This window comes from Lacerta agilis, chromosome 3 (genome assembly GCF_009819535.1).
Source record: "Lacerta agilis isolate rLacAgi1 chromosome 3, rLacAgi1.pri, whole genome shotgun sequence".
Classification (NCBI taxonomy): domain Eukaryota; kingdom Metazoa; phylum Chordata; class Lepidosauria; order Squamata; family Lacertidae; genus Lacerta; species Lacerta agilis.
The window spans coordinates 29,871,504-30,015,682 of record NC_046314.1 but is presented as its reverse complement, the minus strand read 5'-3'; the positions used below and the strand labels follow the sequence as shown (position 1 = coordinate 30,015,682).

General features: G+C 44.2%; 2 protein-coding genes across 3 annotated transcripts; both read left to right on the top strand.

Moving 5' to 3' along the window:
- Nucleotides 1–12,260: 12,260 nt before the first annotated feature.
- GCLC (glutamate-cysteine ligase catalytic subunit) lies at nt 12,261–38,507 on the top strand. Its single transcript, XM_033143155.1, has 16 exons — nt 12,261–12,410; nt 20,661–20,773; nt 22,051–22,233; nt 22,937–23,050; nt 25,459–25,517; nt 25,604–25,740; nt 26,096–26,170; nt 28,176–28,292; nt 28,957–29,095; nt 29,838–29,950; nt 30,606–30,698; nt 31,514–31,618; nt 35,463–35,544; nt 35,707–35,810; nt 36,868–36,988; nt 37,854–38,507. Exons 1-16 carry the CDS (start codon nt 12,261–12,263, stop codon nt 38,051–38,053), a joined length of 1,905 nt encoding a protein of 634 aa, XP_032999046.1. The 3' UTR covers nt 38,054–38,507.
- A 35,210-nt stretch (nt 38,508–73,717) lies between these two features.
- Nucleotides 73,718–129,855, top strand: ELOVL5 (ELOVL fatty acid elongase 5). 2 transcript variants are annotated; one of them, XM_033143153.1, is made up of 8 exons: nt 73,718–73,867; nt 107,840–107,905; nt 110,803–110,990; nt 116,057–116,134; nt 122,632–122,803; nt 125,676–125,800; nt 127,286–127,420; nt 129,198–129,855. In XM_033143153.1, exons 1-8 carry the CDS (start codon nt 73,810–73,812, stop codon nt 129,327–129,329), a joined length of 954 nt encoding a protein of 317 aa, XP_032999044.1. In that variant the 5' UTR covers nt 73,718–73,809; the 3' UTR covers nt 129,330–129,855. The 2 variants fall into 2 exon arrangements, with proteins under 2 accessions (XP_032999044.1, XP_032999045.1); XM_033143154.1 differs by lacking the exon at nt 73,718–73,867 and adding an exon at nt 99,442–99,464.
- The last annotated feature ends 14,324 nt before the right edge of the window (nt 129,856–144,179 follow it).

The window sequence follows — 144,179 nt, the reverse complement described above, 5'->3', positions numbered from 1 at the left end:
GTGTTTTAGTTTGGATAAAGAAGATATTTGACAATAATATTTGTATCTCTCTTTTTAAAATCCTATATATACAGACACACACACACACACACACACCTATCACTATCTCTCATCCTAAAACCCACTCCCCTCTGCATGGTACCTTGCATGAAACCATTGACTTTCTCCTTTGCTTGAGTCATCAGCTAATCTTTGGTGACAGGCACCAAATGGTTCAGAACAAACCTACTGCAATATCCAATATTTGTCCAATATATTTGACATTTTAAAAAAAGCCATTGAAACATTCAATACAGAAATATCTAAAACAGGATCATATCTCATGCTGTGCTGAACATTGCTCCCATGATTTCCTTTACCTTGAACTTTCTCCCTTAATTGTTGGAGGAAAGAATTGCATTCTAAAAATACCAATGGTGAGTGAAAAGGTTGGTGAAACCCCATGAATGGGTTGCAGGGACTTTGATGTGTTTACCTTGCTTTTGAAGTGGCCAAGGGCGTGCTCCAGATTGTTCTTCCTGTCCATTCAACAGATCATCTTGCAGGTGGTCTGTACTGTATTCTGCAGGCATCCTGAGTAGGCATGGGGGGAATACGTCATGAGACTAGTCCCCCACCTGTCTGGTGGGACTTCCTTTAGATCAGGATGTGGGAATGTTGTAGATACTAGGAGAGGATATATTGATTTAATAGTATGCTTCCTAACTCACACAGAGTGCATTCCCCAATATATAGCAGGAAGCTAGTTGGTAGATTCATTTGAATCTCTTTACTTAAGCAATCCAGTCTGGCTTTGTTCAGATTGGGTTCTATTCCTGGTAAGTCCCCTTTTATCCCTCCTAAAAAGAATAAAGACTCAAAAATCTTCTTTATAAGTACAGTCATACCTCGTGTTGTGTCCACTTCATGTCACGACTTTTCGCGTTACGTCCCATGGCAACCTGGAAGTACAGGAACGGGTTACTTCCGGGTTTCGCCACTCGCGCATGCGCAGAAGCACCAAATCGCACCGTGTGCCTGCACAGACGCAGCGCTTTGAGTTGTGGGCATTTCACGTTACGGACAGGCCTCCAGAACAGATCCAATCCATAACAGGAGGTACCACTGTAATAAGAAGTTTACTCACATTCAGTTCACGGTTGTATCCCTGAAGGCAGGCTTTATCTTAGAGTTACAGAAAAGGGTTTGAGTTCATCCCATATGGGAACTCATCCCATGTGCTGCTGGCTAAGAGCCAGCAGTGCAGTCCAAGAGAAGTAAATGGAAGATGAAGAGAAGGGGGCTGCGTGGCTAGACCTTCTGTGGGGCCTCAAGGGTCACGCCCACCTACCTGGTCACATGCAGGGGGAGGATGCTCCAAACCAGGTGCAACAGGAAATTCAACTGGCTGGATAAACACCCCCCTGTCTGTGTCCACTCTAGGCAAACAGGAAGTGTTGTACTTGACTGCTTATGTTACATCCCACACAGGAAGCATGGGCAGTTAGGAAGGCTGCAGAATGCTAGGGAAAGGTTTACTGGAAAGAAAACACCAGCACCACCCATAGACACCAAGCAATGATAACATAAACTCAGAATTCACACCAACCAAAAAGAAGTTCTAAAGTGCCCCGAGAAAGAGGCACGAGACTCTTTTGCAGAGGAAAACTTAAGAGAAAATGGAGGACAGATGTTGGCACAGCACTGTAATTTAACTCAATGATACTGTCATCCTCTCCCATTATCCTAAATCGTGCTGGCAGGCAGTCATATGGGAATCAACCCATTCCTTTTTAACAGACAAAACGGCAGCTAGAAAAGTAGCTAGATCAGACATGACCCCAAGGGTCTTATTTGTCAGTAAAAGAAGACCCACTCTATGTCCTCTGCTACCTAACTAATATTACAGAGGCATGTGAAAACCAGTCATGGAAGATTTATGCTGCTAGGGTTTGCTGTTTCCCGTTCAAATTAATTTAATGGTTGCCAGAGGTACAGAGTGCAGGCTAGTTTGTTGCTAGGGGTGGGGAATAGGGAAATTCCATTTGAGCGATTCCCTGAAGTTAAGGCACTGGGGCCGCAATTAGTGAGCAGGAAGCAAGGACAGTGGGCGGGACAGGAAGCATCAGCTCCACAAAGAAACAAAACAAAACATGCACAAGGGTTGGAACTAACTGCTCTGCTAGCATGGCAGGCTAGATCCTATGGTGGAATTTAAGCCTTAGGGGGGAAATGGAGTTGGCCAGGCCTTTGCAAATTTGGCAGGTTAAATAGGCCTGGTTTCAGGGGGAAAAACCCTCCTACAATTGATGCAGAAGTCGAGGGAGGCAACTAAGAGAGACCCTATGATCTTCCTGGCTTATCCCTCCTCTACAATCTACATGGATAGCAAGCCAATATTCTGATCTCCTCGTCCTGCAACCAGATAGGATTGAGGCCCTGAGGAAATGCTGGGTGTGACTGGGGAAGTAATTCCTTTGCAAATTCCACTGGACTGATCTCATTTGAAAATTTAGGCTGGCCCAAGTACAGTTAGTTACTGTACCCTTCAACATTTCTCCGATGAAGATGGTGATGATGATTCCATTATTTATGCTCCAGCCACTCTGAGTGGCTTCCAACATATATAAAAACATAACAAAACATTAAACATTTTTTTAAAAAAACTTCCCTGTACAGGACTGCCTTCAGATGTCTTCTAAAGGTTGTACTGTATAGTTACGGATCTCCTTAGCTCAGGAGTCGCATAACTCCAGTATTTATCTGATTAAAATGGGGGTGTCCTACCATACGCTCCAGCATTTGCCCCGATGAAAATAGGGACATCCAAAGGAAAAGAGAGGACATTCTGGGATCAAATCAGAAACTAGGACAGCTTCTGTAAATCCAGGACTGTTCCTGGAAGATAGAGACACTTGGAGGGTCCGTAGTTTGCAGTAACAACCAGCAGAAGGAGTATTGGCAGTGGGGTGGGTGTGTGGGGACTGGGGAGTCCTTTTTCACTGGGTCTTGGTTCTCAAAAGTTTAACTGTTTTTCACCCCAGATGAGAAGCGAGGGAGGTGTGTCACTCATTCAAGTCATTCTCCTCCTCGTACATTCAATCTGTCATTAGCTTTGGTCTGACCTAAAAAAACCTCATTTGCGGGATTAGCCGCGTGAGCTCTGTTCGTGCAAGCAATCCAGCACACCTTTTGGCTGCAAGGGTTAATCAGCCAGGTGAAGCATGCTTCTGTGAGTTCAAACTGATTTCAAATTCAGGGAGAGGCCGTGCTAAATTTCACAAATGCAACTATCATTGTAGCTACAGGTGGGTAGCCGTGTTGGTCTGCCATAGTCAAAACAAAATAAAAAATTCTTTCCAGTAGCACCTTAGAGACCAACTAAGTTTGTTCTTGGTATGAGCTTTCGTGTGTATCTGAAGAAGTGTGCATGCACACGAAAGCTCATACCAAGAACAAACTTAGTTGGTCACTAAGGTGCTACTGGAAAGAATTTTTTATTTTGTTTTATCATTGTAGCAACTGACTGACTTAGGAGGAGAAGGTCTGTTATTTGTCCAGTTAGCCCAGTATCAAATACTCTGATTGGCGGCAGTTTTCCGAGTTCTTTTTCCCATTTAAGTGGCGATTCCAGAGACTGTACTCGGGACCTGCTGCACACAAGGGTATATACTCTGCCGCTGAGTGGTGATCCTTCCCAAACCTTTGAAATGAGTGCTGTAATATCAAAGGGAGGAATGCTGTAAGAAAAGCAAACACAGAGTGCACATCAATCACTTTCTCTCATCTGACACCAGATCTCATGCGTGGAACACATGCATGCGCTCCTGGGGGTGCAAGAGAGCGATGCAGAGGCTGTTCCTAAGATGACAGCTACCCCAAAATGGAGCCTCATTTAGGACTGTGTGCCATTATTCTCGCCACCATGTGAGCAGTCATGTTACCGAACCACCAGCTGAAATACAAGGGAGCTTATCAGCATTAACAGTCCCCAGTGGGTCCTATTCTACAAATCCAAACCACAGAGCGATTGCTAAATGGGGAGAGAAGGCTGGGCCCACGTCAAACAAAAGCCTCTTATATAATGAATTCAACAGGAAAACAAAGGGAAAACCACTGCAAATCCCAGCCTTCAATCTGTCTCTGAGATATCAGATGACAGAGGAAATATGTTGGACCCATTGCCTTTTGTTCTGCAAATAGATTATTTGTAGGCCATGTGCCCTGGGTGCTACAGCAACCCCAGTGAGGCGAGAGGAAAGTCCCCCCTCCCCAGGCCACACTCAGGGAAGTTGCACCCAGAGAAGTAAACAGCGCTGGGTTCTGTTAAAGTGGTTTATGGTTTTTACGGGTGTTTCCAAATGGGAGCTTAACAGGGAAAATGGGTCGCTGATAAACTGATTTACTTTTTGCATTTACTGGCAGTTTCCCGGAGAAGGGAAATATGGATTAAATAAGGCAGTGATTATGGATGCCAACAATGTCATGTGCCCTCTGCAAAAAAAAAAAGCTGCATTTATGAGGAGCACAAGGCAGAGGGCCTTCTCGGTAGTGGCGCCTGCCCTGTGGAATGCCCTCCCATCAGATGTCAAGGAAAGAAACAACTATCTGACTTTTAGAAGACACCTGAAAGCAGCCCTGTTTAGGGAAGTTTTTAATGTCTGATGTTTTATTGTATTTTTAATATTTTGTTGGAAGCTGCCCAGAGTGGCTGGAGAAACCCAACCAGATGGGCGGGGTATAAATAATCTGTTGTTGTTGTTGCTGCTGCTGCTGCTGCAATAAACACCCATCTGGAAGGCTGCTATTAAAGAAATGCCTTTCAGATTTGGAATGGAGGAGAATGTTATGGAGCTCAGTGGTGTAGCAATGGTGTAGTGGAGGCGGACAACAGCTCTGGGACTTTTTCAGAGCATGAGTGAAGATGTCACCTCTGCCAGACTGGCCAGGTAATTAGCTGACCCTCTTTGATCTGGCAAGTAAGCTGCCCGCCTCGAGCAACATTGATGGTGTCACTGTTCACAGCAAGGATCTAGTGAAAGTACACAGTACATAGTGAAAAGCTTACACAGTATAGTGAAAGGGTACACAGTACTGGCACCTCTTTTTAGTTGTTAAAAAGTGTAGCACTTACTGTAACAACGTCATGGTGGGTACCGGCACCTATTTTTCTAGGGGGGGGGGAGCATTGCTGCATTGTATCAATTTCCAACAAAAACATGGGTGGGACTGGGTGGGGGAACCAAGAAGAAAATAAAGAGTTTGGTCCCCGCCCCTAGAATGGGTGCCAGCAAACGATAGCACTCATTCTCGACACACCTGGCAATACAGTACAATGCATGCTGATGCTGCTACCTGACAGATCTTTCATGCCTTTCTTTGAATCATACACTTGTTTAATCCATAACAAGCAGAAGCAAACACATAATACATAATAACAATAAAATATAAACCAAGACCAGTATGGATATCAATCAAATTTACAGACAACTGTGTATCAAGAAACATTTCCCAACAATCCATAACATGCAAAAACAAATAGTTGCTACTGTATCATTAAAATACAGTAACTAGACCCTTAAGACCAAACCTCTTAAAAGGAGATCTGAGCACTGTACAGCAAGAAGGGAGTTCAGAAAGGCTTTGTCGTGTTCACTTTTTGGTGTTGACTTCTGTGTTGTAGCTATCTCCATTATCTCTCTTTGTTAAAACCTCCCCCCTTCCAAAAAAAATAAATAAATAATGACCCATCCAGGTTTCTCCCTTCCCAGTCTATTCAGATCTCTCCCATTGTTCCAAACAACTGTCTTTTCCCTCTCAGTGTCTCTCTCTTTTCACATGGCCAGTTTTTGTGCAAAGCTAACTTTTCTTTTGCTCCTCAACCACACCCTGACTTCATGCAAACCCAGGGGTGTGACGAAGCACTCCAATAACTTCCCTAGTTTTCCTTTGTCCATAGGGTCAAAAGCTGCTGTTGAATTGGCAAAGGCAGTACAGTATATGGTTTTACTATATATAGTTTTACTAATATTTACACACTTGCAAATGGGTCGGTGCCAAGCAATATTCTGCAGTAGAATGACAAGCTCAAAAGCTAGCTATCTTTTCAGGTGAATTAAGTTGTTCTCAAATGGTGACTATTCCAACAAAGAGCACAATTTGCTTGTTTGTTTTGCTGATATCCTGTCACTATGTACGTGGTTCGCTCCCCCTATTTTATCCTTGCAAAAAATTCTGCATTTGGTTAGGCTGTGAGACAAGTCACCAGACCAAGGCCACCCAGTGAGCTTCACTGGGTGTCGATTTAGCATAAGCTTGAGCCAAACTATTTCTCAGGCTTAGATAACTAGCAAGCACCTTTCAATCGCCCTTCTTTTAAAACAAAAATCCTTGTAGTTTCATCTTAAGGAAACCTTGCCCATGTAGCATGTTAAGACACCGTCGTGCACATAGCCTAAGGGTTCCAAGTTAGAGGGATATTTCTCTGTAAAATAAACATATGGTTTTAATATTGTGAAATAAAACATTAAATTAAAAATGTTGGAAGAGGGTATAGCTCCTCATGCTATACCCAGTCAGAAATGTTTGTGTTTGTACTGCAAGGAGACCCAAAATTGCTTTGGCATTCCGCCCCCCCCCCCATGTGCCCCATTCATGTTTTGTTCTGCTGCCATTGATGTGCAACTCCACCTCTGCTGAGGCTACATTCCTTCACTGTTCCCTGCTTAAAATCCAGTCTCTGAATGCCCAGCCATTGAGGAATAAGTTATGCTCTTGTGGTGTGTAATTGTACTCTCTGGTATATGCAGTCTCCTGTTTATGTGACGGATCCCCTCCCTTTCGCCCTCTAATAAATTCTTTTTCAATCTTGTGTTCGGCAATGTGGTTTTCCTAATAAGCCCCTTTTTCCATCATGTGCTCAAGAATATATTTTTTTAAATATCCTATTCAGCAAGCGTAGTGAAAGGATACCCCACACAGCCACACTACTTAACTGTACTCAATAGCATTCCAGCACTTGTGCACATGTGGGATGCGGGTGGCGCTGTGGGTTAAACCACTGAGCCTAGGGCTTGCCAATCAGAAGGTCAGCGGTTCGAATCCCTGCGATGGGGTGAGCTCCTGTTGCTCGGTCCCAGCTCCTGCCCACCTAGCAGTTCGAAAGCATGTCAAAGTGCAAGTAGATAAATAGGTACTGCTCTGGCGGGAAGGTAAACAGTGTTTCTGTGCGCTGCTCTGGTTCGCCAGAAGCGGCTTAGTCATGCTGGCCACATGACCCCGAAGCTGTACGCCGGCTCCCTCGGCCAGTAAAGCAAGATGAGCGCCGCAACCCCAGAGTCGTCCGCAACTGGACCTAATGGTCAGGGGTCCCTTTATCTTTACCTTTACTTGAGCGCACCTCACATGACAAAAAGGAACATAACAAGAAAAATCGAGTCCATTTCCCAGCGGCAGATTCGGGCAGTCTGCACAGAATCAGGGCCCGTGCGGCTAAGACGCTGCCACATTATTAGTACATATTGTTAACTGAGTTGATACCTTTAAAATGTGACATCGCTGAATTCTACTATTTAGGTTTGTCGTGTTGTTTCCACACTTTGTTTCTCCTACTCCTGTAGTGGCTGGTCCATTCAGGAAACTAGTGAAATGTCAAGCAATTAAAAAAAAAAAAAAAGTTTCCCCAAATCTCAAAGCCATGCTCTTTCCTGTACCACACATCCTTAGAAAAGCACAGGGAACATTTCTCCTTCCCTCCCTCCCATTCTCTGGCCAATCCGTTTTATGCACCAGTCAGCCAATCTCAATCCAAAAGTATTGCTATGGTGAGGAGGTCCCAGCCCCAGCCCCTCTCCAGGCAGAAAAACAATGTGGAAGTAAATTGGTATGTTAATGGAGCTACTGACTCTTAGCCCTGGTTCTCCCACTCCCTCCATGTTGTCATGATGGCTATCCAGCCACATTAACTTTTCTAGTAGAGCCAGGAATCAATGCATCTGTTCTGAGCATGCCCAGAGATGTTTCCTTGAAGGCCACACTTACACAGTAGCAAAGCTCTTGGGCACAGCTTCCCCGTCCAGTCTTGCTGTCTGATTCTTTATTACTTCTTTCACTATTGATGTGAGTGAGTTTCCGTGGACACACTGTGAGTCTCTGAAGAAGTGTGCATGCACACGAAAGCTCATACCAAGAACAAACTTAGTTGGTCTCTAAGATGCTACTGGAAGGAATTTTTAATTTTGTTGCGAGTCTCTTGTTTGTAAAATAAATGGGTTGTGGTTTTATACTTATTTATTTACACACATTTATTTTAATAGATGGGGTGACAAGCTGTTTGTTAAAAAAAATGTTTTTCTGACGCGTTTCCTGGAGCAGTTTAAAAGCTGATGGAATTAGGAAGACAGCATGACTATGCTAAGAGGAGAGGAAAGGGGAGAGAAAAATAGGAAAGGCTTTCTTTTCTTTCTTTCTTTCTTCAAAGACATGCTGGGACATGTATTTTCATTTTGACACTGCAACTTCGTTTGTGTGTGTTAAAACATCAGCTGAAATGCTCTAGGCTCTGGTGAAATGGAACACATAAAATACTGGCTTGATTTCCTTAACATGACACTGATTACTATGTGGTGGTGCTAAAGCCATTAGATTGGGGGGGGGGCAGTTCTTGGCATTGTGGTAACAGTCATTCTGTGTTCCATGTGGCTGGATGACAATGAAGGTTTCTACCCTAGAAAATGAATGAGCCTAAGTTAGTCACATTCATTAATGTCATTGGGTCTGCTCTGAGCAGGATTAGCACTGGATTCAACCCAATGAGCTTATATTTTGGACTGAAATTACTATTGTGGAATCACCTTAGTAAACACAGTTACAGGTAGGTAGCCGTGTTGGTCTGCCATAGTCAAAACAAAATAAAATAAAAAATTCCTTCCAGTAGCACCTTAGAGACCAACTAAGTTTGTTCTTGGTATGAGCTTTCGTGTGCATGCATACCAAGAACAAACTTAGTTGGTCTCTAAGGTGCTACTGGAAGGAATTTTTTATTTTATTTTGTTAGTAAACACAAGCAGTGATTTGTCATTGGAGAAGCAGATGCACTCTGTTTATGCTCTTGCCATTTATTTCTGAGACTCATAATTCCAAATCGTGTCTCTCCCAGCTCAGTTTAAACCCCCTAGGCTGTGTCAGGCTTTGATTGGGTGGAATATTACCTGCGTGTCTTCTGTTTTGGCCACATATGAAAAGGTTCGCCGTTAGTATTTAGGCTTCATATTTAAAAAAAGATGGCTTTAAGATAGTGATGCAGGATGTTAGCTAGCCCGGATATTAAATTGCAGTCAGATCAGAACTGAGTCACCTGTGATGAATCAGCTGTGAGGGAGAGCCTCTGCATCCAGAACAAATTCATTTCCAATCGGGTCTGTACACCCTCAATTCTTCTCATACTGCTTTGTATGAGTAATGGGTGCTTCCAGCCTGGGGTATAGCATTGCAAATGGGTCAGATAACCCAAATGGATGATTGACAACTTTTTTTTAATGGATTTTCCATTGAAAGGAAAGCAGTAAATCTAAATTAAATCTGGGGGAAGGGAAATACGAGCTGCTGTTTTCATGCCAATTATGTTGTTTTGATGCCGCAAAAAGCCTTGCACATACCAGCACCAATTTCACAATAAAACACCCATCTGAGTGCAACAGACATGGGCATTTCATGTCCTCAGAATACCCTTTCCTTAGCACAGCTATGTATGTAATATTATCTTCTGAAACGCTAAGTGAAAGTTGTATGCAACTTGTAATGTGAAAAAGAATTAATTTCATGAGAAATGAGATCCATACCAGAAGTGGCATCTGCCATGTTGCTGGGGTTTGGTTTTTTGTTTTTTGTTTAACACCTAGGGCAGGGGAGGAGTCATGGCATTTACATGACTTCTTCCATTGCCCAAACATTTCAGTGGTGCAATTATTGCAAGCAATATGCTCTTAGGGAGGTATATTTGTTTGGCAACGAGACTGGCGGAAAAACGCTTCTCTCTTTGGGAGAAACAATGCAGTGACTGAAAACTGAATGGAATCCTCCAATAAGTCATGATGACATCCTTCCAGAAGAGATCTCAATCACAGTCCAGACTGTGGGCTCCCCGCCTTATAGAAAGTTGCTTTGAGGGCGGTTGTACTGGAGTGGTTGAAGTGAATATTGTTTATATACAGCAGTCAGATTAAGAATTGGAAGTTGTTTAATTTCTGAACTTTATTTTTCTCTCTCTTTTTAACCTCTTGTTTATTTCTTCTCTCTCTCTCCATATATATATTTCCTGCTTTTCCTTTTTTCTCTTTTTTAATTTTATTCAGATCAATGTTTTAGTTTTGGACAAAAAAATGGTATTAAGCTTTGTATTTCTCTACATAAAGTCTAATAAAATGTATTCAAAAGGTAGGAAAGAAAGACAGCCCTTTTCCTCTGTCCATTTGCTGCCATTTAACAGTATCCCAAAATCTACTACCCGAGGCAGCCTGTCTTGCTTTACCTACTGGTAGTGCTGGCCCTTAATTATGTTCTAATATCTTCTACAATTAAGCCCTTAGCTCAGGAATCCTGATACAAGAAAAGTGGTTCTGAGTTCTGTCACAAGAGCTGGAAAAGTGCCAAATCATCAGATAGTTGTTTCACCCTATAACTGAGCAATCATGACATTTCTTCAGTCAGAATGACACAGCCCTTTTTTGTGTCCCAAGAGTTGTGTAACTGCCACATAATCACCTTTGTGTACAGAGGGTCAAGTGTAGGCTTGCTTCGTCACAGTACTCTCTTCCTGAGAAAAAGGTGTGGAAGTCAGAGATATTTTGACTGCAATCCTTAACTTGCTTTCCTGAGAGTCACCTCATTTTCCCAGAGGGGTAGGCACACATTTTTAGTTCACTGTATCTTAATGGACCTGCCTTCACACCCCAGCTCTGCAACATTATCTTCAACGTGCACATGTAAAAACAAAATAGAAGAATTATCTGAAAGACGGGTGAGGTGGTGGTGGGGGGGGGTACACAGCTGAAACCGGGATCTTCTGGAGGTGGGAAGTAGCTGCTGCGGAGCTTTAATGGTGTTGATTTTGTGGAAGACGTCAGCAGAGGGTGAAGCGGCTTCCAAGCAGGTTTACTGGGAAGTCAACCCCGCGGGTTTTCCTCCCAATAAAGGCACAGGATAAAAGCACAGAAAAGCCAGGGGAGCCGCTTTGCAGCGAGTGGGGGAGACGGAGGAGGAGCTTTGCCGGTGCTGTTGCTCACGAGCTGCTGGCTTGCAAGAGAGTCAGCCTGGAGGGAGGGGGACGGGGGAGCCACTTTGCTGGGAGGGAAGGAGCGCCGCCGGGGCTGCCAATTGGCGCAGCTGCGCCATCCGCCCGGCTGCCGGGGGTGCGGATTGGCGCGCCCACCCACCCAGCTCTTTCAGATGCTTTGCCGCTCCCCCCTTCCTCCGCAACTGCCGCCAGACATATATTATGGTGGGGCATGAAGCGTGTTTGCGTTTCCATGTCCTGCCAGGGACTCAAGGCTGCTTGGGGGGGGGCAGCTGGCTTCTAGGGGGGGCGGCATCTGCCCTCCTTTCCCCCCCCCCCCCCTCGGTACGCCCATGGTCATGCAATTTCGATTTTTCTTTTTCTTTTAGGGGGGAGCGCAAACTGAGCAGAGGCGGCGGAGAAAGTGCTGAGTCACCGCCCCCGGCGCGCCGACGGTCTCCTGCTGCGCTCGCTTTCTTTCTCCTTGCTACACACGCGGGCGCGCGCCTCGCCTCCCTCCCAGCGCCCGCCCGCCCGCACCGGGGAGGGCGCGCGTGCTCACTGCGCTCACTGCGCGCACGCAAACACACACGCACAGGCGCCCGCGCGCACAGAGCAACCTCCTTCCCCTTCCCCTGATCACGTGCCCCACTGCTGCCGGGACGGTCACCAGCACCACCCCCTCCCTGCATCTACACACACACACACACACACACACAGCCGCGCAGCTGGCCTCTCTTGCTCTCTTGCCCCGTCCGCAGCCGGCACAGGCGCTTCCCCTCCGGGAGCCTCGCAGAGAAAGAGGCGCCGCGGCAGGGAGGAAGAGAGAAGTAGCAGCCGGCGCCTCCTCCTGTTTCCATTCGCCACCGGCGGAGGATCCTTCTCCTTCCTGCTCCTCTTTCCTGCCGCCACCGCCACCGCCTGGAGGTAGCTTTTCTCCTTGGCGTTGCCGGCCGGCTCTCCTCCCTTTCTCCGCGCGCCCTTGCGTCGCTCCCTGGGGGGGGGGGGCATGGGGCTCCTGTCGCAGGGCTCCCCGCTGAGCTGGGAGAAGACGCAGCGCCACGCGGAGCACGTGCGCAAACACGGCATCCTCCAGTTCCTGCACATCTACCGGGCGGTGGGCGAGAGGCACAAGGACGTGCTCAAGTGGGGCGACGAGGTGAGTGAGGGCCGGGGAGATGGAGCTGAAGACCGGATGGATCCAAGAAGTTGCCTGCCTGCCTTCCTTCTTTTCCTCTCCTCTCCTTCCTTCTTTCTTTTTTCTCTCTCTTCTTTCTTTCGTCCACCCACCATGGCGTGCTTTTGCTGCTGCTGCTGCTGCTTCAACTTCAACACAACAACCGTGGGAGGTAGGCCGCTGGCGGCCCTGCCCTCGCCCAACACCACTGCACGGTGCACATGTTCATAGCTGTCAACTTTTCCCTTTTCTTGTGAGGAATCCTATTCGGAATAAGGGAATTTCCCTTTAAAAAATGGAAAAGTTGACAGCTATGCATGTTGCATGCGGAGCGAGTTTACTGGGCATCGACGGGGTTTGCCCTGAGGAAAAAGTTTGGGGTTGTTATGGTTGTTGTTATTGTTATTTGTTAAATTTGTTTGCTGCCCTTGGATCTCAGGATAGTTCAGGGCATGAAAAAGCACAACATACATAATAAAAAGGCAAACCAATAAGACACACACACACACACACACACACACGTGGGTTCCCTTGCACCCCCAATTCTGCTGGTTCACACTCAGCCGAGACCATTTTTTGCAGTGTGAAACCTGTGTCACCTTGGAAAGCCACAAGCGCATCCGATTTAAAGCTTGTGTCTCACAATCGGTTTCAGAAGTGGTTTAAAAGGCTTGTATAGCAACACTTATGAAAATGCCCTTCAGCTTCCCTCCTGCATGTAACAGATTGCTTTGTGCCTGGGTCTTCTCACATGGTGACTATACAGTAGGCATGGTGCTTGTTTACTACAGTAATTAATGGGTTTGTGTATGCTAGTCCTATCAGAAGGGCCATGATATCATAGGTGGTTGTAAGTGTGAATCCATTCATTTACACCAGTGCCACCGTGCTCTCCTTTCACCCCAAGTTAAAATGATTGAAGTAGTGTTTGCCTATATTTGCTACAGCAGTTAATACCACCAGTGTTATGAATGAGGTGAGCTGGGGAGAGCGATAATGACAGGTTTCCCCACACTTTCAACTATCTTGGGTCATTTCATGTTTCTATTATCAAAATGCAAACAAAAACGGTTTTGGGCAGTAGTAGAAAGAGTTTTCAATTTTGTTCATTAACCTTTTCTAGAAATTGAGGTGAGTGTAACCGATACACCTCTTCTAAAGTGCATGATGTCAAAGCTGAAGCTTTCTGTGCTCTTGTGTATTGGCACCCTTCGAGTAATGCTGGAAGTAGGCAGCAGAGACGAAAGTATATGTTGCAAGGAGTTTCAAGTCCTATCTCTGCATGCCATTCACAACATTCCTAGTTTGCTATTTGGATCTGCCTTAGGATAATTGTACATTGAAGCCCCACTGTATACATACGTAACGTTCAGAATGTAGATGAATGTCATATGTAAACCAAACCTTTATGCACACTGGGCTGGACTGGGCATGAATTTCACTTCCAGGTATTGTCTTTGGGGTGCTGCAAGGTGGTCGCCCCAAGTACAGCTTCTGAGTTGCTGGCCCAGAGGATGCTGGACTATATCAGCAGCAGCAGTTCTTGAAAATGGCCCTTGAAACACTGTTGAAGGGTGGCACGTAAATCGTGTAAGAGAAATAAATACAATGATGGCGTGACCTAATAATGAGTGGCAGGTTTTGTATATTATAAATCCTTAAATAACCTTGAAGTTACAGGTAGGTAGCCGTGTTGGTCTGCCATAGTAAAAAAAAATAATCCTTCCAGTAGCACCTTAGAGACCAACTAAGTTTGTTCTTGGTATGAGCTTTCGTGTGCATGCATACCAAGAACAAACTTAGTTGGTCTCCAAGGTGCTACTGGAAGGAATTTTATTTATTTATTATTTTGTTTAGCCTTGAAGTGAAAGTGAAGGGTGGAAAAGCGTTATACTTGAGATACAGAAGTGTGAAATGCATAGCTTGCAAAGGTTACCATAGGCCAGGGTGATTTAGCAGACAACTGAGCCAAGGATTTGCATTTGGGGGAGAACCCCAAGGTGCACAAAAGTGTGCTTCATTGAGCCCAGCACATTTCTAATATGAATTTGTCAGGTGCTCTTAGACACAACAAACTTAAGCGTTTGATCTCCCAACTCGGTTGCAAAATAATTTGCAAGGATTTGAACACCAAACCACAAGTTGATTGTGCCTAAGAGGTTTCCCCCGCCAAATAATAATATTCAGTGTGCGACTTTTCTACTGCATCTGGTATGTTGGGCTGGTTGAGAACATATATGCAGTGTTTTCTTATGGCACTTTTCATCCTCAGAGGTTCCAACCTGTTTTTTTTTCTTCTTCATTTGCAAGCCAACTGAGTATTTGTATTTGAGGAAGGTAGAAGAAAATGTGCAATGTGAGACAAGTTTTAATCTTTGCAGCCTACTTTGTATTGGGCACTTTGGCTGATGGATGTTGTTTATGAAAGGCATCACCTTGCAGTTCTTATAAGCGTGCTAAAGAATTTAAATTAATGGGAGGAATTGCCAAGCAACTTTATAACAGACCTGCCTGTGATAATTGCTCCACACATTGTGGATTTCATAAGGCATCTCCAGACTTGCGCTGCCTAGGGCCATGGTATCTTATAAAAATTGAAGATGATTGCGCATGGAAAGCCGTTACGTTGAAAAACATTCAAGACTCTTTTGTTAATTGTTCTTTATATATTGAAAAAAGAATCAAACTAATGTAACATGTTCCTAAGTGGAGGATGAGAAATTTACAAGTAATTTAACTCACCAGAAGGGAAGATGGAGCTGATATTTAGGAGCTACTTTTGGCCTCTCCCATCTCCACTTGATGCTTGTGTAAAAGACCTTTATAAGAATATCCTAGGTTTGCTTCATTCTTAGAGGCTTAACCTTCATGAAGATTAGGAACATCTTATACTGAGTGAGACCATTGGTTCATCCAGCCCATTACATTTGACAGCAGCTCTCAAGGTTTTAAGACTGAAGGGTTTTTTTTCCAGTCCTACCTGAAGATGCCAGAGATTCAACCTATTAAATGCAAAGCATTTGCTCTACAACTGAGCTTTGGCCGTCACCCAAAATCTAATACTCAAGACCACATAATTGCATGGTTTCTTAAAGCTTATCTTGTATACTAATGAGCCGAATCCCTATTCAAAGTTGAAAAGTTACATATCATCGTTATCTACACTGCATACAGTGTATGTATATGTTATGTACACCCTTAACTTGTCTCATCAGGGGAAGGACAGCTATATTCAATACTATCAAAGTAAAAGTTTAATCTTGTCCTATAGCTGGTTTTATGGTTTAAAAATTAACCAGAAGAAACAGATCTTCGTTTGGTTAAATCTGTGAATCTCTGCTTGACAACAAACCATATTTGTTACTCTTGTTTTCTCTTGGTGGTTTGTAAAGTCTGTATTTTGTTAACATTTACAATTGTAGAACAGTAGCATTTAATTTAGCATAGGGTGTGTGTTTCTGTTGTGCACTACATATTAATGCTGTGTCCAGCACACACTAAATTGTGTGTTAAAGGTTGAATCATAGAATTGTGGAGTTGGAAAGGGTCAATCCCTTGCAGCGTTCTGCACTAGGCTCTGTTCTTTCCAGTGTTAAACATTTTTTACTCAGAAGTAAGATCCATTATTTGAAAAATAACAAGTACCTTAAGGCCAACTTTAATTTGTAGAACCGTAAGTCTGAAAAAGAAACAAACACACGTCTCTGCCATAGTTGAGCATGTCAAATCCTACTGACTTCGGTAAGAGTTTTTGCCTCTGGGCTAATTTGGTTCCGGAGCAGCACTTCAAATGAGTCACAGCCTTTTCAAATTAATTTAAAGGTTCTTACACTTTCTTCTGATTCTGAAAAAAAGGCAACTAACCTGAAGCCTTATGTTATATGCATTTATTTAAAGAAGTGTTTGCTTTTAAACATTATGCACGGTGTTTTGTAACCTGCCCGTCACCAAGTGGTCCCAAATTAGGAGTGCACACACAATTAAAAGACTACTAAAATGCAATACACATATAAAAATCTTAAAACTAATAATTAGAAAAATGTGCACCCCTGCTTCATGGAAGCAGGTGAATAAATAATTTCAAATAAAGTGACTTATAACAGCAAACTTTACCTGACAGTATTAAAAGACAAGTTTTATGAAAAGGTTAAGGACAGCAATTAATGTTCTATTGTCCAAGTAAAGATATGCAGACAACATCTTTCTGTAATGTTGTCTATGCCTTACATTTTCCTTTTCCAATTTTAGAAACATTTTCTTGAAATCTTACATCAAGTATAATTTTTAAAATGCTGATCTGATATATTTTTTTACATACTTAAATTTTCTATTGCTTTTGAAAAACAACTATTTAATTATATTCCTCTGCTCCCTTGGTCTGAATGCAAACATTTACTTCTCCTGTACCACTTTTACTTTCGTCAGAGGTGTTTGTTTACCGAAAGAAAGGACCTCAGTAGACAAATGAAGATAATGAGACATTTGTTCTTCTGCCTTGGAGAAGTTATTTCATATTCTGCCTTGGTGGAAAGAAAGGGGTTTTGGCTCCTACTGATGACACCCTTCCCTGGGAGCATCCTTCCAGTCTGCAAACTGAGGCTGTGGGGAGGCTCCCATTTTCTCTGCATCCATTGATCTCCTGCCACTACTTTGTGAAGCCATGTAGGCACGATATTAGTCACAATTCAGATTTATCCCGTAGTTTCTTGAGTAATGCTGCATTTGGATTCACTTCCCCCCAAAACCAGTTTTGATCTGATTTCAAAACATAAGCCATATGTGGACGTCCGCTCTCTTGCCCACTGGTGTGGACAGGCAGCAGGAGACGTCAAACACACACGAAACCGTTCTGGTGTGTACAGCAAGGTGCAGATGCGATATGAAACACAGTAGTAAACAACCTTTGCTGTTTTAATACAGTAATGTGCGCATGGCCTGAGGTTGTGTGGTGAACATACTGCATTGCCCACTCCTTTGGCCAAGGGAAGGGAGAAACATGACTGTATTTCTCCACAAAGAAGCTTTTGTTCTTGTCATGGTTATTTGCCAGCCTATGGAAGATCCCTAATGAGTCCCCGTTAAATAGGAGTTGTGCGGCATGGGTGTTTGGTGGGATTGAGCCCAAGAGACACAAATCTGCAGGCTTTGATGTTCATGCATATCTGTGTGTGTTTAGGTGCTTCCTCTGAACAAGGGGAAAATGCTCTCAACAGGCAGTGAGAAGCCCATGATGTACTTTCTTTTCACAGAAGAGAGCAGGAAACCTCTCTGCGTTTCTCCCTTTTGATCATACCCAAACTGTATTATGAACAGACCTCCTAAAACTTCAGTAAAGATTACCGTACTTTTCCGTGTATGAGACGCCCCCATGTATAAGACTATTTGGGGACTCCAAATAGAGAAAATGGGGGGAGATTGCCCAGAGGTGTTGAGCTTTATTGGGGGGGGGGGAGCTTGCTGAAAATTGCTCACCCGTAGGAACACAACAGCCAATCATACGCACATTGGCGAAGTCACCAATCACTCACCCAGTTGCCGCAGCAGCCAATAGCCAGTGGACCTTGCAGCACCCACCAATCACCCGCAAATACGCCACAGACAACATCCTGCTTGTGGCAGCCACCAATCGCTCGTCCCAACTCTCCACTATCCATGTATAAAACGACCCCAAATTTTTAGCACAATATTTTAAGAAAATTTACCTAGTCTTATACATGGGGAGAAACACTTGGTTTTGTTTTATTTTGTTTTGTTTTGTTTTACATTTGAAAAATAACTGCACATGCCATTTGGCTCCCAAGTTCTCGGTTTCTAACCCTGATCACAGTGTGCTATGGAAATCCTGGTGGACTATTACGTTCACATCTTTATTTACATATTTCTCAAAGCCTTCCCTGTTGCTTCTTTCAAAACTCATTGTGACAAAGCCTATATAATGCAAGAACTCCCAAAGCACTGTGCTCTTCTCAGTTGGTATCCTACTCAGCATACGCACATTTGAAGCTCAATCTTAAGGCTCTTGACTCAGAAACAAGTAGCACTGAAATCTGTGCAAAGTCTCCAGGATCACAGCCTTAGACCAAGGATTTAATAACCTGATTGTGTACAGGATTTTGCAGCCTGTTAGTTGGTTAGAGTAACAAGCTTTCGGTGCCGGGATTTATTTTATACCCGCAGTTGTGTGTCTAATATTGTTCTGGACGGAACAAATGCATATATGCAGATGACTGGAAAAAATAATGTTATTGCATGCAACCAATTTCCACATGTCTCTAATATTATTTCCCTACCCACCCATTCCCCCCAAAATACAAGTCACTAAGTTTGTTCCCTGAACACAATTTTGGCAGAATCTGAGCATTTGCCGGTAGCCTTACCAGCAGACTCAACAAACACGAAAAATATAGCCAAACAGTATTTAGGAGTTCAGTCTCTTACTACCACAGTTGCCATGCTTAGAGCTTGGAGGAAGAGATGAAGGTGCAGGAAGTTTGGAAAGCTTGGGGTGCAGTTACTTATCAAGGACTCTTGTTTTGGAAAGGTGTATTGTGCTTTTAGTTGGAGAAAGCAGTACTTTATACTGAATTTGCCACAGGGATGCCACTGATACCACTAGCAGGTGTATTCCCATCCCTGCTGTAACATACAGAAACAGACTGAACAAGCAAATGCCATCACTTTGTGAGTTGCTATGCCTGTGGTCTGTCACTGATGGACAGGGAAACTCACTGTAGGATTGCATCTACTCACTGTGGCTGGGAAGAGGCAAATGTACTCTGTACTGGCGCAGTCATTCTTTAACAGGTGCCTCTATCACAGCTTGCTTGGGTCACATAACGCCTGAGATTCCTCATCTGTCAGAATTTTTCCTAAAATGCAGATTCCTCGAATTAGACGTTTTAGGTTATTTCCCCAGTATTTTATCATTTCTGCATTGTGTATGTTTGTGTCTGCAATCTGTAGCTCATGGATAGTGACTAAATCCCATTTGGATGAGGATTTGTTTCAAATTAAAACCTCAGTTTAGGACTTCAATGTTTGTAAATTGAATCACATATTTGTAAATTGAATCACATGTTTGAAAAGTGAAGTAGGAAGAGGCCTTTCCCCTCTTTCGTGAACCCACAAAGGAAAACAAATAGAAGCATAATAAAATTCTACAAAAGCACGCATAAACAGTACAGTTAAGAATCCCTTTTGTGTATTATGGGTTTAACCATAATAAACATCACTTTTTTAAAGAAAAAAAAGTCTGTTTTTATAGTATTGCCCTGCTTTGCGGTACACTGTTCAAAGAAAAGCACACTTTGTTCTCCATAATCTATCACATTTTTTTCTTTTAGTTGTGTACAAAATACTGTAATCTCTAGGTTTAGTTCTCTATAGTAAATCTAAACCCCGCTTCCTGGTTTGTGGTATGTGTTGCACATCCTTTAGTTATGTTAGACCACATGACACAGATTAGGGCACATTGCTCTGGTACAAAAAGAGGGGAAATGGCCAACAGAAATACCTATGGCACATACAGAATCGCTTGCACTCCCATGCTATATATATATATATATATATATATATATATGTGTGTGTGTGTGTGTGTGTGTATGTATGTATGTGTGTGTGTATATATATATATATATATATATATATATATATATATGCATGTATATTTACAATCTATATATACAATATATATATGCATGTATATTTACAATCATGTGTCCCACACCAGTAAAAGCATGTCAGGAATTAAAATGAGTCTTTTCCCTGGATATGGTAGCCCCTTAGCCATGCAATTATGTAACAGGCTAGTGCATCTATGAGAAAGCAACTCTTAGGTTTTCTCTGGTGTGTTTTTGAAAGAAACAATAATCTGAAAGGAATAGCATTAGTGCCAAATTGAATTTTTACAAATAAGGGACTGGAAGACAGCAGATTAGTTCCCCTGGGAGGGAAATTCTCATGGGTGGAATTCTCCCCCCCCCCTCCCCAATGATTGAAACCATCTTGAGGATGCTGAAAAACTACAGTGACAGCTGCTGAGTATTGTCTCTTGTGACTTTAGGGATTTGCAGGTTTGTAATCTTATTTGTGATAATGAAAGTTCAATAAAACACCTGAGATTCCTACCTACAGAGCATTGCCATGAAACCGTCAATGTGTTTACAAATGATGGCTAGCCTGCCGTATTCATCTAGTGCGCTAAATGTTGTGTGTTCTTGTTTTGCACCTCAGGTGGAATACATGTTGGTAGTATTTGACCATAAAAACAAGAGAGCGCAGTTGTCCCTAACTGGAGGAGACGTTCTTCATACTTTGCAAGAAAAAGGGGAAAGAGTAAACCCAAAGTAAGTAGCAACTGTCCTTAGTATTGGTTCACTTATTTCCTGAAGTTCAGGTGATTTTCTAAGTCAGTATCCAAGCAGTGAGCAGAACGTGGTTTGTATGTTATTTGCCACGAGACAACCAGCGTTTATCAAAGTGGTCAACTTTGATATAGGATGTCATTTTTCATGCCAGAACACTGTTAATGCTGATGTCTCTGAGCAGTATTTCTCAGTTCGGGTGATTGGGACACCCAATAGGCTGGTTTCGCCGCCAGGAAGACAGGGGACATGTGGCACACAGAATGTGACCCTACAATTGTTTGTCACATGCTCCTGGGCCTTGCTAGGTGGTAGCAGGAGTTAAAACCAGAATATTAGAGACATCTCATCCCATGTAGAAGGAACCTTCACAGCAGCATTCAAAATTCGCCAGGCACATTTTGCACCTGGCTATCGGGCCACTTGCGACCAAGTGGAGATGCCCAGATGGCACTTGACATCCTCACCATCTCATGGTACATGCCTGGGGATCCTTGTATCTTCACTATTTTCACACACTTAACAGCACATCCTGTAGAATTCAATCCATGATATTTTATCTGCACAGTCTGAATGGATTTCAGGAACCAAAAAGTTGTATTGAAAAATACGACTTTCGAGCTATCTGGCTCCAAATGGCAACTAGGCATTCCGTTTTGGCGACCGTAACCCTGGTTTAAGGAGCCATTTGGTGCCCAGCTTAGATATTTGCTTCATGGTAGGTGGCAAAAAATTTCTTTCTCATAAAGATGATGGTATTATCAACCTAAAGTAGACTTAGTCCACTCTGGGCAAACTGATCCAGCAGAGCAGGTTCATAAGCCTATGTCAGAAAACACATGATTCTAAGTTAAGCATTCGTTCTTATATTTGCCCTGTATATCTGACTTCATTTAGCAATGTTTTCCTTTGAAATGTTTTAAGATTTTTTTTGGTTAACTTTGCTTGTGTTAAATATGTGTTCTGTAGTTGACCTCCTTTGTGATGTTTTATTTTGAAATCTTTTAAGATAATATTTAAGTTTCCTGTTAATTTATGTTGGCTTTGACTGTATACTTTATATTTGACTTTCTTCAGTAAGCCTTTATTTTGGATTGTTTTATTTGATGATTCAGATGTGCTGTAAACGGCTTTGAGATATTTTATTAAAAACAAAAAGCCCCATAGAAATGAAATTAATAATAATAATAACAATAGACTTACAGTCACAGTTGCCATTGGTCAAAAAGATTTCAAATGCATCATCGCTTCCGTCACAGCCATCCAACTCTCTGGAGGCCAGAATATGGAAGCTATATGATTGAAGGGACGCCTGGGCAACCCTATGGAGGGACAATGTCTGAATTTAACACTGTGCAAGACAACATGAGAAAGCGACGCCTGGAGGCTGCTTCTGTGCTGAAACAAAACGAAGCTGTTTGCACTGTGACATCGTTTCCAAGGTTTGTCTCCATTCTTCTAATATGGGCTGAAACAGTGTTAAGCATGCTGCCCGCCAGGGCTAAGTGTCCCCTTGCCACCTGGTGAGAGACTTACAGCATCCTGAGACACGCTGTCACTTTGAGAAGCCCAGGCATAGCAGGCATTCCTCCTGCTTTTTCTGTCCTCCTCCGGGGTTTCTTGCAAGCCTGGAAAGCTATTGCCTCTTCCTCCCTACACTTTGCGCAGAAGGAGGATGTCTTATAGCTGGTGATTTATCTAACAGGGCTTTCGTCAAGCCCTCTATCTGTTTCCTAATCTGGGTTAAGAACTTAATTCGTTCCGGAGGTCCGTTCTTAACCTGAAACTGTTCTTAACCTGAAGCACCACTTTAGCTAATGGGACCTCCCGCTGCCACTGCGCCACCAGAGCACAATTTCTGTTCTTGTCCTGAAGCAAAGTTCTTAACCTGAAGTGTTATTTCTGGGTTAGCGGAGTATGTAACCTGAAGCGTATGTAACCTGAGGTACCACTGTATTTATACAGAGTACCTGTAACTATTTCCACTTCTGTCCATGTGAGAAAGTTGTGCCCAACCCAGAAGTATTTTATCTTTAAGTTACTTGCCTTTTAGTTTTGCTCTGACGTGTTTGTAGTGATTTCCAGCTATTATATGTTTTTGATTATTTTGAAAAAGCCTTTCATGATTTGCTTTGAAATGTGTAGATTGGGCTGTCCAGGATTTACGATACCGGAGTGTGTGCCTACCCCTGTTGAGACAGGAGCCTCCAAGTCTCTCTTCTTCCCGGACGAAGCCATTAACAAACATCCCAGGTTTAGGTGAGTATATTTCGGAATGAAGAGAGTTGCCTTTTCTTTCTGGGTGCGCAAGTCATAGAATGGTATTTCCCTTTAGGGTGGAAAGCCAAACCTACCGGAGGATGTAGTGCTTTTGAAAACAAGCTGCATACTGACCTCCTTCTGGGTGCACACCAGAACTTCTTTTTCCTGTGTGCACCCTAAAACTGTTCTGGAGTCAATTTGAGGGTGGCATGCAGGGAAAGGTGCGTGAGAGGCAGCACCAATGAGCAGCCATACGTCCTTCCCAAATGGAACTGCTTTTTTTCTGAATACCACCTGAATAAAGTGTACACTCATTGATACTTATAAACTCCTTCAGGTTTACATTTCTTCACTCAGTAGTATATGTAGAAATCTTGACTGTTGCCAGCTTCTGGTACAGTTTTTTTGACATCTGATGAACGTTCCTTACATTAGGAGCAGGTAGTTGATATAAGGGGGATATTATCAGCTCTCCGCAAAGAAACGTTGTGGCTCTCAAGGTACATATATACAGGAATTTATTATGTACAAAAGAATACAACGGAGTCCTTGGTTCACACGTCCTCTCAATCAGATTCAGATCCCGGAAGTGGTTGCCTCCGCGATCTTTTCCAGCAGAGTAATCTGGGTACAGCAAGTCTCCTCCTCTCCTCCCTGCGTTTGGCACTTCTGTGCAGCTGCAGAGAAAGGACCGCTACCTCCCCTTCCATCCCAGAACTGCTCAAGTGTTGCCTAGGCTCTCTAGGGCTGGAGACCCCCTCCACCACCGGGCTTGACTGCTCTGGTCTTGCTCCGACTCTCCATCATCTGAGAGCCCTTGGGCCACCCCACTCGGCTCAATGCTGCTCCCTGGTGGTCCCCCGACAGTTGAGACTTGCACGCCCCTTTCTCCTCGGTGGAATTTCTCTATTTATAAACTGGTTGAGGCTGTGCAGAGGGGGGCGGGTATGAAGACCCTGATGGCTTGCTGCCTCCTGGCGACAGCTGCAGCAGCAGAACATTAGATTATAGTGAAGATAAATAAATTCCGCTCCCCTGGCTTTCTCTTACATCTTTCTGTAGCAGTTGTAGCAGAATAACAATAACCGCTTACTACTTTGCCAAACCTTTATTAGGCATTACAGATATAGGCCATCATAAAACATCCATAATCTAAAATTATAAAAGATATACAAATAAACAGCCATGTGAAAATATACCATAATGAGGATTTTCATGGGAGTTTCTTCCCGCTAAATAGTCCCATTCACCAATCTGAGAGATAATGTTGATAAACACTCAGCCACCCTTTGCAGTTACTTCCAGGTTAACGTCAGACAGATAGAATCTGATATTTTCATTGTGCCGCGATGTTAAACTACCCAAAAAAGGGGGGAAGCACATGTTTGTGTAGCTGGTTGTACCATACCATGGACAGTAGAAAATAATATGTTCTACTGCGTCTGGCACATTCAAAAAAACACCCGCAATGTTAGTCGTTTCCGGGAATGTTTAAATATCTGCCCTTGACAAAAGCTGAGGGGGGAACATTCAGTCGGGCTAATTTTGAAATATAAGTGACCCTGTTATCTGTTGTATTTAAACCATAAAACTTGGGGGGGGGGAGGAGCAAATTGTATTTACAGCTAACTTGATATTTTGTTTTTCAGTGTCCCTTAATCTGATTTTAATATTACGATAATTGTATTGCTCACTTGAATTATGCAGTAGTTCCAGGTCAATACCAATAGATCTGATTTTTCTATGTAAGAGTTGGAACCATCTGGATTTATAAGAGTCCTTAAATAAGCCAGAAATCGGACTCGAAGGCTTGCAATGGAAATGGCAATGTAACCAGTATTTTATAGTGCTAGCGCACACCCAATATTCCTTCGTGTGTATACCTAGTTCTTCAAACATAAACGGCAATGCAACCAGTATTTTATGATATTCAGTCTATACCTAATTCTGCACACATTTTCTCATACTTGATTGAAATTGGGAGCCCCAGGATACGTCTCAAGAAACTTGAGCGTATCTTATCTAAATCACTATTATATGCTTGTATCTGTATTGGGATCCCAAAAAGTTGCTGGGACGCCACTGTAGCTTGAAAAAAATTGAATAGCAGCTGGTATAAATTTGTTACCTTTCCAAAAATAAAAGCGAGCTATATAGAGTAGCAGAAGATAACATATCTGTTTCGGAGGATTCTTCATCCAAGGAGTCCTCTGAAGCAGCAGTGCTGTTTTGATACAAACCTAGCTGAGCAGGAAGATGGTCCACAAAGGAAAACCCAGAAAAAAAATAAGACATTAAAAGTTTACACCTAAGTTTAAAAAATAAAATAAAATGATATTCTGCTAAAAAGGGTGTGACTGTTGTTTGTTGAGATGGCATTTCAGCAGGTTCCTTTTCCATTTTAGTACTTTAACAAGAAACATTCGACACAGAAGAGGAGAAAAAGTAGTGATAAACGTGCCAAGTAAGTGAGCGAATAATTTGCTTTTCAGAAAGGGAAGCAGGACCATTAGCAACGGGTTTAACTTTTTGTCACCTTGTCTAATGCAGTATTTAAAGACAAGAATACTCCGTCGCCGTTCATAGAAACATTCCCTAATGATGATGGTGAAGGAGCCAGGGCAGTCAAGCCTGACCATGTCTACATGGATGCCATGGGGTTTGGAATGGGCAACTGCTGCCTTCAGGTAAACTCACGGAAACAAATGCTGTAGCAAATATATATATTGTTACTAGTGCTTTCAAGCAATATTAACTTCCTTATTAAAGCCTGCAGCTCCTGCTAACATAAAGTGATTGTATAGGCTACTGGCTAGCCATCCCCAGGAGGAAAGTGAGCGAGGAACCGCTTGGGACACCATACCGGGATTTCCCATTACAATTGCGTCTTCATATCTGCATGCTTGGAGGGGTGTGAAGTTGGTTAAAATAGTGCAAGTGAGCCTGGGCTTTTGCAGCTTTGGTGTCGGGGGGAAAGTTGATTCTACAGCTTGCTAAAGTTGACCGTGCACATACGTTTTTTGGTTTAATATCACCCTACAGGTAACATTCCAGGCTTGCAGCATCTCTGAAGCAAGATACCTTTATGATCAGCTAGCGACCATCTGTCCCATTGTGGTGAGTGAGTGGTAGAATTTATTCCACCACACATTATATAATTCATAAAGAAAAGCAACATAAAGCAGGTCAAGTAAGTGTGTGTGTGTGTGTGTGTGCTTGCACTGGTTCAAAAAACTGATAAATTACAGGGACTGCGTTCTGAGGCACCATGCACATCAGTGAAATTGTGTATAATTGAAACCCATTGAAAAATCCTGCAAACGTCCCGCTCTGCCCTTTTAGTGACGTTTTAGTGATGGCTTTGTGGGGGTCACTTCGAGGTTTGGCGCAATGCGCATATACATGGTCACAGCACACATATTGAACATGAGTAGACGTGTGTGTTTGTCTGTGCCTGCATTCTATTGCGTAAAACAACCTTTGAGCTTCAGGTTACATTGGCCTTAACAGCTATATCCCTTAACTAGATTTTTGTCATAAGTAAGGAAAACTTTTGTATACAGACAACTCAAACATAAGATATTACAAAAAGTTAATGGCTTCCACCTAGCGTATAAGTGGTGTCACTGTTGCGCCAGACAAAGAAGTTCAGGTGAAATAAGAGTTTGAAAAATCCTAGTTTACTTTCACAACATTTGTGTAACGGGCATTTAAAGTTGAATTCTTAGGTGCCTCAACAAAATTCTTTCTAGTAGCACCTTAGAGACCAACTGAGTTTGTTCCTGGTATGAGCTTTCGTGTGCATGCACACTTCTTCAGATACGTGTGCATGCACACTTAGGTGCCTCCTCACTGTGGAAACAAAACAATATAAGGAAAGTGGCGCTGTTTTAGGAAGTGGTAAGGGACCCGGGTGGCGCTGTGTGTTAAACCACAGAGCCTAGGGCTTGCTGATCAGAAGATTGGCGGTTCGAATCCCCACGACGGGGTGAGCTCCCGTTGCTCGGTCCCAGCTCCTGCCCTCCTAGCAGTTTGAAAGCACGTCAAAAGTGCAAGTAGATAAATAGGTACCGCTCCGGCGGGAAGGTAAACGGCATTTCCGTGCGCTGCTCTGGTTCGCCAGAAGCGGCTTTGTCATGCTGGCCACATGACCCGGAAGCTGCCTGCGGACAAACGCCGGCTCCCTCGGCCAGTAACGCAAGATGAGAGCCCAGAGTCGGACATGACTGTACCTAATGGTCAGGGCTCCCTTTACCTTTTAAGGGAAGACTGGTGGTGAAGGGTAATAGTAAATAATGAAATTATGTATTAAATATTATTTTAGTATATTGTGCTTTATCTTGTTCTATGTTAAGTATTATAATGCATTTCGTATATTTTCTAAATTTTATTTTTAAGGAAAAAAATCAGCGAGGGAGGCAGGGTAACAGGATATTTGTTGCAAAGGCTCATGTACCCCATCATATCCAACCCTAACCTTACAGTGTCCAAATGCACAGGGTTCTGCACAGGTTTTCTGAATACTACCAACTTGGGGGCACTTTACAAGAACTGATGGAGGAGGAGAACACAGGGGTTCAGAGAAGTGGTCCAATCACACTGGAATGAGATTTGCAAGCAGTTTGTGCGCGATGTGTTACATTATGCCAATAAAATGGTCACTTTGGAACTGGGTATGCTTGCGCAACTCGCTTGCCTGTGAATAAAAAAAGGCCTGTCCTGCTAGGTGAATAGTCTTTTTTTTTGCCAACTGATGGGCAACACCAAACGAAACCCAGTTGTCATTTTTAAAAAATTAGAAGGTATTCCTCATAGAACTTCCTCTGTAGATGCTCCTTCCTGGAACATAAATATGCAGCTGTAGTACACTGAATGAGAGCATGCACGCTAGATTAGGAAGAGGGAGACTAGATTAGAGGGTGCTAACCGAAGCTCCAAATTGTATGTGCTTTGTTAGCCAAAATGTGTTGCTATTCAGTAAGATTGCTATTCTAGTAAGAGTTTTCTGTTGTTGAAGGCAAATTGGGGGTGGGGTGTGCCTTTTGTTTCGGAACGAAACATCTTTAGATTTAAATGGCGATGCATTAGCAGCTTTCTGTACTTCCCGGCGCTTTTCTTTCAGATGGCATTAAGTGCGGCAGCTCCATTCTACAGAGGCTACGTGACAGATATCGATTGCCGTTGGGGAGTGATATCTGCCTCCGTAGACGACAGAACGAGGGAGGAGAGGGGATTGGAGGTAAGTGCACACAAGGACCTGAGCGATAATAATAACAGCCTGTGTAGCAAATGCTTCTGCAGTATGTATTAAGAGTTTGGGACAAAGGCCAGGGCAAAACGTGATGGCTGAGAAGTTTTTTTGGGCTTGCTGGAGATCTCTGTAAAGGAGCATGAGTCAAAGCAGGGGCCTCTGAAGTGTTTTGTGGTGCCTTAGCTGTCCAGACATTTTTTTAAAAGGGGGCTATAGGCACTCAGGAGAATGACCATAATCCACTCTGGATTGGGGGATATATATATATAATCCCTTTTAGCAAAACAGCATTCAGGATAATGCTGTTCTTGATAAAAGTCTTCCATTGGCAAAGGTCCAGATAACAAGCAGTAACCAAGGTTTGTTCTTGGCTTACAGCTCGTGAGTTGCTTGGTAGAAAAACCATGAGACAACGGAAGAAGCCAGACTGGGGGCTGTTTCCTCTTTGTGGCACAGCAGCGAGTGGGGGAAGAGGGGATTTTTAAATAGCATGCACCAACTCAGTGCTGGTTCACATGAAATCATTGTTGGTGGTTTAGTGCGGCATGTAAACTGGGCCTGCTTTGGTATCTATTGCCAGGTAACATTTACAATTACTAGATATGGTTACTATCACTAGATTTCTGCCTCCCTTTCTTCTTAAATTACACAGCCGTTGAAGAACAACCGTTACAGAATCAATAAATCCAGATACGATTCCATAGACAGTTATCTCTCTGAATGTGGTGAAAAATACAATGACATTGATTTGACGGTAGATAAAGAAATCTACGAGCAGTTAGTAAAGGAAGGTAAGTATTTGAAACTGTGTGACATTTATGTTGATTTCTGTCTTAACAATACGTAATCTGTAAGAAGGGCTTCCTGTGATTTATTTTGCAGTAGCTGTGCTTGAAATTCCATGACACATAAAGTAGGATATTAAGAAATTTTCTGAAGAGCACAAGTCATCTAGATAACTGATTTTGTTCTTAATAGGAAATAATGGATTAGCAACAAATAGCAACACTCAAGCCCCAAACCATAATTCCCTTTATACTCCAAAAGTTCTGTTTCATAGGTTTATGATGATTATTCCACTTCTCCAATAATTCTTAGTGAAGTAAAGGTAAAGGGACCCCTGACCATTAGGTCCAGTCGCGGACGACTCTGGGGTTGCAGCACTCATCTTGCTTTATTGGCCGAGGGAGCCAGCGTACAGTTTCCGGGTCATGTGGCCAGCATGACTAAGCCGCTTCTGGCGAACCAGAGCAGCGCACGAAAATGCAGTTTACCTTCCCGCCAGAGTGGTACCTATTTATCTACTTGCACTTGACGTGCTTTCGAACTGCTAGGTGGGCAGGAGCAGGGTCCGAGCAACAGGAGCTCACCCCGTCGCAGGGATTCGAACCGCCGACTTTCCGATCAGCAAGCACTAGGCTCTCTGATTTAACCCACAGCACCAGGCAAATGTGAATTCACATAGTTATCATATTTCACAGGCCAGTTTTCTTTTTAATATTGAAAAGTGTCCCAATTTCTTGATTTTTATAGGCATTGACCATCTGTTGGCCCAACACATTGCTCATTTATTTATCCGTGATCCTTTGACTCTGTTTGAAGAGAAAATACATCTGGATGATGCAAATGAATCTGACCACTTTGAGGTTGTATCTTATACTTGTGTCCTAATAGTAAAAGCTGTATTTTTCTGCTTAGTGTACTATGGACTGCTATAGAACATGCAACATACAACTACGTTCAGATAAGCCAAGTGATCGTTTGCAGTAGTTTGTGGTCCATCGGCATTTCTTAAATTACAAGTGTTCCCAGTGTTGGAGACATAGAATAGACTTTGTTGCCCATTGTCTAAATTTAAATGATCAGATATCAGCAGAAGTGCAGGGTGAACCAAAAAATATTTAAACGTACGGGTAAGCATTCAGAGCAAAAGTCAGTGTTGTCTTGGAGAGACTCCTATAACTCATCTGGCACAATGCAAAAAGCAAGTGAAGGGACAGACAGAGTGTTTTCTCACTGGAACCAGCATCCTGTCTGAAGAGCTGCATCAACTATAGTGAAGAATCAATAGTTTAAAACAACAGAAATGTGCACACAATCTTAGCTTCGATTTAGTGCTCTTTCATTGGGGTAGAATAGAAGCCAGCATGGTGTGCTAGTTAGAATTTTAGGCTAGAACTGGGGAGGCCTGTGTTCAAATCATGACGCTCACTGTGTGGCAAAAAACAGTTTAATAATAGTTTACTACTCTTGAAGCTGTTAGAGGTCATAGCCTTAATGTATATATTTTGTCTCTTGCAGAATATCCAGTCAACAAACTGGCAGACAATGAGATTCAAACCACCACCTCCAAATTCAGACATTGGATGGAGGGTTGAGTTCAGACCAATGGAGGTAAGTAAGAAGCGTGTTTGATAGATAGTACTGCGAATGAAAACTTTTCAGTCCAGAGCATAGAGTTGAAGGGTTTGTAACTGTCTACTCACATCTGTCATGTATGTCTTCTTAAAGAAACACCAGTGTCTTCGGTTTTGATAAGGTGTGCAGTTCAGCGTCACTCAGATCGGTGGTGATTCTTGCCACTTGATGTCACTGCCTGGGGTGTTGCACCCAATCTCTGCCCAAACACAAGTAATAGGTATGGGCATCTTAAAATCACGAAGGGCAACTGCTTTTATATCATGGCTTAATTTTTTCCTCCAGAATATAATATTCCACAAATTTTAGCTTCCGGGTACATAAAATAAAACTGAGCGTGTGTGTCACTACTTTGCTAAAGCTACGGTACTGGAGACAGTTAGCAGCCCTGGGATTCTCAGAAGAAATTGTGTGGTGAGGGGAAGCTCTGATCTATACATCACTTTCCAGCTTCTAACTGGAATTTCCTTCACTCTGGGGCAGAGATTCCCCCCCACCCTGCAAGATAGAATCCACTTAATCTAGTGGGTTGAATCCTTGCAGGCTGAGGGATATTCTGTGCCCAAGAAAGTATGGGGTGTCTACAGTTGGCTCCATTGTGGAAGAGGGCACAAGCCCAAAGGCCATTCCCAGTCTCCTTACCGTTGTGTGAGTTTCAGAGCAACAGAGCAAGCCCTTTATCAGATTATTAAAAAAAAGATTTCAGACTGTGAACTTGCTGCACGACCATGTTAGTGGTTTTTTTCTGGCACACTTGTCAGCTTTACCTTTGGTGATTTCTCAATCCCTAGGTCCAGTTAACAGACTTTGAAAATTCCGCCTACGTTGTGTTTGTGGTGTTGCTGACTCGAGTCATTCTCTCCTACAAACTGGATTTTCTCATTCCCTTGTCCAAGGTAAGAGGAGCATTTTCTTCCTCGGTCTAATGTATTCAAACCGTGAAAACATTTCCTATTCTCATCTAAGGTGAGAATTGACTTGAAAGTACACATGCCCCCCCCTTTGTATGTATTACAACTTTTTGTAATTTTTAAAATAGCTTTTGTTAGTCTTTTAAAAATTCTGTTCATGGTTTGGGATCCATGGTTTGGGATCCAAGCAGTGTGAGGGGGGCCTTGCAAATGGAGGATCGCTTGAGAATAGGGAATTGCCTAAATATGTGTGGAGGCGCTCTGTTGGCACAGTGGTCCTCTCTCCAGTTTTGGGAAGTTCTCCCTAAATAGGAACGTGCTATGGCATAGATCAGCCCATGCTGCTAAGGGGCAGGAAGAGGGAAAACTTGCATGAGTGGTCTTCTGCTCGTTTAATTGTATGTAAGTGCTTGCTCTGTTCTTGACTTCACTTTATTCCAGCACTCCAAGTTTCTGAATCCAGCTAGGATTTGTATAATTGCCAGTGGAAATGGAATGAACCACTCCCCGTTGAGGTTGAGATAGTTAGCCTGCATAGTTTAGTTACTCCCTCCCCTCTCGAAACCTCAAGTTATGCTGCAATAGTGTGGAGCACTTTCAAGGCACAGTACCACTCGTGATAGGGCATCTTCCCACACCAGATTCTGTGTGACAAAAGTTTCCCAACGTATGCACATAATCATAGGAGCTTTGACACAGGGCCATGATTTGTGACAGCAACCCTTTAAGGGTAGTTCCATGTTAGAGATGAGGCTGTGCCATATTGACCCCTAAAATGCACCTGTTCTGGTGCTACCAAATGGTGGCATAGTTGTAAGGTTGCTTTTGGCTGTTGGGAATACTTAGAAGCCAGAGGTAGTGGCTTTCCAGCTATTCCTTCAGCTATTCCTTTCTTCCTGCTGCAGCAGTCCTTCCCTGAGTGCCACAGAGCTTCATTTCACTCCTAGAGTGGATGTTAGGATCCAAACCATTGTGTTGACATTCAAGACGTCTTAGTGATGGGAGATGTCACCTCGCAATAAAAATATTTGTGCTTCTAGGAAGCTTTTTGAAGCTTTTTCTTTCTTTCTGCCTTTCTGGAATATATATTTTTACACACACACAAACTTACTCATTAGCATTGTTGCCAGTTTGTCCGTTATCAGGACTCTTGTGCTATTTTTCCTTAAAGCTCCATATCCTGGATCTGTCATAGGTGAGCATTTGAGTTTCCTCTTTTCAAGATCATATTTGAACTGACTTAACATATCCTATGAGCTATGGGTATCCTATGAGCTATGTATGTCCCCAAAACGTTCAGAATCTGTTGGCCACCATAATAGCCCACAAATGGGTTAGTTCACTGAAATACTAAATTTGAGAATGAATAAAAAAAATTTAAGCATGTGTACATACTTCAGATCTAACTCTTGGAAAAAAACTCTCTTGCAGTCAACTTTGTTTCAGTTGGTTAGAAGCAGCAAGCATGTAGACACATTGCAACGGAGAAACTGCAGTAATTTGCCTACATGTATTAGTGTCTGGATAGAATATTTTTTTTGCTCTTCAAAAACATGTCTTTCCTAGTAAGCAATACCTGATTGAATAGAGATCAAAGATAGAACAACCATCTCCCCTTCTCCACCCCCAAAAAAGTCACCTGGCAAAAAATTGCTTCATGTGTACAAGCCCAAATTTTGCAAATATATTAGTAATGCTGGATGTTTCAGGTGAACCACCCAGCATTTTAAGCCTTTAAAGCATGGCCTTAGGTGCTCCAGATTCTTCTATAGCTGCATTTCTAGTTGAGTTACAGCTGGGACACATGCTTGTCATGCTTCTGGTTTTTTTCCCCCTTCCCTTGCTGTGCAATTCCTCTTCCACCTGTATACTCTTCATCTCCAACCTCCCAAAAGGTGTGTTTCTTCTTCCTTCCATAGATTTGTGCTGTATTTGTCATAAAACCTTCCTAGGGCATAGTATTTTTACATAGCTCATTCCCTTTTGGAGGTCTCATTGTGTGTCATGCAGATTTTTTGTTTTTGTTTTTGTTTTCCTTTGCCTGCTGTGCGTTAGGCCACTTTACATTGTGAGCATTGTGTGTGGTCTACTTAAAATGCCCCGAGTGTGATTTTGGTTGGCTTGTATCCAGAAAGTTGGAGCCAAGCCTTTTTTAAATTCCCCACCCACCCACCCACCCACCACATGTTGGCTATTGTATTATGATCCAAAAAATACCCTACCCATAATAAATCCCAAGTTACTTATTAGTCTGTAGATATTTTTTGTGGGTGTTAAGACATACTTCACAAACAAGAATCCCAACTTGGGAGAAAATCAGGATATAAACACATTAAATAAATAGTGCTGAGGTGTATGATAGGTTCCCCCCCCCCCGCCTGAAGTCTCAGGAAAAGGGAGGCACAAGTATCTGTCTTTACTCTGCATAGCTGAGATCATCTGCAGTCACCAATACCCTTGGTCCACGAAACATTGCCCTTGTTCTCAGCCAGCTTCATTGCATCCATGGCGACTTTGTCCCATTGCCAGATCTGGTTACATAGTGTACTGATGTCATCACATTCACTTACGATTCCAGGTTGGCTGAAGTATTGTGAATAAGAAGCCCTAAGTGGGTATGATACAGACAGCAAAGCAAAGGCTCGCGGGCATGAAAAAAGGCAAACAAGTTTTACGATACTGTTGTTCCTTGGAAGTCGAACGGACTCCGTTCTGGAAGTCTGTTAGACTTCCAAAACGTTCGGAAACCAAAAGTGTGGCTTCTGATTGGCTGCAGGAAGCTCCTGCAGCCAGTCGGAAGCCCTGTCGGACGTTCGGGTTCCAAAAGAACATTCACAAACCGGAACAATCACTTCCGGTTTTGCGGCTTTCAGGAGCCAAAACTTCAGAGTTCCAGAGCGTTCGGGATGCAAGGTACGACTGTAGTTGCAGAAGTAGGGTTCCACTCCAAAGTATAGTTTTATTAGCTTTCCTAATTTTCCGATTCTGTGGTTTTCGGAGACTTTTGCCCAAATCAACTTCTTTGCTTAAAAAAACCCCCTGTGTCTTGCAGAAAATTCTAGGCTGTGTTGTAGGGTGTGCACTTGGCCTGGAAAGATGCCTAATACATCCTGGAAGCTGCAGGGTTTGGTAGTTTCCTATAATAGTTTGGCAAACCTCTCTTGACAGGGTGAGCGCTGGGAATGTAGGAAGCCACGTTACAACCAGGTGGGGCGTTTATCTAGCCCAGTATTGTCTGCGCTCACTGGCAAGATCCCAAACAGAAGTCTTTATCCTTTTAACAGGAGATGCTGGGAACTGAAGCTGGTGCTAACAAAGCACGCCAACCCATTTTGCATTGAACTTCCCGCAAGAAATCAGACTTTCAAGCTGAGCACTCTGGTTCTGTGTGAATGTGGAATATTAAGCTATTGGGGGCGGCGGGGGGGACGACGACTGTGTGTGACATCTAGTTGCTTCCTATATATTTAAACTAGTAAGTAAGTGAACAGCTCAAAGTCGTCTCAAGTGGTTAAATTCCTCCCTAGGGTTGTGTACATGAATTTACAAATGTGTGGCCAGAATAGCTGGTGAGGTGGCAACCATTTTTCATCGTAGTTGCTGTCGGAGGAGCTGCAGTTGTGACCAAAGTAGATGGCTTGCTGGTTCACCCTGAAGTCCCCCCCCCCCCAAGTGCCACTTGGAGAAATGATCACGTTTAGGAAGCCAGATGTGTAAGCCAACCCTGTGAAATGCAGTTTCCAAGACTCTCAGACCTAGACTGAACATTTCCCTTGCTACCACCATCTAGTATATAACCTTCCCCCCCCCCCACGTCTCCTTTCGCTAGGTGGATGAGAACATGAAAGTAGCTCAGAAACGGGATGCTGTTCGGCAAGGCATGTTTTATTTCAGAAAAGACATTTGTAAAGGTAGGCTCCTGTTTGTTTGTTTGTTTGTTTGTTTTCTGGTCGGCTTTACTAGACGCTTGAAGTATATATGATGACCATGAATCTAACGGTTTTCTCTGGCTGTTCTGTGTTCTCTTCCCTCCCCCTGCCCCGCCCCCCAAAAATGTGTCTTCCTCTGAAAAGGTGGCAATGCTGTAGTGGACGGATGTGGGCCAGCTCAAAATGGTACAGAGACAGATTCTGAAGAGTATACCTTAATGAGCATAGATACAATAATCAATGGAAAGGTGAGGACGGCTTCTACATTTTAAACAAGGCGGAAGCTTCGTATAAGATCCATAAACAGACTGCAGGGAAGTGCATAAGCTTTCTCTTGTCTCTCCTGGTGTGTATTCTTGCCCCTTGGTCCAGCAACTTCCAATTAGCCCAGTACTACCCTAAGGGAGTTTTCAATCTTGGTGTATGAATAAGGATGGGATGGAGGGCAATTTTTTTTAACTTCCTTAACTCTCTCTGGATTGGGCAGGGGTAGGATTCAGTAATGTTGTGGGCCTAAAGCATTCGGGCAGGAGTCTTGGATTTGAGTCTCCCGAGGACAGAAGATGAAGGAAGGATGCTGCTTCACAGACATATGTAGAGGCCTGTTGGATTGGGCAAAGCCCCGTCTAGTTCAGCATTCCGTTTACACAGTGACCAACCAAATACCTTCAGGTTTTATAAATAGGGGGTGATGTTTTATGTTGTAAATTTACTGCTTAGTCTGTTACTTTAAAGTCCTTTCGAAGTTCTAAGTAGAAAGGCTATGTATACATATGTTGTTTGAAAAATCGTGCGTGATGGGCCAATGGCCGTAATAATAAATATCTATTATCTATCTTCAGGGTGTGGCAGTGTAGTTTCGTTAATTCGTTTTGAAATTTTTATCCCACCTTTCCGCCGAGAATCTCGAGGTGGCATACATGGGTAGCTTCCCATTTTATCATTAGAAACAACCCTGTGAGGCAGGTTAGGTTGAGACAGGGGCTGGCCCGAGGTCACCCAGATCTTAATTGGCTGAGCTGACTGTCTTTCGTTTTGACTTGGCCTATAAGGCAAGAGTGGGGAACCTCTTGCCCTCTAAGATGTCGTTGGACTACAACTCCCATTATTCTGCTGTGGCTGATGGGAGCTGGAGTTCGGCAACATCTGGAAGGCCACAACCTTTCAAGTTTATGGAGTCTCAAACTAAAAAAAAATTAGACTGTTAAGACAGGTTGAGAATCCCTTTGAAGAGGAAACATGGGTTTGAAGTATTCAACTAAAGGTAAAACTTTTTTTATTTCAATTATGATCTGCTTCTTGCAGGAAGGAGTATTTCCTGGATTAATTCCAGTTTTGAACTCTTACCTTGAAAATATGGAAGTGGATGTAGATACAAGGTGCAGCATTCTAAACTACCTGAAACTCATTAAAAAGAGAGCGTCAGGTAAGGAAACGCTCTTGGCATCACCAGTGATACAGGTTTTCTGGAAGTATTTGAATCGGAAAGTTTTTAATGTCCTAAGTAGAATAGTACATGATGCAGCCTGCTTAGGTTTTGGTTTTAATTTAATTTTACTTAATATCATTTTCTGTTTTGCCAACTCCTTTTATCACGTGCATGTCTTTTTATTTGTAGGGGCCTAAAAGTTAACTACAACTTCGAATCCAAATCACCTTTCCATTTTATCCATTTGTTTTTGCTAATTCCCCCCCCCCCATAAAAGTAAAGCCTTCAGAAACTTAAAAATGCTGTAGGAAAACAGGAATGCAAAAAAATGTTTTTGTGGATAATAGGGAACGATGATAGAGAAACTTGGTGGAACTTGTTTTACAATGTGGTTTGTGAAGTACAGTCGTACCTCGGAAGTCGAACACCTTGCAAATCAACCGTTTTGGCTCATGAAATCCGCGAACCCGGAAGTGAGTGTTCCAGTTTGCAAACATTCTTCGGAACCCGAACGTCCGACGCGGGTTCCACAGCTTCCGATTGGTTGCAGGAGCTTCCTGCAGCCGATCGTAAGCTGCACCTTGGTTTCTGAACGTTTTGGAAGTCGCATGGACTTCCGGAATGGATTCTGTTCGACTTCTGTATCTGAAAGTGGTGTTTTATTATTGGAAACCCAATGAGTGCTTTACCTGTATTCCTTGCGTTGGATATGCAGACGGTTTGAGACAGCACCTTGGAGCTTGTATTCAGTTATAAAATGGCCTTGCAAAGTAAGTTAACTCTTAAAACAGAAAGCAAAGGGGTATATTTTCTCACAGTAGATAAGAAAATGTGAATTTGTGTGATGTGTCTTCTCCCCCAGGAGAATTGATGACAGCTGCTCGATGGATGCGAGAGTTCGTCGCGAACCACCCAGCATACAAACACGACAGTGTGATTACCGAAGAGATTAATTACAGCCTGATTTGGAAATGCTACCAAATCGCCGAAGAGCAAGTTGAATGCCCTGAACTGCTTGGTAACAAAGTAAAATACAGTGGAACTAAAACCGGCACTTTTTGATGAAAGGTTTTAATCCATTGTGGCGGGGGAGACATTCTCTGCTGAAGCACTAGCTATATTTACTGGTGTGAATACCTGCAGTTTCATAGTGTGAAGACCAAAAATGGTTCTACTGCACTATTAAGATGGGCCAATCTGCCTAATATTCTCTCAAAACTTCCTACGATAGGTGTATTCTTATATTTAAGATTTATACTGTGTACATGTAAATAGTAAAATATTTTTTTGATTTAACATCAATGTATTTTAATAACATTATACTGAAAGTCATTGTGAACCAGCTTGTAACTTTTTATATGCTTATTCTGGAAGAAAAAAAAAGAAAAAGTCCATGTTCTCAAACAGCTTTGCAAAGGTACTGTATGGGTACTCGTATATTATCAGCATTCCAGACCTTGAATGTTTACTCTGACTTTTGTTACCTGGAATGCACTGAATCTACTGTACTTTAAAGAAAAGAAAAAAGAAATCAGAACCCGATTCACATAGATATATCTTCCCGTTCTGCCAAGAGAAGAGATAATAGCAGTGCCGATCCTTCTGCCACACTGACGTTGGCGGAATTGGTAGATAATAGTCCTACTATTGTATGGAATGGAATACGGCGAATCTAAAATTCTCCCTCCTTTATTCAGTTTGGGTATAAAGCGATATGTTCCTTTACTAAGAGTGCTTTTGCCCTTTTTGCAAAACTCTTGACACCTTCAGTTAAACGGGAACGTGTCACTGACATGTTGCTTCCTAATAGACAGAGAATCTTTTAAGTTCCTTCTAAATCGCTTGTCGCAGAGGAGTAATTAGTAACTGGCACAAGCCTCCTCTGTGGTTGAAGGTAACATGACTCTAGTTAGGATAACGGAAGTTGCCATAACTCCAAATTGTTCTTACTTCGCTATTTTCTGGCTCAGTTCATGCAGTGGTGGCTTTTAACCTGATGGTCAGACTCAATCAGCAGATTGGGGAAAGAAGCAATTTTTGGTGATTTCTCTCGCTCCCCCCCCCCCCAAATGCTCCAGAAGGTCCCTTCAACAGATTGTGGGGGATGGGGCGCTACAGGGCATTGGGCGGGGAGGGAAATCAACAGTTGTGTGCCTCCATTTTGCTGCTGCAGTCTTTCCACCTCATATATTTTCCCAAGGCATAAGATCTGGAGCCATGATGGAGAATCAGGCAGGTACCTCACCCCATTCTTCAGCTCCACTGTACTTGCCAGCAGCTCACTGCGTACCTGGAGAGACCCCAATCGGACATTTCTTCGATCTTTTAAAAGCTTGAAAGGAAAACAAGAGCTTCAGTTCTGTCTTAAAACCTAGACTTGGATGCGGCACAAAAATAAGAGGATATTAAATTGCAGCAAACAGATTGCAAGATATGGTTCTCTCTCTCTCTCTCTCTCTCTCTCTCTCTCTCTCTCTCTCTCTCTCTCTGTGACGCAGTTAAACGTGCCCAACATTTCTTATAACCTGTATCCTCTTTAGTATATAACTAATGATTTCAAGAAGAATCATGAAATGCACTAATATATCTGTGAGTCAGGAACCTCTGAAACATAATGGAATTGTATAGAATTTAAAACTAAAGACAACTGCTGTGATTTGTACATAATAATAACCTGAGATTTAGGGGGAAAGAAGAGGCTTTGAATTAGCTGCTTGAAGTAAGAGTACAGTAAGTCACTTTTACTATATGATAGGTTATGAAATACTTAATAACAAGCGTATATAAATATCCTAAGGTGTAGTGACTTACAAAGAGCCCGTGGGGGAAAAACTGCAGTAAAACTGCGTCGATAACCATATGCCTGCCGAGAGATTAGAACTCATTTGGTGTTCATAAGTGTGCATTAGGAAGTGCTTGTATCAGGTTGCAACTGAGGGGGCACAGGCTCACTCATCTGTGGAATGGACAGAAATTTGCAATATATGGTGGATGTCCAAGTGTAAATCTAATTCATAGACGTATTTTCCACAGACGTTGAAAGCAAATAAAGTTTTTTTTTTTAAGAACCTAAATCGTGTTGCCTGTTTGCTTCGTGTACCTTTCTGCCGTTGGCTTAGCAGCTGCACTGCCACCACTGCTGAGGAAAGGTGAGCTGCTCCTATACGAAATTACAGTTCAGCTTCTTTGAGCATCCGTGTGGAAAGGAAACTTGAAGAAGAAGAGTTTGGATTTGATATCCCGCTTTATCACTACCCGAAGGAGTCTCAAAGCGGCTAATATTCTCCTTTTCCCTTCCTCCCCCACAACAAACACTCTGTGAGGTGAGTGGGGCTGAGAGACTTCAAAGAAGTGTGACTAACCCAAGGTCACCCAGCAGCTGCATGTGGAGGAGCGGAGACGCGAACCCGGTTCACCAGATTAGAAGTCTACCGCTCTTAACCACTACACCACACTGGCTCTCTTGAAATGTAGTAATAATAATAATAATCCCCACCCATCTGGCTGGGTTTCTCTGGGCGGCTCCCAACAGAATATTAAAAACACAATAAAACATCAAACATTAAAAACTTCCCTAAACAGGGCTGCCTTCAGGTGTCTTCTAAAAGTCATAGTTATCTGACGGGAGGGCGTTCCACAGGGCAGGTGCTACTGCCCATAAGCCCCTCTGCCTGGTTCCCTGTAACCTCACTTTCTGCACTGGGAACCGCCAGAAGACCCTTGGAGCTGGACCTCAGTGTCTGGGCAGAATGATGGGGGTGGAGAGGCTCCTTCAGGTATATTGGGCTGAGGCCCAGCACCAACACTTTGAATTGTGCTCAGAAACTTACTGGGAGCCATTGTAGGTCTTTCAGGACCGGTGTTATGTGGTATTGGCGACCGCTTCCAGTCCTTCTTTAGGGATAGGAGGATCGCACTGTGGCATAACGGTTAGAGTGTTGGATTAGGACCTGGGAGAGCAGGGTTCAAATCCCCATAGAGCCATGAAGCTCACTTGAGAGACTTTGGGCCAATCATCGTCTCTGGGCACCTAACTCAGCTCACAGGGTTGTTGTGAGGATGTAGTGGGGAGGAGGAGAACCACCCACAGCACCTTGAGATCATTGGAAGATAAAGGTAGGAAATGAAATGAATATAAATATATGGCAGGAATGAGGAAGCGGTAGTAGGGTGAACGGCTGTGGGAGAAATCACTTGGGCAAAGTTGAAGCCGCATGGCAATTGTGAGCTAAAGAGCTGGGGCGGGGGGAGGATATATAATAGAGAATCCAGAGGAGAGCTGTTCAGTGTTGCATTTGATGTGAGATAAAGGGCAAGCGCTGTGAAATGTTTTGACATCTCATCCACGTTTTGTGATGATTCCAGCATGATTCACCTGATTTGTGAAGAGCTCAGGGTATAACAGCATGGCATGTTTCAGACATTCCTAAACTTGCCCTAGTACAAATGTCGAGGCACTTGACATCAGAATGGCTGTTTGTTTGATTGCCGGAAGGGGAAGGGCAAGACTGGTCGATTTAAACACACACACACAATGAAGATTTTAGCAGATAGCAACTGCCTTGAGGCACATTAAATCGGCTGACATCTAGGTGTGGTTTGCTGAGGCTCTTGACTAGCAGAGAAGGTTCAGAGAGTACATGTCTCGCTAAAAGGGAATGGTGATAGAGAAATGGTAATATATGGTTAATTCTACTGGTAGCAAATAGTTGCTACCCCCTTGGGAGTAGCATATCGTCTCTCAATGTTAAAGGTGGAATGGACTTTTCTGATTTATTTCAGGCAGTAGTCTTCAAAGTTTCTGGACCTGAGACTTAACCAAATATGTGTGTGAAGACCCACTTCTTATGGTAAAAAATAAGGTTAATAAGGTGGGTTTGCAACAATAGCCATTACCATCTTAGATCAGGCCATGACCTGGTAGTGGGTCCCAACCCACCAGTTGAAATCCATTTCTGTAAACCAGTCTTTCCCAAATGTGGGCCTCCAGCCGTTTTTGGACTACAATTCCCATCAATCCTGCCAGCTGGGAATGATGGGAGTTGTAGTCCAAAAACAGCTGGAGACCCGAGTTTGGGAAACACTGCTTTAAAGCAAGAGAGGTCCTTCAGCACATAGGCAACTGTACTGCTCCTACTCCTCCCTACATCCAGGGGTCCTTTACCTTTTACATCAGGATCGTTTCGTTTCCCCACAAGGAGTTACCTACATCTCTCTAATCCCTGCAGTGCCTCGTATCTGCGAAGGAGGAATTCGCCACCCCTCATGCTCTTCTCGCAACCCTTACCGCTATCAGCCTTTTGTGCTTCTCGCAGCGTAAAATATTGTCAGTCTTCAGCTGTTCTACGCAGTGTATAGCGGTCAGCTGAAATACTGTGCTAGGAATGAAAATAGTTTAATTTCCTGTGCAGATACGATGAGCCAGAAGAAATAATGACAAGCTACCAGGGTGAGTGACCCTTCCCTTTTGCTCAGTGGGCTACATTCAGGCCATGCTGAAATCATAGATTTCTATGCACACAAGGCCTCACACATCTTTCCATCCAGCCATGCAAGGGGCATCATCGCAGTTCAGAGACACAACCCAACCAAGCAAAAGTCCTCGGGGAGGATGCAAAGCTGGGCCGGTGAGAGATGTGGCTTGTGGCCTGGACAGAGTCCCCTGGCCTGGATGCAGAGGTCCCCAAAATGGGGTTCTCCACCCCTGCCGTATAATGGCTTGAGCCAACTGGGTAGAGCAGCTACAGTACTATTTGTTGTCGGGCATACACTGGCACAGAATTCCTTGAACACAGTGCTCTTTGCCCCTATATGCCATTGCGATGAGCCATGAGATTAGACCCAAAGGGCACTTAATGGGACAAACTCTTGAAATCAATTCATTTCAACGACTGAGTATCAAATTCTCTTTATTATTTTATTTGGGCTTGCTGCTGCTGCTGCTCAGAATCAACCCCCCACCCCCATTCACAGCTAGGCCTTATGATACCTGGAATATCCATCTGGTGGCAGCAGTGCTTTTCTTAACATAATGTAGTGGAATACCGGCAATCCTGTGAAGGTGATGGGCGGATGCAGAACCTTATTTTCAAAATGATGACCAAGGGCAACAGTTGTAATTTGTGTGTGTGTGTGTGTGTGTGTGTGTGTGTGTGAAGGTTCCTGTGGAAATTATTTGCACCTTCCATTGTCTCTTAATTTTCACAGTGAGTTCATTTCCCCCCAAACTTTCTGATGAGAAACATTTTAAAATTAAAGCCTGAAGTTTTATTACACTGCCCAAAATCACGAGGCTGAAAGCCTAAGACCTGCTGATTCCAGAGTGAAGGAACATAAAATATACCTTTAAAGAGCAATGCTTCCCCTCAAGGAATTATGGGCACTGTAGTTTATCCTTCACAGAGTTACTATTCCTAGCCATGCTTAATGAACTACAGTTCCCAGGATTCTTTGAGGAGGGGAGGGGCGGAAATGTACTTGGAAAGTTATAGTGTGTGTATGTAGCCTCAGGACATGTTTTGTGCTCTGGTGGGGACGTCTGCCAGGTCAGCCTCCATTCTTTAGAAATGTAGTATCAAATGAATGGTTGGTCCCTGGACATTGTGTAAAGGGAGCTTTTACTGAGTAGGTGCTGCCTTTTCTGAGCTTTGCAAAACTTTTAACTTGTTTAAAACATCCGGTTTTATCAGCAAATTATAATTTATTGAGGTTTGATGATTAAATGATCTATAAAACCTGATAAATAAAAAAGAAAAGCAGCAAGCTCAAAGCCCTGTGCAAGCATTGGATCCTCACACTGTTCCAAATGCATGGAGGGGAGAGCAAGGCTGCACTTGTAAAGATCCATGCCATTCAGAATCCTAAACTCGCAGGATTCCAAAATGCGAGGGGAGACTTGTCTTGCTTCCTGCTTTTACGCCTCACCCCTCCCACACAGTTTGGTAGGGTCAGCAAGCACAACCCTCCTCTTCCCTTCGCATGTGTGCGATCAAGGGGTTGAATACCCAAACCAGGTGGCGGTGACCCACCATCAAGGACTTCCATGAAGGCAGGAACTCCCAAGCTCCTCATTTTAGAAAGTAAGCTCTTGGCTGAAAGGTATTTAAGACTGCTGTGAGGGATCCTATTCCCTCCCCTTCAATACTTCCCCAGCAGTGACTCTCCCTAAGTTTCACTGTCCACTAGGATGAATCCTTCAGTGTTTATAAGGGAGTTGTCTCTGGGGTACCTCAGGGCTCTACGTTTGAATACCTCTTGCCACCTATGGGATCTCCCTACCAGGGTTCCCAACTACTGCAGTTTGCCTTCCCTTTAGGCAAATAAGTGGCACACTTGGCTTCACTGCCCAGCCCTCTGTATGACAGGAGAATAAGCAAACAGTTTCCTCTTCCACAGGAAAGCTTTGTTCTCTCCTCTTAGTCACACCTCTTAAGGTACTGATACACTGCCACAGTCAGCGAACGTTTAAGCACATTTAACTTTATTAGGTAACTTGAAAACATGGATGTCTCGGATTATTACTGGTACAAATCATGTAATTCAGCTTAGTTATAATATTTCCTGCATGCCTTTAGCAATGGTAATGACCTTTCCTCGCCTTCCCCAAAGCCTAACCTCCCTTTTCTCTCTCTAACCCTCCACCCCCAACTGCCAAACCCCCAACTGCCTTTCAATGGTTTCCCCCCCTCCTTTTAGAATGCCAACTAGCTCCGCCTCCCAGGGAACACCTACCTAACATGGGAGTGATAGGTTAACCCCTGATGAACCTGAATCATCAGCAGGCATTATTCCGCCACAACTGCCACGTGAGAGCCTTGCGTTGTATCACACAAACGTGTTTTTAGAACCAGAATGGACTAAGCCCTTGTTGTGTTTTCCTTCTCCTTTCTGATTGCCCAATACTTTAGGGAGCTGTGAAACCATGTGCAGAAATGTTTGTACATCTTCTGTGTGAAAAGAAGCCAACCCAGAGTTTGTTGTTGTTGTTGTTTTTTGTTGTTTTGGAGGGGGGTGGGAGAGGGGACAACCCCTACACCGCAGACTTTAAAACTATGAACACAAGCCTTCAGACTTCCACACCCTTGAGGTGTCAGCCAAAAGCAACGCAACTGTTCCTTATTTCAACCGTGCGTAGAAAGTGTCTTGTTTTCTAAGTGTACACAGAACTCAGCTATGAATGGAAAAGATTAATGGGGTGGGCCCTTTATTACAGTGAAACATGTTAGGGCAAGTATTGGCTTAACATTGTGCACGTAATTTAAGTTTCCCTATTTGAATTCATATCCATTGGTCATTAAGTGGGGAAATGATTGTTTTGGCACATGTTTTGGCACACAACTGCAACCACTATGGGGGCAAAATATGTGGTCTAAACCACTGAGCCTCTTGGGCTTTCCGATCAGAAGTTCGGTGGTTCGAATCCCTGTGAGGGGGTGAGCTCCTGTCGCTCTGTCCCAGCTCCTGCCAACATAGCAGTTTGAAAGCACAACAGTGCAAGTAGATAAATAGGTACTGCTGCAGTGGGAAGGTAAATGGTGTTTCCATGCACCCTGGTTTCCGTCACAGTGTTCTGTTGCACCAGAAGTGGTTTACTCATGCTGGCCACATGACCAAGAAAAGCTTTCTATGGACAAACACCAGTTCCCTCAGCCTGCAAAGCAAGATGAGCACCATAACCTCATAGTCTCCTTTGACTGGACTTAACTGTCCAGGGGTCCTTTGCCTTTTTTTACCTTAATACTTAGGAAAATTACTTATCAGCCATGTACACCATGCAGTACACAATGTATAGATGTCACCATGTTGGCTACTATTAATCTAGCTCAATATTGCCATTACTGACTGGCAGCAGCTCTCCAGGGTGTTGGACAGGAAACATTCCCAGTCTGGCTGCGTGAGGGGGAGATAGTTCTGCAAGACTGTATATGTGGTGAATGGGCATGTGTACATTAGTCAAAACTGCAGAAAAAAATGTATATATTAGGAGAAAATTGCACTGAAATGCTGAGCAATTTTGTGAGGATTTTTTAAATAAAACAATTAGCAAATTGCTGCAGAAATGTGGAGAACTGAATTTAAGATTGGAAAAATGAGAAACTGACAGAACCTACATGGGAATATCCACCTATTCCTATTCTCTATTATTTAGTGTCTTAGAAAGATAGGCGAAAGATTATTACAATGGTGGCATTAGGAAGAAGAAGAAGAAAAGTTCAGTTAGGAATGTTTCAAAACCCACCAGCCTCCAGTATTATGGGTTCAGGAAAAGTTAATCCCTAGGAGGATTCTTGTAAAGTAAGTGAGGCATGAACCGTTCAAACTATACGGCCCCTAGTGTGATACCTGATAATGTCCTGTTGTAACTTGTCAAATTAAAAAAAACAACCAAATGCTTCAAAGACAGAGACAGCAATTTTTGAGAGATTAGCTCTGATCCATGCTTTAAATTGGTGTGAAATCCAAATTGGTGTGTAATCCATATTCGCATTACTGCAAAAGGCTGGACCCAGATATGGGACTGCATGTGGTTTGCCTTGAGTAGCTCAGATCACCTGTTTGGCGCAAGGGCAAGAAGAAATGAACCCAACACTCCTAAAATGCACACTGAACAGAGGTGTGTGTGTGCGTGCGCGCGTTTCATCCTGTTGATTCAGGGATTTGCTATTCCTAACATTTAAGTGATTATTTGATCATTGATATCACATAGACGTACTGGTGTATATCAAGTTGCTAATATGTGAGTGACCTCAACAAATATCTTAATTGCTACTGGGTTAAGATTTGCTGCTGAATGTGTGTGTACCATTTGCATGTAACTGGAAGTTGATATGATAAGCTGGCACGTTTATACCAACAGCAAGTTTATGACAGTTTGTGCAAATATAAGTTCTTTGGGCTGTTCTGGTGCCTGTTTTTGCTTTTGCTTCAAGGACTCATATGTTACCCCCTATATTTGGGTGCCATTCGCTCTGCATGACGGATGTCTTTTGCAATTTTATTCTAGAGGCAGACTGTGGTGCACTTTATCTATCTAATTTTATTATACTGTTGTATACTTTGATGCAATAAACTAACATCATAGTTTCCAAGCAGTATACAGCAGAGATATAGCATATATCATGAAATCAGTTATACGTAACCCTTTTAAAAAAAAATCTCAACAGAAAGTAGAACAGTTGGATGTCATCCTAGAGTGAATGTTTTCAATCATTCCTTTTATGTAACTGAAAGATGGAAAATCGGAAGTCCTTTTTATCTTTCATTTCTTTCTTTTTCTTTTTCTTCTTCTGTTTCCTTCTATTTCCCCCCCCCTCCAGTTTTCCATGATGTGCTCTGCTCTGGGCGATTATTGGGGTCCAAGGATTACACACACTTGAAGGTGATGCATGGTGAAAGACCCTGAATGAGAGACAGGAATGGGAATATCTCTGAGGCTGAGAGGCTGGGAGAAGAAAGGAAATATCCAAAGTGGAGCTGAGAGGGTCCATCTCTTTGTGGAAGACAAGGCTTCGGAGCTACATTTGAGAGAGAATTCTGCCTTTTCTTTTCTCTTTCTCTTTCTGTTTTTATTTTGATTAGTTTCTTTTCTTTTCTTGTATTATGAAAAAGCTTTAATCAAATCTGATTGGGGGGGACTCACTTGTTATGAGGAAAATAACAGAATGGGAAAAATAGAGGAAAATAACAGAATGGGAAAAACCAGAGATTTATTCAAGAAAATTGGAGATATGAAAGGAACATTTCGTACAAAGATTAACACAATTAAGGACAAAAGTGGAAAGGACCTAACAGAAGCAGAAGACATCAAGAAGAGGTGGCAAGAATACACAGAGGAATTATACCAGAAAGATATGGAGGTCTCATACACCCCAGGAAATGTGGTTGCTGACCTTGAGCCAGACATCCTGGAGAGTGAAGTCAAATGGGCCTTAGAAAGCCTTGCTAACAACAAGGCCAGTGGAAGTGATGATATTCCAGCTGAACTATTTAAAATTTTAAAAGAGGATGCTGTTAAGGTGCTGCACTCAATATGCCAGCAAGTTTGGAAAACTCAGCAGTGGCCAGAGGATTGGAGAAGATCAGTCTACATCCCAATCCCAAAGAAGGGCAGTGCCAAAGAATGCTCCAACTACCGCACAATTGCACTCATTTCACACGCTAGCAAGGTTATGCTTAAAATTCTACAAGGCAGGCTTAAGCAGTATGTGGACCGAGAACTCCCAGAAGTGCAAGCTGGATTTCGAAGGGGCAGAGGAACCAGAGACCAAATTGCAAACATGCGCTGGATTATGGAGAAAGCCAGAGAGTTCCAGAAAAACATCTACTTCTGCTTCATTGATTATGCAAAAGCATTTGACTGTGTCGACCACAGCAAACTATGGCAAGTTCTTAAAGAAATGGGAGTGCCGGATCACCTCATTTGCCTCCTGAGAAATCTCTATGTGGGACAAGAAGCTACAGTTAGAACTGGATATGGAACAACTGATTGGTTCAAAATTGGGAAAGGAGTACGACAAGGCTGTATATTGTCTCCCTGCTTATTTAACTTATATGCAGAATACATCATGCGAAAGGCTGGACTGGATGAATCCCCAACCGGAATTAAGATTGCCGGAAAAAATATCAACAACCTCAGATATGCTGATGATACAACCTTGATGGCAGAAAGTGAGGAAGAATTAAAGAGCCTTTTAATGAGGGTGAAAGAGGAGAGCGCAAAATATGGTCTGAAGCTCAACATCAAAAAAACTAAGATCATGGCCACTGGTCCCATCACCTCCTGGCAAATAGAAGGGGAAGAAATGGAGGCAGTGAGAGATTTCACTTTCTTGGGTTCCATGATCACTGCAGATGGTGACAGCAGTCACGAAATCAGAAGACGCCTGCTTCTTGGGAGAAAAGCAATGACAAACCTAGACAGCATCTTAAAAAGCAAAGACATCACCTTGCCGACAAAGGTCCGTATAGTTAAAGCTATGGTTTTCCCAGTAGTAATGTACGGAAGTGAGAGCTGGACCATCAAGAAGGCTGATCGCCGTAGAATTGATGCTTTTGAATTATGGTGCTGGAGGAGACTCTTGAGAGTCCCGTGGACTGCAAGAAGATCAAACCTATCCATTCTCAAAGATATCAGCCCTGAGTACTCACTAGAAGGACAGATCCTGAAGTTGAGGCTCCAGTACTTTGGCCACCTCATGAGAAGAGAAGAATCCCTAGAAAAGACCCTGATGTTGGGAAAGATGGAGGGCACAAGGAGAAGGGGACGACAGAGGATGAGATGGTTGGACAGTGTTCTTGAAGCTACTAACATGAGTTTGGCCAAACTGCGAGAGGAAGTGAAGGATAGGCGTGCCTGGCGTACTCTGGTCCATGGGGTCACGAAGAGTCGGACACGACTGAACGACTGAACAACAACAACAACACTTGTTATGTACTGAACTGATTGGCCTACAGGAGCAGCCAATCAGGCTCCTGGATGAAGGGAATCAGCAACCTGATTGGCCTACTGGAGCAGCCCGTAATTAGCCAATCAGGCGGTGCCCATTGTGTATATATAGCAGACGTTTGGGGGGGGGGAGTTTCAGTCACTGTTCACTGTTTACAAGCTGCAATAAAGAGCATGAAACCACTCCGAGTATATTTCATCACTTAAAATGCCTGCTGAAATAAAAAGGTATTCATTCACTAGACACTGGAAGTTCAAGAAGAAGGGGATCTGTCTGTTCTTAACCAGGAGGGACAACTACAGAGTTGGACCCGCATTACTGAGTACATGGCTCCTGGTGGATACAGATGCAATGCATCTGATCCACAGAGGACCTCTAACACTGACTTCCCTGAACATCTCAGTGATTGGGCAGGGATATAAAGTATCTTACAAATTATTAAGGTTCTGACTCTTTTTTAACCTATTGTCAGTCAGGGCCTAGAGTAGATGTAGGCTTTGAAGTGAATTCAACAGTTTACAACTCTGTACCATAGGCTGCCATGTAAAACAGAAGGACAACCAAGAAAACTTAGGATGTGCCATTGCATGCCTTTCCAGGGAACTTAAAGGTTTCAGTCTAAGCATGTGCATCCTAAGAAATGAGGCAAAGAAGAGCTGGATCCGAGCTTTTGCTGAATTGTGCCCAAACCCCAATGAGCTCAACAAACCTTACAAGTACAGAAGACACAGTTTTCTCCTTGCCTCCTTGATAGGGAAAATGATTTTATCCAATGCATGAGAAAGTGTTGATGCTGCAGGCATTCGGTTTCCAGCACACTGTATCTTGGACAAGGTCAGAAAAAAAAATGCAGATGATAAAACAAGGAGTTTGGAATGAGATTTCCTTTTTCCTGGGTGCTACCGATAACTTAGCCTTCTGTGGGGAGAGATTACGGCCGTTTATAAGATGCAAATGACTTCAATGACGACAAGAAAACAATTCATGACACTAAGCTTGGGAGATTTGCTTTTTTTCAATAAATAAATAAATTGCAGTTTGAAACCTTTGTGTTTCTAAGAACAATGTTGCATTCCTCTGGTTTTCTTTGTCTTCTTTGAAAGCACTCACTGTACTCGAACAAAATGAGATCTACTGTGCTTTTCAACGGAGAGATAAAGACTTTATTCGGTTCAATGTTGCAAAGCTCGTCAGTCTTATCTTAATTTTTCTCTGACCTCATTTCTCAGAGCTTGGATACATGCTGAAGAATATGACGATTCAGAGGAAGGAGTTTTAGGTACGGGAAAAAGATGGTGGCTGGGATCTAAGGAGCTGGTAAAGCTCACCCAGTGGAATTTTTGGCTGCTTCTTGTAGTCAAAAGACAACTGACTGCCTTGACAATTTCCCAGGGTTTCAGAGATGCATTGTTTAGGTGACTGAAGCACTTTCCCAGTGAGTTTTGAGGCATGCCCCAAATATGTCTGGGATTGACTATTTTCCCTTGTAAATCTTGGTGGTTATCAGATTTCAGACATTCAGAGACAAATGAGACATAATCATCATTCTGTGATGGGAATTCCCAGTACCCTTTTTCTGTTCCAAAATGCCAGAAGAGGAGGCAGATTCTAACCTAATTCCTCTGTGTCGCAGCCCTGATCCAAATCCCACCCCTCCGCAAGCAGTTAGTCATTGAGAGGCATTTCCCCCTCTACTTCTAATAACGATAGCTTTAGCAGAGATTTGGACTGGAGCCTTCTGTAGCTATTGGGGGGTGGGTTTTGGATTGGGAGGTCTATAGCATGGGGCAAGGAGTTAGACCCACAGCAGGGCTGTGATCAAAATTGTGAAGGGGGACAGTGCTGCTTCCAGTTGCAGAGGCCTCACAGCACACCTGCTTTGACCCTCACTGTACCATATCTAGTTAGCTTTCTGTTATTCTGTTTCTGTGGACTGGTGTTGGAGCAGATGAGCAAAGAAAAGATGCTTCTTTTGGAAGGGAAGAACACTTTAAAGAAATTGGAGGACAGGTTTTTCATCTAGCGCTCTCTCTCTCTCTCTCTCTCTCTCTCTCTCTCTCTCTCGCAGATGACCGTAGCCTCACTAGGCCTAAAAGACTGTTAACAGACTGATGAGACATCATTTCCTCTCTCTCTCTCTCTCTCTCTCTCTCTCTCTCTCTCTCTCTTTTCTTCTTCTTCTTCTTCTTCTTCTTATAAAACCAAGGTGGGTATGGGGAGATCTGATCTAATGTGATCTGCAAAGACCTGCTAAGAAGCTTCTGGACTTCCCAGTAACAGCCCTAAAAGGACCAATTAACCTATTATTTTAAGGATATTATATGTGCCTGCTGGATCAGTTTCCTCCATTAATTGTTTTTGGTCTCGCAGGAACAGCCACCCAGCACACTTTAAAAGAATGGATGTGCTCCAAAAGAGCTGGAATACATCTTCTGTATGAGCTGCTTTTTGTTTTGGATGAATTTGCATGCAGTCAATAACAAGGCTGTTCAACTGGAGCTGAAAAACAGCCTTACAATGCCAGGCCCTGAATGGATCCTCTGTTAAAGAGGATGAACCAATTAAGCCACGGGAGCACATGAGAACTCTGATTGGCTTCCACGGGATTGGCCAATCCATAAGCATTTTCTCACTGGCTTTGACTCCCTTGGGTTCTGCTCTCAAGTTGCGATTAACACAACCTAAAAATGTTGCATGGGGGGAAAAATACGAGAGAGAGACATTGCACATACTTTTGTGAATCAAGAAAATCTTTAATAAAAATACATGGGGGGGGGGAACTTGAACTGCGCTGGAAATGGGGAGTGAAGCCAACAGCAGCAGCTGGATATCTTGGCTTTAACAGTTACTGAAAATATGAAATTTCTAAATGTTCAGCAGAAAACATTCACTTTTCTAATGGCTAAACGAATGCCTCTGTACCCCTACGTTGACAGAAAACAAAATGCTACCTAGGTGAATAAAATCAGAATTGCTCCCAGCATTGAATCAAAGCACCCAAAAGGCCAATTATCATGACAAGGGTGTGCCAAGCGGGGTGCAGGCCACCCACTGTCAGGGATGGCATACTTTGTGCTTCTCACAGTGGTGACCTCAAACACACATTTTTACTCTCCTCACCGCCCCCCAAAAAGGGATGAGCTGCAGACTTCCATTCATGCAAAAGGAATGTACTCAGAAGAAGAACACAATTGGGACTGAGTCTAAACCTGCTCCGCAGACCCCAGCTGTTCCTTTATCTTGTTATTTAGGTAGCTTATGCATCAGCGAGGTTGCTCAGTTCAGACGGACACTGCTTTTGCAGGGAAAGGCATCGAAATGCAATATGCCATAAGAAAGGACAGGACAGGTATGGGTTGCGGGGTGACGTGGGAGAGATTCTGCTTGAACAATGCACAGAAACCCTTGACTCAAAACAGACTCAGAATCACAGGAACGCTCAGAGTGGATAAGGTGATTGTTTGCAATGTCAGTTGCCTGCCATGTAAGAACCATTAAAGTCAAATACAGTACGCATTCATGTCCACAGCCATCGATCGGCCCATGAGAGTATTTTTTTTGCAAACTCTGTCATGTGGGCCTGTGCTACAGCTTCTTTTGAAAAGGAAGTGCTTTGTCATGCTATCATTCCTACAGACAGACCTTCATTTAGTGAGATTACACCATGGGTAGGCAAACTAAGGCCCAGGGGCCGGGGCAAGCCCAAACGCCTTCTAAATCTAGACTGAGGACAGTCCAGGAATCAGCATGTTTTTACATGAGTAGCTTGTGTCCTTTTATTTAAAATGCATCTCTGGGTTATTTGTAGGGCCTGCCTGGTGTTTTTGCATGAGTAGAATGTGTGCTTTTATTTAAAATGCATCTCTGGGTTATTTGTGGGGCACAGGAATTCGTTCATTTCCCCCCTTCAAAATATAGTCCGGCCCCCCACAGACCAAGGTCTGAGGGACAGTGGACCACCCCCCTGCTTAAAAAGTTTGCTGACCCCTGGATTACAAAGACAGGGGAATGGCTCAGTCGGTAGAGCAGGAGACTCTTAATCTCAGGCTCATGGGTTTGAGCCCCAGGTTGGGCAAAATTTTCCTGCACTGCAAGGCGTTGGACTAGATGACACTTGTGGTCCCTTCCAACTCTACAATTCTATGACTCCAAGAGAGGAGTTTGCAGTTACTTTGCTTTTCCCAGAGTTTGGCTTAGTGTGTCATCTGAACCTGGACTTCTTATTAAGCTCTCTCTTCTTGCTAAGCCCCAGCTTCTGGTTAGTGAGGAGAGAGCTTAGCCAAACAACACGCTAAACTGCAACTGTTCTGCACAGCTGCAGAAAGGACCATAGAGAAGCCAAGCATCTGCAAGAAGAAGAAGAAGAAGAGTTTGGATTTGATATCCTGCTTTATCACTACCTGAAGGAGTCTCAAAGTGGCTAACAATCTCCCCCCCCCCCAACAAACACTCTGTGTGGTGAGTGAGGCTGAGAGACTTCAGAGAAGTGTGACTAGCCCAAGGTCACCCAGCAGCTGCACGTGGAGGAGCGGGGACGCGAACCTGGTTCACCAGATTACGAGTCTACTGCTCTTAACCACTACACCACACAAGCTCCTTGTTTGCATGGTCTCATGATGCCATGCTTTGCCTTAGCTGGTGCTGTGAACCAGTCCATTGTGGCTGCAGGACACAGTTGAAGAGAGACAGAAACACAGGCTCCTCCGCAGGAGTACCATACAGAAAAACAGGCATCGTGGCTCAAGGATTTTTTGCAGCAAGGCCTATTCCTTGGCCTATTTGCATATTTTGAGATGCCATTGAAAGTCATTCAGCTGTGTTACGGAGCCTGCTCAGTAGACCTGGCTTTCACAGTTTTGTGAATTAGGGTCTTTAGACAGTGGCAATTTGTCATATTTATCCATAGAATCATATAATTGTAGAGTTGGAAGGGATCCTGAGGATCATCTAATCCAACCCCCTGCAATGCAGCTGTCCCATACAGGGATCGAACCTGCAACCTTGGTGTTGTCAGCATAACGCTCTAGCCAACTGAGCTATCCAGGCTGTGCTGCATCCAGTAGCTTACATTCATATAGTTCCCCACCCTGATGGGGTTCTCTCTTGTGGAGACAGGTGGTGATATTCATTCATTATTGTAGCTGGATTCATTAGATCCAGATTTGAATGACTTGATTATTTTTTTTAATAATAATAATAATATCTTATGCTTATGATTTGTGACATCACCTCCACTGAGGTGACCAATTTAACTCCTTAGGTTACTCCCCGCCCCCTGCCCCCCAGTCTCCTGCAACCTCTTCACTTGGACTGCAAACTGAACTGAACCGAAGCCATTTTAAAATCCGTACGGTATAGGCAATATTGGGGTGGAGCATTTCCCAGGCTCATGTAGTTGGCTGTCAGGCTCTTGTTAGCTTGTCAGTGACTCATCAACAAAAGCATGCTTGTAAAATACGCAGTTAAAATTTGCATCAGTGCCGGGCAGAGAGGGGAGGAATGCCATATTGTCATTTGGTTTCTGAGTTTTCAGATATGAGTAAGCAGCTAATAAAATAACGAATCATCGTTACCGGATGCTAGCTGGCAGCCTGTTGGCACAGTACAAGATGTTTTAGTTAATTAAGTCATGCAACAGTATCATCTTAACATCAAAGCATATGGTTTTATTTGGGTGACAACTGTAGGTAGCGAGTGTCATGCTGTAAATGTATCATAAACAATGGCCTTAAAACCCCACTATATACAACTGTACAATGTAATGTTTCTATTTCATTCTAGCCACATGTGGCAGCTTCTCAGATAAAAAGGTAAAGGTAAAGGAGCCCTGGATGGTTAAGTCCTGTCAAAGGCAACTATGGGGTTGTGGCACTCATCTTGCTTTCAGGCCGAGGGAGCCGGCATTTGTCCGCAGACAGCTTTCCGGGTCATGTGGCAAGCATGACTAAACTGCTTCTGGCACAACGGGACACCGTGACAGAAACCAGAGCGCACAGAAATGCTGTTTACCTTCCTGTTGCACCAGAACCTATTTATGTACTTGCACTTTCGAACTGCTAGGTTGGCAGGAGCTGGGACAGAGCAACAGGAGCTCACTCAGTTGCGGGGACTCGAACCGCCGACCTTTTGAACGGCAAGCCCAAGAGGCACAGTGGTTTAGACCACAACAGACACCTGAAGCAAAATAGACAATGATTCATAAAGTAAGTGATATTCAACATCATTATTTAATCTCCATAGCAGACAAGAAAACCGACCTGATCCAGCAGCCTCTTTCTGCATGCCAAGGGTGGTAGCCAACTGAGTTCAGCTCAAAGAAGACCTATTAAAATTAATGGATCTAAGTTGTTCATAACCAGTAGTTTCAATGGATCTACTCTGAATGGAACTTTATTATACATTTGTTGTTGTTGTTCAGTCGTTCAGTCGTGTCTGACTCTTCGTGACCCCATGGACCAGAGCACGCCAGGCACGCCTATCTTTCACTGCCTCCCGCAGTTTGGCCAAACTCATGCTAGTCGCTTCCAGAACACTGTCCAACCAGAGAGAGAGAGAGAGAGAGAGAGTCCTTTCCACTCCAGAAAGTGTGTATAGAAATGCCCCTGCTTCTCCCTACATTAGTGAGCTGTTGGTGCCACTTTTGCTTGTGCAGTTATTACACCAATCCCTGCTCTCATCTCAGACCTATTTGCTTATCAAGCAACCAACACGCATCACACGAAAGAAAATGGTCAAAGAATCCCTAAGGAAAGGGCAAAGAATGAAGTTAGGAAAGAGTAAGAGCAACATGCTCCCACCATATTGGTGGGGTTTTTGTTTTTTTGCTAGTTTCATATATTCTTATGACGTTCGAGACATGCATAGTCCTGAGAAGGCTGGATTCCATTAATTAGTGAGCGGTACATAGTCAGTACAATCTGCATTGTATTTCTGGCTGCGCAATAAATCACAAGAAACAGAAGCTGTTTCTAGAAGCATACCTATCTGTATTCGAGAGAAAGGTGGGTGCAATATGGCTGAGCGTACAGCATAAAGTGGAACAGAGAGTTTCACCCTTCTGCTGAGTCAGCAATGATTGGGTCTGGAATATGCTCCATTAAAACAATAAAGTGGAGTTTCTGCAACTCTCAGCTTGCTTTAATTATATCATCAAGGTAATGCTGCGCTGTCTGAGCTAACTGGGTGGCACCAAGAGAGTTTGTGCACATCTGTGATAGTTGCCTGCAATGTTCACAACGGGTTGGATCCAGACCCAAGTGAGTTAAGTTGGAGCCCATTGAAATCAGTGCGACAAGGGAGTCATTGATTAAATTTGATCCCATCAAAAGCAGCGGGACTTGCATTCAACTGACTTAGCCTGGGTGGAATCCTATGTCTGGATATGTTACATTTCTAATCCAGCACCCTATGTCAACCTGCAACATGGCATCTTCTCTGCATGCCTTACCCACCAAGCCACCCCTGAGCCAAGGAGATAAGTAACTATACAACCTTTAGAAGACATCTGAAGGCAGCCCTGTATAGGGAAGGTGTTTTTTTAATGTTTAATGTTTTATTATGTTTTTATATATGTTGGAAGCCACCCAGAGTAGGGTTGCCATATTTCAAACAGTGAAAATCCAGACAGAAAAGTTCTTGAGCTTTTTTTTCTTTTTTTTGCGCAAAATCGCAAAATTTAATGCCACTTTTGAGCTATTGGCAAAAACTGCACTGCCGACATGGACTGCTGTATGTCCAGATTTTCCCACACATTTCTTCTGATTGCCACCCAGACACTGCTGCTGACTGCATTATTCTGGATATGTCCAGGAAATTCTGGACGTATGGCAACCCTAACCCAGTGTAGCTGGGGTAATAATAATAATAATAATAATAATAATAATAATAATAATAATAATGGAATAGGACACCCCCATTTCCATCAGAGAAATGTTGGAGGGCATGCAATGCCCGCTGTGTACCCAGACCAGCCTGGGACAATTTCCACAGTCGTCCGGTGTTCTGAGAAATATTGGTGACTGGACATGCTCGTTCCGGTTTAAGCTGGCAGAGAGCCTTCCCTGATACTCAAGCGGATGGATGGATGTGTCAGTAGTGAAAGCTTTAAAAAAAAATATGCTCTGACTCACAGAAAGCTCAAGGAAAGTTTGATTTAACCCACTTTTGAGAGAACTTCCCAGCTAATGATGACCATTTGGCAGGCTCTCTTCAGTCATACCATGAGGCCAGAGTGTGTGGAGCTAGTGAAGCAACATGTTCAACTGTGTCAGGCACCGAGAAACCTCAGCTCATGGGCCTCATCTGGCCTGGGAGGCCTGTGACATCCTAGACCACACCTAGTTTTCCTTCAAGGGGGTTCCTTTCCGCAGAGAGCCTCTTTCTCAGCACATAGCAAGGAAATGCAGCAAGGGGGCTGGAGATGTGTGCCTCACCGTCGCTCGCCAGCTTGCAGTGCTTCTTCTCTGTCCCCCCCCCTCCCCGGCTCACTGTGTTTCCTCTCTGCTGAGGAGAAAAGGAAGAAGAGGGTTGGAGAAAAAAGAGTGGGTTTGGGGAGCCTGTGTGTGTGGCACAGATGAAGAGCAGCTATGTGGCGATGTCATTTCCCGCATATCTCCTGATTTCCTAGGGATTCTGAACGCGTAGTAAAAACGAGCATTTGGCGTCATGCTGCAGAGGCCAGGACCCCGATGAGCTCTTGTATGCGAACCCTAGGAAGATTGCAGGTGGCTGGGCACCATGTGGAAAATGCTCGCTTATGATCAGTGCTAAAAAAAAAAATCTTTTTTTGAAAAAGAGGTGCCGGAACTCACCATGGCAATGGCGCCCACCTGAGAGGTGCCAGAACTGAGTTCCGGCGAGTTCCAGTTGAAAAAAAGCCCTGTTTATGATGGAACACTCAGGTGGAACTTTATATGGCCAGTTAGCCCTGGGGATCCCACTGATGTTTGTTTTTATGCTGTTTTTTAAGTTGTTTTAATCATTGTCTTATATTTGTTGTTAGCCGCCCTGAGCCCGGTCTTTGGATTGGGAAGGGCGGGGTAGAAATAAATTATTATTATTATTATTATTATTATTATTATTATTATTATTATTATTATTGTGCTGTAGGGATCTGTCAACTTTGGTTTCTCAATTTCCTAATCTTAAATTCCATTCACCATATTAGTTTGTGATTTCCCCCCCTTTAATGTCCTCTTTTAAAAAATAGCATTTTACTGCACGTTCATCCTTGATATACACATTTCTGCAAAGCGATATTCCCCCAGTCTAATGCATTTTGTATGTTGCTTTCACCAATTTATGCATTTAGATGCACACTTTTTAAAAGATAGGCAGTGTTGTACCCTGCAAAATTCAGAGAAGGGTGGCTATTAAAAAAAAACCCCAACACTTCATTTATTTATTTATTAGAAAAATAAACTTTTATAATTTATAAAATAAAGGCAAAATACAAACAAAGTCAAGCACTGTAATACAAAAGGGAAGGAAACAAAAAAACTGGAATAGATAGCAGACGTATATCAGGAATTTAGACCAAATAGCATAAAAGTGATTTAGATTCTCCCCTAGTTATTTTTCTTTGACGTCTGACAGCATTAAAATAATAATGGAAAGAAAGAAGAACAAAGAAACAAGAAAAAAATGAAATGAAAGAAAGGACTCCACCCCACCCCCAAAAATATTTTTTATGAGGTAATGATTGAGAAGGGTGAATTTTGAAGCGTAGCCTGCACTTCAGTTCACCAATTGTTTTGAGGAAGTGTGAGCCAGGTAGGCTCATGCAGAAATGTCAGCCTGACCACATTTATCCACATTTCTAAGGTGCTGCTGGTGGTGGTGATTCCCTGTAATGCATAATTTTGGGGGAGTTTTCCCTAAGAAGAACGATGAAGCGCAACCAACGCCCGTGCAAACTCAATGAAGGAGTTTGAGCTGCTGTTCCACCTGTATGACAGACAAGGAAGTAAACCTCCTCACAAAATGCAGCGAGGATTAGAATATTGAAGGGGGGAAACATTCTTTGCTGCTCAAGGCAGGCAGTGGGGATTTAAAACACAAAGCATACCTGTTGTCATTTATCTTTTTATCTGTGTGGTTGTCATCCCACTGCCACCCCCACCCCCCACTTGCTGGAATTATGAACAGGCCGGGGGTGTTTTTTTGTTTCTTGTTTAGTAAAAAATAAACAAACCACGCCACCACTTATAAGAACATTTTCCTTCTGACTTGCCCAGATTTTGTTGGCATGAATCACTGGTTGGTGTAATCCTTTTGCCTGGAACGAACAGTGTGGTTGGACTAGCAGCAGTTACAAGGAAGGAAAAAGCTCTGGGCTATGGATTTTCAGCTGAAGAGGTGCAGCTGGCATTGAACAGAATGCGAGCGTTTCGTATCTGAAGATCAGGTGCATGACTCTCAAAGAACCCCTAATGCTTCCTCAGGGGCAAAAGAGCATGTAGGGAAATACAGTTGTTTTGTGTTAGAACATCTACAGTACTTTGCTTGTAGAATCTGGTCCCAGGTTCAACAGAGTGATGGTGAGCTCAATGCATGCGATGACATATGCACGTGACAAATTGCTGGCTCCACTGAGCTCAATGAGCAGGTCTGTTCACAAAGCTGTAGCCCCCCCCCCCCCAAAAAAAACCACACAGATAAATGGGCCCTACATTTGCAATGTTTACTTAAAGAATGAGTTACAGGTGGGTAGCCGTGTTGGTCTGCCATAGTCGAAACAAAATAGAAAATTCTTTCCAGTAGCACCTTAGAGACCAACTGAGTTTGTTCTTGGTATGAGCTTTCGTGTGCATGCACACTTCTTCAGATACACTGAAACACTTCAGATACACTTCTGTTTCAGTGTATCTGAAGATACTTCAGTGTATCTGAAGATACTTCAGATACACTTCGTTTCAGTGTATCTGAAGAAGTGTGCATGCACACGAAAGCTCATACCAAGAACAAACTCAGTTGTTCTCTAAGGTGCTACTGGAAAGAATTTTCTATTTTGTTTTTACTTAAAGAATGTGTACAATGGGAGCATCTTTTGTTCCTGGGACAGTGGTTTAAGTTCACCATTGCAAGATTTTGTGCTAGATTTTGGACATCTGTTCATTGCATGGACCCATATTCTGTGGGTGTGCAAGTAAAGAATAGCGATAACACCCTCCAAAGTGGGAATAGTGCTCAGGAAGCTTCCTACTGACCTTAGCCAGCTGCTGTGGTGCTTAGATCTAGGGTTCGTCTGTTGAGTCATGGAGCAACCTTTGAAGTGACTCAGAAACTACAACTAATCCAGAATACAGCAGCTAGACTGATGGCTGGGAGCGGCAGCCATTACCTTATAATAATGATCTTGAAAAACCTGCATTGGCTCCCAGTATTTTTCTGAGCACAATTCAAAGTGTTGGTGCTGACCTTTAAAGCCCTAAAGGACCTCGGTCCAGTATACCTGAAGGAGCATCTCCACCCCCATCATTCTGCCCAGACACTGAGGTCCAGCTCCGAGGGCCTTCTGGCAGTTCACTCTCTGCGAGAAGTGAAGTTACAGGGAACCAGGAAGAGGGCCTTCTCGGTAGTGGTGCCCACCCTGTGGAATGCCCTCCCATCAGATAACTATCTGACTTTTAGAAGACATCTGAAGACAGCCCTGTATAGGGAAGTTTTTTATGTTTGATGTTTTATTGTGTTTTTAATATTCTGTTGGCAGCTGCCCAGATTGCTGGGGCAATCCAATTAGGTGGGTGGCATATAAGTAATATATTATTATTATTATTATTATTATTATTATTATTATTATTATTATTATTATTAACAAAGGCTTGACCTTGCTAGTACCTGCCATGTTTGGAGTAGGGCAGATTATATTATTGTTCCTTGTTTTTCAAGAGCCATGAAACTATGACAGTTCCTGGACATGGTTTGGAACAAGTACAGTGTTCTCAAACTTAATCTGTTCCAGGAGTCTGTTTGACTCCCAAAACTGTTCGAAAACCAAGGCGTGGCTTCCGATTGGCTGCAGGAGCTGCAGGAGCTTTCTGTACTCAATGCGGAAGCTGCGTCGGAAGTTCGGCTTCCGAAAACATTCGCAAACCGGAACACTTACTTCCAGGTTTGCGGCATTCGGGAGCCGATTTGTTCGGGTAGCCAACCCATTCGAGTACCAAGGTACCACTGTAATATTTTTTTCAAAGGCGTTTTAGAACTGTTTTCAAATACTTCAAGAGACTCCCTAAAGAAGAAGATCCGAAACTATTCCGAAAGTAAGGAAGAAAGTGGGTGCTTCCGGGTGCAGAAGACCACCGGCTTCCGTGGTTTGTTGGCTGCGGAACTGCATCAAACCAGCCACCCCATCGCAAACCCCCTGCCACTGCATATGAGGATGCAGAAGGATGACCGCAGACACATATATCCGCAGACTAATGTGGAGACACATTGTTGTCACGCTGGTCAAGAGTGACGGATGGATGTTCTGTGGATGCACAATTGCAAATGGGGGGGGGGAGGAAAGTCACTCTTACAGTATAAGGTTGTTTTCCGTTAAGCTCTAGTGTCACCCAGTTCATTATGCACGTTAGGACAATTGATCGCGGCTGCCAAAAGTAAATAAATAATCTGTGTGACTGAGCAAATAAAGGAGCAGTTCTGTGCTTCTAAAACCATAGCCAGGCATCCAGTCTTACAGAGCTCAGAGCAGAAGACGATTTTGGAGGATCAGAGGCTGATCAACAGTCCTCATTGTTCCATTGATCCCCGTTTTGAGAACTTGGCTCTGGCTCAGAGCTCTGAGGGACTGTTGGCCAATTAACACCTTCATCTGAGGGCTTGCCAGTAGTGCTGCTGTGCTGCTTAGATCTAGGACTTGCCTGGTGAGTCATGAGGCTTTCTGCACCTGACCCTCTGCCTCTGGGGATTTATAAACAGAACTTGGCTTTATACAACACTGAGTTATCGTGTGCCAAACAAGGCTGTCACCTTTGTCACTGTGGAGGACCTGAACGGCTTCTGTATTCTATGGGAATACACATTGTTGCCTGTGTGTGTACTGCTTGTACTGCTAAAGGAATATATGGAAATGTCTTGTTGAAACCTGCAGGGTGAGTAGAGGGATAACCATACTATACTATGCTATTTATCTAGAATAATAATAATAATAATAATAATAATAATAATAATAATAATAGTTTTATTATTTATACCCCACCCATCTGACTGGGTTGCCTCAGCCATTCTGGACGGCTTCCAACACATATAAAAACATAATATATATAAAAAACATACTATATATATTATAATAATATATCTGGCGTGCTCTGGTCCATGGGGTCACGAAGAGTCGGACACAATTGAACGACTGAACAACAACAACAACAATAATATTGGTTGATATTGATTGATGTTTCGTTGGTATTTTTAGTTATGCTTTATGCATCGTTTGTTGATTTTATCCTTCCACGTACTCTCTGTCTTGCTATATTTTGTGCAGAAGTGCAGATTATAAATGCATTAGATCCGTAAAAAAAAAAAAAAACTTAAGAGTCATAGCGCGTGTCCTCGAGACATCATCCAAAGTGCGATGTCATATATCTCCCTCCGAGAGAGGGGAATTTAAAAGCTCTAAACTTCCCTGAGCAGGTGTCCCAAGGCAGAGCGTGACCAGTTCCTCCAGACTTAGAGCCAGGCTTAGGAGGTGTTGCAGGGCCTCACAACTTGGATGTAGTGAACTGAGCAGAATGGAAGGCAAGAGGGTGATGGATGTTGGCCTTGCACAGGATGCTGCTGAAATTTGAAAGACCAAAGCCTGTTCCCTGCCCAAGCTTGGCAGGGGAAGCCTGTAAAAACAGATGGAACCAGGAGGGCCTTAAGATTAGGTGTATCTCACAGCATATACAGAAGTTCGCTGAGCCTGGCAGAAAGGCTTTGAGAAACAAAGGCCTCCTTGAGCTCAAGGCAGGTCTCAAAGTGATACAGATTGCTGAGCCTGGAAGAGAGGCTTCAAGAACAGAAAAGTTACTTACAAGAAGGATTCTATGAATACGGTGTGTTCTCAGACTAAGGTCAGCCTACTTGCGTTTCTCCAATTTTGGGTGTGTGTTTTCCTCCAAAGGGAACATTTCAGATTGCTGTAACTTGGGGGCATTGCATTTCTTTCTTTGTAACACTTGCATGTCTTGTATTCCAGACTCTGCAGAAAACAGCAGAGGAGGGAGACCAAGGACACAGCAGCCTTGCTATTGGTGATAGCCAAGTGCAGTCTTAAGAAGCTTCTGTGACATCACAGCAGCAGAGCTAATGGCAGTGTGGTATCCATAAAAGTTTACTGTGCGCCATCAGAGCAGATCAGCCAATGATACCAAGCACAGCTGCAGGCGAAAAGGTAAAAGGCTGAGATTTTTTTAGGAGAAAAACCATAGTACTGGTCAGTCCTTTGCTAGTTATAAATTTATTGTGCCCAGGCATTTTGTGTTCTTTCACTGTGCCTTCAGTTATGGAGGACATTGGCACAGGGAGAATAATTGCTCCTGCCTTCAAAGGCCCAGATACTTTGTTTAAAAACGCAGTCTCATTCTTTTAAAAATGCCTTACTTTTTCATACAATGGCATCAGTGGTGGGGTTGGGGAGAGAGAGCTGACACCATGATTCTTATGCAATGACTCACTGTAACAAATATTCACGGTGAAATCGTATACTGTACCTATTTACTCAGAACTAAATCCCACTGAGTGTTACTCCTAGCATCGAGAGCGTAGGACTGTAATCTCAAGGACTAAAAAAAGAAATCAGAACTATCCAGTTTTAGACTTTTTCTCAGCCCCCGCCCCTGAGCATTTACAACCTGAGCCTCTCTACGCAAGCTTCCCTTTCCTCTTTAAGCTTTTTTTTTTTTTTTTTGAGCCAGGAAAGGCATAAGGTGTGGATTGAGCTTTAGCCATATTTTGCCACCTACTTTGGCAGCTCTCTTTAGCTTGTGTGTTTAAATAAATAAATAAATAAATAAATAAATAAAACAAAGCAAAACAAAACAAAAGTTGTTCCTTGACTCTGAATGATGTGCTAATGGTGCAAGAATCAAATTCTAGCTACTGAACCCCTAGAAGGAAGCTGATTGCAGGTGGTTTGAAGGTACATTCCCTGCAGATGTGCTGGAAACAGCAATCTGTATGGGACCCTTGCCAGTTTGCATCTCAGAGGTAGGGTGCGTAGTGGGTTTCCCCCCCCCCCCTAAAAGGGGTACTCAATGGTACGCAGTAACAGCACCCTTTTTTGGTTGTTAAAAAGTCTGGCACTGACTGTAAAAACTTCATGGTGACTACCAGCACCCATTATTCTAGGAAAAAAAACAGTGGGAATGTGCATGTGTGTATTTTGGCTACGATGAACACTGGGTTGAATCTAGATGGGTAAACCGTACTGCATCCAGCGGCGGAGGCGAGGGCAAGGGCGAGGGCGAGGGCAGAGTGAGCTGCCCATAGGGGCAGGGCGCAACACAGGGCCCCCGGACTCTGCTTGCCTCCTCCCACTCAGCCACCCTACAGTTGGGGGGGGGGAGCCAGCAGGCGGACCGTTTGGGCAGCGCAGAGCCTGCACACGCCCAAGCCACCGCATCTCTCCCAGGAGAGATGCGTGGCTCAGGCATGCTTCAGGCCCCACGGTGAGTGCCGCCTGTCATTTTGTCACCCCCTCAGTGGTGACATCCAGGGCGAACCACCCCCACCGCACCCCCTTCCTCTGTCCCTGAATGCGTTCCCATTGAAACCAGTGAATTATGATTATATTTCCACATTTTGGGGAGGGGGACCTAACAGTCTGTATCCAACCTACTTTTCTTTGGCACTTCTCTGTTTCTCCATTCATGCTGGGACCTTATGGTAAAGGGCAGATAAGAAACCTAAAGAAGTAACGAACATTATCTTCTCCGTCAGGGGACATGGGTGAACCAGAATAGACCAAGGGGTTGGGCTTTTCCTTCACCATCTTATTTCTCTGAGAAAGAAGTAAGGGAGAGGATGTGGGTTAGGCTGTCTGTCCGACACTTTCTTTCAAAACTCCTGTCATAAATAATAATAACAAGGTGCTTGGGGAACAGGGCAAAAGCAATCGAATTAAGCGGCAGTTTCTACAAACCAAAAGGACGGTCTGTTCTCAGCTGGTCTTGTTCTATGATCTCATAATAGAAGCCATGGTTTCGGCACTCTCCTCCGTATAATAACTGGCAAGCAAGGAACAAAGAATCAAGAAAAATCTTGCTCAAAAAATCCCTTTTCTCCACATCAAGGAGAACGATTAGGCTGCTAGTCAAAACAACACAGAGAGAAGCATTTATTTTACTTTATTTCCTTTGTGTGGCACTGAGGAAGATGTTACACATTCAGAACAGAAATTAAGAACTGGATTCACCTTTCCATCTGCCATTTCCTCTTCACCCGACTGTGTGGTCATCACAAAACACTTGTGTGGAATGCACACAGGCTGGTCTCCTTTGTGTCTGCTGGGTGAACCGGTAGATTTCAGTACCTTTCTCATGGATAATGGGAGCCCATCCTTAGACCAGTATGGCATTCCTTTGTTTTGTGGGTGGAGTTGTAACCACTCGGCAGTGGAGCTGTAACTTGTTACATTCCAATTCAGTGTGTTAGGGCTAGCATACAAAGGCCTCAAATGGCTTGGGACCCAAGGAGCACCTTCTTCAGGATCACAGCAAGGGAGGCCCTGCTGGTGATGCAGCATCTGGGTGCTGCCTAGTTGGCGTGGATTTGTGTGGGACAGGGCCTCCTTGGTGGTGGCCCCCCTGTTTGTGGAATGCACTCCCTGGCGAGATGCCTCATTCTCCTTTCTCATTTCAGGAGGAATTTCAAAACATTCCTGTTTTAAACCAGGCACTTGATGGTTGAAAGAAAGACACTTATGGAACACCAGCAGCAATAGGCAGGTATTTCTGCAGGGAGAGCACTCCACAACACTGGTGCCATCACTGGGGGGGGGGGACCCCATCTCTACATTACCACAAACTGATCATCCTCAGGTCATGGCAAAACCAACCAAGTTCCATTACCTGATCTTAATGCTCTTGCTGGGCAATGGATGGCAACTCAGACTCAACAAGTGGAATGCCCATCGATGGCTATGCATTCAGAAAGATAGGCTGTGACTGAGAGGGTGTTGAACTCCCAGTTCCAGCTTCGCCTTTTTAGGCCTGTGGAAACATTTGGATTTTTGTGTGGGCACCAAGGGCCCCACTTCTTTCCCCCTTCCATGGAGCAGTCCTCTTGAGAGGGTGGGGGAATGTGCGCACACACACACACACACAGGATTCTCTTTCTCAGGGGATCTGTGTAAAAGTCAGATCAAGAAGAATTAACCTGAGCTTTGAAAACCACCTGGAACTGGAAAGAGGAAAAGAGAAGGAGTGTCCCACTCCCTCTATGCATACTTTTCAAGGGAGGGAAACAGAAACCCATGCTCATAACCAAGAGATCAGTTAGTGGGGGGGGGGGGGCTGGCCCTCATGGCACCATGTGACCCACAAGTACAGCACTTGTGGCCCCTGCAATAGAAAGAGAAGAAGGAAGAAACACACAAAGAAAACTTTCACAATCACTTATGCACCCAGTCTGTCATCTCAGGAAACCCCATTTCTCATCCAGGTCCTATGATTTCTTTTGGCCATTCTTCTCCAGTGTAGCCATCAGCAGCTGATAGATCTCCTTTAGTGGACGGGGTAGTTTTGCATGAACCTGTCTTTTACACAGTGCTGCCCAGTCCACTGAAATTAATTAGAAGAGTCCCAAGTATGCGTTGGTGCATATACAGAGTCGTGAATCAAGGGTAACCTGAATCAATGGCATTTTTCAGTGAAAGGCAAGTTAAACCACAACAGTGTTTAAGGGTTCAAGGGTCACAAGATCACAGCCTCTGCCAAAAATCCTCCGTAGCAAAGTCTGGTTATTTAATGAAGAGCTCTATAATGATCGTTCCAATCCAATACAGAATCTGGCAGATAAAACCTGGAGTCCCACCAACATGTAATTTAACTTCATCAAGCCGGGAGACATGATTGAGAGAGTGTGCCTAAGAACCGACTCTGAAGGGCACTTCATAATTGCAGTGCTAATGGAAATACTCCATCAGTACTAATTTATTTCACATATCTAGAGAGTCTCCAAAATAAGTGAAATGACTTTGCTGCAAATATCAGTTCTGAAGGTCATACTGTTTTAAATCCTCTTAAATTACTCGCAATGTGAGAGAAAAGGGCAGCTGCTGCTATCACTCACAGCATCTGTGCAAATCCTGCTCCGAAATAATTTGTAGATAGCCAATTTACAGATGGCATGACCTGGACCGGCCACAGTTCTTTCAGAGATCAAATTCCCAGCTGCAAAGTGTAGCCAGTGTCACTTAGATGCCATTTTTATAGCCAAGATGTGGCAATCACTGCTCAACAGAATGGCCACAGCTCAGTGGTAGAACCTCTGCTTTGGCATGTATAATGTCCCTGGCTCAGTATCCAATATCTTCAGTTAGGCCTGGAAGTGTCTCAATGTCCGAAACCCTGGAGAGTCATCGCTATTCAGCATAGACAATGCTGAGCTGGATGGACTAATGGTTTGACAAAGAGGTAGCCTCCAGGTTGACTACAACTCCCATCAGCCCTAGACAAGATGGTCAGGGATGATGAGAGTTTTCATCCAACATCTGTAGGGTACCACACCGGCTACCCTTGGAGGCCGCAATCTCTGTTCACCAGCAAGCCCCAAGCCCCCATTTGTTCTTCAACTGCCACATGCTGTCTATGAAGCTTTCTTGATGACTAACCAGAAGCCACAGCTGAAGTGCAGAGGCAAGAAGCTCCACATCTGCACTGACTCTCTGTCACCTTTCTGGCATAACTGAAGGTGTTGATTTTTACGTATAAATTCTACCTAAAAAAACGCATGCCATAATCCCTAGAAGAGACTACTATTTCCTCTAGAAGGACAGGGGAGTTGCATTCTGGGGACGGTGTTGTGCTGTAAATCAAAGACAGCAGAGCATCAAACAAGAAATCTCAGAAGGGGCAGGACTCCTGCACAGAATAACCGCAGGTGACAATAGCAGGCAACAAAAGTAATTTAGTACAGGGCAAATTCAGGGAGGATACTAGTCTGATGGCTCTATACTGTATTACCTCCATGTCACAACCAGTTGCTAGTGATAGTGGTTTTAGGGTAGTGTGACTGATTCGGCCGCCCTGGGTGCCGTGCTGCAGGAGGAGCCACAACAGTGATGTAGAATGGAGCATGAGAGGCAAGGGGCACTTATTTCAGCATCACACAAGGCCCTGCTGAAATATAAGAACCCAAAGTCTGCCACTGCTGGTGATCACAACACGTAGTGTGCTATTGTGTTCAGGTCCTGCTTGTGGGCAGGGGTGGCAACTTGAATAAAATACTGGGGAGGGCCCGGATAAGCCACACCCTGCATAACTGAACATAATACACGGCACATGCACATCATTTGAATGGCAATGCCCATCACCTTTGGGGAGCCCCGGCCCCCTCAAATATTTTATTGGGAGGCCTGAAGGAAAAAGATGATGATGATTTTGGATTTGATATCCCGCTTTATCACTACCCGAAGGAGTCTCAAAGAGGCTAACATTCTCCTTTCCCTTCCTCCCCCACAACAAACACTCTGTAAGGTGAGTGGGGCTGAGAGACTTCAAAGAAGTGTGACTAGCCCAAGGTCACCCAGTAGCTGCATGTGGAGGAGCGGGGACACGAACCCGGTTCACCAGATTACAAGTCTACTGCTCTTAACCACTACACCACACTGGCTCAACCCCTATGAGTTGGCTCCTATACTTGTGGGCTTCCTATAGCCATCAGTTTGACCACTGTAGGAGACACAATGCTGGACTAGATGGGCCTTTGATCAGATCCAGCAGGGCTCCTTCCATCAGTAGTTTTAAGATCCACAAAGCTGAGATTTCTAACAATTCCATTTCATCTAGGCACGATTTGTGGACGAAAAGGGCACATTGAACATGAACAGCATTATCCTCAATGGTTCCACTTGTTATGCAACTCCAGTGGAGGTTTCCCCGCTCCCTCTCCTCTTTCCTAAAAGGTCTTTCTGTGCTTAATCAGTGCTTATGGCCAGCAGAATTTGGCAGGTTTAAAAGTGAGGTTAAAAAAGCATGACATTATGTAAGTGCCACATGTCCCCTTTGGTCCCCTGCCCTTTTCTTGCAGGGCAAGCTGGAGACTTTGGCCCTTTGATTTCTTAGAAGTCAGCAAAGGTTTACAACAGTGAGATAATTTTGGAGATGGCTGTGTTTGCACAAGATTAAAATCTTTACCCTCAAGTGGCCTGGGTGATGTGGACCGAGCCACAGATAATGGTTGTGAAGGTAATGATGGGTCTATGAATATTGCATATGCAATATGGTGTCTGCTCATACACCCTCAGAGGTGTAAGAACAAAGAAGCTGCTTTGGCCCATCTGACTCCATTGTCAGGGCTGGAGTCGGGCGCAGGTCATCAGCAAAGCAGTAACTCACCCAAGGCCAGTGAACTCAATTCTTTATTCAAGGAAACAACCACAGTTCTGGCCTAGTGGCCTCAACAACTCTTTCTAGGAGGTCTTGCAGTTGCAAGGACTGGAGGTCCCCACCAGAGCCGTCTCATTCATAGGGGCAGGTGGCGCGGTGCACCAGGGCGCCAGGCCCCCCAGGGGCGCCCCCGCGAGCCCGCCGGCATACCGGGCGCCCCCTCCCCAACCTGCCCCCGCCCCTATGGGGCGGGGGATGAGGGGCCTGGCACTGTAAGCCAGCCACCCTCCGGAGCCCCAGCTGGAGCGCTGGGAAGGGCGCGCAAAGCCCCGCGCTGCTCCAGCGCCACGTCCATCATCCCCCGAGGGGCGGCCAGCGCGGGAGGGAGGTGGGCGAGTGGGGGATGAGGGGCGTGGCGCTGCAAGCCGGCCACCCTCTGGAGCCCCAGCTGGAGTGCTGGGAAGGGCGCGCAAAGCTCCGCGCCGCTCCAGCGCCACGCCCCTCATCCCCCGCTCGCCCGCCTCCCTCCCGCGCTGGCCGCCCCTCGGGGGATGATGGACGTGGCGTTGGAGCAGCGCGGGGCTTTGCGCGCCCTTCCCAGCGCTCCAGCTGGGGCTCCGGAGGGTGGCCGGCTTGCAGCGCCACGCCCCTCATCCCCCGCTCGCCCACCTCACTCCCGCGCTGGCCGCCCCTCGGGGGATGATGGACGTGGCGCTGGAGCAGCGTCGGGCTTTGCGCGCCCTTCCCAGCGCTCCAGCTGGGGCGCCGGAGGGTGGCCGGCTTGCAGCGCCACGCCCCCGTCCCCCGCTCGCCCACCCCCCCCCCCTCCCGAGGGGCGGCCAGCGCGGGAGGGAGGTGGGCGGAGAGGCGGCCCACCGGGGGCGCCGAGGGATCGTCGCGCCAGGGCGCACGATCCCTTTGAGACGGCCCTGGTCCCCACCTTCCCAGTGACCCCCCTAGGACTCCTCCTCTCCAGGGCCTTTCCCATGCAGTCTCAGGCTGTGTCTGTGCACAACCACCCTGCCCACTTCCTTTCTCTGTGAGTTTGAGGGGACCAGAAGGGAAGGTAGCTGGTTGCAGCAGGAGGGAGAGACTCCCCGAATTATTCCACAGCCACTCTGCCTCTCGGCCTCTGCTTGAACCTCAGAGTCAGTATCTGAACTGTCTCAGCCTCTTCCTGTTCACTAAACCCTGTCACCCCTCCTACTTCCCACACCTCCCAGTCTGCTCCCTCTTGCCACTTGCCCATCGCCCCACCACCAATCCCCGGGCTCTGAGCCATCTTCCCTTGGTGGTTTCCCAGCTGGGGGGCCTCCTACCACTCCTCTGCATCCAGCCACTCCATGATATCAATATTATCTACACTGACAGGCAGCGGTTCTCCAGGGTTTCTGGTAGGAGCCTCTCCCAGCTGTACCCAGAAATGCTGAGGACTGAATTTGGGACAAAGCAGATGTCCTACCACTGAGCTACAGCCAATAGGAGGTTCCACCCCCTCCAATAACTTTTTTTTGGGGGGGATAGACTTGCAGATGGGAGGGGAGATTTGCAGCATGCAGCCAACTCCCACAACAGTTTCTGTAGCTTGCAAATGTGCCCATGGGCCCAGAAAAGTTGGCAAACCCTGGCACTGTATAACCTCCCCGAGTCCTAGGATAGAAAAAATAGCTCCTAAGCCACTCTTGTTCTCTTGCTTGAAGGATTCTCGTCTGAATTGTGCAGTGAGTGTTGCCATGTCAGGCCTTGGGGCTTAGTTGACTCAGGATATTCTGTTCCATTTCCTCATTCGGGTCTTGGTTGTTGTGGTAAAAGTACGCAAGAGCCCTCCTCCTTATCTCTCCTGAACAGCGCAACTGAAGAGAGATGCATCTTTGGGGGCACAGAAGAGGCAACGACTTTTTCACTGCGAGTGTGAACACTTCCAACTTTTGTGACATTTGTGAACGTTGCACAGAATGTGCTGGTTTGAAACGGATCGGTGCCCTCTGGGGCTTTTATACACCGGCTTTGCAAAAGCAGGAAATAGGGGGGGGGGAAGTGTGTGTGTGTGGGGGGGGGTGTAGTTTTGTTGCTTTAAAGCTGCATTTCATTCTCAGGCACCACAAACGCCCTTAGCCAAAATCCACATCATTCCCCCGCCCCGCCCCAGAGTCCGCTGAACCGGGTGCGGGGTGGCCGGGTCAGCGCGCTGGAATCCCCCCACCAGGAATCCCGAGGCGCCTCCCCCTCGCCGCTCCGATTGGACACCTCCGCCGCCGGGTAAATGGGGTGAGCGGCGGGCTGGGGTGTGCAGCGCATTGGAGAAACAAGCGAAGTCAGCCGGGGCCCGCCCTCCGCTCTGGCGGAGGTGCGGCGGCAGCGGGCGGGGTGGGGAGGAAGGGGAGCCAAGTCTCCTTCTTCCTCCCTGCCCCCCCTCCCCGTAGGTATCTGTCCCAACTGGGAACTCAAGGGCGAGAGCGGCCCCCCCCATCTCCACCGGGCCGAAGGGCAAGGCTGCAGCCAGCGTGGAAGGGACCGGGTGGAGGGGGGGGGGATGTGAAGAGCAAGGCTTTACGCAGGCGGGTCAGCGCAACCTGGCGACCCCCCGCTCCATCGGCCCAGCTGCTTCTGAATAGCTCCGCACTCCAGTGGCGGAATCTCGCCTCCAACTCCCCCCCCCCCCTTCCTCAACTCCCCGCCCTCCCCTTTCCCCACTTGTCGTGTGGGTCCGCCTACCCCGCCGGCCGGATTCTGACTTCCACAAGACCGCTCAACCCGGTTGTCTCCCCTGCTAGCGCTCCGCTCAGATTCCTAGGCGAAGCAGAACTGTGTGTGTGGGGGGGGGAGAGAATCGCCCTTGAGTTCAGCGCTGCCAGTGCCAACCAAGTAAGCTTGTTTAGTTAGTTAGGATCCGCGGGCGCTTCGAGAGGGTGTCGCTTTGCTTTTGCTTTCCTCTGCCCTTTAGTATTTTTTATGAGCTGCTAATCCCCCTCCAAATAGCTGAGTTGGAAACTTTTAGGCTCCTTACAGCCCTAGCCTGTTGCCAGATGCCGCGGGAGGTTTCGAGCGCAGGCCCGGGCATTGATTCAGAACTCTGCCTCCACACAATTAACTCGGGGTTTCCCCTGGATGTCCCAGCGGCCCCGCAACCTTAGGATTTCTCTTAAAGGAGAGGAGAGGGAAAGCCGAGCAAGGGATTCCGTGCGTGTTTGCTTGGAAATCAGGAGACACCCACGGCGGCGGTCTCCTTCCCATGCGCAGCCTAATCCGGAGTTAGGCGCAGAGTTAGGCGCGCCTAAACTCACCGAAATCCGCGCTTTTAAACGCGCCTAGCTCTGCATGGGAAGGACAGCAGCAGCCTTAATTGAGTTGGGAGGAAGCCCTATGGACGGACACTCGCCTGCACAGAAATATGCACAAACGCGGGCTTGTTGTTGCCAACTGCGCGCATACAAATACGCGCAGGAGCACAGCCTCAAGGTCAGGCACTGGCGCTGACCGGCGGCTCTAACCTTCCCCATTCACGCCTTCCCTCCCCCGGCCGAGCGTTCCATTGTCCCTCCCTAACCCTCTTCTCCCCCCCCCCCCAGCCCCCGTGGCGTCACAACACCCCTTCTTGCCAGAGCCCTTCCCATTTGTCTCCCGCCGCGATTGTTACGTCACAGTCAGCCCACAATTTAGCCGGAGATCGCGCCCCCTTCCTTCTTTCCCTCCTTGGCGGTGCCTGAGCGCCGAGGCTCCAACCCGCCCCTTTCCCCCGCCTCTCCTCCCCGCCTCTGCAGCGTGACTGAGCCGGCTGGCTGCTGCTTACCGCTATCTCTCCGCCTCCCTTATTTTATTTATTTATTTTTTGGTTTTAATGCTGCCGGGATCTATCGCCACCTTAAAGCTGCCTGCTGCTGAGTGCGCGCAAAAAGGTAAGGGATCCGCGCTTGGCCGGCGTTGGCGAGCCTGGGCCTCCGCCGGCTGCGAGGTGGGTGGGGAAGCTGTTGCTTATCCAGGGCGGATGCTCCGCGGACTCCCATTGCCCTTGTAAGGGGAAAGAGAAGGAGAAGGAGAGGGAGAGAGAGAGAGAGAGAGAGAGAGAGGGCGCGGGCTCCCCTTCCTTTTTCCGCGCGGCCGATCCTCTGCTCGCGGGGCAGGATCGGGGACCGGGATCTCGCAACCCAGGCAAGCAGCTGCCGGTGGTTGGTTTGCAGCAGCTGACGGACGCCCTGGGCTTGCCGAAGGGGCGACTCCGAAGTGCTGTCGGCTGGGAAGGATGGAGGGAGCTGGGTGGTGTTTCTAGGCAGTGTTCATGCAAATGGCAGTGCGCGGGGGGATGTGGGGCTGTTGCTGTTGCAATTGATTATGTCCCCGCCGTCCACTCCAACACACACACACACACACGGGGGGGGGGGGGTGAGAGAACCGGTTTAGGGCGGGCCCCCCGATGGCGGCTCCACGTGCATCCTCGCCTTTCGCTTCCCCGTTATTGCTGCGGGCGATCAGCGGAAGAGGCGGCTCCGTCTCGAGTTTGAGAATGTTTCGGGCTCGCAGAACAACTCGCTGCTAGCCGGTTTCTGCCCAGCAGGGGCAGAGGGAGAGGGAGAGATCGGCAACAAGTGCTGCGAAAGCTCCGAGTTTGTACAAACATCCTCCGCCGCTTCTGGCGGGGAGAGGAGGTCCTGCCTGGTGTGTGCCGGCTGTCACTTTGCAGCCCCCGGTCCCGCGTCGTCGGAGAATGACGGACAGGCAGGTCTCTTCCCCACCCCGTGCAGGAAAACTCTTGTGGATGCAGGTCGTTGTTCACGTGTGATGAGCGCTCATCTCGCTGCATTGGGAAGCTGTTTCCGGCCACATGTTGTATCCATGTCGAAATAGGCGTGCACACTCGGCCTGCGACGGTCTAATTGCACAGAAACGAAATGCTTCCAGGGAATCTGTGGTCTGTTTGTGCTGTGTGAAGTGTCCCAATAAACCTAGCTAGCTTGTTAGATCCAGCTGAACTTGGCTGCCGGGGTGTTGCAAGTCCCCTGCCTTGTATTGCGCAGAGCAAAGTGATTCTGGGGCCCTTCTGTGATAAGCAATCTTGGCTAGAAGGGAAAGGTTGCAATGGAAAGTTTGCTCCAGTTTGGCTTTCTGCTCAGGATTCCCATTCGACACTTGGGAGGCTGTGTAGCCTAGTTATGCAGCCAAGTGGCCAGCAGCAATCAGTGCACTCCCAAAGGCCCACTTCCTTACAGGAAAACAGTGTGTCCTTCCTCAGGAAGGAGAGACCAGCATTGAAACTACCAGAGAAGAACATGCTTCCTGCCCTTTAAGCATTTCATTGAGCTCTTCCTTCTAGAGGGTTAAAAAGCCCCCCCCCCCCCTGACTAGTAAGTCCAATGAATAATAATTTTTATTTTTATTAACTTTCCCTGGCAACCATCCCTGTCCCTAGGGGAGATTGATTCTTATTTGTTTGCACAAAGTTGCAGGGAGGTGAAACAATGTTGACAATTTAGTCAGCATTCCTTCCCATTGTTTGAGGGTATAAAAATTCCACTGAGCAATCACACACCCGTGCATCTTCCCATCACTCTCATCACAAAATTGACCTCTCACCACTTTTTCTTCTTCTTTAGGAAGTGGATTTTGCTGTGCAAACCCGCTTTAATTATGTAACTTGAATTTGCTGGTACTGTATATGTGATTGAATCCCATCTGGATATAGTGCAGTCCCATGCACCCCCCCCCCCCCGTAAGCCCCACTAAACACAGTGAGATTTGGTTCCATGTAAACATGCATAGAGACTGTGAAGTGCAGCTTTCTGCCTTGATGCTACATTTCCTACATTATTACATGTTGGAGAACTTTCTAAGTTCAGTTTGAGAACTTTCTATGTTCAAACAAAATAAAACAATTCCTTCCAGTCGCAACTTAGAGACCAACTAAGTTTGTTATTGGTATGAGCTTTCGTGTGCATGCACACTTCTTCAGATACTATGTTCAGTTTTTGTTGAGCTAGATGGGAAGCAATGTTCTTTGGGCAACAGGCTGCTAAAAAAATGCTTCATTTGTTTTTGGCCCAGTCCCAGTGTTTAGGTGTACTACACCTAAATAATATAAACTAAGGCTGCAATCTTACACCTGCTTATCTTTGAGTGACCCCATTTGAACTCCAAAGGGACTTGCTTCTTAAACTGGTATGCACTGAAGGGTTGGGCAAGCCTGTATGTACTCTGTGCTTCAGAGGAAGGTGTAAAAAACAACAGCCCCTCATTCAAAGTGAATTCCTTCTTTTCTCAAACAAGGGTGGCTGGGGAAATCCAGCCAGATGGGCGGGGTACAAATAATAAATATTATTATTATTATTATTGATGTGTAGAGTTTGGAAGCAAAGTTTATCTGTCCCCACAAAAGCAAACGGATGTAGTTGTTTTTATGGAACTCTTCAACCCCATTTGATTGTGGTTCTGTGCCTTGGAAAAGGCAGGGGAAACTCAACAGCAGCTGAAACAGGAGTTGCTTTCTTCACTCTGGGGAATTATGCAAAGCAACTTGGAATCTTTGACTAGACAAATGCATTGGTGATGAAGCATCCCTAAGGCAGTGATTTTGAAAAAAAATTATTTGGCAGGGGGTGGGAGGGAATGTGCACTTCTAACTTGAGAGTCTGATTAGATGTCAGATTTATAAACATTCATCAACTGCCTTTCCTTAGTGCCTAATCATGTACATATATTAAGATATTTTAAAAATCCCCAGCGGTGCATGTTCCTATGTTAGCTGAGAAAGTGGATGGAGCTGAGTTGAAAATATGCTCTTGAAAACAAAAAAGATTCTGTATTGCAGAGATCACCTTTTTTGTTGACATGGAAAGGCAACACCGTTGCTTAGTCAGCAAGGAGGTTTGATCTCGAGACACAAAATCCTGTCTTCCCAGGGCAAAAATATGCTGACTACAAAGCACTCAACCGCACCCGGAAGAAGAGAAACAGCAAGGTCTTGCCTGGCAGCCTGATCATATGGTCCTCCTACACTAGGCTAGGTTAACATCAATGTAACCTTGTTGCTGCTGGCAGAAAGCACAAGAATAGCCACAGCAATGAGCCAAGGTAGCAGCAGCAACAGACGTATCACAGCGGCTGAGAGTTCTGAAGCCACCCATCAGTCAATGATCTTGCACATGGGCGACTTGATTGAGAGACACCAGCCAGAACCTTGGGGTGGCATGAACTCTGTGATGAGGTCACCCGACCCAAAGGAGCAGTTCTCACTTTTCCCTTGTGGATCAGTTGAAAACTGCTGCGATCTTGGTGTGGAGTGCTTTAATACACTTTTATTTTTGTCCTACAAATCAAAGCATACATACAACTCTTACATTATTAACTCCTGTTGTTGTTATCTGTCTGCCCCAAGAGACAATGTAGTGTGCCTCTGGGGGGTGAAGTCAAACCTCTGCATTAACAGCCCTGAAGTGCAAGCCTGGGCAGTGTGTATGGAGGTCTTGGGCTGCCCATGCAACAAGACTCACCTCTTGTCCCCACTGACATGGTCCGAAGTACTGTACAGCAACAAGTTTGGCACTGGCTTGGCTGCAGGAGTTGTTGAAAGGAAGCGTACAAGGTACAATCCAACCATCTTAGGGACTCCAGTCTGGATTTGTGTGTAGGGTATACTCCTTGGCCTTTTCTTCTCCTGAATATATCCCTCAAAGCAGCAGAGGCTTAGGACCAGTTTTCCTTCTCCTAGATGGGCTACCTTCCCAACTTGACCTCTATCTGCCCCATAATCTCTGTAACAATATATATTTATGTCTTAATAGCTGTAGCCTTGCCTTTAACTGGTACATTTCTTCTAGAGGCGCTGTATTATGAAAATGATTGGCCCTAGGTTAGGGGTCTGGCTAGACTGTTTTGATAATCTGGCCCTGGCTTAAACAGCCTCCATCTCCATTGTCAGTGGGGTGGGGTGGGGGCAGAAAAGTCAAATGCAGGGTGCAGATATTCTCAACCGTCCTGCAGCTTTTCCGCAGGCCCCCCCCCCAACATGGAAGGAATGAACCCTCAGTAGGCAATGGACCACAGGCGGAGAACTTCTGCTATAGCACCTTCCTTCTAAGAGGAATCTGTCATTCTTTTGGGGGAAGGTACAAGAGCTCAGGAAGAAGTGGGCAATGTATCTGGTTTCTCACTGGTAGCAGTCGCTGTACTGCACACCCTTGAGCTTGCAAGGAGTCAGGGGGAGAGACATGTTTGCCTGCATGAAAGAATGGGATGCCTGTTTGTCTGTGGTCGGGGATGGGGAGATATGAATAGCACCAGTAGACATTAGCTGTAGGTAGGCAGTCCTGTAAGGCTGGCAACGGCATGTCTGCTACCATGTCAGCGCTGATTTATTCTGCACATCTGCTGTGCTCATCTGGAACGGGGTGGGGGGGTATCTCTGGTTAATATGGCCAAGGCTGTTTTGGACTGGACTGGAAGGACTGGGTGAATTACAGATGCTCCTTAGAACATTGCAATGCTTTGGAGTGAAGACGACCCTTTTCGAGACACAGCATTTGACAAGTGTGTGCATTAATCTGAGTGATTTGTTTTGCTTTTCCTTCTGTTTGTCTTTGGGGTTGGGGGGTATCCCTATTAAAAAGTGTTATAAAAAACACACCTGCACTTTTCTGCCAGTGTACACAACAAACCTGGCCTTCCTGTGCATGTTGCAGCCTGGCCTGTTATTCATTTGAAAGGAATAGTTGCCGAATTTGTATTACTGTTGCAAATAAATATTCCTCTTGTGATGTGCGCTGGTTCCCAGCCTTCCTTAGTCTTATTCCCAGGGCTTTTCCATCAGAGGCAGATTAACTGTTGTCAGTGTGTCTTCTATGGTGCTATGTTGCTGTCGCTGCTGCTCGCAGTGAGCCTCCCATGGGAGCATTGAGTTATTGTGAGGGGCGCAGAGTTTGTTTGAATTTCTACCCCACCTCTCTTCCAAGGAGCTCAAGGAGGCAAACGTGGCTCTCCCGCCATCCGCACAACAACCCTTTGAGGTTGGTTAATCTGAGAGGCAGTGACTGCGGCAAAGTCGGTTAGCCTTATCATGGCTGAGCCTCATCATGGGTGCTATCGGGGGCTGCAACTTCAAGGCAGTATAACCGAGGGCGAGGGATTTCTCCACCCTGATTGGCCCTCCCACCTGCCAGTAGCTCCTCACTAAGATTCACAAAACAGCTTTGCCCATGTTTTGAATTTCTCATGGGGGGAGAAGGACCACCCCACACTACAACATTCAAAAACCTTGCCCTCTAAAATGGCTTAAATAAAAAGTTGGAGGGAGTCTTTAAACTAGCTGTTCATAGAGCATTCATCCTGGTATGTTTGCATGGAGAGTATATGAATGTGTGTGACATATATACAGGGGTATGTGTGTGTGTGTGTGTGTGTGTGTGTGTGTTTGTGTAAGGATGTGGGTGGCACTGTGGTCTAAACCACTGAGCCTCTTGGGCTTGCCAATCGGAAGGTCAGCAGTTCAACCATAATCGGTTCCGGAGGTCCGGTTGTAAACCAAAACAGGTTGTAACCCAAGGCGCGCTTTCGCCAATGGGGCCTCCCCCCAAGATCGGTTGTAATTAAAAAAGGGGGTGTAATCCAAAAAAAGGGACACACACTTCCGGGTTTGACGTGGTTGTATTCCGAAGCAGTTGTAATCCAAAGCGGTTGCAAACCAAGGTACCACTATAGATAAATAGGTACTGCTGTGGTGGGAAGCTACCAGTAAACGGCGTTTCTGTGTGCTCTGGCTTCCGTCACAGTGTTCTGGTGTGCCAGAAGCAATTTAGTCATGCTGGCCACATGACCCGGAAAGCTGTCTGTGGACAAACGCTGGCTCCCTCGACCTGAAGCAAGATGAGCACCACACCCTATAGTCGCCTTGGACTGGACTTAACCATCCAGGGGTCCTTTAACTTTACCTTACCTTTACACACACACACACACACACACACACTATTGCTAGCTAGGCTCTTATTGTGCACTTTTATGTGCAATTTTTTTGTTGCTTATTGATCTTATTTTGGCCAAGGGCCAGCTGAAGGGCTGTATTCTGCCCCCAGGCCTGAGGTATCCCACCACCACCTTGGGAGTGCTTCTACACAGAAATCTTCAAGTGGCTATTTTTGTTGTTGATGTTTTTTTTAACATGAATCTAAAACCTATAGTCTCCAAAGCGTTTGTGTGCATTACAGGCACCTATAAACTTCAGCGCAAAAAGAACAGAACTTTAGAAGAGGCAATTTAAGCCCTTATTCATCCTCAAGCAGAACAGGAAGTGAAGAGGCAATTGTACTACAAATGGGCATTCTGGCAAATGTGGTCTTTTAAGTCCCCATTACACACCCCAAAGCCTCGCATGTTAAGGTTCCTGGCGCCATTTTGGAAGTGGCCCTTAGAATCGCTGCAGGAGGGATACTGAGCGAAGGGAGAACTAAACTCCTCTCCCTTCTGGCTGCTAAGGATGCAGGAAGCTGGCAATAGCAATGAAAGCCTCAGGTAGCTGATATTGCTTTTAATGTGTTTTTGTTTTGCTTTTTTAATTTTTTTTTTTAAAAAATAACAATACTTAAAAATGGTCCAGTGCTGAGAGCAAGACGCAAATATGTTTTAAAATCTACATCAGCAACAGAATTGTCTTTCGCCGTTCTGAAAGTGCGAGAGGGAAGCAGAAGCAAAGATGGATAATAAAGGGAGGAAATGGGAGGGAGGAAAGGAAGTGGAGGCCTTAATTGGTGTTAAATGGTTGCCAGAGAAGCAACAGACCAAAGTGGGGTTATTTTTGTTTTTTTGTTTTTATAGCAGGCTTACGTTTACTACCTTTTCAGGAGGTTCTTGGAGAACTTGATGCCTGAGGCAGGAAATTCAAATGCTTCTTTTTTTCTTTTTTCTTTTTTTGCATATTAGTAAAAATATAATGACCATTTTGCTGCCTTTTTACATGGAACCCCACAGGGTAATCTTCTTCAGATGGGCTGCCTTCCCTGGAAGCTGCTTCTGGTGTAAAGGCAGCAGCTCAAGCTGCTCACTAGGACAGACGAGTCCCATCATGTTATGCCACTTATGAAAGAATTGCAGTGCTTGCCAGTAAGCTGCCAGGCGAAGGTACTGGCACCAGATACCTGAAAGGTTGTCTCACTCCTTATACAGGTATACCCAACAGATCACTCTGCTCCGCAGCATCGTGCAGAATCCGCACCACTAGATTTGCAGGAGGCCCTGCAATGTAGGCATCGACCCATTAGTGTGGTGACACCTTCCCCACAGAACTCCCTGCTATTACATGTCTAGTAGGCACCATCTCCATTGTTTGTTTCTGGTGCCTGTTGAATACCTTTCTTTTTCAACCAGCCTTTTGAGGGAATATTTTTTTTTATCCCAGTCTCTACCCGATTTGGATTTGAAATTGTTTTCGTAGTTTCCGGTCATAGAACCATAGATTTGGGAAGGTCTCTTTGGATCATCTAGTCCAACCCTCTGCAATTCAGGAATATGCAGCTGTCCCTTACGGGGATTGAACCTGCAGCCTTGGCGTTATCAGCACCACGCTTTGGTCAGCACCACGTTAAATAATTTTGTAGGGTGTGGTTCAGAAATGAAAGGGAAGATAGAGAGAAGGTCCCTGGGACTTCTGCTTAAAGTGTAGAGACTCTTCTTCCTTGAGGACAGTGATGGGTGATCTTCCCTTTGCTTTGGAATATTGGGTGAACAAAGAGCTAAAAACCTACCTTTCCTGGCTGGAATCTGTTGGATCCTTGAGATCTTTTTTCTGAGAGCTTGGAGGAAGTTGGGAAGCTTCTCTCTCCTAGTTTTATAATGTTGGTGCATACATGCTGATGGTGTCATGTGCACATGCCGTAACAGATTGCTCCCTTGGAATTGCAGTTTCCCCCCCACAAAACACAAAACACCTTTGCCAAGCATACAAGTCTCCTGGGAGCACGAAAAGGTTTTAGGTCTTGATGGGGCAGGGCAAGAAGCAATTGCACTAATTGATTCAATTCAAGATGCTCTCCAAACAGGAGACAAGTATCCTGGTTGTGACTTCAAGTAATGTTTGACCCCGGAGTAAAGGATTAATATGATAGAATTCTCGCTCCTCCTAACCAGTTTTGAAGCATGAAGAATCATTATGTTGTCAGCCAGAAAAGAACGTTGATGGAGATTATACTCTCTTTAGAAGATATCCAACCATTATGTGCTGGACAAACTTGTACTGTGAACCAAGCAATTACAAAGTTAAGGTTACAAAAAAAAAAAAAAAAAAAAATTCAATGAATCCGGGGACACTTTTCAACTTCAATGGATTTTGTATGGGGACTGATTTGTAAATCCGGGGACTGTTTCCAAGTGCATTAGTAGCCAGAGAGGATTCCATGAATTTTTATTTGATCAGTTAATTTAGGCAAGGGAATCTAAGCCTTTCCTCAGATTACAGGTAGGTAGCCGTGTTGGTCTGCCGTAGTCGAAACAAAATAAAAAATAAAAAAATTCCTTCCAGTAGCACCTTAGAGACCAACTAAGTTTGTTATTGGTCTGCCATAGGCTACCCACCTGTAACTTTGTTATTGGTATGAGCTTTCGTGTGCATGCACACTTCTTTAGATACTTTTCCTCAGAGCTAGTCTTTCAGAGCTTGTGGGAAGTACTGTATATTGCAACTCTGCTACTTGTATTGCTAAGCCTGTTAAAAAGGAGGCTACCCCCCCTCTCTTTTGCCCTTCCTTGCAGCTGCCCATGGTGTGGTTTCTCTACACTAGTCTTTCTGTTAGCATTCCCCTCTTTGATCCAGCTTGTGCTACTGGTGGGAGGCAGCTCTCATGCAGAACAACTTTTGGTTTTCTGGTAAGCTGTAAAGTCGCTGTTACAGGAAAGGATAGGTGTAAGTTGATCAGGGAGAAGTGTTCCAATGACATCACACAAGATGGTTGCCTTTTTCTTCACAGGAAACCACCGTGTACACCACAGAGCAGCCGCCCTGCATTACTTTCTTGCCTCCATCCCCCCCCCAATCATCTGCTTAAAAATAAGCTGTGGATGTTTTCCCTCCTTAATTGTGCCTCTGTAATGCAAGCCTTGTGTTTGTGTTTCCATGTTTTTATTCTTTTTAAAAGCCACCCAGTTGCAAATACTGTAGGCCTGGGAATTTGCATACCTCATCTAAACCAGAATAATAGCTACGGCTAAAAAATAATAATCCCACTCTACTCTATGCCTGTTGTGGAGTAACACTGTAAGACAAACCCCTAACCGTAATTAATTCTACTTGTTGGAATGCAAGCAGGGTTTTCTTAACCCCCCCCCCCTGTTTTTGGAGATTAAAATAAGACTAGAATAATTAGAGAATTTTGAGGTTGGAATGGACCTTGGATACAGTCTTTTCTGAACTCTGTGCTCTGTGCAGTATCGCTCTGGAGCAAATAAATAAGGCTTGATTTACTTTTGTCCACCTTCCTTCTTACTTGTTTCTGCGAGAAACCTTGGCTGTCCTTTATTATAACTCAGCTAAGCAATTAATAGCCTAACCTGCTGCTGGACAGACTGTGCCGCTTGAGACCACAGTAGGTTGGGGTCGGAAATCCTTTTTTTTTATTTTGTTCTTTTAAAAAAGATTTTCTTGATTCACAAAAGTGTGTGCAATGTCTCTCTCTCGTATGTTTCCAAGTAACATTTTTACAAATCAGTTTCATTTGTTGAGACTTTAGGAAGAAAAAGGGGGGAAGAGGTGGGCGGGGGGGGGGGGAAAGATGGTTGGGGTGTGGTCGGGTGACTATGTTTCTATTTTACTTAATGTATATAGGGTTTGGTGTCAGCGCTGTTTGTGCAGGTTCTCTGTTGTTCACTTGTGTTCCTTTGGTGGTGAGAGGTTAGGGTTGGCCTAGGGTGTGATTGTTCATTTGTGGTTGGAATCCTTTTTGCCAGCAATTAAATGGGTTGAGAGAGTTCTAGTGTAGCCTTCTCTGACATGCTAATTTTCCATTTGTTTGGTTTTGGCACAAGGCAGCGGCGGAGGAAGCTGCTCGGGTGCCTGGGGTGGTGCGCCCAGGGGCGGAGCGAGGCACCCATAGGGGCAGGGCGCACCGCAGGGCCTCCAGAGTCTGCCTGCCTCCTCCCACTCAGCCACCCTACAGCTGGGGGGGGGGAGGCAGCGGGTGGATTGTTTGGGCAGTGCGGAGCCTGCATGCGCCCAAGCCACTGCATCTCTCCCAGGAGAGACGGGTGGCTCAGGCACACTGCAGCCTCCGCGGTGAGTGCCACCCGCCATTTTGTCACTCCCCTCAGTGGTGAGATCCGGGCTGGACCGCAACCACCACACCCCCCTTCCTCCGCCCCTGGCACAAGGGAGCATTGCAACCTTTAAATCTTTGCGCTGAGAAGATGAGCGCCACAACCCCAGAGTCGAACACGACTGGACCTAATGGTCAGGCGTCCCTTTACCTTTAAACTTCCTATCAAGAAGTCATTGTCACAAACTTTTTAGTGCATTTCCCTGCAATTTCTCTTAACTACACAGAGTTATACAAAAAAGTGCATTTGCTGCAACAAAGCGCTTTAATCCACTTTAATTGTGCAAGCATGAATTTATGGTATGCGATGGTCACTGTTTTGGAGAAGGGACTCAGTCTGGAGGTGACTATTTATTTATTTTACTAACCTTATATAATCCTTGTTATACAACTCAGATTGTCGTCCCCCCCCCCCCCCCCGTAAAACAAATGCAGTCTTGACCTCAGGAAGTGGAGGCAGTGAATTGCTTTTGTGTGCTAAAGGTCATGACAAATCGTGGACCTTTCTGTTAACAGCAGTCCCCAAGTTTAGGGCACCTTGATAGCTACCCTCATTGCAAGCTAAATTTGTGGCTTGCAGCCATATTGTTTAGAAATCTTCTCCATACATTTTCTGTGGTCCATGCCCACATCCAGCTCAATCCACAAAGAACTGCCAGTATGGTGGGTGATTTGTTGTGAGTGTTCATACCAATGAGACTCTTGCAACACTAGTTCTTAAAACTTTACCTCTCCTTTGTTCTCCATTACCTTCTTAAGAATAAAAGATAATGTCTTGAAATCCAGTCCAACAGACAGAGTTAAATCTACAGTCTTAGCTAGCAGTGCTGTTAATAACGGGAATAAAACTTTGCCTTTTTAATCTGGTTCCTATTGATTTCTCTGCTTCCCATTAACTGGTGTGCTGTGTTAAGTGCAGGGAAACATCAAAATAGTCTCTTCTATAATTATCTGCAAAATCTATACTTTAGTCCCAGGGTTACTCTGTAAAGCAGTGAGCTGACGTAAGTTTAAAGGCGCTGAAAATCTTCAACATGGTTGAGAGTGTGGCAAGTAGGGATGGGCGAATCTGCCCATTTCGGTTCCTTGCAGTTTCTAATTTTTCCAAATTTTCTCCACATTTCCACACCTGTTTGTACTCACCCGCTTTCAGGGGCAAATTTATTCTCATATACACGTGTGTGCGCGCAATTTGGCCTAATTAACCCAATTTTTGCAAAGCAATTTCTTCCAACATAAAGCATTTTTCTATGTTGATTTCTTGAATATATGCATCTCGCTCTTTTTTTGTACGCATCAATTGTTTGGAGAACTACCCAGCAAAATTCAGAGAAGTGCGAATTTGAAAGGATGGCTGTGTTTAAGTTCATGTTTTGTTTTGGAGAAGTGTGACTTGGGGCCTTTTGCCACATAACTATGTAAAGTGGTATAGTTGCTGGGGGGCATTTTGGGATGGGGAGGGGGCATTCTGACACACAGCATCCTCATTATTTAGCTAAAATTCCACAATAATGTACTTGGGGGGGGACAGCTTTCCCCTCCCTTCTACTGTGAAAAACTTGGCATTTGTGAAAGATCTGGAATGGATCCGCAATGTTTCCATTTGCGTGGCATGTGTGCAAGCACCATCCTGGTCTTGGTGGGGAGGGAGGGTGGGGTTGGCGCATGTGGTTTGAGGCATCTGTTTTGCAACACTTCCTTTGGACAGATGCAAGCTGTCAGTTTGTGAGCTCAGTTCGGAAGAGAGAGATGTCAGGTAGAGGCGATGGTACCAGTGACAGCAGTCATTAGCTGCAGACCAAATTTAATCACAGTAACTAGGTTTCCCCAGAGCTCAGGCAGATACACAATTCCTCTTCTAATCTCCTGTTCTCTGACAGTATTAGAATTCTGGAATATTAGGCATTAAACACCCCCACCTACCCCCCCCCCCAAAAAAAATTCTGTTTCCCCCGGTGCATGCAAATAACTCTGACATTTACTTGCTGGAGGAACACAAAGATATTTAAGGGGCATGGAATGTTTCTCAATTCGGGCACAAGCCGCCATTTGTGCAGAAAGGAAAACCCCAACCAGTCATCCGAAAAGTTGTGCAGGCAGAGCAAAAGTTTTGGTACCCAGATAGGAAGGATGAAGCATTAAAACTGGAAAACTCGTGGGCTGGTTGTTTCTCGGTTTATAAAGAACTGCCTCATTGTGCCCCTTCTACCAGGGAAATGTCCTCCAATCAGCTGGTTAGCATCAACTCTCTGCCCACGCTACACAGATACAGCCCTGCTCAGCAATTTGAGCTTCCTGGCACTAAACCCAGCCTACATGGTGAGGGAGGGTTTGCTTTATTTTTCGAATGTGAGAGGGAAGAATCTCCTCACCCACACCATGGTCACCATTCTCTCCTGGCTATAGTAAAATCTCTATCCTATTTGTGGTTGTATCAACCCATAGTTACCTTTCCCCCAGAAACTCAGAATTTGTCTAGCCTCTGTATTTAACTTCCCCCCCTCAGAACTACTGTAGTCTTGCTTCTTCTTTAATGGCTGATGAATGGCTGTAGTTAAATGGTGATAGTTCTTCTGCTTTCCATCAGCCCTCACTCCAAGGCTGAATCCTGAATTTTCAAACTGGGCATGTTTAGAACGTGAGCTTCCTCTGTAAAGTAGCTGAGTGTATAACTAAAGCATACCTGGCACACATTTTCAAGATAAATTAGCCCTGATTTTTATTGTTTTAAAAGACTGTGGGTATACTATAGACTTTCTATAATTTGACCTGTGAGTGGACTGCTTAGTCAAGAGGATAATGGGAAAATCCGTGTTTGGAATGTAGTCTTCTTGCTCTCTTAATCGTTTTAATGATCTTGCTGTCTTTATAAATATCGGCATCAACAGTGCACGTAAAATTATTTCTGATTAGAAGTGAGGGTTGAACGTGAAGCATTTATTTATTTATTATCGAAGGCATTGCTGCTTCGCCCATCAAATCCTAGAGTCTCCTGCAATAACAGATCGAAACACAGCATGGGTCCATAGGCTGGCGATATCCTAGCTGTTTTTACTTCAGAATGTATATGGATGTGAACTATCCAGGCAAATGATGCAAAGTTGATGGTGCTGAGCATGAGCAATCTTGAGATTTTCTTGCCTCATATTCCCACTTATCTATGGAACCCTTACATCCTGGTTGAAGTATCTGTATGATGCAAAGGATTTTGAGACATTCCAGAGCAGTGGTTTTCATGCTTTCTGTGTGTGTGTGTGGGGGGGCCTTTTACATGAACCACGTTTGCACAATTGTCTCTCTGCTTAATAAGCCAAGAGATGATCAAGCCTTTTGTTCATACACATAACACAGCCCCTTTGTTCTGCCATCCATGTGAGTTGCAGTTAAACTAGGATTCATCTTAGCTTCCTAGTTCATCTGAACTAGGGAGCTATGGTTGCCAGCTTTGGAACAAGCCAGGGTATTTATCCCTGGTTTGGAGGTTGTTTAATAGCCTGGCTTGTTATGGAGCTGGTAACCATAGTTTCCTGATTTCACATGAAAAGGGAAACTGTGGTTAATTGGTGGCTTCCTGGTTTAATTGTGTGAAGGCAAGAACAAAGGGCTGCATGTGTTGGGGAATGAACCCTTCATATCTTGCCTTATTAAGTCAAGACATAATTGTCCAAACTGACTCATTAAGTCATCTGCCAATAAACTCCAGGTTGTGTTCTATTGAAAGCCCAATGGCAGAGCTATGGAAACAAATAATGTCCGCCACTGTGTTGCAGATAATTTTGGTGTATATTGTAGGGGACACAATCCAATTGGGGTGAGGCAGTTTTGAACACACTCAACACTTTCATATGCCCACACATTGCAGGGGAAGACAAATAATGTCGAAAAGCTTTCCTGGAGAAAAGCTTGTCTGTCATTCCTGATCTCATGGCCAAACTTGCAGAGAACCCCAGATTTCTCCAGAATGCAGTCTAGAAACAACTGCAATTGGGTCTTGCTCTCCTGCTGCCCAAATAGAGAATACATCCAATGTTCTCTTCCCTTCCTGCATATTGCACAGAAAGATTGTAACGATGGACAAAGCTGTTCTCTTCTAGCAGTTTGTTAGCTATTTGTTCGCTGGCATGGCCTTCACTCAGCCCCCCCCCCTCCCCATTTCCTGTTCCCTCTGGGCAAAGCTAGACATGTCACAATTCATGCATCCAACAAGTGTGCCAGTGGATTGGGGTTTTTAAAAATAGTAAATAGCAGATAAGGGTCCCCTATGTGGATTAGGGTCAGAGCAGGAATCAAAGGTTTAAAGCCCCCCCCATCTTATCAGCATGGTCCTGATCCAATAGCTCCTCCATCAACTGCTATTTTTTCGATAAAAGGAAGATTTGCACACTTGCTAATTGTGGGAAGGGAGCCATGACTAGTATGGCTTTCTGTGAACATGCATTTGTCAAGTTTAGCCCTTGGATAAAGGCACAGGAAAGTCTAGTACGGTGGTACCTCGGGTTAAGTACGCTTCAGGTTAAGAACTCCGCTTAAGAACAGAAATGGTGCTCTGATGGCGCAGCGGCAGCAGGAGGTCCCATTAGCTAAAGTGGTGCTTCAGGTTAAGAACGAATTAAGTACTTAACCCGAGGTACCACTGTACTGCTAGATAACATTTCGGGGGGAAGAGTCTGGCCTAAGTCAAGCAAGCCAGTCCCATCCTGGACCAAAGTTCGCAATCCTTTCTTCCTCCATAGCAGATTTTGCTGACTGGGCAGCTCTGCAAACAAGAGTACTTCCTGCTCATCTTCCAACATTGTGTATGCAATCAAATGCCAACAGTGCCCTTCAGCTCTCTATATTGGACAAACAGGCCAAACCCTATGCCAAAGGATAAATGGACATAAATCTGATATCAGGAATCACAAGACAGAGAAACCAGTAGGAGAACACTTCAATCTCCCAGGACATTCTATAAAAGATCTCAAAGTAGCTGTCTTAATACAAAGAAATTTCAGAAATAGACTGGAAAGAGAAGTGGCTGAATTACAACTAATCACCAAACTTAAAACCACGGAGAAACCTGGTCTGAACAAAGACATTGGATTCTTATCTCATTATACATAACAAAGCTATCTTTAGCCATCTCACCACTTGCCTTTCCCTGCAAGACTAATTACAGCCGTTCAACAGGTTTTCCACACCTATCAGCTGATCACCCATTCCCACCACCCTTCTGAGCAATACCCCTCCCCACTCCCTCACTATATTTAAGGATCTGGTGACTTCTGTTTCAGTGTATCTGAAGAAGTGTGCATGCACACGAAAGCTCATACCAGGAACAAACTCAGTTGGTCTCTAAGGTGCTACTAGAAAGAATTTTCGATTTTGTTTTGACTATGGCAGACCAACACGGCTACCCACCTGTAACAAGAGTACTTCCTGTGAGCAAACTTTCAGCCAATAATTTTTGATGGCTGTTCCCCTCCCTCTCTCCTTTTTTTCCCTTTATTTTAATCGGATTACAGTAACTGGCCACCCACATTAATCTTAGATTGTTCATTTATGTTTAATCCTGTTTACTAGAGCAGAGACCCCTCTGTTGACCTTTGCACTCAATTTACTTCATATGAGCAGCAGAGTTGGGAACCCTTGAATTTTCACTTCAGTGTCTGATATGAGTGGCGTCATTCCTTTGGCCCAGTATTAAATATTTGTGCCACTTACCGGTTTTTGATAAATCCTCACGGAGGTTTGCAAAAGATAAAAAATACTAAAGAAGTAAAAAACCAAGATCCAAAACCAAGATCCAGAGTGGTAAAAGAGGAAAAGCAAAACAACAGAATTTAACTTTGAACGGGATTGAAGAGACCTGACTAACAATCATGGGTTTAAGCATGGTGTCAGAAAAATATGAGTTTTCCTGGGGAAGGAATATGAAAGGCAACTGAAAGACCTCTACCTGGGAGGTCCTCTGCCTAACCTCTGTGGGCAGGGCACTTGGGCAATGGCCTCCAAAGTAGTTTGGTTTGGGTGACAGACTGCAATCCTTCAGGTAACCAAGTCCCAAATTGTAAAAGGGCTTTAAAGCGCTTTTGACTTGGGGTGGGAATCGGTCGTCTGTGAATGTTTATTTAGGACTGGAGAATGGTGTTCATATCAGCTGTTCCAAGTTAGTTCCAAACACAACTGCAAAGTATATTGCAGTCTCCAAAGGCAGGCCTGAGTAGACCGCTTTGCAGTATGCTAAAATCTGGTGTGTAGATGGATTTGCTCCACATTTTTACTTCAGTGCCACTTGGGATACTTTTTGGCAGATGCTACTGTGAAGTTTTAACAGCAGTGTATGTGTCCTCTCCCGGTTGTTAGATGTGTAGTGACTTTAAACAAGGGTGCAATATTGCACACGTTCATAGCACAAACATATCCCTTCCTGCTTTGCAGTTATGCAGTTCTCTTACTCAGTTTTCACTATGCATTTTGCTTCAGAGTATCTTGTTGGAAATCCAGAGAACTAATCTATAGTCTTAAGGATAGTGCCATACCTGTAAATGTTGTTGATATAAATCCAGCAGTTGGCTATTCCACTGGGTAGTTCTGGCCAAGTCGTGTGACCAAAGCACATCAAATGCACATCAAATGCCGATCATGCAATAAGTAATATATTTGAGGTTTGCACAAACTGCAGAGCATTCTGGGTGGCGCTGTGACACACGACAGTCCAATCAAGTTGGCTGTATGGTCAGATGAAGCACAGATTCTTTTTCCTCAGAGGAGAAGCATATTATTGATAATTCAGTTAACGTGGACTTGGCCCTGAGCTCATTGCCTTTAATTACTTGCTTTTGAACATGCATATGGCTCTTCATTAAAACCGCCCCATGCCCATTAGATGGAGACTCTCAAAAACACCTTTTCAGGATAGAATTCAGGTATGGGTTTTGTACTTATTACATATTGAAATTGGGTATCTGTTTTTATTTTATATTTTATTTTATTTATTGGCGTTCCCAGGTTCTCTCAATAGAAGTTCCAGGGGTGTCCTGTGTGAGTGAAAAGGCACTTCTGCAAGGAAGCCTCATCAAATTCTTCCCATTTCCCTTCCCAGTTGCAACTCCCTTTGCCCCAACCCACCCTGTTCCAGAGGGTCCTCAAGTCTCTGTAGTGGCTTTGGTGGGGGGCATAGGAGACTATAGTGTTGTCGATAGAGAACCAGGAAAACCCTTCTACTAGTTGTTCTCTGGATCCAGCCCGTGACAATTTCATTCATTATAATAGAATCATAGAATTATAGGCTTCAAGGGGACCACAAGGGTTGTCTCGACCAAACCCCTGCGATGCAGGAATCTTTTGCCCAGCGTGGGGCTTGAACCCACGACCCAGCAGCCAAGCAAATTAAGCGTGGGTTTTCCAGCTGCTATCCCAGTCCCAGCTACTAGCTATACCTGTACTAGCCTAGCTGGAGAAATGGAACCATCTCTCTTTTCTTTTGGGACAGTTACTCACTGAAGAACAAGTAACACCCCGAGCCCAAGTGTTAACACGAAGGACAAATTTGGTGAAATTTAAGCAGAGCTGATTTTGCCTTGAATTATTCAGGGAAGGCAGAGCTGGGTGGCACAATTCTTCTTTCCTTTTGCTTAAGGGAACTCTGCATTTCCTCTTGCTGAGACGCAGTGGCCTCTTTTGATCAAGCCTGTCAAGAGTGTTTCTCCTGCTGTGCTTCCCTCTAACCAGGCTTCATTTCTGTAGGCACGCTGAAACGTTTATTTCTTATGACAGATGTTACTTCAATGTTGTTGCCTCCTCACTAAAAATGAGTTTAAAGCCTAGAAATTTAAGAAAATGGTACCCTCGGATGAGCAATCCCAGTTTTCCTGTTAATAGTTATTTTTGTGCCATGCTGCTTCCCAGCATAAAGGTAAAGGTAAAGGGCCCCCTGACAGTTAAGTCCAGTCACGAATGACTCTGGGGTTGTGGCGCTCATCTCGTTTTGCAGGCCAAGGGAGCCAGAGTTTGTCCGCTTCTGCAGACAGTTTTTTCTGGGTCATGTGGCCAGCATGACTAAGCCGCTTCTGGTGAAGCCAGAGCAGCGCACGAAAACGTCGTTTACCTTCCCGCTGGAGCGGTACCTATTTATCTACTTGCACTTGACGTGAAGAAGAAGAAGAGTTTGGATTTGATATCCCGCTTTATCACTACCCGAAGGAGTCTCAAAGCGGCTAACATTCTCCTTTCCCTTCCTCCCCCACAACAAACACTCTGTGAGGTGAGTGGGGCTGAGAGACTTCAAAGAAGTGTGACTAGCCCCAGGTCACCCAGCAGCTGCAGGTGGAGGAGCGGAGACACGCACCAGGTTCCCCAGATTATGAGTCTACCACTCTTAACCACTACACCACACAGCTTTCATGCTTTCGAACTGTAGGTGGGCAGGAGCTGGGACCGAACAACTGGAGCTCACCCCATCGCAGGGCCTCAAACCGCCAACCTTCCGATTGACACAACTATGGGCTTCATCCTGCACTGCCGCTGTCTTCAGAAGAAGCGCTTTTGGCGGCGGTTGAACCTTGTTTGCTGATCTTGAGCAAAGGTAGTAATTGAATGGTTAGCATTGTCTTCTTCCCTATTTTCTGGGTGGGGAAGGGGAAAGCTTTAACATAAGAGAGATCAGTAGGTAGCCGTGTTGGTCTGCTATAGTCAAAACAAAATAAAAAATAAAAAAAAATCCTTCCAGTAGCACCTTAGAGACCAACTAAGTTTGTTCTTGGTATGAGCTTTCGTGTGCATGCACACTTCTTCAAATACACTGAAATAGAAGTCACCAGAGATCAATCTACCATACAGGCAGGGCAGTGTCTTGTACTTGAACCTGCTTGTGACAACACTTAAGATGACTGGGGGCATAAATGGCCCATGGCCCTTAAGAGAACAATAAATCACAAATAAAAAAATACGTGTGGCTTTCTGTGGCTTTCCCTAGGACGTCAAATGAAATAAAAACATAAGCGAGTCATTTGAGACAGCTATATCAAAACACCTGTTTGGCTCAGATACTTATCAGATAAGTTGTGTAAGCCTGTTCTCTGAAGCCTTCATCCAGAGAACTTCCTCTTGGCAATATAACTTCCTTATATGGTACATGCCGTGCACACTGATATCGCCACCCAACAGAACCGCTGAAGGTCAGTTTTAAACGATCGCTTTTGCAAAATGTCAGTGGCTGGCAATTCCTTTTGAAAAGTGTGAGCATGCCAAAGGGCTTTGAGCCATTTTTTAAAGCATGCATTTAGAGCAGTGATGGTGGATGCTTCTTGGGACTGCTGGGGTGGAAGTCAGGGAGCCCAGTGGTAGGTGGAATCAGAGCCAATGGCAGGCAGAGCCATCTAGAATTGTAGTTTTGTCCCCATCCTTCTACCTACCAAGTCCTAGAAGGGCAACATTGAGAATAAGGAGGACTCAAAAGACAGGAAGTGCCACCTACTACTTCCTGGTTGGAAGTAGGAATGTGGCTGAGGCCAAGATTGGTGAAGCACTGCTCCATTCACCCTAATGGATCAACCTCTACTGCTTTGGAGACAGTCCTCTGTGTGAAGGGCTGTCCACTCCGCTTTCAAGATAAAGAATCCTAAGTAGCGAGAGCAGAGACCCTGGAGTTCATAGAATCATAAAGTTGGAAGGGACCCAAAGGGTCATCCAATCCAACCCCCATGCAGTGCAGGAATCCTTTGCCCAACGTGGGGCTCGAACCCACGACCCTGAGATTAAGAGTCTCATGCTCTACCGACTGAGGTTAATTTTTGGGTAGCAGCTCACGTAGAGGGCCTATAGCTCACCTGGTCACAGCTTTCCCCACTATGGCGAGGTAAATATTTTTGTTTACATCACAATAAGTACTTTTGAAAATTGTATATGTGCAATTAACATACTAACATTTCACAGAAATCTTTGTTCTTGTTTGGTGTTTGTATTAACCCTTTTGCTGTGGTGCATGAGTGGCCCTCAGACCACGCTTAATATGTCAATTTGTGCACTATTTCATTTGGCTTCCACTGTAATGCCTGGTTTAATTGTAAAGGTATTTCGAAACCGGCTCCAAGTTTGTTTTTCTTTGTAATATTCTGAAAAACGCTGTAATCTAACTGAGATATAAATATTAGCATTAGGAACCTGCTCTGCCACAGATAAATCAACCTTGAAGCAACTCTAGTTTTGCAGCCGGTGGTTTTGAAGTGTAGCTATTCTCTCCCGGGGTCCATTGCTCCTTTTGTAGAAAGCATGAGATTCCTTCCCCAGTTTCTCATTCTTTCCACATTTGCATCTGTGCCATCTACTACTTCATTCTCATTTCATGTGACTCCAGACTTGCTCCATGTTACGTTTCACGCCTATACACTCATAGTCTTGCATAAGCGAATTTGTGCGCTAAAACAGCCAGTTTCCACATCCTGAAAATTCAAGTCAGGAATCTTCTGCTTAACGCCATTCCCAGGCATTCTTAAACAGTCCACTGAGGGTCGGTGCTCATTAGCCCCCCTCTCTCCAACCACCAATTCAGCCTTCCCCACATTTAATAGAAAGGTCTCGAGGGGGGTTTGTAAGCACCTTTTGTTTACAACGCAGGAAGGTCAGTGTGGAGTGGGCAGGGCTGGTGCATATGCCCCCTTTGCCCAGAGGGTTTAAGGATGCCTTGGGGGGAGGGGGGGTCTACATAGGGAGAGCCTGAAGTTCCAGGTGTGAATGTAAAAAAGAAGCCTTGATGCCTGGGGAAACAACCCGATATTCGAAATAGATGCTTATATATATGCCATGCTAGGATGCTCTTGTAACTTGTTAATAATGTAGAGGTAGCACCGAATGCCAAAATCCAGATCCCTGGAATCCTTGAAAACCAGTCATGCTCCTAGTCCTCTCAATAATTCTTACAAAAGCAATCCTAAATATACTGGTCTGAAATGACGCTTACTTTGATAGCAAATGAGAACAATGTTCTTTGAACTGGACTTGGACATCTTTCTCTCTGTCTCTGCCTTCAAGGGCTTGTGCATTGTCCTACTTTTGCCACCTTGTTTCCGTGTTCTGGTTGATGTATTTCTATTACCGTGGGTACTAAGCGTTCTTTGTGTTTGGCAACTACCCTTAGTCTCTCCTTCAGGCCTTCGATATCTATCACATAGAAAGCATTGTCCTTACCAAGAGGCTGAAATGTAAGATAATGTCAGGAGCTGGATGACAAATAATACTCAGTTGTCTTTGTTTGTTGGGTGCGCTTTTTTAAGGGGTGGGGGGTGGGATGGGAGATTGGGGGTCAAGGGAAGGAGAGAAACTTCTTATTCCCCCCCCTAAACTTTGCGGATTTCCCATTCCATCAAATAAAATTTATTATTTGGAAGGTAAATTAGATTGCTAGCACGTGCAGATAAATATTCTGGGATTGCAAAGAAGAGAGAGAGAGAAAAAGTGCTTTTGGGAGTGATTTGTAGCCAGCCAACAGAAGAAAAAAAAACTTACAGGTATACTTCACCTCCTCTTGAACTGTTGGGGTCAAATTTCTTGCTCATTTAGAAATGTAGATCCAAGCACACATAATGCTCTTCTGCTTATAATATTCTCAGTTTGAAATTACAACCACAAAAAAAGAAAATTACACAAAAGCACTGGTGTGCTCTTGGGTGGGTTAAACACACACACACACACACATCCTAAGATGGAAGAAAGCAAAACTCTTCACCTGACTGTACTGGAAATTATTGGCTACACTTTTAAAACTTTTTTTTAAAAAAAAAAACAGCAGAAGTGCACAGTTAATGCTGTTATAGAGGGTTTTGTTTGCTTAATCCAGGCCTGCACAATGTTCAGCCTGTGGGCAATTGCAGTGCTTTCCCCGAGTGTCTGCTGCTCTCGAGGGAGGGGGGGGGTCACTTTAATTATCCATTGTTTGCAGCCACCTATTCCTGAGCTCCTTCGTGTGTTTGTGTGGTCTCTCTTCAAATCCAAAGCTTCCCAGTTGCTCATTCGGTGCCCAGTTGTTTTATGCGGAACTTGTGCACAAGGCATATGCCCAATTTTTATGCCCAGTTGTGTTTTTAGCTACAAGGAAGAGTCTGAAGGCCATGCCACAAAAGCAACAGCAGGGAAGGAGCAGCCCTTGCACAACCCACCTCCTTGGTTTCCTCCTTGCTGAGGGTGGAAGTAAAAGTGGGCGAGGAGAAGGGCTGTACGGAAGGCTTGAAAGTTTGCTTGCTTGGTTTGCTCGCCTGTCTTCCTCTCGCCAGACCAGCTGAGGTACAACTGCACATTCTCCTTTGGGCAGAACCTGCGACAACTGGAAGAGTTTCAGGTAGGGGTGTGTGTGAGAGAGAGAGATGGAGGAGGATGACAAGGGATCTAAATCAAGCAATTAGTTTTTATTTTCCAGTATACCTCCTTAAGCCCAGGGTAGCCAGCATAGTACACTCCAGATGTTGAAGGAGTAGGGTTCCGTTTGTTCCAGACCATTGGCCATGCTGGCCGGAGTGGATGAGAGTTGGAGAATGGCAACATCTGGGCGGTTTCATGTTAGCTATCCCTGCTTGGAAGCTTAAAACGTTTTTAAAATATCTTTGGGGTGGGGTGGGGTGGGGTCTTAAGAGCTGAAGGCGACATAACAGGAAAGTCCTGCTCCCTGCTTTCAAGCACCTGCACCCCTTTGTTTATTTTGATTGACATAGCAGTGCTACTGAAGGAAATGTGTAACTTTCTACTGGCTGCTCTAAAACTGCAGCCTTCTCCTCCTCCTCCTCCTCCTCCTCCTCATCATCATCATCATATTTCCTCCAGCAGGGCATATGATAGTCTGGGACAGGGCTTTTTTTCCAGCCAGAGCTCAGCTCTGGTGGACACCATTGCCATTCTAAGAGAACAAGGGAGAGATTCGTGGTGAGCTCTGGCACCTCTCTTTTCTAGAAAAATAGCACTGGTTTGGTCATGTGATTTAGATCAGAAAAGCAGCATTTGTAGCAAGGGTTAAATGCTCCATCCCCTCGCATCCCCACTGTTCCAGTTAAAATTACCCCCCCCTTGCTTTGCTCTGTATATGTTTGTATGTGTAGATAGTAGTCATTCTGATTTTTTCACAGGGACAAAGTTGCATTAAGCAATTGCTGTCCCATCATATGTTTCAGTTCATGTTCCTGTCATTTCCTTATTGCAAAAAGGTTGTTTGGGGTTTGTTGTCCAAGAGCTCCAATACAGCTCTAAATGTGCAACCTGGGTGTGCCGGTCTGCGATTGACTCTCGCCCCAAAATAGCGACAGTCTGGAAGTGCGCTAAGAATGGAGGAAGAACAGACAGGAGTCCTTCACTCTATAAGAAATGGTTAAATGGATGCTGCTTGCTGAATTAGTATGAAAAGCTGTCTTTTTACCAGCCCTTGTTTACCCAAATCAAGGTCCAGAACCAACCTGGGAATGGCAGTGAAACCTTTCGGACATATTTTATCATTTGGAACAATTAATGCTAGATGAAGTGATGAAATGGTGACCTTGTCGTGCCCTTGGGCTAAAGAGCTCTCCTCTCCCTGCCTAATCAAGTTAAATATCTGAGCTCTACATTTTGATGTGCCTACAACTTGACCTTAAAGAGAAACTAGCCTGTCGCTACCCATCTCTATTTGCAGGCCGCCACCACCTTTTCCACTGGCTGGGGATTTTTTTTTTTTAACAAAGTGCTTTGCAGCCAGACATCTCGAGTGAAAGTGGCACTCTCTGTTCCCACCTCTTGCAGAGCAATCTGCTAACTTTCGCTGATGGAAGAGGAGTTGGTGACAGCAGAGGGAGCAAATGAAAGAATGGCCAAAAAGGGGGCTAGACTTTTGGGCTGTCATCTGACAGTCCTGTTAGGAAGACAGGCTCTGTGTGTCTGCTTATGAGGATCAGAAGGCAAAAATGCTGGTCAGGTCAGTTTTTATTTAGCTTTGCTTATGCGAGCCTCTTGGGACAGGGTGTTGAGCAAGAAGCTTGTCTGTTTTCCAACTGGCGTCTTATGGTAGCATATATATGTTGAACCTGAGAGTTTTATAATGAGATGTAGCTCAGTGGTAGAGCCTCTCTGTCTTGCATGCTGAAGGCCCCAGATCCAATCCTGGTGTCTCCAGGTAGGGCTTGGTTATGCCTCCTGCTTGAAACTCTGGAGAGTTGCTGCCAGTCCCATGGACATAGCAGCGTTCGAAATTAGCCAAGCGCATTTTGCACCTAGCTTTCGGCCACTTGCGACCAAGGGAAGATGCCTTGGCACCAGGAAGGTGCCTGACATCTCTACCATCTGGAGTTGCATGAAGGGGGTTCCTTGGATCTGGATTGTTTTCACACACTAATACCACATCCTGTAGAATTCTATCCATTGTATTTTATCTGCGCAACCGGAATGACTTTCAGGAACCAAAATGCTTTTTCCCCCTTTGCCGTCTGAGCAGGAGCAGTGAACAGCGTTACAGTGAACTGTTGTGGCTTGTCTTCACTTAGCCTACCCCACTGTCCTGCTCACAGTCGTGAAGAATATCCCTACATTATGAATGGTCTGTGTCACCATTAAGGAAAAAGAGTTAGTGACAGGCCAATATATATGTGGGCTGTCTCTGGAGCAAGTGACTTTTCTTTAAGTTCTCAAAGCTCTTAACATAGCTCAAGGTTGTCATCTGAACTAGCCAGATGTTTAACAATCACAGTCAGTCTGTCATTTGAAGAACTTTAGAGCTGTCTTGCCTCAAAAGGCCAACTAGACATTCCGTTTTGGTGTAATCTTGCTTTAAGAAGCCATTTGGCACCCAGCTTATATATCTGAGTTTCCAACAGTGGTACACAGTACTAAACTGGATGAACTCAGTGGAAGGCAGCTTTCAATGTTCCTATGGATGGAGAACAGCCATGTGAAATGTTGGCAGCAAACTGGCTGCTCTGGGATTAGCTTCTTTTAATGGACTCAAACAGATGATACTCCTCAAGCAGCCCTGCGTTTTGATTGGTTGTCGTGTCACATATTTCACAGCGATATTAGCTGAGCTTTGTTGACAGCAAGGAGTTAACACACAAAGGACTTTGTGCTTGCCCCTTCAAAAGTCGCTGGGTCAGCCTGAATGCTGACTCTGCACGATGAGAATCTCATTTTACCTTCTGAGCCAAAGAAGAACTTGTGCCCAGGGAGTGACTCTTGATTCGTAATACTGCCAGCGTTACAAGCAGGGAAAATCCATATTCCAAACCAGGTAATTTTGACTTTGGAGACATCTCTAACTTGCAAACCTGTTCTTTTATTGCATCTTTCTTGAGTTACCAGTGAGTATAGCTTCAGCATCTCTCATTTTGATAATTATCATTATGAACAGAACCCTAAATGGCAATTTTTAGGCAATATTTTAATGTCCCAATTCTAATCTATATATTTTAAATGCTGCTGTATATGTGTATATACGTGTATGGTATTTGTTGTGCAAATTTTAATGTATTACTTTTGTATTGTTGATTTAGTGAGTTGGTCTGTGACCGTAAAAATAAATTCATTCATTCATTCAGTATTGTTTCTTTGGAGGCTGTTGCTCTTACATAAAACCAGGGATGTTTTCTGTGACTGTAGAGGTAAAAGAAACCACCCAGTTCAGTAGCTTGTCCTCTGTGAAGGCAGGGGAGCATATTTTAAAGAGGCAGGGAGTGACCTTTCTAACTTAAAAAAACCCCACTAAATCTACCCCAGTGAGCTTCTTAACCATTCCTAGTAGCAGGTAAGGATCTAGAAGAAATATCAATGGAAAGAATGTGGAAGAGAATGAATGAAGTGTCAGGCAAGCTACCTGGAAGGAAGACGGTACCAATAGGAATCATATACGCTAGGTGTGTTTTCTGTTTATATGATGACATCAGTGGGTATGTGGCATTTGACAGAGTACAAGAGTAGCTCACATATAAATTCCAGGTCAGGAACAGGTGGGAGAAACAAACCAGGGGCCATAATTGAACTCTGCTTACTGTGGTGGCCAAGCATTGAATCCTGGTTGGTTTGTTTTTTAAAAAGCCATGGTTTGTTGGCTTGCATAGCCTAGCTCGTTGGCGAGCAACTGGCCAATATCCTGGTTCAGACATGTTTTCCCAGCAACAGCGATGGGGATTTTTTACAAAACATTTTGAATGGGAAATCATTCTTTTTTGTAAAAATAAAATAAAAAATCCTGCGCAAATTACAGTGTTTTCAGTCTTCATCAGAAAATTCCCAATTCCCTGCAGAGGGATCGGATTTAGCACGTTTGGTTTCCTTTTATTTAGTAAACAAAGCTGTGAACTTACCAAGCTTGCCTACTGCTGCATTTCCAGCTGGCGCATCCGTTCATTGTTGCTAATGAATTTTAAGAAATATAAAATTCCCACAGGGATTTTTCCCCTCTCTGCTTCACTGGCTAGATGCCCTGCTTATTGTAACGTGCAAACGTGGCTGTGTGGTTGTTTCAGTTGTGCATGCTCAGAATTCCATTAGGGCATTAGCCGGTTTTTAGACAGATGTTCTGGGAAGCAGTCCCAGGCACAGGGCAGCGAGGGAGAAGGGATGGAGCTGTTGGAGGATGCAGGAAACCTTTGAGCAGCTACAAGTGGTGGAACTAGGTGAACAAAGGTCACCGGCAGCAATGTATCAGGAGATTGGGGGGGGGGGGCAAGGCTATGGAGGAGGTTGAAGGACCTTGCTCTGAATGTGGAAACAGACTGGAAGAAGTAGAGTGATAAAATTTGCCGAATCATCTTTATTGATTTTCCAGATTGTACCTAATCAGCCACAAATTAAAACAAATTTAATACAGTTCCCCCCCCCAAAAAAATGGTTTCCTGCCCTCTATTCTTGATGTTTCCAGTTACCTCCTGTTGCTGCTTTATTTTCAAATACATGTTCCATTAAACTACTTTATCCCTAACCACCGGCTATCCACTTGCCAATTCCTGCACGTACAATATTTCAACATTTGCAATCTCTACAAGGGAGGTTACTCCACAAAGTGTCAAATCCACAATAGATCAGTAATTATCATTTCTAAAACAAAATCCTTTCCTGGGTAGAGATTTCAATGAGTGGGGTTGCATGATCAAAGTGGTGACAGAGGCACATTATTACAGTGTCAGAGTGCTTGACAGATGTGAGGGGACCTGGGTGAGAGAGTGGAAGACCAAAGAGGAGGAGGCTGTAGATTGGTGGTTCGAAATCCTTCAACGGGGTGAGCTCCTGTTGCTCGGTCCCTGCTCCTACGAACATAGCAGTTCGAAAGCACGTACAATATTTCAACATTTGCAATCTCTACAAGGGAGGTTACTCCACAAAGTACCTGCACGTACAATATTTCAACATTTGCAATCTCTACAAGGGAGGTTACTCCACAAAGTGTCAAATCCACAATAGATCAGTAATTATCATTTCTAAAACAAAATCCTTTCCTGGGTAGAGATTTCAATGAGTGGGGTTGCATGATCAGAGTGGTGACAGAGGCACATTATTACAGTGTCAGAGTGCTTGACAGATGTGAGGGGACCCAGGTGAGACAGTGGAAGACCAAAGAGGAGGAGGCTGTAGATTGGTGGTTCGAATTCCTTCAATGGGGTGAGCTCCTGTTGCTCGGTCCCTGCTCCTGCCAACCTAGCAGTTCAAAAGCACGTCAAAGTGCAAGTAGATAAATAGGTACTGCTCTGGCGGGAAGGTAAACGGCATTTCCGTGCGCTGCTCTGGTTCGCCAGAAGCGGCTTAGTCATGCTGGCCACACGACCCGGAAGCTGTACGCTGGCTCCCTCGGCCAATAAAGCGAGATGAGCGCCGCAACCCCAGAGTCGTCCGCGACTGGGCCTAATGGTCAGGGATCCCTTTACCTTTACCTTTAGACTTGAGTTCCTGCCTAAGGGACAGGTGGGAAGGGCCACATTTTTTGCAAAGCAACACAATGTAGCTGTGGATTCTGTATGAGGAACAAAGGAGGAGGAGAAACACCAAGGTTACGCGCCTGTTCAACAGGGTAGATGGCAACATTGTCGACAAACAAAGAAAGTGTGCAGGGTGAAGCATGAACAAAGAAAGGAGGCTTGGGAGGAAAGATGAGAAGTACAGTCTTGAGAAGATTGAGACTGAGACAACAATGAAGCGTCCAAGCAGAAATATTGGAGAGACAGCTGAAGACTTGAAGTTGGGGCGAGGGAAATGCTTTAGGGGGAGCTGTGCCGAATACCTGGTGTATCAAAATCTCCAGCGCACTGCCTTGAACTAGGAGAAAAGAATCCTAACGACAGCAAGCATAGATTAAAGCCATTCATGCCTGGATGTGGGTCTGTTCTGGACTGGCGTCTGAGCCACAAACACGAGTTTGAACTAGCGAGAATCTATCCTTTGATCATGTGGCTTCTGACATCTTTTCAAAACTCTTCCGCAAGACTAGCCTGCCATTTCTGTGCTGTGACTAATTGTACCGTGCTGAATTTCCCAGTGTAATAGTTATACTTTTGAACTCTGGCAGGAGATGTTGTTTGGCTTGGAGGATTGTGCAAGTCATCTTAATGGGGAGAGATGTGGTGAGGTTTTTTTTTTGGTTGGGTTCATCTGGACTGCATTCTGCAGATTACCTCTTAATTCCCAGGGAAGTGCTTTGGCTAGCAGGCTCTAACTTTGTCAGAATCACTTACGGCTTTCATTCTCCATGTGAGGCAGACCTCCTGCAAAGGCACAAAGGGTTTCCAGGGGAAGGCAAGCTCCTTTTATAATTCCTTCCTACCAATATGAAGGAAGAGATTGCACCCCATGCCTTTTTTTGCTCATTGCCAATAAGCGAAGGAGCCCTTATGTAATGAAAGTTACTTTTTACATCCTTGCGAGACTTTTGTCACCTCTAAGCAGACACTTCCTGTCTCAGTTCTTATTACTATGTATTTTTTTAAAACAATAATGCCCAAACAGCACATGAGAGTAGCCAGGAAATCAAAGCAACACTTTCTTTGCAGCAAAGGAAGAATTGGAAGTAGACTTTGAGTGCACCCCCAATTCTTCCTCCTTTTCACTGCAGTTTGAACTTCCCCATGCCTGATATCATATATGACATCAAGCACTGCAAAAGTGGGTGTGGTTTCTGCGAAGCAACATGGCGGACCACCCTGTGGTTCAGATGGTCCCCACCACAAATGTGGAGGTTAATCTTAAAGGGCCAAAGGAGCGTGGAGGTAGGAGGTGCTGAAGCCTCTCCCCATGACACCCCCCCCAATGCGTACACACTTGGGTTCATCTTACCTCATCCACAGAATGTCAGAAGACAAGTGCTTCCCATTGAAGCCTCCTTAAGAAGGGTAGGCCTTCACGTAATACAATCCTTGTAATAAATAATAAAAAGAACCATCACTGTTGCGATATTCCTGTTTTTCTTTGCAGTTTCTGTCGTGACAGGCAGCTTTTGTTTCCTCAGAGTTGGAGGAGACAGCAAAATATCATTTTTCTCCCCGTTACAAAAGAGAATGAGAGTTGTATTTCCAGAAATCCCTGCTGTTTCTTGGAAAGGGAAAAAGAAAAGGAAAAAGGAGCAACTGCTGCCACTTGAGCCAGTGGATCATTTTTTTAATGGTTTATTTGTTAATTCAGATCCCAAACATTATGTCTACATATTTGGGGATATACATAACACACAGAGAGACACAGTCTCTCACCCTCCATTCAGAACACTGCAGCAGATGTCAGGAGTTGGCACAAGTTGAGAGACGGGGTGGGAAACATGCACAAAACACTTTTGTGACAGCATAGCTAAGGCCTCAGCAGGGTCACATTTTTTAAACACGAGTCAGCCCCACCCAGGTAAAATGCAGGAAGGTGTGGATAGTAAACTGAGATTGAAAAAGAGGGCCAGTGGGGCAAGCTGGAGCACCAAAGCCTCCCAGACATATTTGGAGAGGAACACAGATGCAAAAAAAAAATGATCTTTTAAAATATTTCTAACATTGTGTTTATTTTGTGGGGGGGGGCGAGATAAAACTCTAAAAGAAAAACATTTTGGGGGCGCACTGAGGCAATACCTCCAACAAAGTATTTTTCTCTTTTGGAATGAGTGAAATGCTTTGAAAGACAATATGTTATTCATTCAGGGTGTGTAGCATGAAGAATTTTATATGCCAAGTTTTTTTTTTTAAAAAAATGTATATAATGGTGTATTTAATGCATTACACTGTATACATTTTCAATCCCCGCCCCATGTTCCCCCCACCCCACCCCACCCCACCCCACTGAATGGCTTTAGAGATCTTGCATCTCTAATGCATATACAAATAAATTTACACAAACACAAAACGATTCTGGCTTATTCCACAATGGTGTTATGTAACCAAATCAATCATTGTCAATTCAGCCAAGTGAGATGACCACATGGAGATTCAGGTGGCAAGTGGATGACTCACCTGTAAATGTTCTCCTCCCCTGAGTTTCTAATTACAAGGGGAAAGAGGACTTTCTTATCTCAGTTTGTTTTGCAAATAATATATATTTTTGTATGCAGCCTTTACCATGTCATGCTATACTTGTTTACACTAGTAAACTCAGTTTATATTGCACAAGCATGGACACACACTGCTGTTAGAAGACACCTCCCTCCCCCATGATCCAGGGATCTGGTGAGAGAGTGGACACCTCACAGCTCATGTCTGTGTTGTGCTGGAATGCTTGTCTCGATGGCAAAGGAAATGCCATGCTCTGCAGTTTGACTGCTTAGTTTTGGAATAGTGCCCCTTCTGCTTCCCAGATGGGTGGGGTATAAATAATAAATTATCATTATTATCATCATCATAATATTCATCATTATCATAACCTGAGTTTCATTTCATGCAAAAAAAAATGTGATATTCCTGCTCCTGAGTATGTATTTTTTAATAAAAGGTTGAGGGGAACCTGCTAGTGCAAATCTGGAAAAACCATCCTTAGTATAGCCATATTGCTGATAGCGTGGATTATGTCAATCTTGTTAAAGTAGCCAGTTGCATACTCTTATTCCTGGGTTAAGCAGAGCAGAGCTGAGAAAGAGCATGGTAGTTCTGTGGCATTATCCAGCATTGGGTGGTGGCTGTTGTTGTGTAGGGAAATACAGTGAGAAGGGATGAGTACTTGCTTGGGGAAAAACAGGAGACCCTTCGGGTGGGTTTATTAGTTGCTGGCATATGGAAATGTTCGTTGTCAAAGGTTGAAGCAGCTGAACAACATCACTGAGGTTATTGTGGTGTATGTATAAACAACTGCAACAAATGCCCTTGGAATACGCTGCTTTCATCTTAACAATTTAATATTGATTTTGTCTCGGCGTGGGCCTGTGAAACCTTTTGTTGCTGCGAATCTTACCATTTCTTCTGATACACACACCCTGTTTGAAATGCCCTGCCTGGTCTTGTCTGAATGTAGCATTGCTGGCTACTGAGAGCTCTCACTGACAGAACTCTACAGCTCCATGAAATGTGAGTTCTTTGCATAGTTCATGGTTGGTGGGGGGGGGGGGCAGGACTCCCTTGTGTGACAGTAACTGGGAATTGCTGGCCGTGACGTGGAGTTGCCATATGTCCTCTTTTTCCAGGACACACCCTCTTTTTCATGGGTTTGTGAAATGAGAGTCATCGTAGCGATCCGTAGTTAAAAGCAGAAAGTCTGAAAACACATCCTCTTTTTTGCTCTTCCAAATATGGCAACTCTAGCAGTGTGAACAGCTCAAAAGTTGCAAACTTGCACAATGCAGTATATGGGACCTGGGAGATACAGTGTGACTACTTTAGGGAAAGAATGTAGATCTGGAATGCTTTACAAAGATGAGTATTTTCTCATTCATCTCTTTGTCGGTTGTGCTTTATTATTCAGTGCCTGCATCCTGTTTAGTGATAGATAACCTCTCTCTCTCTCTCTCTCTCTCTCTCTCTCTCTCTCTGTGTGTGTGTGTGTGTGTGTAGCTGCCTTATACTGCTCCATCTGTTCCAGTAGAATAATAGAATTTTAGAGTTGGATGGGACTCAAGGAATGCAGGAAACTCAACTGAAGCATCCATAGCAGATGCCATCCAACCTCTGCTTAAAAGCCTCCAAGGAAGGTGTTTTGTACTCTGCTTAGCAATGCTTCATCAAGGCAGACGTCTTCCCAGTTGCCTGGGATGCTTTGAAATGAGGATGCCAATGACTGAGTCTCTGAATGCAGTAAAATGGTTCTTTGCTGCGCTTTGGTCTCTGCCGGTTAGGAAGTTGTCAACACAGCACCACAAGTGTTGGTGCTGACCTGGTAGCTAGAGACCTGGTCTCTCTCTCTCTCTCTCTCTCTCTCTCTCTTCTTAAACACACCCACCCACCTCTGAGCATTGTGCAGAAGCAGGCAGCTAAGAGTATCCCCACTTTCAGATGCTGCAGAGCTGCATGGCTTTGACAGTGCCACCCCTCCTCTATGCATACTGTCGGAAAGGTGAAGTCCCAGGAGGGGTTTACTTGGCAAGCTTGGTTCTGCTGTGCTTATGTGGAAGGTGGCATTAAGTCCTTATGAGATACTGTTTATTCTGCTGTGTTTAAACTTGGTCTGAAACATCAGGGCTGCGGGTAAGCTTTATTTGGCAACTCTCATCTTCTGGTTAAATGAGCTGCTGCTATGGTTTCGCTGTACATAGGCTTGTTTTGTTTTGTTTTTATGAAAAAAAAACACAGGCCAAAAGGTGACTCAGGATTATTTATAAAGTGGGAGAGGAGGAAGGCAGGTAAAGAGTCCCTTTTTAATTATAAGTATTTCCTGTGCAGCTATGAGCTATAAAACAAGTTCCTGCTTCATCTGTTTCAGGCTTTGACTTGTGAATATTGTTTTTCAGTATCCAAGTAAAGTAGAGATGGTTTCCATTTTGTCTCTTTCCTTGTACGGTGCCTTCAAGATGGCGGGAGATGTTTTTAAATATGTCTTTAGGGATGTAAACTTTATGATGTGCTCTGTTCAGTGTCAGTGTCTTCTCCCATTATTTGTGGTCTTCCTGCAGCTCTTAACTACTGAATGCAAGAGAGTTCCTACAAAGTTACGCCATGCTTTAAGCATTTAAAACTCTAGAAAGAAATGTGTATCTAACGTAACGTTTTGTGGAGTTTTCCTAAATCTCCTTTAAGCCTCCCTTGCGATAAGTGGAAGAGTACCATTTATAAATGTACATTTGAACTAATATAGTCACCTTATTTTTGTCCTGGCCTTGGGAAATGCAGAAAATCGTGTTAATACAAATATGTAAGTGCAAAAGCACTCTTTTCACCTGTGAATCTGAGTAACTGGCATTCAAAGGTATACTTACAGTGGAGCTACATTCAATGCAAAAGATGGGCTGTAATCCCCCAAATATTCCTGCAAAAGTCTGTCAATTGTTCAGAGGAATACTTGGGGAGCCTGTGGCCTTTTAGTTGTTGCTGGACTCCAACTCACATCAGCCACAGCCAGTGCAGTCAATGCTCAGGGATGATGGGTGTTGCAGTCTAGCACCATCTAGGGAGCCATGGATTCCACACCCATGAACTAATCTCATGCTAGTTTAAACTGTATCCCGATAGCAGCATTTCCATAGAAAAGAGCAAAATAACTGTTTTCTCCCCGTCTTCCACATAGGTTGCACAATGACGTCTCTGGATGAAACAATCAATAGCTACCTGGACATTTGGCTTGGACCCCGAGGTAGGTGGTTTATTTGGGAGAGGGTGGGCTGTCTAGTTCCCGATTACTTGCCAAAGGTTTTTAGGTCCCTGAACACAGTGACATTTAAAAAACTCTCAACTAAGATGTAGTAGTCACTGGAATGAGGACTGAAATCCCTGCATGGTTGGGGGGCTTTTTTTGTTGTTGTTTTGCTTTGCTTTGCTTTGGCTTGCAATGGATACAAGTGGGTACATACTTTTATCGTTGTTGGAATTAAATACAAGGGATGTTCTGATTTATGCCACTTTAGGTAGCTATATCTTTTGGAGAGGTGGCGTATAATTACATTAATAAATAAACTCCCCAGCAGCAGCGTCAGTGAGCGAATAGCATATTTCTGCGCTCTGAATTCTTCTGTGTGCAAAATAGCTCCTTTTAAGACTCCGCCTCTGTGGTTCTGTTCCCATGGAAAGCACAGTCACAATCAAAATGAAATAGTTGCCCTTTTTGTGTGTTTGCTTACACATACTGCATTTGAGGCACCCTTGCTGATCTCACCCTCTGCATCAGCTGAGTTGGCACAAAAATTGAGCCCGCATGTTCCGATGTCCCTGCGGGGCGAGAATTCTGTAGTGACATTCAGTCCCGACATTAGGGTGGAAATTACATGAAGGGGGCAGCCCGTTTATGTTAGCACCTGTTCGAAAACTCCTGTCAGTTAATAGACTCATAAACATAACAAGACAGTTTTGCAGCTATCGGGAAATACAAAATTGCTCTTGCGTTTGGCCTATGTTAAACAATTGGAAGTGGAAGCAATATATCCAAACTGAACAAACTGAAATGCCATTGATACCTGTGGGAAAGATTAAAGCTCATGTTGTAGCTTAAATGACAGAACACACAATCCTGCATGGAGAAAGGCCCAAGTTCAGTGTTCGAATTTAGCCAGGCGCCAGGAATGTTTTGCACCTGACTTTTGACCGCTTGCGACCAAGTGAAGATGCCCTGAGCACCAGGAAGGCACCTGAGATCTTCACCATCTGGAGGTGCATGCTTGGGGATCATTGGATCTTGGCTGTAGATTATCTGCATAGTTGGAATGAATTTCAGGAACCAAAAATGCTTTTTCTTGTGCAGCCAGAGCAGGAGCAGTGAACAACATCATAGTTAATTGTTGCAGCTTGTCTTCACTTACCCCACTCCACTGCCCTGCTCACAGTTGTGAAGAATATCCCTACATTATGAATGGTCTGTGTCACTATTAAGAAAAAGAGGCTAGAATAGGCCAATATATATGTGGGCTGTCCCTGAATCAAGTGACTTTTCTTCTTTAAGTTCCCAAAGCTCTAAACCTAGGTCAGGGTTGTCATCTGAGCTAGCCAGGTCTTTAACTGAGAATCAATCCCAGTCATTTTCATCCTTTGAAAAATAAGACCTTAGAGCAGGGTTTCCCGAACCTGGGTATCCACCTGTTTTGGACTACAATTCCCATCACCCCTAGCTAGAAAAGGCCAGTGGTCAAAGATGATGGGAATTGTAGTCCAAAAAAACAACAACACATGGAGACCCACATTTGGGAAACCCTGCTTTAGAGCCATCTTGCTCAAAAATGGCAACTAGACATTCTGTTTTGATGACTGTAATCTTGGTTTAAGGAGCCGTTTGGCACCTGGCTTATATATGAGTTTCTAACACTGCCCAAGTTTGCTTCCTGGTGTTTCCACTTATAATATCTGTGGAGGTTTCTGCTTATGACCTGTGCATGTTGCTGCCCATTAGAACAGATAGCATTATCCTAGCTGGACCAAAGTTCTGCTGGTTTAAGACTGGGCTCTCCAGATGTGACTGGGCTTCCGCTCTCATCAGCTCTGACCATTGGCCATGCCGGCTGGGGCTGATGGGAGTGCTATAACATCTGGAGGGCACCAGGTTCCCCATCCCTGGTATAAAGCAGCATCATATCATCAATTTGCTTAACTCTACTATGACACACTCATGGGAATGAAAGATGCTCCAGTTTTCTTGACTCATCCCCAGGTTTCCAAAACATGAAAGCCCCCCCCCCAAGAAAGTGCAACTCCTCGGAAGATATTTTTCAGATTTGACAGCAATGCTTAATTGTGCGAACATGGGATCTCTGATCTCTTTACAATATAATATAATATAATATAATATAATATAATATAATATAATATAATATAATATAATATAATAATATAATATAATATAATATAATATAATATAATATAATAATATTTAAGCACTATTTAAAATATTTACATTCTCCTTATTTTGCCACAAAGCCTGGTAGTTCAGATGGGTGGGAATCAATAAAACCGAGAAAGTGGCAACTTGCAAGGTGAGGCGAGCATCTTGGCTCTCACAAAATCCATCTAATTTCAGATAATGGGAGTAATGGAGGTGTCAGGAAGGAGAGAAATGAAAAGTAGCTTGGAATAGAAAAGCACCAGGTATTGAGATTTGAGAGAGAAGTAGGAAAGGCTAGTGTGTCAGTGCTCCTTCAGGGAGCAGCGCTTCTGTAAAGGGAGCATAATTAGTTGTTTAGCAACAGAGCAATTAAATAAAACCTCGCCATGGGTGTGGGGTTAGTGTGCAATTCAGAGCAACAGGCTTTCCTAACTGTATCTCGCAGCTATTATTCCTTTGGCTTCTCTTAGGAAAGCCTTGCTAAAGGGTGAACCAAATCTCCGCACACACCAGAAACCACTAGCGCAGATTGTCCTCCCAACTTCCTTTGGTCAGAAATGTTGGCACTGAATTTAGTCAGATGCTCTGGAACAACTGCTTCCACAACATGCATAAATGTGCACCCTGCCTTTCCTAACAATGAATATTCCGCCAGTCTTAAATCTCAGAAGTCTTTGAAATTGCCTTAATCCAGATAACAATATTGCCTTTGTATTCGGTTTCAGATCCCAGAGTAAAAGGATGGTTTCTCCTGACCAATTACACACCTACCTTCATCTTCACCGTCTTATACTTATTAATCGTATGGTTAGGACCAAAGTACATGCGGAACAGGCAGCCATTCACCTTCAGGGGTATTCTAGTGGTCTATAACCTCGGGCTTACGCTTCTGTCCCTCTATATGTTTTATGAGGTAAGAAATGAAGAGGCTGTGTATTTTTCTCGCATTGCTCGTATCACGCTTTCATAAAAAATATTGGGTTCAGGAGGCCTCTCCAAATAATACAGTTTCAGAAGACTTCTAAAAGCAACTGGGAAAGGCTCCCACCAAATCTCTGTTTTTTGCAAGGAGTTCCACAGGGCAAAGGCTGCCACATCGGTCCCTGGTAAAAAGGCAGAAAGGATGTGAGGGGAGAGAGTCTTTGTGCTGACCACCTCCCTCGCAAGGATCCTTCAGAAGGGACTTGCTGCCAGGAACATTATGCGCAGGTGTATTTTGATGCATTGAATAGAATGAAAGTTTATGAGTCATGGTGGAGGGGAGAGCATATGTGTACAAATTCAACAGAGCTTTGTTTGTTTTGTTGCTATTCTATACGGTTTATGTTGTATTCGTGATGTTCCATTATGTTATTTTTATCTTTTGTTTGTAAGCTGCTTTGGGATTTATTTGAATAGAAAATAGCATAGAAGTAGAACCAATCGATCAATCAATCAATCAATCAATCAATCAATCAAAAAGGCCAGTCAAAACCTCAGGGTTGTGTGGGACCACCAGCAAATGCCCCATCAGTGATCAAGGTGGATATATTTGTCTGGAAGCTTGGGCTTCACAATCCTTGTAATATATTTCCTTCTCTGCCCCCCCCCCCCAACTTCGGTAAACTTTGACCAATTGTGACTCCTAGAAAGTTAACCATTATAGTCGCACAGTTCATACATTTACAGGCCACCAACGCCTTTCTGGCAGCAGAGGAACATAGCCTTCTAAGCTCATACTGCAAAAGCTTTGCATGTTTGACCGCAGCACTTACCTCAAGTGGAGTGTGGCAAAGAAAGTGGCTTATACATTCCTGAAATAAGTGATAAAGCAGGGCCGTTCCACTCATGGCTGAATGCACAAAGCCCTCATGCCGCATTTTATGGGAGATGTCTGGTTAAGTGATGGAGACCATCACCTGCTTCTATGCCACGGCAAGCAGCTCAGAAGCCCAGAAAACTGCATGAAATGAGTTGCTAGCAAACGCATCCTTTGAATAATAGTTGCGTAGAACAATATGATATTGGAAATACATGTTGTTGTTGTTGTTTTTTGGGGGGAATTATTGACATTTTCACAAGACCATAAAAAGAACAAACTAATCTACATGAAATACAAAAAAGAAAGAAACTAAAGGAAGAAGGAACAGGAAAAAAGAAACTACTCATTGCTTATATCGTAACTTTCATCCCCTACAGAGGAAGGTGTGCCCTCCCAGCTCTCACCTGGCCCCATCCCTCTCTTCCCACAGCCACTTGTCCCTGTGGTATCTCTCCTTACCCACCTCTCACACGGGGTCCTCAAACTGTCTTCCCCCTTATCTGTATACAGTTCTTCTTGTTGTTGTCATTCAGTCATCTTAGTCGTGTTCGACTCTCCATGACACCATGAACCAGAGCATGCCTTGGAAACTCTCACTTTCTTCTCAAAGCTTCTCCTTTTTTCATGTCCATGGAGTTTTCTTGGCAAAATACTGGAGTGGTTTGCCAGTTCCTTCTCCAGGTGGATCACATTTAGTCTAAACTCTCGGCTGTGGCATGTCCGTCTTGGGTGGCCCTGCATGGCACAGCTCATAGCTTTTCGGAGTTATTCAAGCCCCTTCGCCACGACAAAGCAGTGATCCGTGAAGGGGATACAGTTCTTACCAAAGTACAATAAGAGAGAATAATAATAATGAGAATAACAATAAACCACCAAGGGAGATAAAAGTAAAGAGAGGAAAAAGAAGAAAGAAATAGATAAAAGGACCTCCAGCTACCTATCTGTCAGTTGTGTATACAATATTTCTTGTAGCTGAATCTAGGTTATTCAGTTATTCCTTGCTAGCTTTTGTTTTTCCAGCCTTCCATCCGGTGCTCTCCAGTTGCTTTCTGGGGGCGTGGCGTGTTCTTGGTTTGCACAGAGTGGCATTTTCTTACATGGGGAGACAAGGTTCGTTTTCCCATTCTGTAAAGGTCTGGAGGCTCTGTAGCCTAGTTATTCTGGCTTTGGTTGGTACCCGAGTAGGACGTTCATGCGAAGTACTCTAAAAGATCCAGGCTAAAATGGGAACAGGAGCAAATGCGCTAGAACAGGAGTTCAGAATCTTCTGCAAAAGTGGCGTGACAGTCTTAAGCAGTTCGTCCCCGCTCCTCTCCCTGCAGAAAAACCTCACAACAAACAGCACTTCTCTCGGGGAACTTTATATTGCTTGGGAAATGTCTAATTATTGCAGATATGATAGGATCAGTTTATTTGTTCAGAGATCATTAGTCTGCATTTACTTTTCCATTTGAACATACTCGCTGTGTCAAAGTAGGTGCTCAAGTGAGATAGCGGCATTTGTGGTATGTGTTCCGGAGCAAATATTTTGGCACCAGGTTTACCCACCATGAACCCATCTACGCAATCCTTTCTCCTTTAGAACCTCACAGGAATGCATTCCCCCCCCTTCTGATTTTTTATTTGAAGGGAAATCTCTGGCCGAACAAACAACTTCAGATACTGTGTTTGGATTTCAGGGTCATGTTGCCTTAACAGAAACGGTACATTTTAAAATGTACTTTTGGTGTATTTTTTGAAATAAAAATAAAAATCTGTTACCTGCGCCTCCCTCTGTGGCATTCACCCACCTGGTATTTTATTTTTTTAAGTCCCTTATGTCATTGCTAATCACATTGTTAACCTAATGTGAGGTTAGACCCTTAATTCAGTAGCCAAAGCTCAACAGAATATAGTAGACTAGTTAATAATGCCAGTCATATGCAAGACTGGAAAAGGTGGGGAAATCTGACTTCTGTGAACAGATAATAATGTAGGATGCCATGGTAGTAAGGGGCTTTCTAAATGGTGGGCACAAATCTGCATTAAGTATAGAAGAGTTTTCTTTTCTTTCGTTTGACAAGCAAAGACTAAGCACACATACACCCAACTGCTGCTGCTGTAGAGCTTGTGGGAAATCCTATAGGGAACAATTAATGGTCAAGTCCTCATTCCCATGTGTGCTCAAGCCTCTTTGTCATTTCAGACATAAGATGAGATAACTACAGAGACTGAATGCAGTGGCAACAGGAATGGACAGCAGGTTGCTACGGGGATCTTGCAAACTATAAGTGGAGAACGTCTTGTTTGTGGTATTCCAAAAGCCAGAGTTTCTCAAGAAAGTTTGAATGGAAATTCTGCAGATAATGATTATGTTATCGTTGGGTAGTACTCCCACCCCCACCCCCCAACACAAAGTTAGAGTATTGTCTTTGTTGTTGTTTAGTCTTTTAGTTGTGTCCAACTCTTTGTGACCCCATGGACCAGAGCACGGCAGGCACTCCTGTCTTCCACTGCCTCCTGCAGTTTGGTCAGACTCATGTTGGTAGCTTCGAGAACACTGTTCAACCATCTCATCCTCTGTCATCCCCTTCTCCTTGTGCCCTCCATCATTCCCAACATCAGGGTCTTTTCCAGGGAGTCTTCTCTTCTCATGAGGTGGCCAAAGTATTGGTGCCTCAGCTTCAGGATCTGTCCTTCCAGTGAGCACTCAGGGCTGATTTCCTTAATAATGGGTAGGTTTGATCTTTTTGCAGTCCGTGGGACTCTCAAGAGTCTCCTCCAGCAGAACTGTTTATGGAAACCAGTTGACATTCACTATATATGCACCCTAAATGTTGAAGTTAGTCCTTTGATTTTAAAATGCTGTGTGTGGGGGTTTTTTTTGGGGGGGGGTCAAGGAAGATATATTACATGAAGTTCTAGATAAACATTTTCCAGAAGACATTATCTGAATTATAAAGCCTGGCCTCTTGCCTTGAGTTGAGTTTTGTTTTGTTTTGCTTGCTGGCCCAGCCAAGTCAATACTCATGAGATTTGACGAGCATTTTTGTCAAATCTAAAATTATATTTTCATGTTTTCTTGTAAGGAAGCTTTTTGTGGTCATGTCAAGAAGACTTGAAATAGAAGTCTGATGGAAAGTGTAAAAGAAGACTGTTTCAGTATCAGACTCTACTCTCATCCTGCTTTTATAGAAGCTCCTCTTAAAGATTATCAATCCCCCCCACAAGAGTTGCAGGCTATTTCAGCATTGTGATGTGTGCATATCCCACTTTTACCTCTGGTTTTGCAGGCTGTTGGATAGCAGACATTTCCAAAACCCGACTGAGTAGTGCATGATAGGGGATCTCAATCCCAAAGGCTGCTCTTTAGGCCCCTCTCTCCAGCCCTTGGGAGGCAACAACCACCAGCAGCCCTACTCTGTGCCCTCCTTCAGTGAACTCTTAGAATCATAGAGTTGTAAGGGACCATGAGGGTCATAATCTTAATCTCAGGGCCATGGGTTCGAGCCCCATGTTGGACAAAACATTCCTGCATTGCAAGAGGCTGGACAAGATGACCCTCGCTGCAACACAGGAATCTCAACTAAAGTATCCATGATATATGGCCTTCCAGTCTCTGCTTCAAAACCTCCAAGGAAGGCGAGTCCACCACCTTCCGAGAGAATCCGTTCTGCTGTCGAAGAGCTCTTACTGATGTTTAGTTGGAATCTCCTTTCTCGTAACTTGAAGCTCCTACCCTCTGGAGCAGGAGAAAACAGGCCTGCTCCATCTTCCATGTGGCAGCCCTTTAGATATATGAAGTTGGCTATCATATCTCCTCTCAGTCTCCTCTTTACCAAACTAAACATACCAAATTCCCTCATAGCACTTGACTTCCAGACCCTTGACCACCCTCCTCTGCTCACAATCCGGCTTGTCAACATCCTGCTTAAATTGCGGCACACAGAATTGGACACAGTATTCCAGGCGTGGTCTGACCAAGCCAGAATACGAAAATCCCCCTCTCACTCCACTCTTTTAAAAAACTGTTGTTTGCCTCCAGCATCTAATGAAACTGCTTTTGAGGGACTTTTACCATAAGGTCTTGTGAATATGACTTTGATTTTTTTTTAAAGTTTGTTTGTTTGTTTAAATAAAGTATTGTAAAAATGTGCAATGTTGCCAATGGGCTTCTTTCTTTTTCTTTCTTCATTTAGCTGGTGACAGGAGTATGGGAAGGCGGGTACAATTTCTTCTGTCAGGATACGCACAGTGGAGGTGAAGCTGATATGAAGGTAACATTATAAGCTGACTCTACTGTTTTGCTTTGCTTCTTGCATTTGGAGCGAAGGTCAGTACAGTTCTTACATATTTGAGAAGGACGTGTACTCTTCTCTGTTATTTTGCCAAAGGAAAGGCTTTGCTATAATTTGCATGGTTTGATAGTGCCTTGAAAGGAAAGTTAGTGCATCGTCACTAAATCCATCTGGTCCATCCAGTGTTTCCCAAACTTGGGTCTCCAGTTGGTTTTGGACTACAACCCCCATCATCCCTGATCTGCTAGCTAGGGATGATGGGAGTTGTAGTCGAAACACAGCTTGAGGCCCAAGTTTGAGAAACCCTGATCTAGACATATCTGAACATAAAGGATATTTGAAATGCATGCACCCATTGTTGATAACTCAAGGCTTGTAAGAAGTGCAGCCCGCTCTGTTCTGTGTATTGCTACTTACATATATTTTCAGTGGATCTCTCTGAAATTCCTAGCTTGAAACTCACTAGTTTTATGGGAAGCCTGCCTCTGTAGGGTGTGTGGGAAATAAATGCAACTGTAATTTGGCTTACTGGCACTGAAGAAAGATACTTTCCTGGAATAATTTCCTGGAATTTCCTGTGCTTTAGTTGGTTGAATTCATCATTTGGCAGTGCCACGGGTGATTTGGTACACATAAAAACTGGTGCAAACCCCTTCCGTCATTAACAAGGAGATGGAGACGGCAGTGCTTGCACCAAGTTACTGCATTGGTTTTAGGAGCCATGCAGATAAATATTCAGGAGGCAATTGAACATGTTCTCCTTCTGTCAGCTGCTTTCATTTCTAGCATTAAAGGATGCTAGACAAGACATAGAAATCTCTGTCCCAACTTAGCTAGCCATGAATCTCTGGCTTAACTCCACCTTGCGCATAGAGCCAAGTGAAGGGTGGTTAAATGCTTTGGGTTAGTCACTATCTATATGCCTAGCCCTACCCCAAAAAGTTGTTGTGAGGCTAAAATGGGGGGCACCACTTCTAATATTGGATAGCTTTAGCATTACTCAAGAATCAAAAGTTTTGTGTCTCTTTTGTAGGAAATATATACATTTCTGGGCATTCCGCAGTTTTCCATTTTGGGCTCTTAATGCTGGAGGTATAGAAACTTTTGCAAATGAAGTGATAATTTAAAGAAAGAGAAAATAGCTTGTCACCAGCTTGAATTGCAAAACTTGTAAGATATTGGTTATACCTAATAAAGGTACTGCCCTCGTGTAGGTTTTTGGCTTTCTAGCCACACCCACTATAGAACAACACAGCTATTGGCCATCACTTCCCCTCCCCTTGCCCCACTTTGCCACAGGGTGAAGGAGATGCTAGACTAGTAAAATCAGCCAAATGGCATTGTCATGGGTGGTGGTGAGAGGAAGGGCAACCATTAAAACACAACCCACCCCCTTGTATGAGATTTGAGTCGTTCTTCATCCAATCCTTGGCTCTTAATGACCCGGTTCCTCCCGAAAGAGATCTTTTTCCTGTAACCAGTGTTCCCAGCAGCAGGCTGTCACTCCTAGCATTGTAGTGTGCCCAAGCAGCAGGCTGGGTTTATTGTTCTCCAGCCGACCACGAGAACTTCTGGGACTTGGTTTGCGTTTTGCAGAACTTAGGAGATGGTTGCTAGAAACATAAGCTTGTGGTTAATGCAGTGTGGCATAGAAGCCACTATGCCCATAGAAATTCTAATCTGCCTAGCACAATTGTCCTCAAAGAAGCTCAGAGTAGAGCCCATATGTGAGGAAATGTTGCTTCTAGCACTGTACCCTATGGAATATCACTATGAACCTTTTCCACCTTTTTTTCTACAATATAATGTAATTATAATAATTTATTATAAATAAATTCTGGTTGGCTTCCAACAAAAAATTAAAAATACATTAAAACATCAGTCCTTAAAACTTCCCTAAACAGGGCTGCCTTCAGATTTAGTCTAAATGTCAGATAGTTGTTTATTTCTTTGACATCTGATGGGAGGGCATTCCACAGGGCGGGCGCCACTACCAAAAAGGCCCTCTGCTTGGTTCCCTGTAAGTTGGCTTCTTGCAGAGAGGGAACCGGCAGAAGGCCCTTGGCGCTAGACTTCAGTGTCCAGGTTGAACAATGGGGGTGGAGACACTCCTTCAGGTATACTGGGCTGAGGCCGTTTAGGGCTTTAAAGGTCAGCACCAACACTTTGAGTTGTGCTCGGAAATGTACTGTGAGCCAATGTATGTCTTTCAAGACCAGTGTTATGTGGTCTCGGCGGCTGCTCCCAGTCACCAGTCTAGCTGCTGCCTTCTGGATTAGTTGTAGTTTCCGGGTCACCTTCAAAGGTAGTCCCACATAGAGCGGGTTGCAGTAGTCCAAGCAGGAGATAACCAAAGCATGCACCACTCTGGCAAGACAGTCCACGGGCAGGTAGGGTCTCAGCCTGTGTACCGGATGGAGCTGGTAGACAGCTGCCCTGGACACAGAATTGACCTGCACTTCCATGGACAGCTGTGAGTCGGAAATGACTCCCAGGCTGCGCACCTGGTCCTTCACCAGGAAGTCTTCCACACCAGCCTGCCCCCCTGTCCCCCAAGAACAGTACTTCTGTCTTGTCAGGATTCAACCTCAATATATGAAGCATCATCCATTGGTTCCCTCTGGTGTCTTATAAATACATACAATTTTGCCCAGACCTTTCTGGACCAATAAGGTTAGACCTTGTCATTACTGAATTTTTGTTATTATACGACTGTCTATGTTTGTATCTCTGTTTTTAGGATACAGTTTTATTGTTTTTATGTTGCATTATTGGACACCACTTAGATGTTTTTAAATACTGAACAATTTAGAAGTGCTCTTAAAAATAAAAAGCAAATAATAAAGCTCATGTGGTGTAGGATAGGCTGAGAAGTGGTAGCTTTCACAAGATAAGTCAGTGAAGCCCAGATGGCTCAGTTGGTTAGAACATGGTGCTGATAACACCAAGGTAGCAGGTTTGATCCCCATATGGGGCAGCTGCATATTCCTGCATTGCAGAGGGTTGGAGTAGATGATCCTCAGGGTCCCTTCCAACTCTATGATTCTATTCCAAAGTTCATAGCTAATTGGGAATCCTGGAAGAGCTTCTCCACACTCTTTCTTTCCTAGGGTGTTAGATGGTGAAGACTTAGTCTGAACCCTATTAGAACATTTCTGTATCCTGCCTGGATATCCCAGACAGATTTCTTTACCTGTCAGTCTCCAGCAAGCAAAATGTTCTTATAAAAGCAAATCTGAAATTGGCCTGCAGTCAAAAGAACTGGAAAACCATGAAACTATTTTTAACTTGTCTCTCCCTCGGAACATAATGCCTGAAAATTACATCTCCCATTATAGCCATTGAACAAATAAGAATCATAATTGCCTAATTCCCTCGTTTTCAGTTCCTTTGTGTCTTATAGTACTGAATACTTCTAAGGAAACACTTTCTGACATTTGCATGTGACAATTTGAATGGAGGAACAGTAATAACTAGTGACAAAGAATGAAGTAAAGTGGTACCTCGGGTTAAGAACTTAATTTGTTCTGGAGGTCCGTTCTTAACCTGAAACTGTTCTTAACCTGAAGCACCACTTTAGCTAATGGGGCCTCCCGTTGCCGCCGCACCACCAGAGCACAATTTCTGTTCTTATCCTGAAGCGTTATTTCTGGGTTAGCGGAGTATGTAACTTGAAGTGTCTGTAACCTGAGGTACCACTGTATCTCATATCCTTTGAAGAGGACACTGTGAGACAGATGTAGTGTACAACTCATTATATAAAATGATAAAATTAGATCACAGACAGCAGCAGTGTTTTAAAACCTGGGGAAAAAATTAAAGTGACCCTATTACAAGTGTCTTCATTTCAAAAGCAGCGAGTAACTTCTTTAATTAAGGTTACAACAAGACGATTCCACTTCTGAGTTGTTTTGTGACATTCCGGGAAAATCAGCTGTCTTCTCCTGTTTTCCATGTTAGTTTGCTTTAGCTGATGCAAATCGAGAAGCTTATGCTTTTACAAGTTACCTTTTTTTAAAAAAAGGATGAGAGATATTTCAGATGCGTAGATTTCTTTAGGACGCTGTTATGGGTGACACCAACTTGACTCAACTAAATTTTGGACCGCTAATTTAGTTAGTGGTGCCAAAACCCAGTAGGCCAAGGGTGGGGAACTGCAGGACCGGGGGAAGGGGGGGAAATGTGGCCCTTTAAGTTTCTTTGGGACTTTTTGGACTGGCACAGCCCCAGAAGTCCACATGCCTTTTGGGTTCTCATGCCTAGACCTTTTGAAAGATCACCGAAAGGTCAATCCATGTAGTCATGCCAATGAGTTTCCTTTCTAACTTTCAGAATCTCCCTATTATGGAATTTGGGGCCAGTTCAGATGTCACAATCTCGGCCTGATAAACCATGTTTTGTTCAATTGGGAATGAGCTGTCCCCTGTACACATTCTCTCACCTGCTTGGGTGATTGTCTTCAGAACAGATGTCTGGGTTTCTTATACCATAGTTGTCTGTGTCATCCAAACCAGAAAGGGTGATTGGCTCTTACCAAAGAACCAGAAATAGAAGTCAAAATTTTTCCAAAATCAGCTCTTCTCCATACAACAGTGTGGATATCTGTCTGCTCACCTTTCTGAACTCCAGTTTGGTTTTCAAATTCTCAGCGTCAGGCATGAGGTTGAATAGTTCCGTGCCTTGTAACATCATCTTGCCACAGGTTTTGGCATGTTTGTGGAACAAGAATTCTTGGTGATTTCACATTACGGTTGCTTGCTTGCAGCAATGTTTCTCTCCTTCCACATCAGTCCAAATCTTCTGTGCCTCATTCTCCCCAGCCTGGAGGAAAGCAATTTCCTTTTAGGGAATACAGTAGCACAATCCTCTGTTTGTTGCTCAGATTGTTCTTCGGAGATCACAGTAGCAGTGTAGAGATTAAAACCTCTCCCCTGAGTGTCTTGGTGCACCTGAGGTACACTTTAATAGGCTTCTAAATCACTGCCTCTTTTGCTTTAGTCACTGTTTTGGTTTTATGGCTACAATCCAGAGCATGCCCGGGGACTTGGGCCCTTCCAGAAAGCACTTTATTTTGAACAGCACACATGTATTGCCAGCTGTTTTCGAAGCTTCCCTGTCTTGGGTACAACGTAGGAAGCTGCCTTTGACCTAGCAAAACCAACAACTCTCAGGTCAAGACCAAAGCCCTGCTGAGAACATGGAGCAAGTTACCCTGTTCTGGTAACTAATGCACAAAGAAGCTTCCGAGAAGGGTGTCAGAAAGCCACACATCCCATTCACTAACCCGTATACATCTGCTGTGTACTCTGGCCCAGCACATCATTGGATGTGGGCACTCAAACCCTGGTCAGGACGTACTATACATCTTTGTGGACGAGGCCTTCCCTCAGATGTGACTGGCACATGAGTCAGCGTCTAAGAGGCCATGTTCAGTATCTAGAGATAAGAATGGAGAGGCCTCCTCTGCCACTCGGTCAGCATTGCCTCATGCAACTCCCACCTTCCTCATCTGCCTCTAACAGCATGGTGGCCTACTTGTTGCACCAGGTCAGAAAGAAGTGAGCTGGGCTGGAGCTGCCAATAAGTATTTGTGCCTTCAAGTATCTTTTAAGTTTGTTTTTTAAAGTGGTCCTAGCGATAGCTCAGGCTGTTGAGCATGAGGCTCTTAATATCAGGGTCATGGGTTTGAGTGCCAAGTTGGGCAAAAGATCCATGCATTGCAGGGGGTTGGATTAGGACCCCCCCCATGTTCCCCTCTGACTCTACAATTCTGTGATCTATACTTTATCTGCCTAGTTCCAAGTCTGTAGACTTTACTGCTATTTTCTTATGACTACTTTATGTGAACTGCTTAGAGGTGTTTTTAAAAATAAATAAATAAGTGGCTTATACAGTTAGTTAGATAGATAGATAGATAGATAGATAGATAGATAGATAGATAGATAGATCATGACTGTCACACTGTGTGGGTGAGCACCCAATAACCCAATTTTCAGTTGCCCCTGATGGCTGTTGAAGACCATCAACTAAACTTGCCTAAACCATTCTGCTGGCTCGCTTCCTGAGATCATCATTTCTGAACGATGGTGCTGTTATTGGCAAAGCATATCATGTAACACTAAGCCATCATTTGCTCATGGCTTGTTGAACAAACCATGGTTAAAAGAACCTCAGAGACCAGACAAGCCATGGTTTATTTCTGCAAAGCTTTGTTTCCCACCTTTAAATAGTAGTTTTAAATAGTAGTTTGCTGCTGCAAAATAACCATGGTTAGTATGCTAGGCTGGATTCAAATGAATGACACAGCATTCTGTTTGAACTAGGCCTATATTGCACTGATTATTGATCACCAGGATTGGTGGGGCGGGGCAGGGCAGGGAGAGATTATTTGCTGGGTTGGTAGAATTTGCCATGAGCTGTCTTATTCCATTTGCCTCTGTGGAACAAATGCCTGACCTCTTTCCCCCTCCTTTCAGATCATACGTGTCCTTTGGTGGTACTACTTCTCAAAGCTCATCGAGTTCATGGATACTTTCTTCTTTGTATTACGGAAAAATAACCACCAGATCACCGTTCTTCACGTCTATCACCATGCAACAATGCTTAACATCTGGTGGTTTGTTATGAACTGGGTGCCTTGTGGCCACTGTAAGTATTCTTTTAATTCATGACGAGAGACCTGTGCATGTGTGCATTTCCTGAAGGACTCGTTCTGTTTGAAGAGGGTGTGTTGTGTTAATGCACAACTTCACTTCTTGGGAAAACAGTTTCCTTGGTTGGAAATGGGTAGGGTTGTGCTGGTTTGGCAGCAGCTTGTAACAACAACCTCCTCCTCAAAGCTGTGTCAGTTCTGTGTATCTCCTGTTCTTTCAGCTCAAAAAATAAATAAAAAATCCTTCCAGTGGCACCTTAGAGACCAACTAAGTTTGTTCTTGGTATGAGCTTTTGTGTGCTTCAGATTCTTTCAGCTGTTATCCAACTGCTATTAGGGTTTTCTTAGCAAGCCATCAACTTTGCATAACAAAATTTCTAATATCTTGAAGCCAAAGCTTTCATCCATCAAGCTCCTGGTCTCTGACTTGGCCTTTTAATTTGTTCTCTGGTCAAATATTACTTGCAAGCTTGCTCTGTGGTTGGCTGGCAAGCTGGATTTGTTGAAGTACAGTGGGAAACTGGCACTCCAAAAGTCTTCAAAGAACAGTGCATGGGAGCTGCCGTGGTTCCAAGTGATCATAACCAACCTCAGTAGAACTGTTTTACCTGCTGCCAGCCTGCTCTCTCTTTTTAAAATACAATATTTATTAACTTTCCATTTTGTAACATTTAAATACATCCTTATTTTTCCACAGTAAATCTTTTGCTCTTACGAGCTATTCGACTTCCCTCCCACCCACCTCATGGTTACTATATTTCCTTTCTATGTCATAGCATTTGTATTTTTTCCTACTTATCTTTCATCATTTCAATTGTCACATTTTTAAATAAATATAAGAAGGCATGAATCATAATCATTACAAGCCTTTTAGATCAATCCTGCTAGTGTTGTTAATTGTTTGCAATTGCCCTCCAAATATTGTACAAATTTACCCCTTTTGGAAAGCTTGATCACGCTGGTTTCTAATTTTCCCAGTCAGATTTGCCAATTCTGCACATTCCATCATCTTCATCTGCCACTCTTCAATCGATAGTAATTCCTGTTGTTTCCATTTATGGGCTAAAAGAGTCCTTGCTGCTGTAGTTGCATACATAAACAGTTTTTGATCTCTCTTTGGGATTACGTATCCCTCTGGATACGTAAACTTCAGGTTGTGAACGTGGCAAACCCGGAAGTGTATACAGTCATACCTCATGTTACAGCTGCTGTGGGTTACGTTTTTTCAGGTTGTGCTCCGCGCCGAACCCGGAAGTACTGGAACAGGTTACTTCCGGGTTTCAGCGCATGCACAGACATGGCACTGTGGGATACGAACGCTGTGGGTTGCGGATGTGCCTCCATCATGGATTACATCTGTAACCCGGGCGTCCACTGTACTTCCGGGTTTCGCCACGCATGCATGCACAGAAGCGGCACCTCCGGATACAGACTTTTCAGGTTGCAGACGGACCCCCCAGAACGAATTAAGTTCATATCCGGAGGGTCCACTGTATACCCAATAGGAACGCTTCTGGTTTTTATTAACAAACGTACTCTCAGCCTGTTGTCTCTTTTTATTGTGATTAATCTTTGCATTTTTTAAAAAATGTGCCAGTTAAATTGTAAGCCACGTTTGAGCATTTCTTTTAAAGGAAAGGCAGGAGAAAACAAATTTGAATGAACGACAACACTTGCAAACTGTACGGAGAGTATGCAGAGCTGGCAATCCAGTGTTTGTAGCTGCTGCACCAGCCCATTGAAAGAAAGGGATGAGGAAGCAGTTACTGCTTCCTGCACTTCAATGTCCTTGGTGGGCCAGTAAATGTGTGCAAAGCCTCCATTCTTTGGATGATGCACATCGGGGTGTGAATTCACATTGGGGTACTCATTCAGCTGCAAAGCATAGGGTGCAGCAGTCTCCGCATATACAACCGGGTGCAGATACGGCTTCCTGTTTCCATCTCTGCCTTACTATGTGGGTGGAGTGAATGTCCCTAACCTGAAGACTGAAAGCGTGTTGTCGCATGCAACTGGATTCAGGATCAGAGCCTATGAAGGAGCTGGCAATCTTGTTACCATTCATGTTGTTGTTTCGTCATCTTAGTAGTGATTGACTCTCTGTGACCCCATGAACCAGAGCATGCCTTGGAAACTCTCGCTTTCTTCTCAAAGCTTCTCCTTTTTTCATGTCCATGGAGTTTTCTTGGCAAAATACTGGAGTGGTTTGCCAGTTCCTTCTCCAGGTGGATCACATTTAGTCTAAACTCTTGGCTATGACCTGTTCGTCTTGGGTGGCCCTGCATGGCATAGCTCATAGCTTTTCGGAGTTATTTAAGCCCCTTCGCCATGAAAAGGCAGTGATCCATGAAGGGGATTACCATTCATAGCCCCCCTCTTAAAAACACAGTCCAAGCCAGTCTTAGGAGGGGAGAGACATTGCTCTTAGGGCAGTTAAACCCAGTTTGCATGGCAAATCTGAATTTGGACATCTGTGATTGTCTAAAAAAATGCAGTTTTTGAAATGTTCAGCAGGTCAGAGGAACTGAAGTAAGGGGGGGCGGGAAATAAATGAAAAATGAATTGTAATGAAGCGAAAATGTAATAGATAAAAGTATGCTATATATTGCAGAAGGAAAGGGCAGGAATGGAAACACCAGGGAGGAAGGATGGAAAGTCAACATATTAATAATAATAAATAAATAATTTTTATTAGAATTTGAAGTTAAATTGTTAAAAAAAATCTTTGAAATTCAATCGAAAAGTAACGGAAAGTTCAGTGGGTCAGTAGTGGTTTAAACTTGCATAGAACAACAGTTTAAGCATGTTTGCTATAATGCATATTGTTCCAAAAAGTATTCAACTAGCATCTCTTTCTATTATTTCCAGCCTATTTTGGTGCCACCCTTAACAGCTTTATCCATGTCCTCATGTATTCCTATTATGGGTTATCGGCCGTTCCATCCATGCGTCCATATCTCTGGTGGAAGAAGTATATCACGCAGGGGCAGCTGGTGAGTAAATGGTGCTTCTGTACATTCTTTTTTCCTCATACGCGTATGGTGGCTGTTTATTTTTAACTCAAGCTAGCAGATATTGTGTGGGAAGGATCAAATGCTCTTCGGCGAGGAACCATTCGCTGTAGATTGTTGGGTGACCTGTGTGTTACTCTAATGGGGGACATTTATTTAGTTATACAATGCCCCCTTCAGACTGGAGGTCAGAATCTTTTTAAGATGACAAAGCTGCATATAACAGAAGTAAAAGGTAAAGGTAAAGGGACCCCTGACCATTAGGTCCAGTCGTGTCCGACTCTGGGGTTGCAGCACTCATCTCACTCTATAGGCCGAGGGAGCCGGTGTACAGCTTCCGGGTCATGTGGCCAGCATGACTAAGCCGCTTCTGGTGAACCAGAGCAGCGCATGGAAATGCCGTTTACCTTCCCGCCGGAGCGGTACCTATTTATCTACTTGCACTTTGACGTGCTTTCAAACTGCTAGGTGGGCAGGAGCTGGGACCGAGCAACGGGAGCTCACTCCTTCGCGGTGATTCGAACCGCCGACCTTCTGATCAGCAAGCCCTAGGCTCTGTGGTTTAACCCACAGCACCACCCATGTCCCAAGATAAAGATAACAGAAGTAGAGACCCGCTTATGCCCTAGCTACTGCTGACAAACTTCTCACTTGTACACCAAGTCACTTTTAAGTCAAGCTTTACTATGCTTTCCTAACTATGGAGGAAAGGGAGCAATACTCAGCTCTTTTCACTGTCTAACTCAACCCTACAAGAAATAGCTGATTGTGAACAGCCACATGATATATTTTTAAGCAGTGACCGTACAGTAGAGATTGCAGTAGCTTCCTTTGTTTTTAACGTGAGCTGCCTTAGGAAGGTGATAGATTTTGAGATACATAAGTAAACTTGTAGTCTTTCCTCCCCCTTTTGTAATATCGCCATGCTCTCTACTTGCGAATGCTTGAGCTTAGTTCAGGGGTAGGCAACCTAAGGCCCATGGGCCAGATGTGGCCCAATCGTCTTCTCAGTCTGGCCCACGGACAGTCTGGGAATCAGTGTTCTTTTTATATGAGTAGAATATGTCCTTTTATTTAAAATGCATCTCTGGGTTATTTGTGGGGCATAGGAATTCGTTCATTCCCCCCCCCCCCCAAAAAAAATAGTTCGGCCTACCACATGATCTGAGGGACGGTGGACCGGCCCACGGCTGAAAAAGGTTGCTGACCCCTGGCTTAGTTGAATGGCACAGCTAAGGGGCCAAACTTGTACAGGGTGTGCGGTACCCACCCATCTCCAACTTTGAGAGCAACAGGGTATTCCAAGGGGCACAATCACCAATCTCTTACAGCCAAGTACAAAAGGCAATTTAAAATCTTCACATTCATACCCAGCTATACTGCTACATAGGGAATGGTTTCAATGTACTACTTTGTCTCTTTTCTTGTTCATCCTTTCATTTTCTTTTTTCTTTTTACCTTTAACAGACTCAATTTGTCCTGACAATCTTCCAGACAAGCTGTGGGGTGGTATATCCTTGTCCATTTCCCCTGGGATGGCTGTACTTCCAGATAGGCTACATGATCTCCCTAATCATCCTTTTCACAAATTTCTATATTCAGGTAAATTAAGATTTATTCCTTTTTTTCTTTTTTTGCAAATGGCAATAAAGAAAATAACAACTAGAAAGTTTGTGTATCAGAATGCACTTCCAAAAATTAGTGGACAGTTGGATCCTAGCAGAAGACGTACCTCGTTAACTTCCCAGAACCACCACCAATAGTCAATTTTATAATTACTTTGGTGCAGTAATGCAGCAACAAGAAGCACTCCCTGCCAACCGTAGGCAACAAATAGAGATGGGAACTTGCACTCTCTCTTATACACTTGCTGCTGTGTGAGAGGATTGGCCTTCTCTGCCGCCACTAGAATCTTATGTAATAGATACAAGGGACAGTCAATTCCTATTGACTTGACTCACTCCCCCGCCCACCGCCCCCTGTTGGTCTAAAAAGCATTTCAAATGAATGAAATGGACTTTTCTGATGTGGAAATGTGCTTGGCCTAGTGGCTGCAGCTACTTTGCAGTACAGGTGAAACCCAAAAAATTAGAATATCGTGGAAAAGTCCATTTATGTAAGCAATTGTTTTTATTAGCTTCTGGAGTTTAATATATGAGATAGACTCATGACATGCAAATGTCGAGCCTTTATTTATTATAATTGTGATGATTATGGCGTAAAGCTGATGAAAACCCCAAAGTTGAAATTGTTAATTTGGGGTTCTCATCAGCTGTACACCATAATAATCACAATTATAACAAATAAAGGCTTGACATATCTCGCTTTGCATGTCATGAGTCTATCTCACATATTAGTTTCACATTTTAAGTTGAATTACTAAAAGAAACGAACCTTTCCACGATATTCTAATTTTTCGAGTTTCACCTGTATTTACACAGTGGTCCCTGTTCAGAGAAAGCCATTTGCATTTAAATCCCATTGGTGTTAGTTGCAGCTAACTTTTCCCAATGATTTCAATGGAACATGGGCACAACTGACTTAAACAGGACTGGGACCAGTTGCTGTGGTATCAGATCAGGTATAACTTAAAGCAATTCGTTTAATGAAGGAAACCACTTTTTCCTGAACTATTTTGGAAAAGAAACAACTTGAAGACATATTCGATGGTCTTCTGTTCTAATAGGAAAAGAGTAGCTATAAGTAGTGGATAGAGATACTATATATTTGTTTTGTTTGGCTGTAATGCTATACAAGTCTTCCCCAAACTGATGTTCTCCATATGTTGCTGGACTGCAACTGCCTTCATCCCTGACATTGGCCCTATGAAATGAAACCATAGTTTAGCGTTGAAGAAATGAGCTCATGTGCTCCCCAAACATGGGGAGCTAGGAAACTTTCACCTCGGTTTTAGATTAACCACAGCTTTCTGTGTCGTCTGAACTCAGCAGACCGGTTAATCTTAACTATGGTAGGTTGAAACCAAGCCAACTTCAAATTATAGGTTAAGAAACTGGCTTGTTTCAACAAACTGTAGTTAACATTAACCATAGTTTAGGGGCACATAGGCAAGAGCCTCGGTTTCATTCTTGCCTTTCCTTTGGTCCCTCTTCCTCACACTAGTTTGCAAGCAAACTGTAGTTTCCTGTTCCATTTTATATGGGGAGTTGTGGTTTGTACAAACCATACTTTGCTCCCATACCAAGATATGAAACAGGGATGTTATGCTTTGTCTTAGAATCTGAATAGGGTGTATGGGTCTTACGTCCATATGAAGGGGCAAGATGCCTGCTAAATAACAAAATGAAATCGGCTAGTTTGCTGCATTGTTTCTGTGTGGGGTAAAAGCTCACTACTGACCTATGTGATTTTTTTTAAGACTTACAACAAAAAGGCAGCGTCCAGAAGGAAAGAGTATCAGAATGGTTCCATGGCTGCTGTGAACGGGTATACAAATAGCTTTTCTTCCCTTGAGAACAATGTGAAGCAAAGAAAACAAAGGAAGGATTGAAGACCAAACTGAGAAGCCATTTTTGATATTCCGGGCAACAACAACAACAAAAATCATCTGATTGTAAGCACAATATGTATTGTGCACTGATATAATTCTTGACAGCTACTGTAGCTATTCCTGCCTAGAATAGTGTTGATTTATGTAGGACTTAACAAGTGCAAAACATCCTAGAAACTATCCATAGGCTCAAGTTGATGGTGTTGATCATACTGGGTGGTCACAGACACGAGTGTAAACTGTGGAAGGGAGTATTATTGTAGTATGTGTGCATATATCTATATATAAAAACATAGATATATTCGTCACTGCAGTTGCCTTACTAGTCAATATGATAGGTGCTGAATTATGATTCACAATTTCAAGACTGTAATCCAAACTCATATTTTTTAACTGTAGATAATGCATGTGATTGTGATTTGTACAACAAAGGTTTTTTGTGTGTGTGTTAAGGTGTTTTTCCTCCCCCCAGTAGTTTAAAACACACATGCCTTAAATTTGAAGTAAAGCAGGGCCCAAAACTTAATACTGGTTTGAAAATGTATGGAAATGTTTTGACTCTGGGAGCAACTTCTCATGGGGCTGACACTCAGTTACCAAATAGACATGCTATATAGTGTCTGTTGTGAACGGTGCACATGTGTCTAAAGAATGGCTTCCCCCCTTCAAAACGCTTGTTGGGTGGCAGCTGGGATAAGACAGCTTGCACATGCTCATGTGCACTCTTGATCAATGATGCAGCGTGTGTGTGCCCCTGTATTTGAGGGTCCCAAGAACAAAATGGACTATTGAGAAGCCATCCTAGATGAGTTGGGCTCCTTTTGTGGGTCGTCTGCTCTGTGTTGCACTGAAGTTGGAGTAATTCTTCTACACGTGAAATGAAAGATTCACTGGAAAAGCCGGACTCTTCATTTCAGTCATGACTTGTGCAGGAGAAAGACGTTTGATTGTGTTTACTGTCTTTTTAGTTCCATTATCATGAGTCTGCAGCAGTTTGCTGGTTCAGTTTGATTTTGTCAACTAGGTTTTAATTTGCATAAGTGACGGGGAAGTTAATTGGCACTTAAGCAGCATCCGTACCTGAATGCTGACTCTCTCCCCTTCTTTCAGCATTAGAGAATGCAATGGGGGGTGGGGGGCAAGACATCTTACTCCCTTTTAAAAATCAACATTCCGAAGTTGTAGCCTGTCCCTTTTAAAATTGCCAAAGAAGTGTGAGATAAACCACCTGCGGCATTTCCCCCCCCCCTATCCTTCTGACCAGGAACTGTGTAGAAGGCACATCTGGTTCATTCCCCCCCCCCCCATTCATTAAAAGTTTTAAAGATGTAAAAGTGAATCTCCAGGTTGCGTCCTGGCCAGCCAACCATTGACATACCTGCGATTTAACCGCAAAGCAGTTTTCTGGCCGTTGCACAAGTTGTGACGTGTCCACGTTCTCCATTGTTTGACAAAACTCAGCTTGCAATACGTAGCTTGGTGTTTTTCTTGTTGTTTCTTTTTCTTTGAGTCGGATTCCAACAGCCACAGGTGGAATCCCACTGGCGCAACAGGGTTCCCTTCGCTTCCCTTTTTCTCAGAAAACTGACCCGGAGTTCAGAGGATCCTTGAGAATGATGAGTATGGGGCGTGGCTTGTGGCAAGGGGAGGGCTGCAGCTGAGGGGAAACGGGGAGCTCCCTCAGAGCAAGCGGAGATACCCTTCCCTCATACGGAGTCAGCCTTCGGATCCAAACCATTGACTTTAAAAATGTGCCTATAGCATAGGGGTGTGTGGGTGTGGGTGTGTTGCAAAGTGTGCAAATTGGGCCGTGCCAGACTTTTATTGTTGTCATGCGAAAAAACCCTTGGAAATAGGTTGGTGATGAATGTCTGTTTCTTATTGTGTGTTGTGTATTTCACCTGTACTTCCTAGGCCTGTTAAAAGTTTATTAAGAAACTTGTATAAAGTGTGTTGGAAACTCCCCCCCCCTTACACTTGCAATGTTGTAAAGAAGGCACCATTAATGGCTATGCTATGTAATTTGGTGGAGTTTTATCCTACTAACTTGTTGGTCATTGAAATTCATTCTTCTCAAACCATACTATTGCTTCCATCCCCCAAGTTTATATACTAATTATAATTTGATATTTATACAATATCAGTTTTACCATGTTTTTGCACAGCTGATATTGGGGAACTAGTGAGTTTTCCCTAATGGGCTCACATATTAATTTTTATTTTTTGCTTGTTTTTTAAAATGAGAGGCAGAACCAGTTTATGTTTGTCTGCTTTGTGTTCTCAAAGCTTGTGTGTATGTATGTGTCCTTGGTTTCTAGGTACTGATTTGCAAAGTCTTTACATATTTCATACAGCAGCTTCATCATTCAAAATATGCTGTCTAAACATGTGTGCTAAAAATAAAAAAAACTAGCTTGTCTGAAATATCGACATTGTCAACATTTTGTGTTTTTAATCATTAAATTGTTATTGAGTACCCGTGCCTGCGTTTCAATACAGTGGCATCTTAGTGGATTTGAGAAGCTTTGCTGTGGAAGTGAAATTTTCATTATTAACAGTTCTGTTATGTGCAAATGTAGCCATCAACTGACCACTAAACCATGGCTTAGCATTATGTGGGTGAGCCTGCATGAGCCTATAAACACCAGGCTCATGCAGTCCCTTCTGCCACATGGCTTGGATAAGTAAATTTCCTAAGTTTAGTTTTGCATAAATATTAAGGTTAAAAAAAAAAAGGTAAAGGACCCCTGGATGGTTAAGTCCAGTCAAAGGCAACTGTGCGGTTGCTGCGCTCATCTTGCTTTCAGGCCGAGCGAGCCGGCGTTTGTCCACAGACAGCTTTCCGGGTCATGTGGCCAGCATGACTAAACCGTTTCTGGTGCAACAAGACACCGTGACGGAAGCAAGAGCACATGGAAATGGCGTTTACCTTCCTGCCACAGGGGTACCTGTTTATCTACTTGCACTGGCATGCTTTCAAACTTGCTAGGTTGGCAGGAGCTGGGACCGAGCAACGGGAGCTCACCCTGTCGTGGGGATTTGAACCGCCGACCTTCTGATCGGCAAGCCCTAGGCTCTGTGGTTTAGACCACAGCGCCACCCATGTCCCACTAAGTATTATGTACAAAGCAATGCTTAGTTAAACAAGCCAGCTTCATAATGTTTGGGTTTGAAGTTGCCTTGTTTAGAAACCAGCCGCTGCTTTTTATAAACCAGGATGCCTAGTTTGTACATAACACTAAGGGATTGTCCACATTTGATCATGATTTAGCTGTTGACCCACCCCCCACCTCCCACTTTCGAATTATACCAAAGTAGTCCACACCTGCATGAGGAGGAACTTAGGTCTTTCTCGTTCATACCAGTAGGTGTCCCATTTTGTATTTGTCTCTGCCTTCTAATTTGTTGATCCTGTTACGCCAGTTCAGTAGTGACTATGCATGCCTGCAGATAGCTGTGCGTGCATCATTAAAAATAATAATCCCCAGACAAGAAGAGTGCTAGACCACACAAGCAGGAAGTTGTAGATGTGCACGTGCAGCTTTCTGGTTTTGTGCAAATATGAAAGTTCAAAATTGAGGGGAAAATTCCTGCATTCAGGAGCATGCAAGAAAAGAAACGAAAGCATTGGGGAAGTAGTGGGCATGGAAAGTGGAGTAGCAGAAAGTGACAGTTAATCCACCCACCCCAAAACAGACGCATCAAACAAATAACCTGCGACATCAAGAGGACCAGTTTAGAGCCTTAATTCTCCCCAGTTTACTGGATTATCTCTGTATCGGGTAAATGCAAATTTACAGGGGGAAAGCACTGAGACGGGTGTTGTTTGAGGGTAAGGCAAGCATCCCCAAACTCAGCCCTCCAGCTGCTTTGGGACTACAACTCCCATCATCCCTAGCTAACAGGACCAGTGGTCAGGGATGATGGGAATTGTCACAAAACAGCTGGAGGGCCGAGTTTGGGGGTGCCTGGCATAAGGTCATGTGGACTATCTAAATTAAATGGGAATGCAAATAGCTGCAAACACACAGTAACCTCTGGCGTAGACAAGCTCTAAGTAGAGATCCTCTTAAAATAAAACTAAAGTCTGCAAAAGGCCACAACAGAGAGAAGAACTGCATGAGTCCAAAGCTTCACTCAGGCTACTTTAGCGCAGCAAACTAGACCATGGCTTGCATCTTTTACAGGAGACCTAGAATATAAATCACATATTTTTTCCCTTACACAGTAGCAGGTGCTGTTAGGCATTTATCCACAAATTCTAATTCATTTAGCACATGATAGAGTTTCAGTTGCACCTATTTTACAACTTTTGATGTGCAAAACGGAGCAAAATCAGTTTGATTTCTCCTTAATACATCCTGTTGCAGATGGGGCAATAAGAGTTTAAGTGCGTATTTCAAAAAAGGTTGTTGAGCTTTTTTTTTTTTGCAAGCTCTATTTTAAGGAAGTTCAGAGTTTGGACATTTCAGCACCCCCCCCCCAAAAAAAAATATCCCAAGGAGACTTTAAAATAAAAAATAAAGTATTGTTGTTTATAACATTTACCACCTTTCTAGGAAATGGGGAAGTTTAAGGGTGTTTTGGGAGGTAGAGAATTCTCCACACCATCCCTGAACTATAATTCCCAGAATTCTTTGGGAGAAGAAGCCATGGTAGTTTGAACTGACACAAACTAGACATAACGTGCTGTGTTGTGATTAATATGTGCAGTATGGCTTCGTGGCATTCAATAAAAAATTATGTCTGCATTTAAAAAAAAAGATCAACTTCTCAAAATTATCAGAGGTACACAATTCAGATCACTCTGAGGTCCACTTAACGTTCTGCAACATTCACTGTGGAGGTTTTGTTACTTTTTTGACCCAGAGTTTTTCTTTGCTGGCTGGTATATTAAATTCCTTTTCTCATAACACACCCTCAATTTTTCCCGCCGCAGGTCTGTTCAAACTTCTCCTTTCTTAAAAAATAATAATGATATAAACATACACACACAAAATCCCAGATTCCATCAGCCCCCTGAGGCACCCAACCCTGTAGCCACTGTGGTACCAGGTTGTATATCTATATAATTGTTTCCCTTTCCTCCTTTCTTCATTAGCTTTCATCACTTAACCCTCACAGAGGGTCTGCAAATTGTCCGAGAGAAAGGTGCCTTATCGTATGCTTCACACTCCTGTTCTAAATTCTTCTTGAGAGATGTGGGCTAGTCTTGTGAACATGGAAGTTTAACGTAGGCATCCCAGGCCACAATCCAGTCAGCTACTTGAGGCTTGGCCAAGGATCGCACACCCTCAATGGGACGTCTGTTCCTCCTGGTATCTCGACATCAACATTCCTCTCTTCTTCCCTCCCCTTCCTGCATCTATCACAACCTACTACTGTACAGTGGAACCTCTACTTACTTACAACCATAATCCGTTCCGGAGGTCCGGTCATAACTAGAAACGTACATAAGTAGAGGCGCACTTTTCCATAGAAAGTAATGGAAAAGTGAATTGATCCATTCTAGATGGTGAAAAGCACTCCCTAAAACAGCAATTTAACACGGATTTTACTGTCTAACGAGACCATAGATCCATAAAATGAAGGCAATAATCAATGTACTATACTATAAAATAAATAAATAAGACAGTATTGTAGATTTTAAAAATTAACATTTTTTTTTCCTACGTGCACTGAGGGTGGGTGGGCTTACCTGGCTACAAGCTGGGGGTTGGGCAAGGGTCAGTAAAGAGCTGATTCACTTTGGCCAGGGTCACTTTTTTTTTCTTCCTCAGGTTAGTTCCTCGGTGGGGTTTGGGGCTGCAGTGTGCCCTGCTGTGCCTCTTGCAGGCGGCACCTCTTCCACAGCTTCGGGGGTGGGATGGGGGCCCTCTCCCCAGCAGCAGAGGCCTCAGCACTGCTCCGCAGCCAGTGGGGTGAGCTCCAGCAAACCGGAGGCCTCTCCTTTGCAGCAGAGGCTCCAGCGCTGCCCTGCAGCCAGCCTAGCAAGCTCCGAGCTGCTGGCAAGGCCTCAGTTCATATCTAGAGGAAAGTTCATAAGTCGAAGCACCTACTGAAGGTCGTAACTGGCATTGTACGTAAGTAGAACCGTACGTAAGTCGAGGTTCCACTGTACTGAAACTCTTCTGAGGGTGTGGGAGCTGGAAATCCTCCTGAAGTTTAAACACAGTTCAAAATGCTTTGGGGATGGGTATCAAAAGCCCAGCCAAGTGTGCAGAAGCAGACAGTTCTCTCAGTTTGACACCCAGTGTTTGCCAGATTTTATAATATTATGGAAGTTATATCCGCATTGCTCCTCTTTCTCCCCCAGATCAGAATATAAAGATTATTATTCGTAATATTGATCTTTATTTCATTATGTCAACCCTGAGCTGCCATCACCCACTTACACTAGTACCTAAAATCAGGAGCAAATTGGATGCTACACCATTCATTCGCACAATTAGCATTGAATTTCTAGAGTGGCATTCAACCAAGTACAGTGGTGTCCCACTAGACGAATGCCTTGCTAGACAAAAAACTCGCTAGACGAATGGCATTTGCTAGTGGAAGGCTGCCTCGCAAGACGAAAAAGTCAATGGGGCTGCCTCGCAAGACGGGGGGAAAAAAATTTTGGCGCGAAAACCTCCGCGCTGCATTGCCGCTTTGCTAGACGAAAAATTCGCTCTACGAAGACACTCGTAGAACAAATTATTTTCGTCTAGCGGGGCACCACTGTATTCCTGCTTTGCAGGGGGTTTGACTAGATGACTGTTGAGTCCCTTCCAACTCTACGATTCTATGATTCTAGACCTACTAAAAGTAATGGCCCTAACTTGGTCATTATCACTCATTACAACAGGACTACAGTGGTACCTTGGTTCTCAAACGCCTTGGTACTCAAACAACTTGGAACCCAAACCCAGCAAACCCAGAAGTGTTCCAGCTTGTGAACTTTTTTCAGAAGCTGAACGTGCTCCGTTTTGAGTGTTACGCTTCCAATTTGAGTGTTACACTGAGGTCTGTCTGTTTTTGCTGTTTATTTTGAGTTTTTGTTTTTGTGACTGTGTGGAACCCAGTTCTGCTATTGATTGATTGATTGATTGATTGATTGATTGTGTGATTGCAGTACATTGTTTATTGCTTTAATCTTATGGATCAATGGTCTCGTTAGATAGTAAAATTCGCGTTCAATTGCTGTTTTAGGGGTTGTTTTTAAAGGTCTGGAATGGATTAATCCATTTTGCATTACTGTACTTTCTATGGGAAAACACACCTTGGTTTTGGAACGCTTTGGTTTTGGAATGGACTTTCAGAACGGATTAAGTTTGAGAACTAAGGTACCACTGTACTCCAGTTTAGTTGACTATCAGCCATTGTTGTTAGAGTGAAATTGCAGGTGGGAGGACCAGATCCAGATCCTGACAGGGATAGGGAGGGTGGTGGGCCGTCAGCCCTTTGCCCTCTGCTCTGGTCCTGAACTTGTCCATCCCACACCTGCTATTTGCATGAAGAATAAATATTCCATTGCCTTCCTGACACAGAAGGTAGGGGAAGTGGGTGCTGCGTCTGCAATTGACACCAGTTCGTGCCAATTTATAAATATGTGAATAATGTGACAACTAGTTTGACTGTCATCTACTTACTGAAACTCAATTGTTGAGAAATATAAATAAAAATACCAACATATGAGTTAGCTTCCATTGCATCCACTGAATTTTGTGTTGAACTTTTTAAGTCAGTAGACTCCTTTCTAACACTCCAAAAAGGCAGTGGTGTTTTGGGGTGGAGCGGGGGGGACAGACCCTCAATATCCTTGGATCCATTTTCAAACAACTGGAAGTTCTTTATCAGGGTCTGAGAGCAGGGACCAAATTTTGGTTTTATCTCCAGACTTGGTTGCTTTTCCAAATACATACAGTATCCTGTTCTCTTTGTTGCTCTGATAATGAACCTTGCAAGACATTCTCTGACAAGTCAGTGCAATAAGACATCATCACCTAGTCTGTGCTTCGCTCATCTTTTGCTGAAGCCTCTGCTGGTCAACTGTTCTATATAATGAATGCAGTCATTCTGTACTGTACACTGAAAGCCTATTTGTGGACTGGGGGGCGTGAATCCAGCACGGCCAGCAAGATGCATAGGACAAGACATAAAGCTCTAAATGGAGGGATGGTATCAGAACAAAGGAGGAGGTTTGCCCCCACCACCAACACCACTGTGAATCTTAGGAAGCTCATCCCAGAAGTTCTAAAATTTGTCTGGCAGAGGAGAGGGAAAGGGTTTTCTGCAAACAGAGCTGTCATCAATTATTTGCAAGGTAACAATTTTGATATGCCCTTGTAGGAGTTCTCCGTGGTGCTGACAGCGAGAATATAATGTCCTGTGACAAGACAATGAAGAACACATTTCCTTGCTACCTCGTCAGACCACTTTGCGTACAGTAGCAACTCTTAGGGAAAACTGGGGGTGAGGGGAGTAATTCAAGTTGCCACTACTAGATTATAAGGCGTTCACATTTTGATAATGAGTTTTACAAACTGGACCCTGCACAATGAACTGTGAGGGAAATTAAAGGGGGCAGAAGTCCTCCTCCTTTTCTCCTGCACTGAATTGTCCATGGCAGCCGGGTGGTTCCTAGTGTTGACTGATGGGCAGTCCTGACCTTATGCAATTCTGTCTGTCGTCCATTAAATGTGAGGCAGCATAAATTGGGTTCCCATTCAGTCATTGAGCAGACACAGTCTTGCTTTACTTCGGCAAGTCTCATGTTCCTTCAGACCACAGTTCTCACACTTCCATGGCCGATATGCCAAACATCATAGACCATAACAAGCATAGGGAGAAGTGAGGGGTTGTTCCCATCTCACTGGTTCTCTACAATCCTCTCCCCACTTTATAAACTGATAGTGGACATACCACATCATCTATTTTTAAAACTGTAATTATAATTACTGTACTCATAACTTGTCCTTTCTCCAAGAAGCCCAGAATACCGTATTATATTTCAAACATGGAATTTTCCAGTCTTGCCCTTCAAAAAAAAGTCTATAAGATGGGCAAGACTGATATAAATCAGCTGGCCCAAAGTCAGTAAGCAAGATTCATAGCTGAAGAGATCTTCCCAATCTACCACACTCTTAAGCTCTGAGTTCCAGAGTCTACCAACCAACTTACTCTATACTTACCTATTAGCTGGATTCTGGCCCTTTGTCCATTGTGTGGTTGAATTTAAGATCTTAGTAGAGAATTAAATCTTGTTTTAAATTAGTGGGAATGTAGCTCATTGTATTTGATAGATTATTAGTGTGTTAACATTATGCTAATGCCCTTGGAAATGAGCTGCTTCTTATAGAGGACCAATGTAACTTTCCAGATAGGGTACCAGTCTAAGCTTCATGCAAATATTTGAAAGGACAGGTCTGAAGGGCACCTATTTCTGCACAGAGACAGCATCCTTCAAAGGCAGCAGCTCTGACACTTTGCATTAACCCAATGTGCCTAAAATGGAAAGGAGGTGATCATACGTCCTGCTCCTGTGACTCATCTGAACTCGCCTGACACAGCTTCATTTTCTACAGCTAAACAGGCCTGTGTCAGGTCAGTACAAAGAGCAGTGTTCCCTTGCGGTCCTTCGGAGGAAAGTGTGATGAAAACAACAAGTTCCTCACACTTTGTGGCAAAGATAAAGAGGTATTGCGTGGACAGGCGGAGTCCCCCAAACCCTAGGCAACCCCCGAGCGGAATGATGACACAAGACAACGTGCTATGGGATTAAAATTGGCCACAACTTTATTAAGATTCAGATGTAGGGAGACCTTGGCTCAGGCATTCAGTGTTTATCCTTCCTAGCCCCCAACAGGGGATCTGGGAAACTGCAGGGTTATCCAGAATGTGTGGGGATTGGCCTAGCTCTGGAGAACATATGTTCAAGCAGATAGCCCGCCCCCCGTTTGCCACCACTGGTGGGGGAGAGCAATGACAACCTCTCGGCATATAGACAATGCCTCCCCCCAATACCCCTTTAATGGGGAACCTGTTATCGCTACCTCACTGGGGGCGTGGAGTCACCACCCCATGCCCCCCCCATTTAGGAAGATGACTAAAGGATTCTGCCCAAGGCCTGCAACTGCCAAAGTTGTGACGAATTGCTACGGGAAAGGCGAAGCCTGCCCATGCAGGGAAATTCCTTTCCAGTCCTTCAACAGCGGCCTTGACATAGCAGCACCTGCGTGCCTGCGTGCCTGTGGAAAAAACAAGGTTAACCTGCAAAGTAAGCATTAATTGAGGGAGTGGAGGGTGGGAGAAGCTCTGGAGCCGACTGCTGCTTCTCAGGTAAGCTACACCCTCTATTGTGTGGACTGGGTAATCCCTCCCCTTACCTGGCCAATCCCTTGGCAACGCCTCCCCCAGGTGGGATTGGACAGTTAACTGGGTAGGCGGAGACCCCAGGTATCCCTTCTGGGGGAGGGCACAGCCAGCCATACTACCAGGTGTCACCCCGGAATTCAGGGGGCTGCGTGTGACCACGCAAACGTCGCCCCCCCATTTGATGTGGGGAGCGGTCATTGTGTTGTGTGACTGGGCGGCAACCACCCCAGCCCCCAGGGATCACCAGTAAGTAATAATGACACATGCCCACGTGTTATGGATTAAAATTTGGCCACAACTTTATTAAACTTTCAAATGTTGAAGACCTTGGCTTAGGCATTGGGCGTGTATCCCTCCCAGCCCCCCAACCAGGGGAACTGGGGCTCTTCAGGGTAAATGGGATGTGGGGGTGCACTGCAAGGTGTATGTTTACGCAGGTAGCCCACCCCATATCCTCGCACGCAGGGTAGTTCACTGACAACCTTTCAATGTATGGCCAGTGACACCCATATTACAACCCCTTTAAGAGGGGACCCTGGAATCACGGCAGCGGGGGGGGGGGTGAGTCGCCACTTCACGCCCCCCCCCCCATTTCAGGGAAGAAAAGACGAAAGGATTCTGCTCAAGGCCTTAAACTGCCAAAGTTGTGATGAATTGCTACGGGGATGACAAAACCTGCCAATGCAGGAAAATTTCTTCCCTGCTCTTCAACAGCAACCAGTCAAAAGACCGTAGCAATGCCCGCTAAACAGGAAGAAAAGGGTTAATCTGTAAACAAGAAACAAGAAACAAAGGGAGGGTTGGGTGAGCAAAGCTCCTGAGCCACTGCCTGGTTGCTGCTGGCTCCACCACCTATTTATATGACTGGCCCCACCTCCCAGCAGTGTAACCTGACTACCGAGGCTGGTTGTGAGCCTCCACAGAATAACATGGAGAGGCAGGCCAGCCCATACAAACTGGAAAGTTCCCCGGGGTCCAAAGCACCGTGCGCGATCCCGCAAAGTTCACCCACGGTGTGGTGTAGTGGTTAAGAGCAGTAGACTCGTAATCTGGGGAACCGGGTTCGCGTCTCCGCTCCTCCACATGCAGCTGCTGGGTGACCTTGGGCTAGTCATACTTCTCTGACGTCTCTCAGTCCCACTCACCTCACAGAGTGTTTGTTGTGGGGGAGGAAGGGAAAGGAGAATGTTAGCCGCTTTGAGACTCCTTCGGGTAGTGAAAAGCGGGATATCAAATCCAAACTCTTCTTCTTCTTCTTAAAGTGTGAGTGCTCATTATGGGAGAGGGAGAAAAAGTTCTCTCTTGTCCACTTTCTCCCCGCAGTGCATAATTTTATACAAAAGTACTTAATCAGTTGGGCCTGGTTCAGGAGTAGGGCTACTGAGTAGCCCAAGGTCACCTAGCAGCTGCATGTGGAGGAGCGGAGACGCGAACCCGGTTCACCAGATTATGAGTCTACTGCTCTTAACCTCTACACCACACTGTGGGTGAACTAAATCGGGGCCTGGTTCAGGAGTAGGGCTACTGGTGGCAGATCTGGCCCAGTCTCAAAGAGGGAATACAAGCCTTTAAAATAGTGCTCGACTTACACCCCCCCTTTTTGCTTGTGCTGACTTGGTAAGTCACATAACTGAATCAAAAGGAGTTTGGAAAACTTGAAAGTCTCCCTCTCATTCCTCCACCACCACCACACCTAAGACTTTCTCCAGCCTTGGGTCAGCTGCCTTTGGCTGAGCTGGTGTAGAGAATTTAGATCAGCATACCTCCAGCTAAGCCAGGATGAAGGTCTTCACCAGCATGCCACCTATTCTAAACTCTGCCCATCCCAGTGGATATCAGGTTAGGATTTCTCCTGAAGAAGATCACTCTCATCAGTGTCTAAAAAAGGGGTCATAACAGGGGCAGAAATGTAGTCCGGGGCAAAAGCCTGAAAGCCAAGCTGTTCAAGATGGAGGATTCGTGGAGGAAAATTCGTAACAGAACATTAAAAACCTGTATGCCTCTGTATTCATAGCCCAAATACACCATGGTGTTTTTTAAAAAATCAATATAAACACAAATAACATAAGCTATTGCAATCAGCATGCCAGCAGGAGTAGCTTCAGTGGGGCAACAGGGATCCATTGCAGCGATGGTATTCCATCAATGTGATTAATTCATGAGCGAGGAACTTTCTAAAAGCTGATAAAGGAAGTCAATCTGGCGGGGGGGGGGGGGAGATTAAAAGCCCGTGCCAATAACTGTGCATCTGAAGATAAGAGAGTTAAAAATGCAAAGTGTATGTTACAGGTAATTCCGTGTTCCCAAGGAAATCAAGGAAATTGATCCCTCATCGATTGTAAATGGGCAGAAAGTGTCAGCTGTTGTCGGGTTCCAAAAGGGCCGCTTAATGTAGTTCCTAATGCCTGCTGCGCTTTGCTTTATCTCCTGATTAGTTCAGGTACTTTGATAATGTGAACAGGCCACAGTCCTCCATGTCCTTCAGCCTTATGGCAAAGTTAATTTGCTTTATTTCAAACTGTCATATATTTCCCAATGCGATTTTTCTTCACAGCTGGCTGAGCTCTAAAACTAATTGAGTAGCCACTTCAGCTGTGCAGGGACACGTTCTCGGCTCTTGTGCTGGGAAACCTGATGCATCCTGCAGAACATACAAACACCAACATCCTTCTAAAAGGATTCGCACTACCAGAAATATTTATGAAATAGTTATCAGGCTTTAAAACAAAACAAGCAAACAAAAACTTTTGTCAGTTATAGGTGGGTAGCCGTGCTGGTCTGCCATAGTCAAAACAAAATAAAAATTTCTTTCCAGTAGCACCTTAGAGACCAACTAAGTTTGTTCTTGGTATGAGCTTTCGTGTGCATGCACACTTATTCAGATACACTGAAACAGAAGTCACCAGATCCTTAAATATAGTGAGGGAGTGGGGAGGGGTATTACTCAGAGGGTGGTGGGAATGGGTGATCAGCTGATAGGTGTGGAAAACCTTTTGTCGTCCGCCATCGATTTCTTCCTGTTTGCTTCAATAAGCGGCTGCAATGGGTTTTTTTCTTTCTTGCCAGCAGACATCGTCTTAAACCACATATTCCAACTCTTTGTCAGGTTTATTTATATAACCAGTTCTGTGTCAATTCAGCGGAATCAGACTCAGAATAGCATTTATTGTTGCAGCCCATAAACACACCTTTGACCCTGGTGATTTCTCAGCATTTTTGAGCTTGAGCGAACGTGGAAATATCTTAATACAACATGTAAATACCTAACCATGCGTTACAGATTTACAATGGCCATTCGTCACTTGGTTCTTCGTTTTGCTGTGTTGTAAATTGTTTTGATTACTCAAAAAAAAGTCTGTTAAAAATACAACATGTAAATGAGAGTGTTTTTGTTAATTCAAAATGTATCTTCAAGTCCACACACACAATTAACAAAACACCTTTTGTTATATATGTTGTGCTGAAAGATTTCCATGTTCACTCGAGTTCAAAAATGCTGGGAAATATTTTTTTAAAAAAATGCTGGGAAATTTCTACTGCTATGGGTGTGTCATTAACAGCCCTTAACAGACTCCACGGGCAACCAATACCATTCACAAAGAATAATTGAGTTGTCAGGGACCTAGAGAGTCATCTAGTCTGTCTCCCTGCTTAGTGCAAGATAGCCAAGAGTGAAGCATTTCTTTTTACTCCTCCTGTTCATCTCCTACACAGAGGTTTGGTTAGCTCTGCAATTCTGAGAAGAATATAAATCTTATACAGTAAATAGGTCAATATTTCGTGTTTGCGAAAGAGCTGAGAAAGAGCGCCTTTTGAGTTTATGGAACAGGAAGGCTTCCAGGTTTGGGCTTCAGAGGTTATTGAGAATACATGACACAACGCAATAATTATCAGTTCTTCCATCTAAAATTAAATTGATATAAGCCCCTTCAGATGTCCAAAGAAGCGATCCTCGTGAGAGTGGTTTCAAGATTCAAAATTACATTTTAACAATCAATAATTATAATCCTATTCTACAATATTAATGAGTTCCCACTCACCCACGCTCGATGCTTATAAATGTGATTACATATGATTGCATTTTAAAGCTCCCTCATATCGAGTTTCATCCTCTTTAACAGGTTGCTTAATATAATCTACTCCCCCCCCTTAGACTTCGTTATATATAACTATTGCAAATAAATAAAGAACAAAATAAAAAACGAATGTTTACAGGTGCTTTGCTTACATTATCTCAGCAATCCTTACAACAGGGGGACTGTGTTTTACCCCTCACAAAGCTACAATTCCCAGCATGCTTAGCAGACTATGGTTCCCAGGATTCTCACCAGCCAATGCTGGTTCAATGTAAACACTACTTTGCTTTGCCTTATGGAGGCTACTTGAACCTAGTCAGCATTGTTGCATCAGAAATACCACCCCCTGTCTTTCATTAAACATAATTTATTTCATAAGCAGATGAGGACTTTACTCAGCCTTGGTTTATGGTTTGCT

Bases quoted from the DNA above. Each gene is read 5' to 3' on its own strand.
- GCLC (XM_033143155.1), top strand. From the start codon at position 12,261: ATGGGGCTCCTGTCGCAGGGCTCCCCGCTGAGCTGGGAGAAGACGCAG. The intron at 22,234-22,936 runs GTTTGTCTCCAT...TGAAATGTGTAG, and splicing joins ACTGTGACATCGTTTCCAAG to ATTGGGCTGTCCAGGATTTA. The intron at 30,699-31,513 runs GTAAGTAAGAAG...CTCAATCCCTAG, and splicing joins TTGAGTTCAGACCAATGGAG to GTCCAGTTAACAGACTTTGA.
- ELOVL5 (XM_033143153.1), top strand. From the start codon at position 73,810: ATGCTGCCGGGATCTATCGCCACCTTAAAGCTGCCTGCTGCTGAGTGC. The intron at 107,906-110,802 runs GTAGGTGGTTTA...ATTCGGTTTCAG, and splicing joins CATTTGGCTTGGACCCCGAG to ATCCCAGAGTAAAAGGATGG. The intron at 110,991-116,056 runs GTAAGAAATGAA...TTCTTCATTTAG, and splicing joins CCCTCTATATGTTTTATGAG to CTGGTGACAGGAGTATGGGA.